At 49.9% G+C, this 142,260-nt stretch overlaps 2 protein-coding genes across 8 annotated transcripts; one reads left to right on the forward strand and one right to left on the reverse strand.

Annotated features, from left to right (window-relative positions):
- Positions 1–552: 552 nt before the first annotated feature.
- Positions 553–70,081, reverse strand: KIAA0513 (KIAA0513 ortholog). Of its 6 annotated transcripts, none has more exons than XM_072731399.1 (15): positions 69,848–70,081; positions 61,387–61,502; positions 50,903–50,993; positions 21,728–22,200; positions 19,618–19,717; positions 18,700–18,773; positions 15,699–15,769; positions 13,843–14,047; positions 12,937–12,977; positions 12,311–12,389; positions 10,327–10,404; positions 9,098–9,127; positions 5,996–6,076; positions 5,384–5,478; positions 553–3,853 (listed from the first exon to the last, which is right to left on the reverse strand). In XM_072731399.1, exons 4-15 carry the CDS (start codon positions 22,054–22,056, stop codon positions 3,804–3,806), a joined length of 1,233 nt encoding a protein of 410 aa, XP_072587500.1. In that variant the 5' UTR covers positions 22,057–22,200; positions 50,903–50,993; positions 61,387–61,502; positions 69,848–70,081; the 3' UTR covers positions 553–3,803. The 6 variants fall into 6 exon arrangements, with proteins under 6 accessions (XP_072587500.1, XP_025860715.1, XP_072587498.1 ...); XM_026004930.2 differs by lacking the exon at positions 69,848–70,081 and adding an exon at positions 61,603–61,736; XM_072731397.1 differs by lacking the exons at positions 61,387–61,502; positions 69,848–70,081 and adding an exon at positions 60,753–60,913.
- A 253-nt stretch (positions 70,082–70,334) lies between these two features.
- On the forward strand, positions 70,335–96,132 carry ZDHHC7 (zDHHC palmitoyltransferase 7). 2 transcript variants are annotated; one of them, XM_072731403.1, is made up of 8 exons: positions 70,335–70,592; positions 82,923–83,008; positions 86,120–86,451; positions 91,460–91,584; positions 91,902–91,998; positions 92,475–92,556; positions 93,302–93,432; positions 94,102–96,132. In XM_072731403.1, exons 3-8 carry the CDS (start codon positions 86,137–86,139, stop codon positions 94,276–94,278), a joined length of 927 nt encoding a protein of 308 aa, XP_072587504.1. In that variant the 5' UTR covers positions 70,335–70,592; positions 82,923–83,008; positions 86,120–86,136; the 3' UTR covers positions 94,279–96,132. The 2 variants fall into 2 exon arrangements, with proteins under 2 accessions (XP_072587504.1, XP_072587503.1); XM_072731402.1 differs by having other exon boundaries at positions 70,348–70,592; positions 82,923–83,104.
- Positions 96,133–142,260: the final 46,128 nt, after the last annotated feature.

The following is a 142,260-nucleotide window of genomic DNA, read 5'->3' on the forward strand; positions in this document are numbered from 1 at the left end:
ACCTCCCCCAAGGCTGGGGCTGGCCTGGCTCCCCACTCCTGCCCCCTCCCTCTGGATGACAGACCATCCTTCCCAAGCTACTCCACTGTGCCAGGCAAAGGATTCGGCTGCCCCCACTCAGTTGCCACGTGTTTACAGTTTTAGGTAATCTGGTAATAAATTGATCCAACCTCACAGGTCCACCTAGATCCTCCCCAAATACAAGCCAACTGTCAGGCTGCCGCGGTGCACAGGAAGGTCAGGCCTGCAGCTTGCGGCCCTGACTGGCAGGTGGGGTCACCGGGGCGAGACGGAGCCTCATACAAACTTCTTCTTGGCATCCATGCTGCGCTTCCCACATCAGGAGTCTGGAATACCAGGTGCTCCGCGGGACAAGTTAACTGTCCACCTCTGCCTGGGTGGGCTCACCAGCTAGCCTAAACATCCTAGGTTTTAATTTGGGTGCAGAACTCAGGAAATGGGCACTTTCTGGTCCTCCTTTTGGTAATGTAGGAGCTTCTTAGCATCTCCCCCCACCCCTTTTTGGCAACAGGAAAATCATAGATCACTCCATTTCACTGTACAAATAACTCAGAGTATTAGAATCCGGTTCTCCTCCTTTGGTTAAACACATGCACACACATACAGCAGATGCAATCTGAGTATCAACGTGGCCTCTCTTACACATCTACCAATATTGCTAAAATTAAAACAAACAGTCAACACATACCAAACTGCATCGTGGGGCACCTGGGTGGCTCGGTCCATTAAGCATCTGACTCTTGATTTTGGCTCAGGTCGTGATCTCAGGGTCATGAGATGGAGCCCCGTGTCGGGCTCTGCACTGGGCGTGGGGCATGCTTGGGATTCTCCTTCCCTGTCTCCCTCAGCACCACCCTGACCCCTCCTTCAAAAGCTGCATCTCAACATCATCCTGTTTTCCGTGCAGGGAACTTTTTATTTGAGAGGACTGGCTGTCCTGGCTCACTGTGATTCACACAGCCCCAGAGGACAGGCAGCAGAAAACCTGAAATGCCACTGCATTAGGGTGAGCCTTCAGAGCTCCCGGCTTCAGACACCCTATCTGCTGGGATGGGAAACTCTCTTCTAGGATATGATCTGACCCTTTCTGCACTGAGTCTCTGGTTCCTGAGTTTACAGGAAGAGCTAGAGGGGCTTTCACACCAAAGTGTCCCTGTGTGTACACCAGGGTGGCACCTCTCCACATGCTAGGATCTCTGAGACTGTCCTGTGTCTGCTCCGGCCAGGCCCCGGAGGGAAGAGACAGTGTTACAAGGACAGAAGGAAATAGCAGAGCAAGCTGCCAGCCTTCTTTCTAGGGTTGGTACTCCTCCAGGTGACACTGGCCAGAGGCACTCTAAGGCTGCCACCAGGAGACGGCAAGCCATCATCAAGCCCTCTGAGGAGGGCTCACATTTCTGGCAGCAGCCGGCTGACCAATCCCGCTCTTCCCAGCCAGATCCAAAAGAACAAGGAGCAGGAAGGGAGAAAACCCAAAGTGGCCCTTGCTTCCACCTTTAACTACTATTTCAAGAGGCCTACATGGGGGAATAAAAGTCTCAAGGTCATTTTTGAAGTTAAAGTGCTTGAAAAAGCCGAAAGAAGTTACAGCTGTTGCTTCCTTCCAAAGCCCGCGAGGTCTTGCAGGCCCCTCCCTGGGGGAATGGACCTCAGGACCCACTTGGCTCTCTCCAGAAAGTAGAACCAAACTTCTATACAAATACCTCACATACACAAGGATAAGTCTTTTGGGCACCTTACAGTAAAGTCCTAACGCATTTCAACCAACAAATAAGAAATGACAAAGCCAACGACACTGCAGCTAAGGGGAGAGCCCAGTGGGGGCCTCGGACAGACCCCCTGTGTGGCCCTGATTCTACAGATGGGGAGGGGAGCATGACGGAGCCTGGGTCATGGCTGAGCCTTTTAGGAGGGGATGCATTATTTGAAGGAGGGGTCCATATGCCTGTTAATTTGACCTTGTTTCTTTGAAATGCATTCAGTAGAGACATATGCTATCCCTGGAGCCCAACGCTGACCAGAGAATTGGGGGGACCTCCTGTTTGTGGGACCTGACCCACAATATGGCTGTGCTTTATTTGGTGACATTGCCAGACAGGCTGACAGCCCCCCAAAACACATGCACACACGTGCACACACGTACAAGACACCATCATAAAAACGAGCAGAGCTTCAGGATCCAGCCTTTGGCTGGCAAAGCTGCACAGCTGCACGCTCAGATCACACCATGCTTCACGTCGCCTCTCCCATCCTCACCAAGACACGTGTGCTACAGCTCAGTTGGTGCATGCTGGTCTCTGGAACGTTCCAGGGAGGCATCCCATGAGGGAAAGCGCTCCAGCACTGGCCAGGTAGCAACGACCAGGCATGGTTTGTTGTGCTCAAGAGGAGACCATAATGTGATGGCCGAGAGGCAAGGAGGTAGAGAAGGGAATGGGAGGGGAGGATGTCGGGAAAGGTAGAGCCCAAGGGCAAGGCGCCAAGGCAGAGGGAACCAGACTGACGGGAAATATTCACGCCAGGGGAGCTGCATGCTGGATGCTTGCCGTCACACATCAGTCCTGGGGCTGGTCAGCGGTGCCCGGTACAAACCGAGGGAGAAAAGCCAGGGTTCCCAGGCACCTGATGCAGGACAATGGGGGGTGTCTGCAGAGCCTGCAGGAAAGAGGTCAACCTGCGTGGGCCAAGGAGGGAGGGGAAGGCGCCTTCCCAAGGCTGCCGGGGGTGGAGGGCGCACGGCTGCTCCACTAACGAGCCTCACACAGGCGCCACCAGAAGCTGCCTCTGCCCGGCTGCCTGTCACACGGACAGATTTTCCTGTCTTCCTTGAAATACAGGACAGCAGCGTCTGCTTTTAAAAAGGGTGGTTGCCTTGCAACTACTGAAGAAACTTCTCTTTCCAGTGCTGCTTCATGGGGCAGACAGCCCATGCTACTCCCAGGGAGAGTGGCAGGACTCTCTCTGCTTCAGAAGGAAGCTGTCAGTGGACCAGGCACATTGCGGGTGGTCTGACACCGACACCTCGGTGCTGGTATGATTCTAAAGCAGCCGCTCAGATCCTGCCAGGTCTCCGGGGCGCTCACCCCCCTGACTGGGCCCTTCTGCAGCCAGGGAAGGAGGTCCCGAGCACCGAGCTCTTTCCCCTCCCTAAAATCGGAAGTGTCTCCTTCCTCTCAGCAGTTTCAGTGACTCCAGTTCCTGTCGCAGGGTGGGGAGCTGACACAGAGCCAGCTGAAGCCACAGACTGACCCGGCCTGCCCTGGGGGCCCCGACTGTGGGCGTACCCCTACTCCATCCCACTGCTGAAGAAGAACGTCCCAGATTATCAGCAGGGCCTGCCCCGTGTCTCTGGAGTGGGCCAGCTCATGATGTCTCCATCTGCATCCCCACGTGCACCCCACCCTCTCCCTCTCTCCTCCTCAGGAGGCTGCAGCAGGCGCTGCCCTATGTCTGCCTCAGCCCTGCTCTCCTTCCTCCTCCTCCTGCTTGGTCCTATGTCACAGGCCTGACACTCAGGAGTACGGGCAGTCACCTTGGTTTTAGCCATGTAATCCCAGGGACCCTTTGGCACGCAGATGGGGGGAGCAGACAAGGCAAAAGGGAGGTGGGGAGACAGGCAACCGGATTCTTCTAACTGCTAGTTCTAGGGCAGCGTGGAGTGGCTCTGGGTGCTGCCGATGTCATGCAGGGTCATCAGGTGGGGTGACAGCCAGTCGCTGGCCCAGGAAAGGGGTGTGCACCCTCAGTCCTCCTGGAGGGTACTCTGGGCGACCTCCCACAGCCTACTCAGTGGCCATCTGCTCAATGTGGTCGCTCAGCAGCTTGTATTGCTCTGGAAAGGAAAATGATGTTAATTCTTGGAAGAAAGATGTCGACACCAGCAGGTGGGTCCTGCTCTTTGCATTCACTCAGCAGGACCTCACCAGGAGTGGTAAGTACAGGCTTCTGAAGATTTGCAGTGACACAGAGCCCTTAGCCACCAGCACACTGCAGGCCTGGCACCTCGAAGTGGTCTCTCAGAAATGGGATGCATCTGGTTATGGAGATGACGTGAAGGCCAGGGAAGGCATAGTGCCAGTCGATGAACTGTGCCATGGGAGCCAGGCCCGAGTCCTATGCACAGGGGCATAGGGGCAAGGGGACAACGGTCTTGACTGGTACTGTGGGGCTGATGACAACATTCTGCTATTTCCCAGGGAAGCACAGAGCATTCTCCTGCCTCCTGAGGCTACTCTGCTGTGGTCCCCTCTAATTTGGTGCAGGACGGAGGGCTTTTAAAAAATATTTCTATGAGAGAGAGAGAGAACGTGAGGAGGGATAGGGAGGAGCAGAGGGAGAGAGAATCTCAAACAGATTCCCCACTCAGTAGGGAGCCTGATGCAGAGATTTGATCTCAAGTCCCTGAGATCTTGACCTGAGCCAAAACCAAGAGTCAGCCACTTAACCCACTGGGCCACTGAGGTGCCCCAAATGGAGGCTTTTTTTTTTTTTTTTAAGAATACTGTGTCAATCCAAATGTATTTTTAAGTGGAAGACTTTTTAGGCCATGAAGGAAAACTGTACTGCAGCAGGTGGTGGGATGTCCCATAAAGGTTGGCTCCAATAGCCGATTGGGGTGCGGATATTAACATATCCTCTTTTTTTTTTTTTTTTCGTATCCTCTTTTGTTAAAGAAGTCAGAGATCCTAGGGATCCTGGGTGGTTCAGTGGTTGAGTATCTGCTTTCAGCTCATGGTGTGATCCCGGGGTTCTGGGTGAAGTCCCACATTGGGCTCCTTGCAGGGAGCCTGCTTCCTTCTGCCTACGTCTCTGTCTCTGTCTCTCTGTCTCTCTGTCTCTCTCTCTCTCTCTCTCTGTCTCTGTCCCTAAATAAAATCTTAAAAAAAAAAAAAAAAAGAAGTTAGAGATTCTAGAAAAACCTCACGTCGCCCCTCTCCTCCTCCTTCTCCCCTGCCCGTCATACCTGTGTGGCTCAAGAAACAAAGGTAGGCATATGGTGGACATTTAGAAGGAAGCTCATGGTTGGAGCTTGACCATTTTCAAGATCAGAGTCTGAGCACCCAGTTCCATCTTTACCCTTGGCCCCATATATAAACACTGGGCTGGTAAGCTCTCCCACCCCAGCTCACCAATCCCCCACCCCTGGCAAATGCTACCTAGCAGAAACAGACTTCCAAATACAATGACAAGTGCTCTGTGCGTTTAGGTAGACGGGACGAGAGAAGGGGTGAACCTGCCCCATAGTTCAACATCATGTTTCTAATTAAAACAGTAGTGATCCTTTTAGCAGGGTGGGGCATTCTAGAACGCAGAGCATTGCTTCCTAAACCCCAAGACCCGCCCGCCTCTGGCCACCGCTCACCTTCATCCAGATTGCCGATCACGGCCTGCTTTTTCAGGAAGTCGTTACACAGCTTCTTGTTCAGCCCGAATGCCAGCATGTTGTGAGTGAACGTGCTGGAGGAAAAGACACCCGTGAGCTAGCGCCCTTCCTGCTCCCTGGGGAGGGGGAGCCAAGGGCCCCCCATGCAGCCCTGCCTGGAACTGTTAGTGTAAAACGAACAGCAGCCTCGTCAGCCAGCCACCATCTCACGGCACAACTGCCCGCCACCAGGCGTGGGGGCAGGAAGCACGGTCATCAGGAACGAGAAGCCAGGTCTAACATCAGTAATAATGGGCTTCCGAGCCGTGTGAGAATACACATTATAATGACATTGTGTCAAGTATGTGTGACACTGTCAGGGTCGGAGCCCCCTCTGCAATGCCCCCCCAAGTGGGAACGTCTCCTCTGGGGGCCTCTCATCACTGCATCCGGGCATCACTGCCCCCCTCTGCCCTGCCTCCCCCTCTGTGGGTGATTGGCCATGAGAATGGGCCTTCCAGCAGGAGAAAAGCCCAGGCTTGGCCCCACCCTGCCCCACTCAGTTGGGGTCCCCAGGAGCCCCCAAGGTGGGGTCGTTGTCCGTGCTCTTACCCCAGCTGCCCGAAGGTGATGTTCTCATTGAACCGCAGACTGTCATTGCGCTCCTCCTGGGTCATGTGGCACCACTTCTCCCTGCAAGCACAGGTGAGAGGAGAAGGTTCCAGAATGCCGTTGTGTCCCCCGCCTCTTGCCCCCCTGCTTTGATCTACAGGGGGCACCCAATGTGGCCTCCCTGACACGGAGTGGGGAGCGCCTCCCCTGCAGAGCTGTTTGATCTGCATTTACACAAAGCCTGCCCAGGGTTCTGACACTGCCTAAACTCAATCACTTCAGCCTTCCTGAGATGAGGAGATCCCAAAGCTGATATGCTTCCTACTGACCCAGAGATGATGTGTGGTTTGTAGTTGCCCAGAATGTTCTCTAGGAGAAAAGAACACCCCGCCCCCCGTGTCCTTCTCTATGGCTCCAGGATGGGAGGTCCTGGTGTGATCGTAAAGGCAGAAAGACCTGCAGAGAGGGTCCTGCTGGTGTCCCAAGGCAGTGGGTGCTGAGAACCCATCCAGGAAGCCCTCAGGCTGGGGCTACATCTGCAGGCCTCACTGGCTCTTTGGGGTGGGGGGTGTACATAGCCTCTTGTGGCCGGGAGGCCCAGGGTGTCGGGGAGGTTGGACGTGCTGAGGGCCACACCATCCTGCCAGGTGGGGTCTTGGCTTTGCTGCATGTCCCGGGCCCGGCTTCCTCATAGGTAAGGTTTATGGTCCACGGAGCTCCCAGAGCACACAGATGAGACCTTGATCCCAAGGCCCCCGTGAACCATCCCCCCCATGAAGACGCCACAAAGCCTCTAGCACAGAGCGCAGAAACCCCAATGAGAAAGAAGCGCAGCCTGTGTTTGGCCACACGGGTGGGCTCTGAAGCCTGACTCTGTCCACTCTCTGTGGAGGAACGTGTGAGCGCACAGGCCGTGGGTGGGGGAGGGGGGTGCTCTCCGAGTATGAGCTCCGTGTCCTGACTGAAAGCCAGCCGTCTCCAACAGCTCGCTGCAGGGTGCGGTCTCCCCCTCCTCTGGCACAGCACCCCTCTCTCAAGTGGACTGGGGATCGTCCTGCTTCTGCTCGGCTCCACACCCTGCCCTCAGGGGATGAGAGCCTCCCTGTCTACCTGAGAAGCTCCCTGCAGGGCCAGATGCGGATGTGGAGGAGATGCTCATGTAAGCCCATTTCCCCCTTAATAACTAAGCTCTGGGTGATGAGTCTGACGAAACAAGGTTAGGAGAGAGAGAAAAGACGAGGGAGAGGAGAGGTGGAGTGAGAGAGTGAGGGGGTGAGGGGTAGGGGCAATGGAGAAGCCAAAGGAAGAGAGAACCAAGAACAGCAAATCTTAACTCCTCCCCACCCCCAGGCCCAGGGCCACTCAAGTGGCCATGGCTTAGCAGGAGGCTGTAGGACGTCAAGAGCATGATAGCCGTGAGGGCAGGTGTCACTCCCAGCCTCCTCTCGCCGATAACAGGATACCCGTGAAGATACCCAGATATGCTTCCAGGCATGATGCTCATCCCATCCCTCGTTACCCCCACAGTTACCCTCAGGATCATCCAGGCACATCAATCCTCATACCACATCAGGCCTGCAGTGTACAGTTTCATAGGTTGTGCAGTGCACAACCCCACATCATGTAGGAATGACCCAACAGTCTGACCCTCCTGACCTGGATGAGAGGATGAGACTGTGGCAAGGACTAGAAGTGGGGCATTTAACCTGACCTCTGAAGAAAGAGATGCAAGGTCATTAGCAATCAGGGGATCAGGTGCTGTCTGCAATCAAATCAATTCCCTAAAACTGAGATCAACATCCAATCCCGGTCAAGGTCTAGTGCCACAGAGGGCAGGACATTGTGTCAAAACTGCCACACTGGGAATCCAGATGTGGGCCACAGATGCCTTTGGAAGTGGAAGCCTTTCTGCCTCTGAGTATCATCGGCTGAGTTTACTATAGAGGAGATGTGATGCTGGAGGCATGAGGCTCCCCGGGGACCCAGAGCCCACCCTCCCACCACACGAAGAGAACACATGCTCTTCTTCCAGGTGAGGCCCAGGGCATGTGTGGGTGTCCAGGTGGGGGGCAGGTCCAAGATGTGGTCAGACCACGTCTGCTCTGGGTGGCACAGCCCGTGAGGCCCACGGGCCGGTGCCCCCTGGTGGGCTCAGAGGCGGCCGTGATGCTCCAGTTCTGTGCCTCAGCAGAGGTGCTAAGCAACCCTGCCCCTGGGAGGCCGCGGTGAGTCACACTCCCACCCAGAGAGACTGTGGGGACGCGGGGGCTTTGTACTAAGGAGGGGGGTGTCCATTATGCCTACATGCTCCTTTTATAGCCATAATAACGCTGCATAAGAAGCAAGATTTCTCATAAACAATAAGCACTAAAAATACATCACTGATTAAAGGAAGCGTGCTTTGGGAAACGTCCAGCGAAGAAACAATCCTTGTATCAGAAACTGTATTTTGAATAGGCAGGTCCTTAACTCCAAAAATATATTACAAAAGATATCTAACAAATACGAAGGTCGAACGATTAGGGTTGGACTCCACCGTGGGCTGGAAAAAACAAGCCAGCCCTGTTCTAGGCCGTTCTCTTCAGGGGACCCTCCCCCTCACGCATACACACACACACAGGCTCCCCACCACACAGTGGCTGGGAGGGAGGGGACCCCTTCCCAAGCCTGGCTGGGGCAGGGGAGGGCCTGCCAGACCCCTGCTCACCTCTGCACCTGGCTGCAGAGAGGCAGATCCTCTGTACCCACCCACGGCTCCAGGCTGCGACGGGATTAGGGTAAAGTCAAGGGGGTGGGTTGGGGGCCTGCCTAGGAGGGGCCGGAGCAGCTAGGGGAAGGCTTGAGTTGCTCAACATCGGACTCTGCTGCTTGCTCTCTGAACTCACACTGGGCCTTGCGGAGTCTTGGATGCCCTATTTGCTTCCTGTTCCTGGTGCTCTGTCCTCGGTGAGCCCCCACCCGTCACCAGCCTGTCCCAGCGAGGGGCCTGCCCCAGTGTCTGGGCTCTGCCCCTGCAGCAGCTAGTGCACGGCTCCCGCCCTGAGGTGGCCCTGGCGGGGACCCCCGGCACTGTAACATCAACAAAGTCACGTGGACACACACCTCTTCTTCTCCTCCTCTCCAGCATCCCCTCTGGAGCGGCAGCAGAAACAGGTAAACAGAGGAACATGTCAAAGTCATGCAAGATATGTGGATGGAAAAAAGAGAACAGCGAGAGAGGAGCATTATTACAGGCAGAAACAGAGAGACGGAGAGAGACGGGGTACTCGAGACCATTTATCTGCTAGGAGCCCGACAGCTACAGAAGCAGCAGGAGGAAACCCCATTCGCCTACAAGCATCTAAGCGCTCCTTCAGTCTGGTTTCCTGGCAGAGTGTGGGATTCTCTCACTAGAATCCCCGGGACTGGTTCAGCATCTTCCCCTCTGTGTGCTCCCTCTGCCTCCCTCAGGAGATGCAGGCCGTCCCACCCTGCTGGGGTGCAGCTGCCCCCCCACCCCAATGGAAGGACTGCACTTCAGTTCCCCCCAGCACTTTGGCCAGCCATACACAGCAGGCACCTGCTGTCTCCTGCCAGGGGGAAAGGCTGAGGGGGTCTCCCCCCGTTAGAGAAGGAGAGGCTCAGAGACTTCAAGGTCCCATGACTGGGAGGGGGTGCCAATTAGGGGGCCCAGGACTGGGAGGGCTGCTGCCCTTTCCTGCCTGGCCGCTAGACACAGCAGGCAGCAACCCTGGCTTGCCATGACCAGAGCGGGAAGGACCACCAGACCTCACTGCCACCCTGTGCTTTGTGTGACAGTTTACAAAGGGGGTCTTCTGATATGGCAAGACCACCCTCGGGGAGGCTGGCAGGATCTCAGGCTGCAGATCAGAGCAGTAAGCTGATTGTAGCAATCGCATGTCCCCAGACGTTCACTCTCTCGAGCTGAATCTGTGGGGGTGGGGGGGCGGCCAGCCCTGTGCCCCAGAGTCCTGTGGCATGGTTTGTGCTCAGGATTCTCATCTCTGACAGCCATAGACAGAGTGGCTCCTTGGGGTTCCTGGTGGTTTCATTCTGAGGGAGTTTGCGTTTTGTAGGGGGCGGGGTCAGGCCAAGTCATGCCAGAGGCCAGGACAGAAAGCGCTCATGCAAGCTGAGGACCCCCACCCATGAAGCTATGCGTGCCCAGGACCCTCCAGGCAGTGCGCCAGGCACCAGGGTCAGAAGGTGCTGAAGAAGACATGGACGCACTGACCCAGCCGTCCTTCTGCTCTTCTCTGCAGAAACCAGAAAATAAAGCCACTCCCTGGTCCTCTTCCCCAAGGCAAGGCGGGCCCAGACTCTGCTCCTACCTGGTGGTGGGAGACCGCTTTCTCCTCTCATAGTGGACAGCGTCAAAGAAAGCCGCATTCCAGAACCTCAGCGTGTGCCTGTGGGACAGAGGCGGGTGTCAGTCCTCTCTGGGGAGGGCGGGGAGGCAGGTCTCGGCACACTGGAGGGATAGAGCACACGGATTCCCACCACATCTATAGGGCTTTCGGACAAGTTGCAGAGAGGCAGAGTAGAGAAGAGAAAAACGAGCATGTGCCTTTGTCCCAAACCAAGGCAGTTCCCTGGGCTCCCGGCCAAGGGTCACATCTCTTTTGGGATGAAGGTACAACATGAGTGACGTGGAGGCAGGACGACAGAGGCCAGGTGGGTAAGTCCCGCCTCCATCTGGTCAAAGCTGAAGCCACCTCCTCTGGGACATGGATGAAGGCCATCTTCTGCTTTTCCACCCCCACTGCGTCTCCCAGAGGAAGCCAGAGGTTTGGGGACACCTTCTGCCTCAGAACAGGGTCTAGTAACATAAATGGGAACCTGGCACAGACAGGCCACAATGCAGAAAACAAACACGTTCATAGATACACAAGCAAGAGACATTATTCTTAAATTCATGGGTCTGTAAACTACGCAGGGTGCGTGGGCCAAACCCAGCCTGCTGCCTGTGTACACCGGGGTTTACGGGAACACAGCCGCACCCATTCACACTGTCCACGGTGGCTTTTGCACAAGCAGAGCCGAGTACTTGCCCAGAAAGCCGAAAGTTTTTATCACTGGGGCCCTCAAGGAAGAGTGTTCCAAGCCCTTTGGGAGGTGATAAGACAGTGGCCAAGTCACAGTCCAGGAGGCCCAAGGTGAAGCCCTAGACAGGGGTGACACAGCTGGTAGCTTCTCCCGGCTTCTGCTGAACCTGGTGCAGCTCAGGTGGGGCCTCCATACAGACACAGGCTTAGGGACAGCCCCACCTGGGCAGCCCTGGCCACACTCCCGCTCTGCCCTTCCTGTAGCCAAGTTCTCCAAGGGCCGTACTGTGGCCTTCGAGGGAGGGGCATATCTGACACCCTTGGGGCTGCAGGTGCCAGCTCTCTGCCTACTTGGGAGTGAACACAACACGGCGATGGGGACGCTTCACAAGCCTAAACAGCACAAATGGTCATTCACAGAGTGAGATTGAGGGCAAGGGTCCCCTGACTGCCCATCCCTCATTTACTCATGACCTTCATTCCTATACATTCATATAAAACAGCTTTGTTGGGATATAATTCATGTACCATCAACTCAGTCTTTTAAAGTATACGATTCAGTGGTTTTTAGTATATTCAGAGTTGTGCAAGCATGACCACCATCTACTTCCAAAACATTTTCATCCCCCCATGAAGAAGCCCCATGAAGAGTCCCTCCCCATCCCCTGGTTCCCTCAGCGCCCCACAAACACTCAGCTATTCTGTCTCTAGGGACGAACCTATCCTGAACGATTCATCTAAATGGCATCATACACCATTGTGGTCTTTCGTGTCTAGTTTTTTCACTCAGCAAAATGTTTTCCAGGCTCACCCATGACTCATCGGTCAGGGTCTCATTCCCTCACATGGCTGAAGGGTACTGTGTGGCATGGTTATACCACATTTTATGTGTCCATGCATCACGTGTCCATGCCTATGGACATTCAGGTTCTTTTCAGCTTTTGGCTATTGGGAACCTACATGCATCAGTTTTTGCTTGGGTACCTGTTCTCAGTTCTCTTGAGCACCTAGCTAGGAGCGGAGCTGCTGGGTCACAGGGTAACTCTCCACTAACATTTTGGGGAACCACCAGACTGTTGTGTGTGGCTGCTGCCCTCTTTCCATCCCCATCGGCAATGTATGAGGGTCCCAATTTTTCCACATCCTCCCCAACACCTGCCATGGTTCACCTTTTCTATTCTGGTTACCCTGGTGGGCAGAGCGAGCTCCGTTTCTGACAGAGATGGAGATGTCAGGAGCCATGGCCCCATAGGTGCGAGGGCAGCCTTACCAGATGGGCTGCTGCTTCAGGTGTGTGTACAGGTAGACCTTCTCCCCTTTCCTTTCTTCCTCCGGGCTGCACATGGTCACTGTGGGCAGGTGACAAAGACAGACCGTCGCTCCGGTTGTACCCCCCTGCTGGCGGACCCCTCAGCATCCTTCCAGGCAGCACTGCTTCTCCCCAGTGGTTATAGGAACACAGCGGAAAGTCCAAGATTGCTTTTCTTTTCTTTTTTTTTTTTTTTTTCAAAATTCCTTTTCTGCCGCCCACAGCCAGGAATAATGCTCCTGCCCCCTGGCGGTGGGGACTTCTCCTGAAGGAGGGGTCCCTGGCACAGCTCTCCCAGCTCCAGCAATACTTTCCTTCACTTCCCTGGGAACTAAATTCAAGAATTTAGTTCTTGAATCCTCTCCCCAGAGAAGATATTTCCCCCAGAAATTCAACAGGTGAGCAGAGGCCACGGCGGAATGACATCAGGAGTCATCCATGGTGGCATCTCGTGCCACAGGTGGTCAGGGGCCAGTTCCTGGGGGGCCGACTGAAGACCCCACGGGGGCCTGGGTATAGGACCAGGGGCACTGTTGTGGCCGCATCTGGGCACCTGCTGGGCCCGGGGAGCACTGGGAGGCACTCACCAGTCTTCTGTGGTTTCTCCTTGGGCTTGTTCTCATCCTCCCTGGAGGGGAAAGACACCGCAGCAGTGACAAAATGACCCCCCTACACATTTTCTCAGCTCAAAGGAACCGGTCTACCTGGCTGAAGCATGATTATGTCTTTTAGTAATGGAGACATTTAATGTGGTTTTCTCTGAAAAGGTGCTATTAAGTCAATGCTACATTTGCCAATTGTCCATCTACCAGAATTAAGAAGATGTGGCATGTAGGCTTCTGTGCATCATTTTCTCTGCATCCCAAACTGCCTGGACCACAGAAGGAATCTTCCAAGTCACCTGGCTGTAACCCACCATGACAGGGGACTGTGGGGACTGCAGTGGGCATGGCGCAGACACTGGGAGCCAGGAGTACCCTCTTGTTGACGTGCCCCTTTCTTGGGAAGTCTTCACTTCAACAACCCGTTCCCAAGCACCCGGTCCCAGAAGGCTCCTGAGCTCCTGCTACAGAACGGCTGTCCTGGGGGATGGGAGTCCATCCCCTGCCTACCCGGTTCCGTTCACACTGGCTCTCACCACACTTCCAGGAGGAAGGGGGCAAGAGGGCTTGCAAGTCCCCTACTGCTCTCTGGCAGTTTCGACATGCTCCCAATCAGTCCTAGAAAACCCTGACCCCCAGGGGACACCCCTGCCTGTCAGTCAACCCAATGGCATTTGCAAACCACAGAAAACTCTGTGTGGAGGGTGGGGAGTCAAGTGGGGCCGGCAGCTGTGCTTACCAGGAGCGGCTAGCAGGACCCTAAAGTTACCCAGGGCGGCCGCACAGACCCCTCCACTGCCAGGTCAGGGCCTCCCTGTCACTGCCTCTGCATGTGGCCTCCGCCCACGTCATGCCTGGCCCTCGCCATAGCCCTCCTAGTGACACACTTACTCGTACTTCTTGGCCAGGGGTCCCTTCAGCTTGGTCTCCAGCCCCCCAAAGAAGCCCTTGACATTCTCTGTCCTGGCCGTGTTCTTCAGCAGCCGCTCAGCGATGTCCTTCTTCTCTGCCAGCCAGCTGTTGGCAGATTTCAGGTAGGAGTCGATGCTCCCTGCAGGCTTCTCCTTGGACTCCATGGGCAGCAGGTGCGGCTTACCTGAGGGGGTGAAGGTGGGAGGGAGCAAGAATGGCACCGCACAGCTTAGCAGGAACAACAGGGTGCCAGGACCCCTGGAGGCAGCGGTGACAAGTAGAGGCCCCAAGATGCCAGGGGAAGGTGGCAGGCCGGGCCTCTCAGGGCCACAGCTAAGCACCCACTGCATACAAGATGCTAGCCAGGGCCCCCAGACTGCAGAGGAAACGGGAGGACCAGCCCTGAAGGAGCTCAGCGACCTGAAGGTGGGGAGCAAGGCACACGCAGAGCTACACTGTGCTGGAGGAGGCCAAGGATTACAAGTGGCCCAAGAACCTCTCCCTGTGCTGGGAGGAGGCAGGTGGACTCAAGAGAGGCTCTGTGCCCTGCTGTGGGCCTGACACTGGCCCAGGCAGGAGTGGGCATCCCTGGGGAGTGGGAGAGGGGAGGGGAAGACAGCACGGCCAAAGGCTCTCCTGCTGGTGAGGGTGGCCCCTACAGGTCAGAGGCCCTCCTGCGGGTCAGGGTGCCCCCACAGGTCAGGGTTTCCTGCAGGTCAGGGCGCCCCCTGCTGGTCAGAGGGTCTCCTGCCGGTCAAGGAGCCCCCTGTGGGTCTAAGGGTCTCCCACAGGCCAGGGTGCCCCCTGAGGGCCAAAGGCTCTCCTGCGGGTCAGGGTGGCTCCTGCTCATCAAAGGGCCCCTAAAGGTCAAGGGGTGAGTGTCCCCTACTAATGTAAGCAACTGCACAGATGTGACGCAGACAAGTAGCAGCCACTTGAGGAGCTCTTTGAGAAGGAGGAGCACAGTGTGGACGAGGGGTTCCCATTTGACCCAAAGGTCTAGCATGAAGGACCTGCCTAGTGGTGGCCTGGCCTCGAGCTAAGGCAGTCTGACCAGCTGTCACCAGCAGAACTGAGGCATGGAGAGGACAGGCACTTGGGAGTGGGGGAAGTACAAAAAGCCAAACTGCAGAGGACTCGGGGTTATAGCATCAGAACAGAACTGTGCATCCTGCGAAAGGTGGGAAGGGAGGCCATGCTTACTGCTGCCCTGACCCAGCTCCAGACCACATGCAGGCCCCCAGCAGCCTTGGCTCACAGCGGCCTGAATGAGTCTCTGCTGTCACACCCAAGGAACTTCACACAGGGAGCCCTCAAGTTCCCATTACCAGAAAGTTCCAACCCAATGAGCCAGAAGAACTGTCAGGCATCAGAATAAAGAACAATCTGCACTCTTCATAAGGGCATCACCAACCCACACCCAGGGACGCGTTCCACCCCAAGATGCTATATTGATCCTCCCATTCTCTCCAGTAACCAACCCAATGTCGTATTTTGCTAAAACGTGAAAGAATGTCCTCACATCCAGCAATCCCTGAGTCTGCCACGGAATCTCCCACCAAATGAACTTAGCCTCCCATCTAGGCACTGGGTGCTTTCCTTCCTACCATGGATAGGCAACTTCATGACCCACAGTGCGGACTACCTCTTTTCCTCCTGTTTCAGGAACCTTACTCCTTGCTCATCCCACCCTAACCTCAGGTTCTGTTGCTTTCTGGAAGCCTCACAACTTTGCTGCTAATGGGGAAGAAATCCTCACTTGATGCCACGTTATAAAGTGACAAGTCTTGAGTTTCCATGTTTGCCCTCCACAGAGGCTGCGTCCGTGGCCTTACCGATGTGATAGTAGGTGAAGCACATGGTCATGAGGTTCTTGGCAGGCCCAAAGTCGTCCATCTGATGACACCTAAAATGACAAGTAAGGCTCGACTAGCTAAAGAATCATTCTACCCAATTTTATCAGTGCAAGTTCATGAAGCAAGACCTAAGAATTTTATAAATATGTCCACATTAATACTTCACTCCCCAGATGCTATGTAGAAGCAACAAAAAAGAATCTCCAATTGGATGAAGTGCCCATAGGCACACAGCTGGGGATTGTTCTGATCCTGGGCAGGAAGGAGATCTTGGTCCATTAGCCTGGCCTCCTCTCCCTTTCAAAGTGGAACAGCAAGGCTCAGGAAGCTCAATCCTATACACAGGAGCAGTGCCAGGACTGGAAGTCAGGCCCTAGGCCAGGTGGCCCTCCAACCCCTAATTCTCAGGAATTAGCAGTGAGTTCGAGGGTATACTAGTCAGTGGTTTTCAGACTTGAGTTACATTAGAATCACCCTGAGAGTAGCCCACCTGCTGGGCCCACCCCCAGAATCTGGTTCAGTGTGTCTGGGCTAGGGCCTAATAAGAATGTGCATTTCTAACAAACTGCCTTGTCAAGCTGATGTTCTAATGCTCCTGGGCCCAGGGAGAGCACTTGGAGAACCACTGGGAATACGAATACCTACCCTATATCACTTGCCGAAAATCAAATTAAATTGTTAAACACAAGAACCTTTTATATACCAAAAAATGTTCCACAAATGTAAAGGATTATAATTACTATATTATACTTACTACACTAAGGTTTATGAGCTACACACAGATCCAGTCAGCTTAGCAAACAAAAAAAGGGGGGGGGGGAGAATCTTCAAACGGGGGCCTGCCTGCCCCTAGAAATGTGCACTGTGACAGCTGCAAATGCGACACTGTTGCCCACTGCAGCACCAGGAACCAGAGGAGACAATGAGGAGGAAAAATCCAAGGACCATTGATGGGGCGCAAGTCAAATAAACTATGATACATTTAGATATCAGAACACCATATAGCCATTAGAAACGAATAATTAATTGTATGGGGATGCAATGCCCTTTTTTTTTTTTTTTTTTTTTGGAAAAATATATACTCACTGGGATGTGTCATTGATAGGGGTTATCACTGGGAAGAGGGCCACAGGAGTGAGGACAGGGCTGTGAGAAGAGGTTTCCTTTCCATTTTAGGCACTATGCCTCTCTACCCTGTTCTTCTGTATTTTTCTTTCCTGTTTAGTTTCTAACTTTGTACAAATATTACTTAAAAAAAAAAAAGTCAGGACGTCTGGGTGGCTCAACAGTCGAGCATCTGCCTTCGGCTCAGGACATGATCCCAGGGTCTCAGGACCGAGTCCCACATCGGGCTCCCTGCATGGAGCCTGCTTCTCCCTCTGCCTGTGTCTCTGCCTCTCTCACTCTGTGTCTCTCATTAATAAATAAATAAAATCTTAAAAAAAAAAAAGTCAATGGAATTTATCTATACAATGGGGTCAGGGACAGTTTTCTCTTTTAACATAAAAATAATTTAAAACTTGAAGACCTAAACTCTGCCAATAAAATCATAAAGGACTATAACTTAAAAACATAAAACCCTAATAAACTAAAAATTGTAAAGCTCAAATTTTAAAAATACATATTTTTAGAAGATCACAAGTTTTTTTTCCTTTCTTTTTTTCCTCCAACCATCCACAAATACATATGCTCACCCAGAAATGGGGAGGTTCTGTGTTTTAGTCGGGTTGGAATTTGAATGTATTTTTTTCCCCTCTCCTATTTTAAGGAAAAATTCAAAGTAAATGCAGAATTAAATATGTGTTACCAAGTGGGACAGGTGCAATCTTTACAAAATATGGATTCGTGAGAAATCCTTTGGATGGGAATGTTTTGAAGCTGAGGTATTCTCAGAGCTCGAGAGTGTGTTACACACAAGACAACTGGGCCTGTTTGAAACCCGCTCCTTCCGTGATGCTTTCTTGTCCCTCCACCCTTGCCAGCTCTGAGACCCAGAATCCCACATGAGCCTATCCTCAACTTGGGACATTCCAAGCAGGTGCTGGAAAAATAAGGATCCTCCTCTTTTTGGTCTTTTCCCTCTAGTCCATGCTCTGTGTTTATGGGGGGAATTAAGAGATGAGGACACATCAAGACACAAGGGAATTAAGGTTCACAAGAGCGGTGATGTTTCTGCTGGGACAAGAAGGGGAAAGAAAAGGAAAGGAGGGGGGTTTTCAGGCCTCAAAGCATGGAGGCAAACCACCAGGACCAGGACCACGGAACCACAATGAGGAAACAAGGGTAAGTAGGGTATAAACTGCCAGATGGGGCTTCCTCTCCCCTGACCCCAGATCAATAAAGCTGTTGTTCACCTCCTCAAGGCAGAGACACATCCTGTCCTTTCATGCTGGTGGGGGTGCTGTCACCTGCTCTGACGCAGGTCCAAGATGCATGACGTGGGCCTGGCAGTCCCAGAACCCCAGGGCCTCAGGAGGAGGGAGCCTGTGAGTCACATGGCCTGCCTCTCACAGCTACACAGGGGCAGGAGGGGCCCTTTTTATCACCCTCCGGCTTCTACTGTGCTGTGATAAAACGTTCCAGCAGGGCCTAATTAGTACTCAGGGCAGGCCCAAGTCATCTGATCACATCATTAAGTGGGTGGTTATCTAGTTGGAAGTACTTTACAACAAGAAATCAAGAAAAGGCCACATCTCCGCTGCAGGAGGGCAGGGTCAATTGCGTGTCATCCCAGCCTGTCCTATGGCCCTCGTGGAGGGATTTACTCCCACCTAACCTCTACTGCGGGGGGAGGACCCTAACTCCCTCTTGCAAGAGGCTGGTAGGACGCTGCCTCTCAGCAGATGGGGGGTGGGGGGGTGGTTCAGAGCAAGTGCCAGTTGATGACGCAGGTGGCTGTTATGGCCGGGTTAGTACGGGGTAGGAGAGGCGGGGAAGACACGCTTGTAGGACAGAGGCTTTGAGTGACAGCATTACTTACTCAAACAAGACGACAGCGAAAGACTGCACCAGGCGGTAGAAGGTTGGCTCCGAGACACACTTGGAGTTGCAGCGCTGTCCAGGAATAGGGCAGACACGTCATGGGGCGAGCAGGTGGTGGAGGCACGCTGCAGCTCAGACGGGTGCTGGGCTTACCATGCTGAGCAGCACTAGACACAGCCCCGCCACGAGCCTGGGACGGGAGCAGCCTCCCCTGCTTCACAGCAGCCAGGACCCTGAGCAGGGCACTGGCACCGGGCACAACACCACTGCTTGGCAGAGCACAAGCCAACATTTTCCTGCATCTCCTTAAAATTTTAAGAGCTAGGAACACCACACGCTTACCTACACAACACAGAACAGCTTGGAGGGATTAAACCCGCAGATGACAACATGGGAGATTTCTGGAGTGTAGTTATGGGCTGTTTCTTTATTTTTTGCTGATTTGCATTTTCTAATTTCTTTTTGGAAAATAAATTGTGATAAAAAAATACTTTAAAAACTAAGAGCCTAAGCTACTTCAGAGAAAAAAAAAAAAAAAAGCCTGCAAGATATTTACCAAAAAATCGTTCTTTTCTGAATTCACATGGCTGTCACTGTCTACATTATCTTTATAAAAACTGAATATAAAATTAGGCACGGACGTTGTCCACATGCTTGCCTTTAAAAAAACAAACTGTTCTGTAATTGCAAGCAATTTGAAAGACTAGTTTGCTCGCTCATTTTTTCTAGTAGGGGCATTCGGATGAGCGACTTCTCACTTCCCGCTACTCTAGTGAAGTGTTTGGGGAACATCTTTAAGTAAGTTCTACTAGTTTCTCAGCTGGATTGTTTCCCGTGACTTTTCTCCAGAGTGGGCGCTGCAGAGGTGGCGGGAATGTGCCACACACCCCCTGTGCCTCCCGACGCCGCCCCTCACCTGGGCGCTCACGTATCGAGCAAACCACTCGCGGCCTTTCCCGTTCTCACTGCTACAGTACTCTCCAAACTTGGCTTTCTCCTCCTGGTCCAAGTCCTCCCTGAAAGGAACAGAGGAGGCAAAGCAACTTTCAATCCTCTGGAAGAAATCCAGCCACAGCGGGGAAGAGGCAGGAGAAGGAACAAGGAAGTATGGCACCCTAGGAGCAGATGCCTAACTTACACCAGCTCATCCTACCCTCGGGTGAGCCCATGAGGAATTGGGGTCTTTTCTATCTCAAAGATGAGGAAACTGGCTCAGAGAGGATCAAACACAGCTAGAGAGCAGCAAACAGGAGCTCCATCCAGACTTCCTGGCTCCAAAGCCCAGGCTCTGTCCCTTGCGTCCTGCCTCCAGTGAAGCAGGAGCTCTGACAAAGGTAAGGTGACCCTCTGAGGGCCTGGCTCTCTAGCTCCACTGCCTTCCCATCCACTAGGGCTGAAATCAGCAGAGAACCATCCAGTGAATTCAAGAATCCCTAATCTGCTCAGTCTCAGCAGGACATACTGGCTTTGGTTGGTTATTCTGAAGAGCCAGTCTGCTCACCCCTCTGACAATCCTGGCTGTGTATGTGAGGGATGGAGACTAGGGGACCCTAGGGGGTCACCAATGCCAGGGTGAACAGAATGCTCACCTGACCTTAAACTACTTCTGATCCCTCTTCGTGGGAGGCTAATAATCTGCCCCAGATTTAAAGACAAAATAAAAAAGAAACAGAAGGGCTGAAGATCAATTAGCTCATGCAATTTTTCATTTATTTAAGGTTTTGTAGAAAACATCTTGGTCTCATTTATCCCAAAATACCAACACCAGATGAAATCGGAGAATTTGCCAGCCAGTTCGCAGTGATTTCTGGAATGCTCTTGAAAATGCATCCGGCTCAGTTGTCCGTGCTCCATACTGCTGACAGGCTGCCACAAATATAGATTGGCCTTCCTGACAAATTAGCAAGCTTCCATGCTTTCTCCCCTTTCATTAACTGGGTGTGCTCAGAGAAAGCAGACCAATTCCAGTGTTAGTCAAACAAAATTAGGAGGAAGCCACATCTACTGCTCTCCTAGAATGCATTCAAAATCGAACATGAATGTGTTTTTGCAGAGGCCATTATTTGGATTATCACTGAGCTCTCTTCCCTCATCTAACTGCAAAGAAAGCGGACGCACATCTGGAAAAGGCAGACATCCATTTTGCTCAGTTACAAACAAGGGGCCTTAATCATGGTAGGAAATAGTGTACACTATGCATGGTGCCAACAGGCAGTCTTATTTCTTCACTAAAACTGGAAAATGATCCCTTTATTCGCTTAGCTCCCCACACTGAAGTGTGTGCATGGAGAGTCCAGAGGTTTCATTGAAATGCAGATTCAGACTCAGTGGGTCTGGGTGGGGCCCAAGACTCTGCATTTCTAGCAAGTTGCCATGATGCTGATGCTGTAGGTCTCTACATAAGACAAAGGAGCAGCAAGGCCTCCAATGACCAGTGTGTGGCAGGGACACAGGGCAAAGCTGACATCTAAAACCCAGGAATTTGGGTTTGCAGGCTCTCCACCCCCATGTTGGGATAGTAACAAGTGTGGTTGGGGGAGGTGGAGGCCCACCCACAGACACCCCCTCTTAGTCTGATCCCAACTGCTCCCTGCTGCTCCAATTGCCAGGGCTCCCATTTACCCCTTCAAGAACCATAGAGAAGAAAGGCAAGAAAGAGGAGCAAGGAAGCGTTCCCTTCCTGGCAGTTGCTGGAGGCTTAGCTGCCATGAGCATGGTGAGGAGTATGGGTAACTGAAACCTTTTGGCCTACACACCTCCTGCACTGAAAGTCTGCCAGCAGCAGTGGTGCCCTAACGGAGTATGAGTCTGACAGGGAAGGCTGAGTAGCTAACCTGACATTGCTCAGACACAGGTAAGCAAACTAGAGTCCTGGATTTAGCAGCAAGGATGTGAGCCTGTCCTTGGAGTGGCTGGAACCAGGGGTGAGGCTCAGAACCACCGAGGTGGCCCACGGAAGCCTGGGCCCCAAGGGGTGCCCTGTAAAGGACAGAGCCGGGAGCACAGAGCAGGTCCCAGGGGCTCACCCTCCAGAGAAGATCTTTTCCACGTAGCTGCGCATGAACTCCCGGAGCTCCGGGGCCTCCTCATCCTTGGTGGACTCGGTGCTCTGGTTGGAACAGAAGGACTCGTTGGAGGAGGAGCGGCGGTACTGGTCCCAGGATGGGTGTGAGGGCGACTCGCCCATGTCATTCTCACTGTCCGCAGACTCTGTGGTCTCGCTCTCCGAAGCACCGTCGCCCTGGGAGCTATCCCCATCCTGCAGCTTCGGAGGCAGGGCTTCCAGGGGTGAGGAGGCAGACGGCTCAGTCCCGAAGTCTATCAGTGTGCCCACGGGGACGTCCGGGGCCTCCATGGTTTGGGGAGGCTTCCAGGCTGGAGGGCCGGCAGATGGGATTCCCGCTTGTGTCAGTGGGAGCTGGAGCCCAAGCACATGCGTTGCCTGGGAGCTGTTGGCCACTAGGAGTCTTCGGGGGCAGCTCTCATGGCCCTAAGGCATCTAGAATGGAAGATGTATAAATGTTATTATGACGAGACGGGGTGCATAGGGGGAGTACAGCAATGAGAATCCAAACTTCTAGGATTTGGGTCTTTGCTACACGGACATCATTTCCCTACTGTCTACTGTTAAACACCTGGTACATGGTAGGCACTCAATAACTAGTTGTTGAAATAATGAACACATGAATACCAATGATCAGGACTCCTCCAAATTACACTAATAGACTTCAAAGCCACTGCACCTGCTGGCCCTCCCCTGCTCTGGCCTACCAGACTGATGCCAATAAATAAAAAGGCTGGAATCAGAAAATCACCAGGGATACCTCTGCCACTCACTGCCATTAGTGTCAGTGGCCGTGGGAGACGGTTCATCTCGTACATTGGGAAAAGCTGCCTCTGCTCAGCACATGGGCCCCTCACCTCCTGGGCTGGCATCTCTTCTTTCCTGGGCTCTTTTCTGAGGACTCTTCCACTCAAGGCCTAGAACATTCCCAGGCTGCCAGACAGATGTCTCTTTTTCTATCACTCAAACCCTCTCATGGCTTCTGAGCATCTTTTGCTGCCTAGACCCACCCTCTCCTTCCTGCCCTCCCGGCACCATAGCCACCTGGACGATGGCATCTGGCTCACAGGTCTGTTCCTTTTGCCTTCCCCCCTCCCCACTTCATTCCTTCTTCCTGCCTCACCCTGCCCAGATGCTGCTCACCCCCAGGGTGGACACGGTGCCATCTCTTCAAGGAGCTCTATTCAAAACTATTCACTGATGGCTCTGTGCACCTCCAGCATTTTATTTACCCCCATTTAGAATTCTGCTTGTTTGATGGGTAGATATTACCATTTCTGTTTATCCCACTGAAGTATATATAAGCCCCTGGAGCACCTCTGTGGCCATCAAGTTGTCTAGTGCAGTCTCGACTAAGGAAGTATTTGCTGTACATCTGTGAATGCATGGACAGAGTTGCCCATGAATGTATTGGAAGAGCTGGGAAGGGGCAGGGAGGGGAGGGGTGGTCCAGGGTGCTGGTGGAACAGCAGCAGAGGTGGAATTAGTCTTTGCATCTAAACCAGGTTTCCGAACTGCCATTTCGGGAGTCACCTAACAGTTCTGGGACTCTCCTTCCCCAGCAGTGAGACCCAGACAACTCAGCATGAAGCAAGAGCCCTCCTGATGCATCATCTCCTCCAGGCAAGAGCAACCACAACCTCAAGATTGGTCACGTCCCTCTCCTCACCCTCTGCAGACCCCAAATATCTAGGACAACACCTAGCACACAGGTGGCTGCCGACACTGTGGCACTAATGCATCTTCTGAGGGTAATTTGATATTAGATTGCATTTGCTGCCTGTTAAGAGCTTAATGTTCACAAATCGATCATGAGTTCCTCCAAATTCCCCAGCTCAGGATATTTTTAAACACCCTGAGTCAGAAAGATGGAATGGCTGACTCCTTGTCGGAGTGGCAACAGTATGCTTTCAGTGGAGTCCTACAAAGCTTGCCTTGGTTCAAAAAAGAGAAGAATGAACCTCCACTTAAAAGAACTGTCTGGGCCAGGGGAGTCACATGGGGTTTTTAGGAGCCAGGAGACAGCACTACCACTCAGAAGACACTGAGGAGATTAAGGAGTGGCAGTCTGGGGCTGCATCAGCCCTGGCTCCCCTCCTGCCACCTGTGTCCCCCGCCTCTGCTCTCTGGGCCAGGGTCTCTCCATCTGAGACACTGTGGTCGAGCTTGAATTCTAATGTCGTTCCAGCCACCATATTCTCAGACCCTCCAAAGCACAGAAAATGACATCTGTAACAACACACTGGGTGTTAAAAACAGAAAGTCACACAATAGGAAGATGTTTGCAGTCACTATGATAGGAAAATTGGGTTAATAATATCTGTATTATAAATTCACCCAAATCGAGGGGCACCTGGATTATTTTTAAAAATAAGTAAATAAAATATTCATCCAAATCCAGTTGAAAATTGTGTTCTAATAAGTAACACAAACTACTCAAACAGACAAGGCACATAAGAAGAAATACTATTATTATAATTATTTTAAAAGATTTTATTTATTTATTCATGAGAGACACAGAGAGGCAGAGACACAGGCAGAGGGAGAAGCAGGTTCCATGCAGGGAGCCCGATGCAGGACTCGATCCTGAGACTGCAGGATCACATGCTGAGCCGAAGGTAGATGCTCAACCGCTGAGCCACCCAGGCATCCCAGAAATACTATTATTAAACGCTTAGACAATTCTTCAACCTACACTACTAATCACACATGTAGATAGGCCAAGTTGAAACAATTGGGTACCATCTTCTACTACTAAATTAGCAAAAATCTCAAAATGCAATGTAAATGCTGGTGAGGTGATTGTAAAGTTAATATTCTCAAGCAATCCTGGCAATAGGGATAAATAAGACTCTAGAAAGTTTGTTTGTTTACATATGTATGTATATAATCTCCACACCTAATGTGAGATTAAAACTCACAATCCCAGATAGAGTTGTATGCTCTTCCAACTGAGCCAGCCAGGCATACTTAGAAACTATTTTTTTATAATTTTAATTTTTTTATCCTCTGATCTAGGAATTCAAATGCTTGAAATTTATCCTAAGGAAATGTAACAGTATTTCTAATCCTGATAAACTGGGGAAATCTAAATATAGGAAACTGGCAAATAAATTCTAACAATTTGATGCAATAGTAATCAGTGAATGATGCAGTAAACAATCAGAACATGAGTGAATGATGTTCATGTCAGATAAGTAAACAAAATAACCTGTAGTCAACAAATATTTACTGAATCCCATGGCATGCCATCCTTTGGTCTGGGTGCTGGGAATACTGTAGTGCATAGTGCATGAGTTTTAACTTTCTTATAATAACAATAAAGCATATGTATAAAGAGGGCTGGAAAAGAAGATAGAAGCTTATTATAGTCCTAGCACTGGGGTAATTTTTCCTTTTGATTTTGTTCTTGATCAGAATGATACAGTTTGCAATAAATAAATATTCAGAGGGAAAAGGAAACAAATTTCTGTATCTTGAAACAGTTTCAAGCAGTCAGAAGGGCTGCATCTTTTCATGCCAGGATCAGGACTGCAAGATCAGAGCAAATTATCATGGTTATTTCTGATCCAGCCTGAGGCTGGCAAGCGGCTCTCCTAGCATCCCCCTCGCTCAAAATTCTGAGAGTGTGTGAGTCATCCTTTCCCAGAAGCCTCCTCTGTGGGCTCAGGAAGGGGGAACAAAGTGAGAGGCCTGATGGTAGGGGAGAAAGAGGTGGGGGAAGACCCAGTCCAGGGTGTGTGAGGGTACCGTGGGCTGCAGCATCCAGGCCCAGGCCCCGTGCAGAAGAGAGTGCCATCACCACACACGCTACTGTCCCCTGGCCCCCTCAGCCCAGTGGTCTCATCTCTCTTGGGGGGAGAAGACAGGGGTGCAAGTCTGTTCACGCAGCTGAGACACCAGGGTGAAGCAGTCATTTGTGGGTAAGGGCCTTGAAAGCACCCCACTCTCTTCCTTCAAGAAGGATACAGAATTATGGGCCTCCATGCAGGACAAGGTGACTGTCACTCTGTCATCACATGCCTCTTGTGACTACCTGCGTGAGGCCAGCCAGAGAACACAAAGGAAGTGGGCCCAGGAGGAATCAACCCCACTGGCCCTACTAGAGCCGGCCAGGTGCTAAACTCAGGAATGTAGGCCCAGCGGTACAAGACCTAAAGAGCTCTCCAAAGAATTGCTGAAATGCACTACATGAAACCTTCCAATTCCTCAATACTGGCAACTAATTTAAATTTATTTCAAAACACATCTGTGGATTGCACCCCAATCCCTTTGACTTATTCTATGTGCAAGGAAGCTCCCAAACCCAATGCAGGGCCACAGACTCTAAGACTCAGGGTTTTAAATCACAGCAGGACATTTGCAACTACAGACTTTGCATATTAAAATGCTTTGCTATAGCCTGGAAGCAGAACAAAACTTGCTGCAATTGTTCTTTTACAATGTACGTCCTGGGCCTTACAGCACAGCTTTCTCCCAACCAAATTAGGCTAAAATTCTAAGTAAACCTATAACCCAAAGGCCTTAACCACCTACCTGCTCAACAAGTATTTCTTTTCTTAAGTAGGCTTTACACCCAATGTGGGGCCTCATGACTCAAGGTCATGAGTTCTACTGACTGAGCCAGCCAGGGGCCTCTCAATAATATTTATTGAGCAGCTACTGTGCATCAGCTAGTGTGTCAGCAGCTGGAAATACAGTCATGAACAAAGCTGTAAGGAGCATCTGGTTGTGTGTGTGTGGGGGGGCACACAGGATAAGAGATGTTGTGGTAGAGGGTGGGTAAGGGCAGGGGGAGGGTAAGAGACCGTTAATAAAATGGAAATCCTAACAAGAACTTACAGTGGCACCGAGTACTATGTAGAGTCTCCAGGCAATGTCTCTGAGAGCCCTGAGAAGGGCTTCTTTGCACTGGGAATCAGGGAGGCAGATATGAGCTGAGGAGAAGGAAGGATCGCCAAGAAGACTCAAGGGTCCTCTGACAGGAGAGAGATCTGGGCAGAGGGAATAGTCTGGACAGACGCCCTAGGCAGCAATGACTTTGGAAGGTTCAGGAACCGGAGGCTAATGAAGCGAGAGTAGCTGCTCATGGAGAAGAAGCTGGCAGGACATGCAGGGAAGGCTTGCCAGCCCACCGCTGGAGTCTGGGCTGATGGGCAGCCATGGGAGGAGGTCAAGTACAGGCAGCTGCATGCACAGGACAAGAGTAGGGGGGCAGGAGGAGGCGGAGGCTGGCCAAGGTGGTCACATTCTGGTGGGAGGCTTCCTAACCCCCTCGCCTCCACCCCCACTCCCCCAAGCCTTTTCCTGCCACTGAGGCCCCAGTTGCAGAAGGAACTTGCAGGAGACTGCCTTCTTGTGGCTGCTCAGCCACATCCCCAGGGGGCTTTGCTCAAACTCTGATTTCCCCAAAACCCCAGAGCAACCAGAGCCAGGACTTCTCTAGCAAGTTGACCTTGAGCAATCAGATGAGGCTCCCTGGGCAAGAATCCGGAACTTTCTGTAACTCTGCCCCTTGCCATCCACCTCAGACAACCCCGTCTCTTTTAGAGTCCCCAAGAGCTAGCAGACATGCTGTTCTAACCACAAAGAGAGAAGGGCCTGCAAAGCCTTGTTCGCTCAGCGTTCCTAACACGCTGGCTCATACTTGTGTCCATCCATCTCATCTCTCATCTCAGGACACCAGTACATTAAGGCTCAGAGACTAACTCCCAAGCATACAAATAGGAAGTGACAGCGTGCATAATCCAGTCGAAGCCAACCTGCAAAGCCCCTGCTCTTGACTACCATGTTGCCCCTACAGCTATCTCTTTGGTGTTCCCTTGGAGCTACATTTCTGCTGGGTCAGCGCTTTGTACGTTACTAAGGCTGACAATGGGTGCTACCAAATTACCTTCCCCCAAGCCTGGACCATGGCCATATATATTCAGTGGGCTTTATGTCTGCTCCTTCCTTTCAACTGTAAGGTCAAAACACCACCTACCCTCTGGAATTCAGAGCTCTGACTCATTTGCTTCACTCTGGGTCAAGCATGGGGCAGTGTGCAAGGAAGGGCAGACCCACTCTGCAGATGAGGGAACTGGGACCTATGAGGCTGTGTCTCAGCAGCCAGAACTTCAAAGCCCTAGCCTTTGACAAAGGCATATGGCTTAGTACTTTGCCTAATGACTGGCCCAAAGAAAGCCAGCCGCCTGCCTTGGGTTCCAGCTCCACTCAGACTCACACTGGAAGTCAATTAAAAAAATTATTTTTAAGCCATCTTTGCACTCAGCGTGGGGTCTGAACCCACAACCCTGAGATCAAGAGATGCACATTCCACTGGCTGGGCCAGCCAGGCGCCCCTGGGAAAGTCATTTGAATCAGTACCAATTCCTATTTTTGGAAAATGTGAGTGTGAATTTTTCTTTACCCAGACTCATTTGGAGTATTATCAAGATAAAGGAGATAACACACGGCAGGTCTCATGGAAATGTGTTACTGTCCTCCTGGCCCATGAGGAGAAGCTGAATGAGAGCCCTGCCACGGCAAGGTCGAGACAGCTGAGGGAGGACACAGAAGCTGATACTATCAGAACAGTCTATACTTTCCAAGACACAAAAGTACATAAAAACATTGTTTTGGACCACTCCATCAAGCTGCTGGGCAAGTACTATGTTTTTATTGCCACTTTAGAGATGAGAAGTCTGGGGCTGGGGGAAGCAGGTACATGGCTAGAGGGATCACCTGCTGGGGGGGTTGTGGAACAGGAACACCTACTGTTCTGGGAGTAGAGGTCAAAGGTCCCTCATAGCTTCCTACCTGAGCTTCTGCTACATTTTGACCTCTCTCCAGCTGTAAGTAACCTCCCCACAGAAAATCCACCTTGCTTTGCCTAAGGGTTGCAGATGGCCAGGTCAAATCAGGAAGAACTGCACATCCCTGCCCGATATTGATTACTGAAAGTCCTTGACTCTGAGACTCAAGTCATAAGACTTTCAACCCCATCTGCCTTATGCAAAGGTACTGTCCAAACACAGAGAAGGTGAGGGTCCTGGATGTGAAGCAGAAGGTAAACTCTCCCCTGCAGTCATTAGACTCACATAAACTCTGGGATTCAACCCCTGAAGGGTGGTTTACCCCACACATCTGGGCATCCTTCTGCATTCAGGTAGCCTTCTTTGCCTAATATCAACTGGATGCCCTCTATGGCTTTCTAGTAAATCATGTTCAGAAAACACACCTGAAGGGGGCGCCTGGGTAGCTCTGTCAGTTAAGCATTTGCCTTTGGCTCAGGTCATGATCTCGGCCTTGATACTAAACCCACAATGGCCTCCCTGCTCAGTGGAGAGTCTGCTTCTCCCTTGCCCTATCCCTCTGCCCTCCCTCTGCTTGTGCTCTCTCAAATAATTGGATAAAATCTTTAAAAAGGGGGGGCACACCTAGGTGGCTCAGTGGTTGAGCCTCTGCCTTCAGCTCAGGGCAGTGATCCTGGGGTCCTGGTATCCCCAGCAGGGAGCTGACTTCTCCCTCTGCCTGTGTCTCTGCCTCTCTCTGTGTCTCTTATGAATAGATAAATAAAATCTTAAAAAAAAATGAAACAAGAAAATACACCCAAAGAACCCCAGAAAAGTGTCTTTTCTTCCTCTGTGGTTGTGGATATAGGGTGTGTTAAAGCATCTGACTACATTAGCCATGATGGAAGGAGGCCAGTGACCTTTAGCCCATCTACACTGGGTCAGGAATGGTGCCAGGGCTCAGTCATGAATAGGGCCAGAGCTCACCCAGGGGCAGCAGAAAGTAAGTCCAACAGCATCTTCAGACTTGGGCACTGCATTCTTTTCTGCAGCCACATCTTAGCTGAACGCTGCCCACAGTTAGAGGAGACAGCCCAGGTAAGGGGATTCCCACAATCCTCACCACATAAGATAGAGCCCAAGGAGCTGAGCGAGGATGCTTTTAACCTGAAGCTGTGGTTCCCAAACTGGTGCCAGGGCACCCAAGGATATTTGAACAAATTCACAGGGGTGCTGTGAGATATTTCAATATTTCAAGGAAAACATAGCAATACTCGACATCTTCCAGACACGGACTGAACGACTAGCTCAAAGTAGCTCACAGTTTCACCATTAGGTCATGCTGTATTTCTTTCTATGACCTTGTATCTTTGTGAAGTTGAATTTTCTGCAGTTTGCCACAATAAAAAGCAATTTGGAACAAGAAAATCAAATAGAATGTCCTGAATTGTCCATAAGCTGGGAAAGCACCCAGGGAGCCTTCCTGTCTGTTCAGATGAGCCAGCTCCAAAGGTTGTTGCCTCTTACCATATCTACTAATATCCCAAAAATCAATATGGAACAAGAAAAGAGAATGGCCATGTACAACAAAGAATGAAACAAAAAATAGCTTTTAAATGGTGTAGTATGCTGAGCAGTGGTCCCCCAAAGGTGCTCACGTCCTCATCCCCAGAACCTACAAATACATGACCTGACATGGCAAAGGGACTTTGCAGGTATGATTAAGTGTGGTGCCTTGGGATGATCCTGGGGTGCCCATCATAATCACAAGGGTCCTTAGAAGGGAGAGGTAGGAGGGTCAGAGTCAGAGAGGGAGCAGGAGTGATGCTCTGCTGCTGGTTTTGCAGCTGGAGGAGGGGTTGTCAACCAAAGAATTCAGGTGCTTCTAGAATCCGGAAAACTCAAGGGTAAGAGTCTCCTCTGGGGCCTCTAGAAGGAACTTGTCCTGTTCACACCTTGACATTAGCCTCATCAGACTAATTCTGAATCTCCATCCCCAGAAGTGTATGTAGGACAGTAAATGTATGAGATTTGTTAAATCAGCTGTAGGAAACTAACCAAGACAGCTAGTATGTTGTTAGGACCTACAGACTCACCGAGATGCCCAGTATTTGCTTTAGCCTAGGAGTGTCGGGACAAAACGAGTGAGACACTAAGGTGCCAGGAGTGTGGGGACCTCCGGGCCTGGGCCTGTGCCCAAGCCAAATCCCTCATCTGCCACCAGAGCCTCGAACCCGACACAGGCTGCATATGGATCCCTGTGAAACTGATGCTTCCCAGCATCAAGTCAAGTTTGTGGGGATCATCCGGTTTCCATCTCCCTCCACCATGAACATATCATTAGACAAAGGTCTAGAGACAGAAGGGGGGATAAAATCTCTCGTCGCCACCATGCCTACAAATCCCATCTCCTTTCTGTGTATTCCCTTCTAGTGCTCGTGCTTATACCATATCCATGCCAAAGGAAGTCTGAATGTTTGCTGTGTACCTGGTGCCTGACTGTCCCTCTCCCATCTGCAAACATGCAGGTGACCTCACTGAGAGTCTTCTCTGGTCCCCCAAAGAGTGTTTTATTTCAAGTTGGCCTACCAGCAGGGTTTGGCAGGAACGAGGTGAGACAAATCCTTGGCTAAGATTTCTGGTCTCTGGGGCTGTCCTGAAACAGGCGAACCTGATCATTTTATGAGGTTACTGTCACCTGGTTTTCTTCCACTATTGTAAGATATAATAATGGATAGTTTCCAGGAAAACGGTGCCTATTGAAACTGCTGGAGTGGAGGAAAGGGAGAAGGGAGACAAAGCTAAATGCAATCATCCTGTAGAGAAAGGCGCTGCTGGGAACACCATGGCTGAAAGAGTAAATCACCAAGGTTATCCGGAAGCCCCAGGAGCTGCTGTTTCCACGTCCCCTCCCCCACCCGCCTGCCACAAATAATCAGCCTCAGGGCCAGGGCTCTCTCTTCCTGCTCAGGCGGCTTTTGCTCCACACACTCCTTGCTCCCTGGCTTGCCTCGCCCCCTAGAGTCTTGAGTCAGAGAAGGGCCCCAGTGGGCTGGCCTGGGGCAGGCTGCAGTGAGGAAGCCCCCTGAGCCCCTCTGCACAGCTGGGCCCTCCAGTGCCCCAGCCAGAGGTCAGACACTAGCCCAGGCTGGTAAAAACACGCTTCCTGTTGCTCAGAACCTCTCGCACCATGAGACCACAACAAGGACTCTATCTGCTTCTGCGAGGGGCTGAGCAGCTCAGCCCTTGGGCTCCTGACAAATAAATTTGCTCATCACCTTCTGGCTGGGTGATAACTGACTTTGCCTCTGAACCAGGAAGAGAGTTTTGGGCTGTTTGGGGCTACACAGCAATAGTCATTCTAGAGAATGAATGCATATCAAATATGAAATGTCAACGATGTCCTTTTAGAGGTCACTGCAGTCAGGCAGCTGCTCAGACACAGATTTATACCTAGTCAGTGTGGATCTAGGGCAACTTACAGGTCCATGGAGTCAACAACAACAACAACAAAACCCATTACCAAAGTCGGGGAAGGAGCTTAGTGGAGTTTCCAAAAGCAAAATAAAAATAGGGAAGCAAAAAAATAGGCAGCAAAAGCAAAGTAGGGAAGCATACTGGGTTATACAATTTTTTTCATTCCGACATTCATCTGCAGAGTAACTTTTTCCAGATACTGAATTTAAAAGTGAAATTGTCAAGAAAGTCCTTGTATGAAAAACGCTGATTGTAACGAGGTATGTAAAAGACCTGTAAAAGTTACAAGGCTCTGTAAAAGAAGCAGAGGTGTTGAAACATACATTTTTAAATAACTCTTAAAAAGTCTGAAGGCATGCACCAAATCGGCTGGGCACAGGCGTTTGGCTGGAGCACACTACCAGGGTGAAGATAAGGCATTCCTGGTGATACAGGGTGAAGTGTCGTGAACCTGAAGACATTGTAATTAATGCGCCCACGAGGGCCCCTCTCCCTCAAATACTAGATGCCCCAGAGGGCTTTTGGCAAAGCACCAGATCACCCATGATTCTGAAGGGCCAACGTTCTGATTTGATAACCAAAACAGGATCCACGTGCTGCCATTCCCAGAGTGGGAGAGGACTGTCATTCTGCTGGTTCACTCCCTCAGACACAGACAGCAGTGGAACTTGAGGTGGCTGCAGGGGACACAGCTCCCACTGCATCTCTGCAGCCACGTGCAGGCACGCCTGGCTCCCACCAGGATGGCAACCCTCTACAAGGGTCCATGTCTGAGCCAGGCACCTGGCAGGAATGCTCTGACTCCAGACTGTCCAGGAGACTCTCCAGTTGGCTGAGTCTCTTCATGGCCAGGGTTAGTGACCTCAGGACTGCACTCCCCCACAAGAGTCTCCCTGTGAGTCAGCAGCCTAGTCTGCTTTCATCACTATAGGGTTCTCAGGACAGGAACAGGGCCAGGCACATAACTGCTCAGTGAAGATCTGCTGTTGCAGGAATCTCACAGGTCAGAGTTCAAAGGTGATCGCAGGTCACAGGCTGCATGTGTCAATTCAGCTGGCCCACCCACCCGGTCCTAATCACCTGCACATACTTCCACCAAGGCCCTTGGCCTCTGTGGAGGAAGCTGAAGGAAGACTGTCCGAAAAAAGTGCCACTGCCCTTGTTTTTACAACGGAGAGCAGGAAAAGCTGTAGGATCACTACTGACCTTTCAGTCAATAAACTGCATAAGCCCTGCCCTGAAGCCATTCTTTGAAGCTGCCTGGGGAGACTGCACAATTCCTGACCTCCGTGGGCTTCCAACATATCCCTGGAGATGAAGAAAATGCATTCCACAATCCAACGGAAACAAACCTGTTTTCTGCCTAGGTGCAAAGAAGAGTAACTTGCAGACCCCCTCTTGACAAAATGCACACCTGGTAGGGAGAGTAAGATGAGTACCTAATTGTGCCGAAAGGCAGGGGGCGCCAGCACCACGACAGGGTATGTGGGCTGGAAGACACAGGCTCAGAAGAAGCAAGACCAGGGGATCCCTGGGTGGCTCAGCGGTTTAGTGCCTGCCTTCGGCCCAGGGTGTGATCCTGGAGGCTCAGGGTGTGATCCTGGAGTCCCAGGATTGAGTCCTGCGTCGGGCTCCCTGCACGGAGCCTGCTTCCCCCTCTGCCTATGTCTCTGCCTCTCTCCCTTTCTCTCTCTCTCTGTTTCTCATGAATAAATAAATAAAATCTTAAAAAAAAAAAAAAGACCACATCCAACAGCAAGGGGTTTCTCAGAAGGCTGGGTTGATTTCTGCTACTTAGAGACCAGAAAAGAGAAGAGCCCTCAGAGAGTCCTGACATCTCTGATGGGGCGGTCTGTGGAACACCATGAGCTGCCACCACAGTGTGGCCCTGGGGGGTAACTTAATACTGTCTTACCCAAATCTGATACCAGAGGCTTCCAAGGCATTTGGAATTGATGGGCAACATGCCCAGAGGTGGCCACCGAGAGGTGGGCTTTTTAGTATGTCACTGATGGGAAGAGCACAGGGTGGAGGTCTGGGGAGAGGCAGAGGCGCCTGTGGCCATTTAGAATCCACATTCTGGATCCTGGACTCCAACCACAGACCCTCAACCCCGGTGGTGCAGCAGTTTGGCGCCACCTGCGGCCTGGGGTGTGATCCTGGAGACCTGGGATCAAGTCCCACGTCGGGCTCCCTGCGTGGAGCCTGCTTCTCCCTCTGCCTGTGTCTCTGCCTCTTTCTCTCTGTGTCTATGAATAAATAAATAAAATCTTTTAAAAAATGGGGGGGCACAAGGTCGGTCCAAAGCCTGGCACTATGCACCAGTTTAGGGGGTTTTAATGGGGTAAGAGGCCACTCTGATCAAGGAGACTGGAACTGAGTGCATGGCTGCCACAGTGATGAGTTACAACTCCTAGCCTTTGCAGGGGAAGCCTCCACCATCCCTCATCTCTGAAGAAGTGAAGATGACAGGTGGGGGAGACGACAGGGACAAGTGTCAACCTCACTTCTAGAAGGGAAGGCAGTAGACACTGTGAATAGATTAAGTGGGATAAGCATGCCAGGGAGTCTCTAGTGGTTACTAACAAGAGAGCTCTGTGAGCACTGAGAGAGGCAAGTAGTGAGGACCAAGGTCACACTTGGAGCCAACCTGATCTCTGCCACTGTGTTTTTTACACACTCATAGATCCAGGGAAAATTGCAAATTGTATGCTGGGGTTTACTTTCAGCAAGGCACTTGGCAAATTCATTACAGCTCTGAGGACAATGAAATGGACAAATGTAGCCTGAATGTTGTGTAAATTAGGTGGATTTATAAAGGCTGTATTTCGTTGCCCTGAAATGCACTTTTTTTGCATTTTAATATCTCTGAAATTGGATGCCTCACCATTGCTCTTAGGCAGGCTTATCATGATCCATTGTCACCGTGCAGAGACAAGAATGGACCCTCTTTTATTTTTCAAAGTAATTAAAGAAAGAAATTCAAAAAGTGCATAAATCAAAATTGTGTCACTCACTGAATTCTCACAAAGTGAATACTCCTATGTAACCACCCCACCTCAAGTAGTAGAGCATGATCAGTCCTCCTTATTCCTTCTCCCTGGTTCTTCCCTAGTCCCCAAAGGGACACAGATGGGGTGCTCCATAAAGAGCATGCTGATGGCACAGAGGATAGTTTACAGAAACCCATGTACTTTAGAAGGATATTTTACAGAAACCATGTACTTCTGAATGTAAACAAATTTTAGAAGGACTTTAAGCAACTTGTTTTGTTTACATTTTCCTCCTTGTAATGGATCAAGTGCTACTGGATAATAATCTGTGTCTAAGTAATTGTAAAGGTATTCTTTCAATAAGGACAGAATAAAAAGTCTAAGTGATTAGAAAGTGTTGTGTGTCAGTACAAATGGCAGTGTTTAATCTTTCTTCACTGTGCATAAAATAATGGTGGGTCTTACAGGTGATGAGGTTTTAAATTCGATGAAATATGGTAGTGGGCTGCAGTACTCAACAGTGACCCTGGAGAGGTCACTAACGGGCAAGAGACTCCAGTCCAGGCTCTACCTGACACCTTCATTAATTACTCAAATTGAAAGCAAATCACATGGTGGTGGAGAATGTGTAGCATCTAAAGCCAGAGGGATGGTTAACACAGAAAATGACACAATCAGTCCCAAAAAACTTGCAGTAGATATCAATGTTGAGCTGAGTCTTAAAAGGCACCTCTGGATTCACTGAGCATCTGCTGAGTGCTTTCCATGTGCCAGGCATGATGTGGCAGCAAAGGGGTAACGACAATGTGGTTTCTGCCCTTGAATAACTCATAAATTATTAGTGAGGGCATCTGACATTTCAGCACAAACTTGCACAAGCCCAGTACCAGGAGGCGCTGCGCTCATGATGAGTCTATGTGTTTGACACTAATAACAAACTCCCAAGAGACCTCCAGCTGCATTGATGAAAGCAAACTAACCCAAAACAGAAGCAGCAGCTCCGCCCCTACACCCTGCTTCCGCTGGTCAGGCTGCTCCCAGAATGTTTTGCCCAATCCCACACCTGGAAAGGAATGGTCAGCTCCTCTTATGGCAGCAATACTGAGTACACACGTCCAAGAACTCACATGCATTGCTCTCCTCAATCATTAAGTCCAAAGAAACCCACGAGGATTCCTTGTTTGGGAAAAAAAATAATACATTTGCAAACGCATTTTAATTCAATAAAGACATGCTTGTTAAGACTTAAAAAAAAAAAAAAAAAAGGAGAGAGCCATTGAGAATCTGGAGAACATCCAAAAAAATAAAGATGAAAATGAAAGCCCACCTGATGACCATGTCACATGAGCAATAGTGAGAAAGTGGAAGAAACTTACCCTGAGAATAACCCAGGGGACAGGATAGGAGACTTCAAATTGGTGAGGAGTGGGCACCTGACCAAGGGCCAGATTATTTCTATGTGGCTCCAGAGGGAAGAGTGAATCTTAGGGTGGAGGCCCACCAAGGCTGCAGTCTCCACTACCAGAACAGTACCCTCAGTCCCGTTTCTAGGGCAGCCAGCAGAGGGTGGACGTCTGCTCGTCAGCAGGTTACCCACAGGAGAGGCCATTGGACCTCCAGAGTTCCTGCCATTGGCATTCTAAGATAACGTTTTATGACACTTAATGCAGGCTTTACCCCACTGCAGCTGCTATAAAGCTTCTATCCAAAGAGGACTCGTATTTTATGACCTCCAGGATGTCTAACACGTCCACAGTTCACAGAAAAAAGAGATAAGGGACCATCTGCTGGATCCACAGTGTGGTGAGAGAGTGAGATGGGTTCCGTTCTCCACAAAGCCCTCCCCAACAAAACCGTGACTCTACTGTGTCAATTTTCAATCCACCATGACAGGCCAGGTGCTGTGCTAAGTGCTGGGAATAGAGCCGTGGAAGACACAAATTTCCTGCCTCACGGAGCTTGCAAAAGGCTCCAGAACAAATCCCATTTCACCACGTTGCCAAAAAAACCAAAGGGTTCAGGAGTTCTGTTAGCCACAAGTGGATTAGGGAGGGAGAGAAAGGGGACTAGGGTTGCCCACCAAAGGCTCCTCCATGGTCAAAGCCTTTTAGACTTCTTAGTTCTTCAAAAGTCATCCTGAGTCTCAACTCAAAAGTCACCTCACACAAGCATCTGGATGTACATTTTGCACTTTGCTAATGTTTCACTCATCCTAGGCAACCTCTTCATGAACTTGTGAGCCCTCCAGTTTAAGGCAACAAGGAGGAATCTGGATACAGGTGTTTCCTCTTAATTTTCACTATTGATTTATTGAGTTGGTTCCACTATAAGCAAATGTTAGAAATTACTGCAAAGCGCATCCCTCCCTTGGTGAGCAGCTATATTTCTTTAATAAAAGAAGAATACAGCTAACAATTTGGTGACAGCTGGATTCAATTTGGATATAGACTGACTTGGCCTTCCATCCCTTCGGGTAATTTGACAAAATAAATTCGTACTGCTCCCAACCCTGGTATGGAGATAGCCACACTTAATCACTGGATTGGGCTGGGCTCCACACTTGGTCCCTTTCCAATGAAGCTGGGGCAGCGGGGAGGGGAGCAGTTGGTGGGGAAGGACAGAACTGAACAGACATGCATTTTCTTTGGGCTTGGTGCTTTGCTCCATTGGCCCCGGTGAAGAAGTGTGCACACTGGACATCTGTGTCTCTGGAAGAGAAGGCTCTGGGCAGATCTTCCTGGACGTGGTTCACCTGGCCGGCCAGGTCACCTCTGGCTCACAGTCAAGGTGCTCTGCAATCTGGAGCTGGTCAAGGCTGCCCACACAGCTCTCCAGTGGCCACATGCAGAGGGGATACTGCCACTATTCAAGAGCAACCTGGCACAAGCATTCCGTTGTTGGCCTCTTCAAGACACAACTTCATCTGGCTGGTTTCCTTGCTCTCTCTTGCTTTCTCTCTTCCACCCTCTGTTTCTCTCTCTCTCTCTCTCTCTCTCTCTCTCTCTCTCTCACACACACACACACACACACACACCCTATGCTTTTGTTAATGCTTTCTTCACTTCCCTATACACACCACCCGCCTCCCTCTGGCTAGATCTCTTGGCACACCTCAAACCTGCTCTTCAACATGGAGAAATCTGAAATGTGTTAATGTGTTATGCTGGTTGCTTCTATAGGTCATTTGCGATCTTTTGAAATCCTCTTTAATGTTGAAACATGTTTGACAATACCTTAAAAGTCTATTTAATTTATGCTAAGGAAATGACCCAAGAGATGGCCAGGGAACCTCCACACAGCACAATTTAAAACAGCAAAAGAAGTAGCAGTAGCCTAAATGCTCAATGAGAAGAACTTGGTAAATTCTGCTACATTGATTCCGGCGCTTCGTCCAAGTGTCACGGAGGACCATGATGACAACATAGCATCGTGAAAATGCTCACATTACATGAAATGAAAATGGAAAAACCAAGACTTATATTATTCTGTGATGACAACTATGAAAAAACAATGCAGGACAATGCCACAGCTATCCTGTCCACCCTACGCCGTTGCTACCAACATCAAATGAGCGAATAAAGCAACAAAAAAAAAAGGTTAACATACACATTCTGAGTGGCATTAATATTAGACACTTGAAGAACGTTCAGGGCACGGGCCAAGAGGGAAATGGAAACTCTGAAGATCAGATCAACATCAGAGATGTGAGAAAGAGGCCACTTCAAAAGTTCTGCTCTACAATTTACAGACAGTCTTTGCTTTCATCTGTGTCAGTGTGTGCAGGCGGAAATTCAGTGAGATAGTTACTGGTATCAATAGGCCACTCATTCAGAAAGTCTTAGCAAAGCAAGAGTTATGCTTGCAATCAAGAGCAGATCAGATTCTGCAGCATGGGGCTGAACACAGAGGACAGCCTGGGCATAGACAGTGGGAATCCCAGAGTACAGACTCCTCACTCACAGAGAAGTCTTCCTTTGCTTCTCCATGGGTCCCTTCCCTAGCACTCAGTGTCGAGGAGGAATAAAGCTCATTTATTTACAGTCAAACCAAACAATCACTTGAACCCAGTAGCCTAAGTGGGTGCCGAGAACCCATCTGTCTCTGTAAGGGCAGCTGAATGAGGCTGGGGGTGAGGAAATCTCAGGGGAGGTGCCCCGTGAGTCCTTTATGGGACCCTGCCTATCAGCTGCTTCTGTTACCAACTACCTACTCCTTCGACCTTTATTTTTCCACACAAACCACAATTTTCCTGCCCCAGTTACATCCCTATTTCCTCATTCCTTTGTTTAAACCAGATTTCTTTGTTGAATGCCTCTACAACACATGCCTTCTGGCTTCCTGGTGGTTCTGAATGAGATGGGGGTGAGTACACCCCACCCAGCCTCACCCACTGAATGTGGCTATAAAACCCGGGCAGAGTGACCTGAGCAGCTATTTGACATCCCTGAAAAGGAAACAGTAGCAGGTAGATGAGGGAAGACAACAGAATTTAAGACACCACCAAAGTGGCGGTGAGTCTGCCATCTGCCTATGACAGGACCCCCGCCTGGACTAACTACAACCTGACACCTAAAAGGGGGCCTCCCTGCAGACAGCAGAGATCCAGAGACAGCCATCTCATCCTGCTTCAGGAGCAGGAACAGGGTCCCTGATTCTCAGAAACAGCCAAATCTCAGAGTTTTTCCTCTCTTCATGCCTCTGTCTTGGCTCTCTTGCACCTAGCCGCACCCCCCCCCCCCGCCCCCCAGCAGCTCTGCAGTAGCAGTGACAATAGCCACAGAAGAGGGAACCTTCCGTTCCCAAGGGAGGAGCTGTATTCTGAAGAGGCTGACAATCCTACTGGATTGTTCTCTTGATTCTCCTCTTTTTAGTCACAGAGGTGAGCTAAGTTGTAAGGAGAGTGTAGCAGAAGAGAAGTAGCACCCCTGCATTTTGGCTGAAGGACCTAAGGGGAGGAGGAGGTCCCTGAAGCTGGACTGTGAAGAGGGAGGAGCTCAGGGGAACAACCCCATAAAACTGTTTATGAGGTCCTGTGCTCACCCTAGAGCTGCGCATATATATATAGGCTTGGTGCTTTATATATATATATAATCCTCAACAGCATATCCTAGATATTGAGTGCTGAGGTTCAGGAGAGACCATGGGTCACCCCATGGCCAGTGGGGCAGATCTAAAGAGTACTATGAAGGTACTGAAAACACAACTGATACTGAAGCCCACGAAGGCAAGTAGGGACTCAGAATCTGAGTGCCTGCTAAAACAGAGACAGCAACATTCTCTGTGGAATTTAAACAAGGGCCAGGGTCTCATTATGTAATATCCAAATATTCAGGACCAATCCAAAATTATTCAACATACGAAGAACCAGGAAAACTCTCAACTCACAGGGAAAAAGATAATCAAAAGATGCCAATGCCAAGGTGACACAATTATTGAAATTAGCTAAGACTTCAAAGCAGTTATTATTTTTAAAAAATGCTCCAAAGTAAGGAGTTTTTGGAATGAAGGGAATGTTAAAAGGTTTCAGCAAAGAAACTGAAAATATAAAAAAAGGTTAAATGGAAATTCCAAAACTAAGAAAAATACAGTAACTGGAAGATTAAAAGCCACCAGATAGACTCAGTAGCAGAATTAATATGACAAAGGTAAGAGTCAGTGAATGCAATAACAGATCAATGAAAATGATGTAATGTGAATAAGAAAAATTATATTAAAAAAATGAACAAAGCCCTGAGGACTTGTGGGACAATTTACTAACAGAGGTAACATTTGTGTCATTACAGTCCCAGAAGGCAAGAAAGAAGGCAGTACCAAAAAAAAATAATAATAAATTAAAAAATTGAGGCAATAATGACTGAAACTCTCCAAATCTGGCAAAGGACATAAGTCTTCTGACTTGAGCAGCAACATTAACACACAAAAAAAAGATTAAATCCAAAGAAATCCACAGCCATGGCCATCATAATACAACTGATGAACACTCAAGACAGAGAACACATCTTGAAAGGAACCAGAGAAATGGAATGCATTACTCATGGGGGAAGAAGGGTTTGGTTGTAGATTTCTCAACAGAAACTGGGACAGCCAGAAGGAGGTGAAACATCACTTCTTAGGTGCTGAAAGAAAAGAACTGCCAGTCTAGAATTCTACCTCCACCAAAAAAAAAAAAAAAAAAAAGCTTCTGGAATGAAGGCAAAGTGAAAACGTTTGCTTGCCAGCAGACCTGCTTAGTAGGAAGTTATAAAGAAACTTCTTTAGACAGAAGGTAAATAATACGAGAAGGAAATGGAACATCAGGAGTAAAGTGCAAAAGAAAAGGAGAAAGTCTGAGTAAATATAAGAGACTATTCTCCTCTTGAGTTCTTCAAAATATGTTGGACAGTCAAAAGCAAAAATCACAATACTGGCTGATGAGCTTTTCAACGTAAATAGAGGTATACATATTAACACTACAAAATAAAGGAGAAAGAATAAAGGGACCTACATGGTAGTAAGGTTTCTACTTTCCACCCAGTCTTCAAATAGTGATTCTAAGTGGATTGAAATTTTAGTGTGTATATCAGAATTACTAGAGAAAACACTGAAAAACCCAAAGCAAACAAACAAAAAAACAGCTACAGTTAACCCTTGAACAACACGAGTGTGAACAACCTGAATTCACTCATAAGCTGATTTTTTTTCAATAAATACAAGAAGTACTGTAATGTCTTTACTTTTCCTAATGATTTTCTTAATATTTTATTTTCTCTAGCTTTATTATAATATAAATATAATATATAATACATATAAAAGGTATTAATCAGCTATTTATGTCATCAGTAAAGCTTTGCATCAACCGTATACTATTAAGTTTTTGGAGTCAAAAGTTATTATGTGAGTTTTCAACTGTGAAGGGGATTGGCATCCCTAACCTCCATGTTGTTCAAGGGCCAACTGTACACATAAAGTAAAAAAATTCAATAGACAAAATGGAATGCTAAGACATTCAGATAATCCTGAAGAATATAAGAAAAGGAACACAGAGGAGTGAAGACTCCATGGAACCAAGAAAACAAACAATAGAATAGTAGACCTAATTCCAAACTTATTAATAATTGTATCAGGTGTAAGCTGCATATATGCACCAATTAAATGACAGAGATGATCAGAATGGCTAAGACATGACCTAGCTATATACTACCTTCAAGAAATTCACTTCAAATGTGATTGTATTAATAGATTAACAATAGAAGAGATGAAAAATATGCAAACACTAATCAAAAGAAAGCCAGAAAAGCTATGTTAGTGACAAAGTCTAGGTTGGAGCTAAGAGAACTACTGGGAATAAAAGAGAACACTACATAATGATAAAAGTGTCTGTCACCGAGAAGGTTTAACAATCCTAAATATTCATGTGGCTAACACCAGAGTTTCAAAATATATGAAACAAAAACTGACAAAACTGAAAGAAGAAAGAGACAAAGCCACAATTACAGCTGTAGGCGTTAGGATTCGTCTCTTACTTATCTATGGAAGTAGCAGACAGAAAATCAGCAGGGATACAGAAGAGGGATCAGTAATATCAACCAACTGGATCTCAATGACATTTATAGAACATGCCACCAAACAATAGCAGAATGAACATTCTTTCCAAGTGAATATTCCCCCAAGACAGTCCACCTCATGGCTTATAAAACAAACCTTAGCAAATATATTTTTTAAAGATTTTATTTATGATTTTATTTATTTATTCATGAGAGACACAGAGAAAGAGAGAGAGAGAGAGGCAGAGACACAAGCAGAGGGAGGAGAAGCAGGCTCCATGCAGGGAGCCTGATGTGAGACTCAATACCGGGACTCCAGGATCACACCCTGGGCCGAAGGCAGGCACCATACCACTGAGCCACCCAGGGATCCCAAACCTTAGCAAATCTAAAACAACCGAAGCCACACAAAGTATGTTCTCTGACCATAATGGAATTAGACTAGAAGTTAACAGAAGCATCGCAGGAAAATCTTCAAACACTCAGAAATTAAACAGCACACTTCTACACAACCCACTGGTCAAAAAGGAAGTCTCAAGAAACAGGAGAAAATGGATTCAATTAACTGAAAGTGAAAATACAACAAATTAAAGCCTATGAAATGTAGGTAAGCCAGTGCTTTAAAAGACATTTATAGCATGAAATACTTAGTTTAGATAAGGACAAAAGTCCCAAATTGATAATTTAAGCTTCTACCTTAAAAACTAGAAATGGGGTGGCTGAATAGCAAAGTTGGTTGGGCATATGACTCTTGGTTTTGGCTCAGGTCTGATCTCAGGGTCATGGGACTGAGCCCAGAGTTGGGCTCTGCATTCAGGGAAGAGTTTTCTTGAGTTTCTCTCTCCCTCTCCCCTTCCTCCCCCCTCTTAGCTCTTTCTCTCTCAAATAAATACATCTTAAAAACTAGAAAAAAAAAACTAGAAAAAGATTAAAATAATGCCAAAAGGTAGAAGAAAGGAAATAGTAAAGAGCAAATATCAATGAACTTGAAAAAGAGAAACAATAAACCAATACAACGAAAAAATGTCTTCTTAGAGAATATTATTCAACTTGATAACCCTCTAGCCAAATCAACGAAGAGAGAAGACACAAATCACAATATCAAGAATTAATGAGGGGGTATCACTAGAGATCCTGTAGACATTAAAAGGATGGTAAGAGGGGCTCCTGGGTGGCTCAGTTGGTTAAACATCTGACTCTTGATCTTGGATCAGGTCATGGTCTCAGGGTCGTGAAATCAAGCCCTACTGAGCACGGAGCCTGCTTGAAATTCTCTCTCACCCTCTCCTTCTGCCCCTCCTCATCTGCCTCTCTCCCTCCCTAAGAATGAATGAATGAATGAATGAGTGGATAAGGGCATGCATAAAGCCAATAAGCTATATAAGATGGGTTAATCTAGTTCCTTAAAAATCACAAACTACCTAAACTTATTCAAGATGAAATGGATAACCCAAATAGTCCCATAACTATTGAGGAAATTGATAGTTTAGAACTTTCCAAAAAGGAAATCTCCAGGTCCAGATGGTTTCACTGGCAAATTCTACCAAGTATTTAAATAAACAACACCAATTCTACACAATCTCTTCTTGAAAATGAACAGGAGGTAACATTTTCCAATTCATTTTATGAGGCCAGTATTACTCTACCAAACCAAACAAAGATAATACAGTGCAAGAAAATGATATGCCGGTATCCTCCATGGACATAGATGCGAACATGTTAAACATCAGCAAATCAACTACAGCAACATGTAAAAAGAATAATACATTGTGACCAAGTAGAGTTTATCCTGGGAGTATAATGCAAAAATCAAACAATGATAAAAGTTCTCAGCAAACAGGAATAGTAGGGAACTTCCTCAACTTGATGAAGAGCATGTATGAAAACTCTGTATCTGACATATGCAATGGTGAAAGACTGAATGCTTTCCCTGGAACATTGGGAACAAGGCAAAGATATCAGCTCTCACCACTCCTATTAACACAGTACAACAGAGAAGTCTTATCTAGTGCAGTAAAGCCAGGGAAAGATACCAAAAGGCACTGACAAATATATTGGGAAGAAGAAAATAGTCCTGTCTAATCAGAGATGACATACTAAGCAGAAATTCCTATGGAATATGTTTTTTAAATATTTAAGTAACCTCTACACCCAACGTGGGGCTTGAACTCATGACCTCAAGATCATGAGTCACATGCTTCTCTGACTGTGCCAGCCAGATGCCTCCCAAGGAATCTTTTTCTAAAAAATCCCTAGAACAGCTTTCTAACAAAGGGATGGAAGACAGACCCAGCACAAAGACCACGGGGATGGTTAGCATGTGAAAAGGGGTCAGCATCAACAGTCAATGGGGAAAGGTGAGAACGGGAAAAGGTGAGCTGAGGCTATGGCAAGATACAATTACACATCTGTTAAAAAGGCTAAAATAAAAAATATTGATAGTACCAAGCACTGACAATGATGCTGAGCAACTGGAACTCTTTATATGTTGCCAGTAGGAATGCAACAAGGTTTGGCAGGTGTTTGTGTTTTTTTTTTTTAAATGAACTTTTCCATTTTGAGTAGTTTTAAATATACAGAAATAAACAAAAAGTTACAAAGATAGTAGAGAATTCCCACATGATCCACATCATTTCCCCTACTGTTAACATTTTATACGAAGAAGGCATATTTGTCACTATTCATGAACCGGTATCAATCTATTCTTAGTAACTAATGTCTATACTTCATTCCTATTTCCTTGGCTCTTCCCTCATGTCCCCTCTGTTCCAGGATGTTGGGTTAGTCACCGTGTCTCCTGAGTCTCTTCTCAGCTCTGACAGATTCTCAGACTCTCCCTGGTTTTGATGACCTTGACGATTCTGAGGAGTAGGTGTTGGGTATTTCATAGAATGTTCCTCAACTGGGATTTGCCTGATATTTTTCTCATGGCTAGTCTCAGGGTATGGGTTTTGGGGAGGAAGTCCAGAGGTAAAGTGCCACTGTCATCATTTCATATCAGAGGCATATGCCATCAACAGGACTTCTTACTGGTGACCTTGATCACTGGCTGAGGACATGTTTATCAGACTTCCCCACCGCAGATTATTTGTTTATTCATAAGAGACACAGAAGCACAGACATAGGCACAGACATCCCCATAGGGATGCAAGATGCATCCTCGATCTCAGCACCCTGGGATCATGACCTGAGCTGAAGGCAGATGCTCAACCACTGAGCCACCCAGGTGCCCCAAATATTTTGTTTCTTAATTGCAACACTGGTTACATGAATCCATATCTGTATTTTTTTAATGAATCTATACATTTTAAAACTCATAAAAATACACTCCAAGAAAAGGTCAATTTTACCATATGTAATTAAAAAGAAAAAAGAAAAAAAAGAGGTAGAAACAGCCAGCCAAGTTCTCAGAACATGGTAGGGGCTAAGTAAGTGGTAGTTTCCTTTTCTTATAAAAAGTCGGGCCCTAGAGACCCAACTCTTCGGCTGCTTGGCTGCTGTTGGCCCATCATCCAGCCTGCTGTGTCTACTAGATTTCTTGGTTTCTCTATCCACATCTCTCCCAGGTGTCCGTTTGGAGCTACATACCATTCCTAACCAGCATGTTCTGAACGTTGTAGGTCCCTGGAGAATGTGGAACAACCGAGTCAGCCATCTCCTCTCTCCTACCAGCTGATCTCAAGGATGGTGCTGGCCACAGAGAGGCTGTCCTTCCTCTGCAGTTTATGCGCCAATCCCCACTCTCTTGGGAAAGGAATTCTCTCTCTGCTGTGCAAGGGAAGCAACAAACAATCGAGGATCCAGTAGACAGAGAGCGACCAGAAGTGATTACTGCAGAGAAGAGCCGCTAGTGGGTAAACTCTCCTAATTCTTGTTAGGCAGAGTGGAGCATCACATTCGTGGGAAAGGAGGCAGAAAGTGGAGACTTCTAAAATATAGGAGACTCTGATTTTTCTGTGATTTTTTCCCCTCCTTTATCTACATGGAGGAAAGAGTCATGCACAGAGAAAGTACTCTGGATTAAGTCAGTTTTGTTTTAAAACTAAACAGGGAAGACCCTGTTAGAATGGCCACACATAGCAGGTGTGACTGCATGGTGGAAAGAGACACATGGCTAGAAATACTTAATGAAGAAAACCCACAGATATGAGTCCTGCCAGATTCTCTATATGAAGCTCAGAGAGCCAAAGACTAAAGTGAAGTGAAAAAGCAACTCTGGGCATCTGAGAAGCTATAACACGGCAGTGTCAAATGCAATGGGCTGGCTCACATCCTGAGGGCTACCGAGCACCCTCCAACATTTCCTTTTGGATGCCTCCCTAACTGGATGCCCCTGGAGGATGGGCCTCACTCGTTAGGAGCACAGCCCTGTACTCCTAACAAGAGGAGTACAGAAAGCCCAAGTTGATGTAAGGATCAAGATTGCACATGCCGAAGGGGCTCAATAGAGCCCTCATAGAGCCTTGAGCTGACTGCTGGTCTGAGAAGGTGACAATTGACCATGTGGCCTGAACAGGCTGGAGCGCAGGTTCCCATATACGGGGCAGAACCTGGACACTTTATCTGAGGTGACAATGACTTAGGATCATTGAATCCTTAAAATGGAACCCAGCTTCAGAACTCCCTCTGTTACATTCTTAAAACAAGTGCACAGGGCATCTGCTTAAGCATGACATCTAAGGACTCTCTTCCCAAAGAACAGTGCTCACCGACAGCCCTTAACAGCTGAGACCAGCTGTGTGGTGGTCCTGTCCCCTTGTCCTTCACAGATGTGTCCAGAGGTACATCTGACTCTTACCATTTTTTTTTTGACTTTTTTTTTTGACTCTTACCATTTAAACAACTAGGAATGGAGAACCTTCCCTCGTGACCTGGTAGTAGTGAAGGGACAAACTGTCTCCAGAAGAGCTCGATCACAATAAAGTAAATGCATCACAATTAAGTAAATGCATCACCATAAAGTAAATGTAGGCAAAGCTCCCCCTTTCAGGGCCTGGTTTCTGAGTGTTGGCCCTGAAAGCTTGTGACCTGGGTGATGCAGGAGTCCACCATCTCCTCTTCCTGGGGGCCTGCAGCCATGGCACGCACTCGGGACACCGGGTCGCCTCCTTCCTTCAAACCCACACTAGGATCCCACCTCTTCTGTACTGACTGGACAAAGGCACTGACCGGCAGAGAACTCACCAAGTGACCTTTTTTTTTTTTTAAGATTTTATTTATTTATTCATGACACACACACACATACACACACACACACACACACACACAGAGGCAGAGACACAGGCAGAGAGAGAAGCAGGCTCCATGCAGGGAGCCCAACGTGGGACTCGATCCCAGGTCCCCAGGATCAGGCCCTGGGCTGAAGGTGGCACTAAACCGCTGAGCCACCCGGATTGCCCAGCAAGTGACCTTGATGGAAAAACACAAGCCTTCTGTAACCAGGGCCTCCTTCCTCCCGAGCCATTGTGGTTTTAAGGAAACAGAGATGAAAAACTCCTATGGTCTCCTAAAGGCACAAAGGTCCATGTGGGACAATCAGAAGTCGCCACAATGGGCTTGCAGCAGAACCACCCAAGCAAAGAGAACAGAGAATGGCCTGTGAGCTGTGCAGGGCAACACCCTGGTCTTTGGAGGCAATGTGGCCACAGGGGCGGGGGTCACACTCTCCTTGGTCAGCCATAGCCTGACTCAAATCTCTGCCAGTCATCAGCCTGCCTCTGTCTCTGAGGGCTTGTGCTGGGGACAATCACATACCAAGGATCAGGAGAATCAAGGGACGATGGCCCTGGTTCCTCTGCTGGGACTGCGAATGAGCCAGGACTTCCAAGCCGCCACCGCCCCCATGGCCTGCTTTGTTTCCTTTCCTTCCTGGAGTGATCTGCCCCATTTCCCAACTGCTGTTCCTTTATTGAGCAAACATTTTAAAGATTTTTATACCACCCATTCTAGAAGCTAAATACAATCACATTTTTCTAAAATCTTTCTCCCCTTAAAAGTTCGTATTTGAATCAAAGGACGGCATTTTCAGATATTTTCTCAAAAACAGTTGCTGCTCCTCCTTCTCCGGTGCATGCATGGGTTGTCCTGCCACACCTGAGTGCGCTGCTACGCTCCTGGTGTTACATGCTCTCCAGAAGGTCAGAGCCGCTGCTTCCTGATGCTGCTTCGGTTAATGCAACGCTGTGAGAAAGTCAAGATGCTTTGGGGTGTTCTCTTTGCATAATGTTAACTGTTACTACTATTTAATGCTTTCTAATAGTTAAAGAAGGATTACCACCAACACTCGTAATGCTCACTACACACTGGGCACTGAGCTAATGCTCTGTATGGATAACCTGATTTAACACTCCCATAACATGTGGGCTAGGTCTATTAGAATCCCCATTTTATGGCTGAAAAAACTTCAAGGCTTAGAAAAGTTAAACAGCTGTCTAAAGCCAGAGAGCCAAAATCAAAGAGTCTAGATAAACCCAAGCAGAGCCAGACGTCACAGCCTTGCTGTAATGTAAGCAGGTAACTGCTAATTTGGGGTATGGATAAGGAGCTTCCAAACTGTGGATTAACCCTCTCTTACTCACGTCTAGGGGAGAAGATGCAACCCAGGAGTCTTCCTGGTTGGGAATGATGCAGACAACGTCTGATTTAGATATCTATTCTGCAGCATTTAATGAGGTTTCTTAATTCCTTTTTTTAAGATTTTATTCATTATTTGAGACAGATTGAGAGTACTAGCAGGAGGAGGGGTAGTGGAAGAGGGAGAAGCAGGCTCCCCTAGAGCAGGAGCCTGACACAGGACCCTGAGATCATGACCTGAATTGAAGGCTGATGCTTAACCAACTGAGTCACCCAGGCGCCTGATTCCTATTTCAGTAGAGATTGGCCAACAAGAAGAGCTCAGCATTGATCACTCGCAAATGCTAGGTTTTTGCAGAAGTTATTCAATGCCTAAAGGAAAAAAAAACCTGAATGATCGAAAAATAACACTAATAAAGGAACTGCTTGCAAAGGAACAGGAACAAAACAGTTATGCCCTACATGATTCCAGACCTTGTTTAACTCAGATAAAATCCCATGATGTTCGAGTTGGATGAGACTTGAGATTTCCAGAAGACAGTGGAAGGTTGGCAGACAGATAAGAAAGAGGCAGGGCAGGGAAGCTCAGGGGGAAAGGCATGGACTCATGGATGGGAGTTTTAAGGTAAACAACTAAGACCCAGGGCAGTGAAGTGACAGGGTGACGTCAAGGCAACAGAGTCACACAGTGGTTCATACCCAGCAGCATCCAGAGCCCACTCTTTCTGCTCATCAAATGGGTACAAGAGAACCAGAGAGAAGGGTCACTCCTGTCCCTGGGTTGGTTTGCCATCCCTCTGCTCAGTGTCACATCCGGGATGTCACCACCCAAGGCCAAAGAACATGGCTGCTGCTTCTCTTTTCTCCTCTGATGGAGGCAGTGCCAATGTGGACAAGTAACAGGTGTAATTTTGTAGACTTCAGGTCATTCATTTGACAAATATGTATTAAGCCCCTACCACGTAGTGGAAACTGTGATAAGTCCTGGGGGCACAAAGAACAACAGATACCATGCCTTCCTTTCCCCAACATGATCGAGGGAGGGACAGAGATAAAGAAAGGATCCCAGAGACATCCCAAGTGCTATTAATTCCAGGATACAGATGTCAGTGGGAGCCCAGAAGTAGGGGCACTCCATTCTGCCTGGGAGACATTAAAGACTGCATTTTTCAGGGGGCATCTGGGTGGCTCAGTCGGTGAAGCATCTGCCTTCGGCTCCAGTCATGATCCCAGAGTCCTGGGATCCAGCCCTGCATCGGGCTCCCTGCTCAGCAGGGAGTCTCCTTCTCCCTCTCCCTCTGCCTGCTGCTCCCCCTGCTTGTGCTCTTTCTCTATCAAATGAATAAATAAAATCTTTTTAAAAAGCTGCATTCTTCAGGTTGAATCTAGCAGAAGCCTCCTGGTCAGACTAGGGAAGATGCTCCCAACAGACAGAACACCATGAAGCGGCAGGCAGTAGCTACGCCCGACACACACCTAAGGCAGATGCATTCAGATGTCACTGGAAGACTCGAGAAGGATAACAAAGATCCCCAAGTGTGGTAGAACTTTAGTTTGTATTTGCAAATACAGCTGACTCTAGAACCTCAATGGGAGGGTGACCCCCCAAGCAGCTGAAAATCTACATATAATTTCTGACTCCCAAAGTACTTAACTCCGGATAACCTACTGCTGACCAGAAGCCTTCCTGATGATGTAAAGTCTATTAACATGTGTCTTATACATTACATACTCTATTCTCACAATAAACCAAGTGAAAGAAAACACTATTTAGAAATCATAAAAGAAATGCACTTACAACACTGTACTTTATTATTTGCATATGAGCGGCCCGGGCAGTTCAAACTCGTTGAACCTGTAGTTCCAGAGTCAACTGTATTCCCCAGAACCTGAAAAGTGAAACATACACAATCAATTGTTTTTCTACCCCCAATAATATGGGAGCTGAATTCTCTTATTTTGGGGGGGGGCGGTGCTAAACAAAAACTAAGATGCACATAATTCTGTGCCCCAACCCCGCTTTGGAGTGTAAATAAATATTTTTTAAAAGCCTGCTTGGCAGATGTTTCCTTGCATGTAACTGAAAAGAAATCAGTTTCAGCTGCTGCTCTGCTCAGAAGGTAACTAAATAGCTTTCAGGGGGGCCCTTCAAGTGTATTGATCTGTGGTTTTGAGGACACAGACTCTTCCAGATGTCTTCCCTGCATAATTTTAACTCCCAGTTTAAAAGCGAAGCTAATTTTCTTTCCTCTCAAATGCTTTAGCTGAAGGCAGTTTTATTCGGTCTATCCTTTTAGGAAAAGAACCGATTAGTAGGGGCAGGGTTAACCTGAGAGAGAGAAGGGAATGAAAAGATGGAGTCTGCACAGAACCTGTCCAGTTTCCAGAGACTAATAGCCTTCCTGACATTATCAGAAGTGACTCAGAAATGCAACAAATGCTGGAGCCACGCTGATCCACAGCAAGGTTGATCTACAGCAGGACTGATCTACCGGAGCACTATCAGCTTTGGGGCTGAGTCATTCTTTGCAGTGAGGGCTGTCCTGTGTGTGCACCACAAGATAACGGGCAGCATCTCTGGGATGCCAGAAGCACCCCCAAGTCATGACAATCAAAAATGTCTCTAGATGCTTTCCCCAGCAGCAAACAATGCCAGAGATTCTCCATCCTGTTAACTGCTTCCTAGTCATTAGCACTTCTCTCTTTGGTTATCATTGTATCCCCAAAACCAACCCAATAAAAAGTGATCAGGAGAGAATGCAGACAATGTATAAGTCTCTATATGAAACAGTTAACATTTTTGGTTACAGGAAACCTTGTGTGTGGAATTCCCCCGATTAAAGCAGGCTCCAAATAGCACTGGCTACTTAGTTGTCTCTGGAATGCTAAGAAGATGTAGTGTGTCTCCTTCCTTCTGTCATAGGTTAGCTCATCATTCAACAAATATTGTGCATTTACAGTGTGCCAGGCAATGTTGCAGATGAATAAGACAAACAAAAGCCTAGCCCTCAGGGTGCTTATGTTCTAAGCTGGAGAACAAAGAGATAAAAAAGGAATCATTACAGTTCATCATTAAGTGCTGTGTATAAAATAAAGCACGAATAGATTAGAGCTGTACTGTCCATGTAGTAGCCACTTGCCACACGTGGCTATTAAGCCCATGAAATGTGGCTCTTTTAAATTGAGCTGTGCTGACCACACCAGATTCCAGACCTAGTACAAAACGAGAATGTAAAATGTCTCAATAATTTCTCTATTGATTAGATGTGGAAATGATATTTTGGATATACTAGATGAAATAAAATCCATTATAAAAATTAATTTTGCCTGTTCTCTTTACTTGTTTAGTGTGGCTGCTAGAAACTTAATATAATGCATGTGGCTCACCCCATATTTCTATTGGGCAGTGCTGGGCCAGAAAAACCAGATGGAGGTGGGGAGCTCCTTCAGCTTGAGAGGCCAGGGAGGGTCACTCTACCATCTGGAGGACCAGCATCCCAGCCTGAGGAAATGGCAAATTCACAACTCTGCAGTGGGAATGAACCTAGTCCATTAAAGCAACAGTGAGGCAGTGCAGCTCCTGTCAGGGAGACACAGGGAGGGAGGGAAGGAGCTGAGGATGGCAGGGCTTCCGGCCAGACACAAAGCAGGGGCTTGGCTTGGAGGCCAAGCTGAGGGGTTAGGATTTCATCCCAGGAGCAATGGGAGGGCACTGGAGAGTTTGCATCAAGGGGACACCATGATCTGATTAATGTTTTACAAAGATGCTACATGCTGGTGATTGCGTGGAGCGAGGACTCACATTCAAGCAAGAATAGAAGCAGGACCACCAGGCAGGAGGCATCAACCTCGTGGGACCTCTCATGCTTTTGGCCACTCTGGATCAGCTGGCAGGGTTACTTAGAAGAGGACAGGAAGGGCGCCCAGGTGGCTCAGTGGGTTGAGCAGGTGATTCTTGGTTTCTACGCAGGCTGTGATTTCAAGGGCTGTGGAGTCAAGCCCTACATCTGGCTCTGTGCTGAGCAGGGAATCTGCTCCCCCCCCCCTTTCCCTCTGCCCCTCCCCCAATTTGAGAGAGAGAGAGAGAGAGAGAGAGAGAGGACACAAGGAGGAGGGAGGGAGAGGAAAAGAGAAAATCTTCAGCAGATTCCCCTGCTGAGCATAGAGCCTGACATGGAGCTCGATCTCCTGACCCTGAGATCACGACCTGAGTTGGAAATGAACTAGGGGTGGTGGAAGGGGAGGAGGGCGGGGGGTGGGGGAGAATGGGTGACGGGCACTGAGGGGGACACTTGACGGGATGAGCACTGGGTGTTTTTCTGTATGTTGGTAAATTGAACACCAATAAAAATTATTAAAAAAAAAAAAAAAAAGAAACCAAGAATCAGCTACGTAACACACTGAGCCACCCAGGCGCCCCTGATGTATTTTTTTTATTATCCAAATCGAGCATTGGGATTCTCAAGAGCCATCCAGCTGCTTAATGAAGTTTAGCTAACCTGCCTCCTCACAGTAGGGAGAGTGTTAAACTAGCTTCCCTCTGTTAACCAGTTTCCACTCTCCTTGGACCACCACACTAAGTGTTTAAAACTGGGGTTTTGGGGGTGCCTGGGTGGCTCAGTGGTTGAGCATCTGCCTTTGGCTCAGGTTGTGATCTCAGGGTTCTGGGATCGAGTCCCACATAGTGCTCCCCACAGGGAGCCCCCTTCTCCCTCTGCCTATGTCTCTGTCTCTGTGTCTCTCATGAATAAATAAAATCTTTAAAAAAAAGAAAAACTGATTTTTTTCTTTTTTGGTTTGCCATTGTTTTTGGTCTCAACATAATGCATTTACTTCATTCTTGCTGTTTTACTATTAACTCAAAATTTGGTTTTCTTCTCTCATGAGGCTTTCATCCCTTTTAATTGGGCCCTATTTTTGTATTTCAGCCTCCTGGGTCCACCCCCAAATCCCCTAACTCAAGAGTGTCAGCACACAGCAGCCCTCTGAGCTCATTTGCTCTGGTATTTTCCACTTGCCGTTTGCTCCACTGTTGCTAGATTCTCATTTTCCCCCTAGCTCATTGGTCACTTTTGCCACGGGTGAGTCATTTGCTCTGAGTCATGCCTGGCTTCGATGCAAAGGCCAGGAAAAAGCCTCAGAACACACACCTGGTTTATCAAAGGACGTCACTGAGGAATATGGTGTTTTCCTAAGTGGATTCAGTAATTAGGAAAAAAAATAAAAAACCTTTTCTCTCCTTTCTTTTCCTCCCTCCCACCAAATTTGCCATTTCCTTCAGCATTTGCTGGAGATTCTTCCTACGGTGGAATGAATCTTGGTCATTTGTCTTGGGCTGAGAGAGGCAAGAGGACATTTCTGGAATGAGCCCAGAAAATCCCTGAGGATGAAAGCAGGGGTTATGTAATGTTCTTGCTCTGTTGTACAGCACCAACCATCACACACAGGCCACGTGTGAAATGTTCTTCCTTTCGAGAGCTGTGAAGATGCTGTCTTACACGGGGACCACCACACCATCCATAAAACAAGGAAAGATGAGAACCACCTCAGACCAAAGGGGTACCTGGACTGGACCCTGGGACAGAAAGACAAGCTGTCTGGATCTGCACACCAACATAGCCCTTACGACTATACGAGGGTGGGCAGATTCCTTGTCTGTGAACTGGGTACTACCCGGGAGTGTTCTTACGAGGGTTAACATGACAACCCCAGAGAGCACTTAGCACACTGCTGGGTAGGGGAGAGTAAACCCAACCGGCATGACCTCATGACCTGTCGCAGCAACACCTCAAGACCCTTCCCCTGCCTGTCAGGGCTAGCCCTCAAGTTATAGGGACCAGACTCTGAGAACCCCAGGAATACGAGCACTTTTTCCACCCTCCAGCCTCAGAACCCCTCATTTTACATCACAGACTCATTTCTCCTGAGCATCTCCCCTCCAAATATAAAAGTCTTGGCAGAGGTACTGTCATCACCAACCATCACACACAGGCCACGCCTGTGGGCATGGGAACACATGGGAACAAATGGGCCCATCAGGTCCCCACAGAAGGAGTTCTGACATGCAGCAGGAAGGTAGAACAGAAAGCAGGGATGTGAGCACAGCCCTCAGGGTGCATGTGGGGAGGTGGCACTCCAGGACATTGAAGGGGACATCGGATCTGGAGGGCAACAGAGGAAACTGGTGGCAATGGGTGACCCTGGGAGCCAGAGGCAGGAACCACTCTTCATCGGGCATTTTATCATCAGAATACTGCACCATCTGCATGTATTACCTTATCCAAAAATTAATTACATTAAGGGAGGGATTATCTCCCTTCATAAGGTGCGAGACAGAGCCAGAAATGAAAAGGTCTCAAAGGCGAAGGTGCAAATCATTTCAGGTATTTTACTGGCAGCCTGCCCTGCTCTCATGTACTCCCACAGCCCCAGCCCCCAAAACAAAGTTTCCCCATGAATTCCTGGATGGCTCATTCTTGGGACATCAGCTATGCACTTTCGGAGTCTTAACCCAAGACACCGAAACCCAGAACTCTTAAAACCTAATGGGAAAAGCCCCTTATGGAAAAGCCCCTTGTGGAAAAGCCCTTCTGCATTTCCCCTTGTTGAGTGGGAAAGCTCAAGAAGGGGAAATGCAACTTCTCCTACTGTTATAGCACCCGTCAGAGGGGGCCATGTGAGGTCCACTGCTGGGAGTGTTAGGCGCAGCTGCACCATTTATTTCACTGTGGGATGCCAAAGAGGGATGCTTCCACCACGAGGACAGGGTAAAGCAAATTGCCAAGGAAGGAAATAATCCCTCCAGGGCTCCTGCAGAGCCATCAGACAAATCCCACATCCTACCCTGGGTTTGTGCCACTAGCAGGCGGTGGGTGGGTGGGGGCATAGGCATTGCACTCAGATGCGGAGACTCATCTTGTCCTCTTGACCTTGGGCAAGCTACTCAATTGCTTGGACCCTCGGCCCCCTCACCCTTGACACATGCGCATCACCCCTTACCTTGCAAGTTACAAAGAGCACAATGCTTTCTGTAAAAATACCTACATCCATGTCATTATCCCTAAAGAGAACCCAGCACCTCCTGCCAGACTTTTCCTTTAACATGTTACTGGATCTTGTTGAAGTCCTCACCCCCCCAGAACCTATGAGCATGACCTTATTCAGAAAAAGGGTCTTTGTAGATGTCATTAGTTAACTTAAGATAAACTCATAATGGAATACAACCAATTTGATGGTGTCCTTATATGAAGAGAAGAAACAGAGAGACACACATCTAGGGAGAGGAAGGCCATGTGAACATAGAGGTAGAGACTGGAGTGACGTAGGCTACAAGCCAATGAACACAAGGATTGCTGGGACCCACCACAGGCTGGGTGAGACGTGTGAACCTGTTCTCCCTCTGAACCCCCAAGCAGGAACCAACCCTGCCAGCTCCTTGACTTTGGACTCCTGGTCTCTAAAACTGTGGGAGAATAAACAGATGTTGTCTTAAGCCAATCAGTTTGTGAAACTTTGTTATAACAGTCCCAGGAAATTAGTACAGTAAGTTATCTGGTTTTCCTATCTATCTAGTGTTTGAATTGTCTTCCCCAATGGCTGGCTAGTCAGCCTAGGTCTGACTGTCTCCAGTATAAGAAAACTAACTTGGTTTTCTACCAAGGCAGCAATCCCTCTCATCTTTGGAAAGGTCTGACTGTCGTTAAAATCATTCATTCAACAAATATTTATTGAGCACCCACTACATGCCAGGCAGTATTTGGAGCACTGTTGATGCGGTGGTAAGTGGGCAGCAGACAATAAAAGCTTTCTCAAAGATCATTTCTTATCGTTATGAAGAAAATAAAATACTGTAATACAAAGTGGGTAGGTTGGGGGCCAGGAAGAAACTATTTTAATTGCTAAGGAAGTTCTAAAGATAGGACATTAGAGCAGGGAGCCATGGGGAGCCAGGCATGGGAAAATCTGGCAGAAGGAATAGCCAGTGCAAAGGCCCTGAGGCAGAGTGAACTGGATGTGCTCAAGGCACAAGAAGAAGGTGGGATTTTTGTGAGAGTGGTAATTGGTGAAGCTGGAGAAACAAGCAAAGTCAGCTAGCACTCACACAGCACCCCAAGTAGACCACAGTAACTTTGAATTCAATTCCCACAGGACTAGAAAGCCACTGAGGTGAGGTATGATTCAACCCATAGTTTTAAAAAGATTACTCTGGCATGATTAAGTTCTTAAAACTAAAATCTTTCTTGGGCACCTGGGTTCAATCCATTGGTTAAGTGTCTGCCTTTGGCTTGAGTCATGATCCCAGGTTCCTGGGATCTAGGCCTGTGTCAGGCTCCCTGCTCAGAAGAGTCTGCTTTTACCTCTCCCTCTGCCCCTTCCTCTGCTTCTGTGCTTGCTCTCTCTCTCTCTCTCAAATGAATAAGTAAAATCTTTAAAAACAAAAAACTAAAGCTGTAAAGTTTTAGTTATGCATTGAATTTCATCTCCTAAAAAGACGCACTTCCTAAATGTAACTTGTGTCCTTTGGTTCTTGGGCCACTATAAAACAAGTTTAAAAAATGACAGCCCTGAATCTTTTGTGACCATGGCTCCCCAGATGCTCAGGCTTACCAGCTGTAGTTCACTTACTACTGCAGCAATTTCCAAGGAGTATTCTTGATTTTTTCCTATGTCCTTTTTAAATGTGATGTCCAGAAAACAACACAATATTCCAAGCATGAAATTGTAGATTGGAACTGTCATCTTTCTCATTCAGATCTATATATCTACTCTTGGGGATCCCTGGGTGGCTCAACGGTTTGGCGCCTGCCTTTGGCCCAGGGTGCGATCCTGGAGTCACGGGATCAAGTCCCACGTCGGGCTCCTGGCATGGAGCCTGCTTCTCTCTCCTCCTGTGTCTCTGCCTCTCTCTCTCTCTGTCTATCATAAATACATAAATAAATAAATTAAAAATATATATATATATATCTACTCTTGTGGCCTAAAACTGTCTTGGCTTTTAATTCTGTTTTGTACCACTGCCCACTGAAACATATCTCAGATAACCTCCCCATGAAGTCCTTGTGCAGATCTAGATGCCCCAATCTAAAAAGTAGGATTAAAGCGTGTTCTTCTCTAATGAGAACAGCTGTGCCCTGTTTAAAAAAAAAAAAAAAAAAGGTGTAACCATAATTCAGACAATGCCACGTATAAAATATTGCATCCAATAAACAAAATTACTGGGTCAGCTCCTCGGGTTTCACAACCACTGCACTTCTCTTCCGTGTGGAGGACAAGGAAAACTCTAAGGGCATGTTTCCCTAGAATTGCTTTGTTCTCTTGCATCAAAGCTGAAGACACCTAGGCTATTTGGAAATGCCAAGCAATTGAGTAAGAGGCTCTTTGCAATCATACTTCCTACTAGATTTCTCAAAGGCAGATAAACAAATCTGAGTAGATGCAGACTCAAGCTTGGGTGGGGGAAGTGGTGAAGGGGCAGCTGCACCAGGGAGCTGAGCAGAGTTAGCCAGGAGGCAAGAGGTGGGAGAGAGGGATGCTCTGCCAGCAGATGCTGGGGAAGCCCTGGTGTCCTCATCCTTAGATGTGCTGTCATCTGTCCTCTCTTTCCCACGTCCCATTCCACAGGCTGATGACAGGCTATTGCATCTGGTTAACCCAGATGGCTATATTGACTATCTCCCTTCACCTCCTAGGACCTAAGTGACTCTGGGCACTCACTCAGCCTCAGTTCTCTTATCTGTGATATGGGAGTGATAACACCACCTCCAAGTTTAAACTCCAAGTTTATTGTGAAGCTCAATTGAGATTTTTGTAAAGTATCTGTCAGGTCAAAGGGAGGGGTTGTTACTGGCAACCAGATTTTACTCCTCCCTTTGCATATTTTTCCTACTACTGGTTGAATTTTCATGACTTTTTTTTTTTTTTAATCTTCCCAGGTTGCTTTTGATGTTCTTTTAACCCGATTATTTTCTTTTTGATGAAGTAGAGAGAGAGAGAGAGAGATAGGTAGGTATGTTGCATGACTCATTCCATCCTAAACCTTTCTTGGGGATGGTCCTAAAAGATGTCCTCTCGGAGTCACCATAAAGCAATTTACCTTGGAAGAGCCAAACTTAATTGTTGTAAAGAGAGATTCACTATCCTCCACTCTCTGGAATTCTGTAGCAAGTCATTTAAGGTTTGTGATTTATTCATGTCACCCAGGAGTACTTCTTCACTGTCTTTGGTCATTACATTCTCAATTAATACAAACCACCTTCATATTAACTGACACATATAAAAGACATACAAAAGACACACACTGCAGGACAACATGGGAATGTGTCCCAGAACCACACAAGAGGCTGCAGATAATCTGTAATCGCTAAGAGTGCCTATGTGTGAATCCTCAGTCATCTTCATTTCTTTTCTGGAAAAAGGAAAATCTCATGAGTCAACTTTTTCATTGTGAGGTGATCACAAAAGCCTTTTGCCCTGTGCTTCAAATGCGTAAGCAGTCTTATTTCTGAACAAGATGGACATAAAAACAAGTGACAGGTGGAAGGGAGAGACTGAATAATGAGAAAACCTGTAAAAGACTCAGGGGAGTGCTCATGCGTAACCAATCAAAATCATTCTTTTATTTTCTTTGCTTAATTCCCTGTTGTAGATCTTGGCTGCCCCTGTGTAGCTTTCGGGAGGGGACCCTCCAGTGAGACGAATCTGAAAACATTAGCATTAGGTGACAGTGGTCTGGGTGGCAGCCTGGCTAAAGCAGCCTGGTCCCGGACAGCTGTCTGCCAGCCTCTACCACTGACTCACCGTACCGACAGCCTCCACACCAGGTGGCCTCGCCGGTGCCAGCTCAGAGGCAAGATCCTGCTCATCTGCAGGTTGGCACCCTTGCCCTACACTTCACCACAGAGTCGGAGGAGCTGGCCATGGCTAGTGCCCACTGCAAAGTCCTTCTCTGAAATCCAATCAAGGTGCAACCTAAGAAAGCACAAACCCCCAACTGGCGGGAAAATGCACCCAGCTCCAGGAAGCCCACATCCAGTCCCTTCCAGCTCCCGGCCCCTGGGTCAGAGCCCCCTGAACCAGCTGTTGTAAGCTGAGCTGCTCCCCTGCGCCCGCGCTGCTGTGCCCTCCGCAAACGTCCACGGGGCCGGGAGCCCTGGAAGGCACAGGGCGAGCTGACGGGGCGGCACCCCATCCAGAGCCCGCTCTCCCTCACCCCGTACCCCACCCGTCTGCCTCCCGGGGGCAGAGGCAGCGAACTTAGGACTGAACCCCCAGCACGAGTTGGCAGATGTCTTCCCCATCCTGGCTGCAGCCGCCCCCTCCCCAGCACGTCCTTGCAGGAATCGGGGGGGTCTTCGCCCAAGATTGAGGAGCCGACTCCACCCCAAAGCCACCGGCCGACACCAGCTGCACGGGGCGGGGGGGGGGCCGTGCCCATCCCCAGCAGGTGCCGCACGGCCCGCACTCGGCGGGCTCCCGGCCCCCCATCCCCCTCCGACCCCAGCGCGCGCCGCCCCTGCAGAAGCCCCCGAGGCCCCGACCCCCGCCCCCGCCATCCCACGGCCCCTCGCCCGCTGGCCCTCGGGTAGCCCCGCGCCGCCCGGACCACTGACGCGCTTCCCCCCACGGGCGCCGGCGGGAGCCTCTCTCACCGCGGCGGGGCGCCGGCCGGCGGGTCGGGCCGGGGAACGAGCGGCCGCCTCCGGGCTCCGCGCTGCGGCCACTGCGCGGGCCTGAGAGCCGGGGCCTTCCGAGGCGCCAGCGCTCGAGCTGTCAGTCAGCTGGCCGGTCCCGCCCCCCCGGCGCCGTCTGCGCAGGCGCGCGAGAGGCCCCGCCCCGCCCCACGCGGGCGGCCCGGGCGCGGGTCACGTGGCGGGGCGGGGCGCCGCTGGCGGCTGGAGCCGGAGGGTCGCGGCGCGGCTGCCCTGGTCCTGCCGCCGCGGCTCGCGCGCTCGGGCTCCTCGCGTGGGCCGCCGTTCCGGAAAGTCCTGGAGCCCGGTGTCCTGGGGCTGCTCAGAACCAGGGCTCCCCCGGGGAACCGCTGCGGGGGACGGGCCGCTCTGCGAGCTCGGGACTGGGGGATTCGGTGACCTGGGTCGGGGGGCCTGGGGAGCCCGGCCTGGAGCCGGGGAGGGAGGCCTGGTTCCCCTTGCTGCCGGGCCCTGCGTATCTTCCCATTCCAGGGAGACGGTAACTAGCACACTTTTAAAATAAGTCAGGCAAGGATGCATGGTATACAAGGGCAACCCGAGGCCTGATTGAGTTTTTTAAAGGGGTGCATCTTACCATCAGCTGACAGACTCCCCCCTTGCCTGCGCCAGAAGTTCTAGGCCAGTCTGCATCTGGTCAGCAAATGGAGTAAATGACTTTCAGGCCAATGGGTTCCTGCTTCCTCCACGTCTCTAAAATTTAAAAAGAGAAGAAAAGAGGTTAAAAACAAAAAAAGGAATGTCTCCTATGGAAGCTTTTTCAAGAGGAAAGGGGTTATAGAAACAAACTGACACTCCCAGGAATTTGGAGGTTTTGTCAAACTGGGTTCCAGCACCAGCCAAATAGAGGTTATGATCCCAGAGAGTGGGCTCACATTCTGCAAACAGGTTTCCACAGCTGCATTACGGAGCTCTAGTGCTCCTTCTGGTGGTTGCTTGTATGAAATAATAACGCCCCCGGCTAAATAAATGCAGTGCTCTCTGAAATAGGGCAGTTTTAGAAAATTGCAGGTTCTCTGAAGTCCTAGGGGTTACACAGGAGGATCTGGAGTTCCGCCACTTAGGAAAAAAGGTGACGTGAACTGATGACCAAGAATCTTTCCTGTGCCCTGAATGCACCTGCTGGTCCCCGACAAGATGACCTTCAGGAATTAAGACTTGCTTGGCAAAGTTTAGAGAACAAAAAGGAAAAAGCTGGAGTTATGGGGCCCTCAGTGCTAGAGCTACTTCTGATCCAGATTTGCTTGACCAGCTCGGTGTGGCCAGCATGTATGAGAAGCTGGATCTGGGAGTATTTCAAGTTTGATATGAACTCAGGAAGGGAAGGAGTGTGAGGTAGCCTTCATTCCCTTAAGTGGACACAACAGATATGTGGGCATGCTGTTAGTGCCTCCAGCAGAATACGAGCCCATCTGGTGGACTTTATGGGAAGAGGATTGTATCTGTGGATGGGGGAACTCCTCACCTAGTTTAGTGAGTGAACACAGCATGAGGCCAAGACTCAAGCAGCTCTGACCTGACTCTGTGATAACAACTATTCAGGAAAACTGGAAAATGTGAGCTCATTGAGGGTCAGATTCCCTTTGGGGAAAGTATCACTTCTCAAGAGATTAAAGTGAACCCTCGCTCTCCATCTCATAAAAGATCTTCTGACTTTGCTGGAAGGTTGGAGAGAGGGAGCTACGTGGCCATTAAAAAAAGGGTGGAGGAGAGAGTTCTCCAAGCCACGGGCCAGTGAACTAGACATTGGGCGTGGGAAATACTCAGGACAGATTACTCACAAAAAATATTTGTGACCCCTCAGAAGAGGAAGCACCGATGACAAAGACCAAGTCATGCATGCTAGGTTAACCATATTTCTGTTGTGAAATGTGAAAACTGCTAAGTCAGGAAATATGCTAGAAATAGTGTATTTGGACCTGGAAGGTGTATTTACCAAGATTCTTTCAATTGTAAGTCATAGAATTTAAACTTTTTTCCAGAAAAAGGGAATATGTTGGCTCACATAACACACCTAAATTCTGGGGTTGGCTCAGCAGGATCCAGGGGTGCCAGTGATGTCATCAGAGCTCAGTCTCTCTCCCCTACTTGCTTCCCTGTGAGCTGGCTTCATTCTAGGATCAGGTGCTTTTTTTACAACGTGGTCTTCAGGAACAACAGGCAAATAGTTCTTTCAACTTAGCAACCCCAGGGGGAAAGGACTCTGCCCTTCAGTATTTCCAGAAGAAGTCCTAGGATTTGATCTAAATGGACCAACATTGGTCACATGCTCACCCCTTGAATCAATCTCTGAAGCCAGGTTGTGGGGTAAGTGGATTGGCCATACCTGGAGAGGAGTGAGGATCAGTCCCACCTGGCTCCGTGGGTGAAGAGCACGGGGAGTGTGGGTCCCCACAGGAAACTGAGGAAGACAGATTCTGAGCAGGTGGGGGAATGCAACCAGATATCCAGGACAAAGCATTTGCTGAGCTATCTCGTAATATTGTATAAAGGACATGAAGAAAGGGTGGGAGAAATAGTAAATTTATTGGATGGCTGAGTCAATACTCAAAAATACTTTGACTAGAGGATGGCTTTGAAAAAGTAATAGGAGCACAACCAGGCGATGTGACTTAGCATCACTTCTGCTTCTAGTGGCCCACCATGCCTATTTCCTCCCCCTTTGGAACATATTGCCACAAATGTTGTGGCTTATAACAACACAGATTTATTATCTTACAGTACTGGAGGTCAAGTTCTAAAATCAAGGTATTGGCAGGGCTGCCTTCCTTCTGAAGGCCCTGGGGGAGGATGGCCTCCTTGCTGATCCTGCTTCTGGGGACCTCCAGCATCCCTTGGCTGGGGGCGCCTTCCTCCATCTTCAAAGGCTGGAATAGTTCCCGGCTTTTCTGTGTCCTTCCAGGCACTGATGCGTATTTAGAGCACAAGCTGGTTGTTTTGTCTGTCAGGGTGGGTTTTCTACCTGCCCCGGACAGTCAGGGAGCACAGTGTGGGCAGCAGTGCTGAGCAGTGCTGAGCAGCACGGATGTGTCCTCCTCAGGGCATCAGACCAGGAGGCACCGTATCAGTTGTCTCATTATTGCTGATGCTGTTGACCACTGGTTGAGATGGTAACATATTTCTGTACTGTAAAGGGTTTTTCCCCCCTCTTTGTCAATAATTAGTAACCTGTGGGAAAGATACTTTTAGACAAAATGCTGAGTGCTCTAACCTGATGGCTCTGTCAACATTAGTTGACATTTCCTTGCATCTGTCCTTGTCCTTCCCCAGCTCTGCTCTCCACAAAGCAGCTAAAGTCACCTTTAGAAACCACAGAGGTGACTGAATCCTCCAGCGGCTTCCTACTGCCCCTGACACAGCCAGAATCCTTCTGGTTGTTCGGGCGGAGCTTGGCCTGGCCCTTCCAAGCTCTCCATACTGGTCTCCTCACTCTCCCTCACCCTCTGCACACTGGCCCCTTATAGTACTTCCAGCAATCCGTGCTGCTTTCTACTGTAAGTCCTCCCCATCTACCCTTTTGCCTGGAACCCTCTACCTCCATCCCCTGCATCCCCTCACTTATCAAATACCCACGTGTCCTTCACCTATCACACCCAAAACGAAGCCATGTGACCTCCAGGCCAGGCCAGGCCAGGCCAGATTCCCAGGTATACCCTTTCACCACACAATATCCTTTTCCTTTATAGGAACGCCTATTTGTAATTGTGCACTTATTAACTTGTTCACTTAGTTTGTGTGCTCTGTAACAGGCAGGGACATTGTCTGGTTTTGCTTACTCATGTGTCTGCAGCACCTAGCAAGGTGCTAAATACAGAGTAGATCATTAAATGCTTGTCAAATAAACCAGTGAGTTTAAGACAAGGGTGGGGGGTGGGGGGGACAAGAAGATGAGCACAAATGGGCAGGCGCTTGCTTCCAGGAGACTTGGTGATGGGGCCTTTGGCAGTTGGAACAAGCACGCCATCAGGGCTTGGTATAGAGCTGCACTGGTACACAGCCTGGCCTCTGGTTCCTAGAAGGAGTTTGTAATGGTCTGAAGACCAGGATCTTCACAGGCAGACATAAGGGAGGCAGCACAGGCTAGCTGTGCTTTCTGCTTCTGTTGGGCAATCACTTCATTCTGAGCCTCAGTTTCATTAGCTGTGCAAAGGGATCACACCAGCTTCCTAGGGCTGTGAGGATGAAGGGAGTATATGTGTATGACAGCAGCAAAGACAGATCTGTCCTGAATCCTGGCTCTCCCCTCCTAGCTGTGTGACCTTGAGCACACTGCTTAACCTGAGCCTGTTTCTTCATCTATGAAAGGAGCCACCCATAGTGTGTTCACTCACTCATTACATGCATATTAATTGGTTGATCGAGCTGGGGCTGTGCTAGTGGACAAAAGCAACAAAACTACCTGCCTTTCATGAGGCTTGCGCTATAGCCAGGGATAAACACTGGAGTAAGTGACTAAGTAAAAGATATATGATAAATAAAACTGAGGTGTGACAAGGAGCAAAGCAGGGAGGGGGAAGTGAACTACCGTGGGAATGGTAGGGAGGAAGAAATTTTAGATAGCACTCCAGGGAGGAAGACACCACAGTACAGCTCCTGAACTGAAGGGCATGAGAGTTATTGAGGTGACACAGAAGGCCAAGCCCAGAGCATGGGACTCGGTAGGTTCTCCATACACGTCCACTAGCCACACACACACCTTCCCCACCAAGCATGGGCATGATGCCCCTGCAGGCTCTACCCACAACTGGAGGTGAGGTGTCCCTGTAAAAAGGAATTCAGGACACATCATAGTACATTGGATTCTTTAGGCTCTCTGGGTCCAATGCCATGGTTTGTGGACTGTCAGCCTTCTGGCTTCCCTATTTTGGCCGTTGCATTCAACACCACAAAGGCCGTGGTAAAAAATAAGGAACAACCCAAACCCCCTTCCAGAAGAAACCTCTGATTTTCCACTGTACAACTTCTAGAAGCATCCTTCTCTTTCTCTCCCACTGTTTACTTGAAATGGAGTGCACAAATCCCAAGTGTACATAGCTGGATGAACTGACACCAAGTGGGCACCCATACAACTAGCACCCAGATCAAACCATGGAGTATGATTAATTCAATGGTGACCACTGTTGGGCCATCTTTCTATAACAAAGATGAGTTTTGCCTGATTTTGAACCTTTTAGTAATGGAATCCTATAGTATGCATGGTCTTATGTCTTAGCGTCTTTAACCCAACATGTACTTGAGAGGTTGATTTCTATTGTTGTAAAGCAGTTCATCGTATGAGTATACACTGTTTATTCATTCTGCCAGTCATGGGCATTTAGGTTATTTCCAGTTTGGGGTAATTGTGGACAGTGCTGTGTGAACGTTCTAGCACATGTCTTTTGGTGAACATAAGTTTGTACATGTTCAGTATCAGCAGATACTCCTAATAGTTGTCCATGGGGGTTTAATAATGACCTTCCCACCAGCAGTGTATGGAAGTTCTAGTTACTCCAGATGCTTGTCAATGCTTCGTGCTTTTTCGTTTTAGTTATTCTGGTGGGTGTGTAAATATTTCACTGTGGTTTAATTTTGCATTTCCCTGATGAAAAGAAGAGCTTTTCATGTTTTGGGTAGTCTATTCTATGACATTTGAATGTTTTGCCAATTGTATTGTCTCATTTCATTATGTTTCCATGTATTCAAAAATAAATACGTGGTTAAAAAATTAACAAATGACAAACCCATTTCTTGTATTATCTGTCCAGGGATATTCTCTGTACATATGAACATACATATCTCCCCACTCTGCTTTTTTTTTTAATTTTTAAAAAAGACTTTATTTATTTATTCATGACAGAGAGAGAGAGAGAGAGAGAGAGAGAGAGAGAAAGAGAGAGGCAGAGGGAGAAGCAGGCTCCATGCAGGGAGCCTGACGTGGGATACAATCCTGGGTCTCCAGGATCACACCCAGGGCTGAAGGCGGCACTAAACCACTGGGCCACCGGGGCTGCCCCCCACTCTGCTTTCTTACACAAGAACACTCACAGTCTGACATAATAAACCTGATATACCTTGAAGACCATACATTTGAATTCATGAAAATCTGTCTCAATTTCTTTTTACGATTGTACAGCACAGTATTCCTATTTGTGTGTACGACATATTTTCCCTAAAATATTCACAGCATGCAGGGTGCTGCCAGTTTTTTGCTTCTACAGCATGCTACCGTATGTACTCAAGTGCAAACAGCTTTGTGCATGTGGTTAAATCTATCTGTAGGATAAAGTCCTAAGGGGAATTGCTGGGTCAGAGGGCATGTACATTTAAATTTTTGTGGTTCATATTGCTATCTTGAGCTACAAAAAGATGAACAAATTTACAATTGCATCAGCTGAGTCTGTTTGCCAACATCAAGTATTACCAAACTTTCATCTTTGCCAATCTACTAAGTGAAAAATGGCATCTCCTTGTACTTCAAATTTGCGTTCACTCCTTTTACTTTGAATGAGCCTGAGCATCTTTTCATATGTTTGAATGCAGCCTCTGCTTTAAAAGGGCTGCTTCCTGGGACAAGTGGTGAGCTGGAAACCAGCTCCTGAAGGATAAACAGAACTAGCTTGGGACATGGGATGTTTCCCATCCCTGCCAAAGGGATGGGAAATACTAGGTTTTCTTATCCCAGAGACTCAGTGAAATCAGGGAGAGGTAAAAACAACAATAACAACAACAACAAAAAATAAACCCAAACCTCTGAGTTGAACTACAGTCTTAAAACAGGAAGAAACCGTAGAAATCAAGTCTAATCTCATATTTTAGAGATAAACAAAAGCTGAGGCTTGACAAGGGGAAATGACTTGCATAAGAGATTTTAAAAAACATACCAATTTTGTTGAGAAAGAGATGAAAACCCTTAAAAAACAGAATTGTTTTTGTCAATGCCTGCCGTCCCTGTTGAATATTTTAATGAATGATTTTACTATATACCATTCCTACAGCAAGGGGTGCACTTTCAAAGTCATGATAAACAAGCCTACACCAGGATCAAAAAGCATAGGCAAGACAAACAAGTGTGGGGGTGATGAGAATCGTGGGGTGAGGATCCCTCCACTCTTCCTTTCTTGTGAAGGACTTTAAAATGGGCCAAAAAGATTATTAGGTGTCTTCAGTGAACAACCAAACATCTGGCACACCCTTCCGGATTATCTGGTTCCACGGGGTCTTCTCCTTTCTTTAAGCTATTTATAACTTTACAAATAGCAGAGACCTGATAGCAATGCTAGTGATTCTTGTCCATAGATATTAGACATAAAGTCAATTTTGTCTGGTCAAAGTTCATTGATGTGCCTCCCTCACTGTAGAAACCAGTTCTGCATCTATTAAGTAAGTTCAGCTATTAAGCAAATTCATTCCTACTGCCTAGATACATGTCTGCCTTTTGGATTTATCTCTGAACCAACTGTATCCTTTTATATGCCTCATTAATTAGTAAGTAAATTAAATCTTTGACAGTTGAATCTTTTTGTCTGAGATACCCCCCCTTAAAAAAAAAAAAGACCCATTGTGGGGCCTGTGGATGGCTTGGTCAAACATCTCACTCTTTTTTTAATTTTTTAAACATTTTATTTATTTATTCATGAGAGACACAGAGAGAAGGCAGAGACATAGGGAGAGGAATAAGCAGGCTCCTCGCGGGGAGCCTGATGTGGGACTCAACTCTGGGATCACGCCCTGAGCCAAAGGCAGACGCTCAACGGCTGAATCATCCAGGAGTCCCAGCATCCCACCCTTGATTTCATAATCTCAGAGCCAAGAGATCCTAAGATTCTCTTTCTCAAAAAATAAAACCCAAAGAAAGACCTATTCTTTTTAACACTACTCATGAGAAGGATATCCCAAATACAGGGCAACTTGCAGTCTTGGTGTTATTCAAGGTAACCATCCTTTCAGCCAAAGCATAAAGAACTGATCACTGATTAAAGGCCTCACTCACTTTCTTCCCTCAGGGAAACAAATCCTGACTCAAAGATAGCAGGATACAGGAGGCTGTCAGAGAGAGCTGACTAAATGCACAGCACCACTTTGAATCAAGAAGTACAAGATACAATAACAGAAGTTTAGGGGGCCCTGCCTGGCTCAGTTGGTTAAGTGGCTGCCTTCAGCTCTGGTCATGATCCTGGGGTCCTGGGATGGAGTCCTGCATCAGGCTCCCTGCTCAGCTGGGAGCCTGCTTCTCCCTCTCCCTCTGCCATTCCCCCTGCTTGTGCTCTCTTTCTCTGTTAAATAAATCAATAAAATCTTAAAAAAAAAAAAAAAAAAGTAAGTTTCTAAATGCACTCCTTACATCCAGAAGTTGAGCTGGAATCAGGGTTCCTGGAAGCAAGAACGGTTGATGGTGAGAAGGCAGCTTGCACCCCTCAGGTGCAGAAGTTGAGCTGGAATTGGGGTTCCTGGAAGCAAGGACGGTAGACGGTGAGAAGGCAAGGATGGTAGATGCTGAGAAGGCAGCTTGCACCCTCAGGTGCAGAAGCTGAGCTGGGGTCGAGGTTCCTGGAAGCAAGGACGGTAGACAGGGAGAAGGCGGCTTGCCCCCCTCAGGGCCAGAAGCTGAGCTGGAATCTGGGTTCCTGAAAGTAAGGACGCTAGACGGGGAGAAGGCAGCTTGCACCCTCAGGTGCAGAAGCTGAGCTGGGATCGGGGTTCCTGGAAGTAAGAACGGTAGACGGGGAGAAGGCGACCTGCACCCTCAGGTGCAGAAGCTGAGCTGGGGTCGGGGTTCCTGGAAGCAAGGCCGGTAGACGGGAGAAGGCGGCCTGCACCCTCGGGTACAGAAGCTGAGCTGGGGTCGGGGTTCCTGGAAGCAAGGCCGGTAGACGGGAGAAGGCGGCCTGCAGGCGGTGAGTCTGGGGGACCCCTCGGCTGTGACTACTGCTTTGGTTACTCTGACAATCAGCCAGTACTTACCAGCTGAACAACAAACACTAAGCGCCTACCTCCCAGCCCTGCGAAAACTTCCACGAATAGGATAGGAAAGCCAAAGAAATACACAGCACGAGTCTAACCTTCGAAGCCCCGAGGATGTAGCACCGGGAAGGAATCGCGGTCCGCCCCAGGAGTCCTCGGCCCCGCGCGCTTCCCTTTCCCCCACGTGCCTTCTGGCTCAATGGTTTGCACTCCCGCTCCCCCAGTTCCCCATTTCCGAGCTCTGGCTCCGCACATGGCCGAGCCACACCCCGAGCTGGCGGGGAGACGCGGCCGCGGGCTCCGGGGCAGGTGCGCTCGCGGCGACGGCAGGCGGCGGGCGGCGGGCGGCGCGGCTTGGCCCACGCGGCACCCCGTAGCCCCCGTCCTTTCTCCTCCAGACTCCAGGGCGGACGGACCCCTTTATTTTGGCGGCAGGAGGTTTTGACTAAGCGCTGCCTCTGACCAGGAAGTAGCAGCCTGTGAGACTCGGCTCCGCAAGGACCCTGGCTGCGCAGGCCTCTCCCGGCTCCGCGGGCGCCCCCTCCGCGGCCGGCGGCGGCGCGGCCGGAACTGCGCAAGCGCGGCGCCGCTGACCTCCGGGAGGTTCACTTCCGGGGGTCGCGCCGCCCGGCTCGCCAGGCTGGGCTCCGCGCCCTCGTGTGTGCGCCTGGCGGCCGCCTCTCTCCCACCGGCCCGGCGGGACCCCCCGAACCGAGCCGCGGGGCCCGCTCCGGCCCGGCCATGAGCGCGGCCGCATGATGCGTCCCTGCCTCGGCCTCTGCAGTCGCCGCCGCCGCAGGCCGGGAGGAGCCGCAGCGCCGGGCGACCCCGCCCGGGCCTCGGGTGAGTGCGGCGGGGCGGGCCGGGCCGGGCCGGGGCGGGCTGGCCGGGGGCGGGGGGCGGGGGCCGGGCGGGGCGGGCGGGCTGCTCTCGCCCCCGACTCCCGGCCGCGCGGGGCCCCGGCCGCCCTGCGCCGTCGCCCCCGCCCGCCGCGCCCCTGCGACCTTCCCGGGCTCCTCGGGGGCACCTCTGCCGCCCTGTGCCCGCGCCTGGCTTCCCTTCCTGGTGCCTCCCGCCCCGCCTTCGGGGATCTCGGGATCCCGCCCGAGTTGCAGACCCGGGTCTTGCCTGACCTTGGGCATGACACCCTCTCTCCGAGCCGCGGTCTCCCCTCCGGTGACTGGTAACGGGGTTGCTGTCAGGCCGGAAGGAGAGCGTGCCGGCACCCCCGCGGGCTGTAAGGGCGATTTATAGGCGCGGTTTACGAGGGGCGTTCTTGAGCATCGCCTGTGGCTCCTTCCCTTCCTCTTAAAGTTTTCTTCATTCTCGTATTCTTGGCCCATCTGCCTGGTTATTTTCACTTTCTCCGTCAGCGGTGTTAGGGTGTTTGGGGCGGGGGGGGGGGGGGGCGGCGGTTGTTGCCCGACAGGGCATCTGGGACAATCAGGTCAGCCTTCGGGGCAACGTCTGCACCTCTTCCTGCTGCAGTCAAGGTTCATCTCTCCCGAGGAGTCATTGCTGCTGGAACCAAGTCTCTTTGCTGCGATGGACAAACTTTATTAGCTCATAAACAGCCAGTTTATGGGGCGCCTGGGTGGCTCAGTGGGTTAAGTGTCTGCCTTGGCTCAGCTCAGGTCATGCCCCCCGGGGCCCTGGGATCCACCTGCGTTGGGCTCCCTGCTCAGCGGGGATCCTGCTTTCCCCTCTTTTCTCTGGTTGCCACTCCTGCTTGTGTGCTGTCTCTATCAAATAAATAGATAAAACCTAAACAAACAAACAATGACAACAATAAAAAAAGTTTATAATGGTAGTTAAATAGGAGTGTAAGAACTGTTGAGGTAGCTGCCTTGTAGCTTTCTCTACTGACCATTTGCGCAGTGAGTCTGTGAAGCCCATGTACTCACTGCACATATATATTTATTTTACTCTTCCTGTCTCAGATGGTCTAGAAATCATTATTTCTCCCCTAAACTCTTCACCGCACAGATGGTGAGTTCAATCTTTTTGGCATTATTTAACAATTTGTACTTACCTAAAAGCCCCCTTTAAAAAAAAAAGTCACCTTGTCAAAATTTGCTTGTCAGGGAGTCAGAACTTGGTTACCATGAAAGGCTCTTGGGATATTTGAAAAAAAAAAAAAAAAAGTGGGATGGAATGAAGTATTAAATTGCATTGCTTAAACATTCTGGAAAATTAGAAGAGTTCGAGTTATTGAAGTTATTTGGGTTGTGTAATTTGGGGAGTCAGACTGGTGGGTTCACGTTGATTTTTTGAGTTGAGAAAGGGTGGAGAACAAGACTATATGAAAGGTAGTTTCCTAAAGAATTCTTTAAACGACCGTGGGAACTTTTTATGTAGATATTTTAGCTCAAAGCAAAGGGGATAAAGCGTGTGAAGTATTCTGCTATTAATGGCTCAGATCCTGCCTCAGATTAAAGCTGTGCTAATCAGTCCGCTGGAAAAGCAGAAATCCTCTTCTAGAAAGGACAAGCATTAGTATGAACAGAATGGCTCTCTCAGCGAGAGGGTGTACTAAAAGGAACTTCATGTAAGAACAGTTTTGATTCAGGCAGAAGTACGGAGTAGGCTGGTACATGCCTACTGAAACTGTTACCTGCTCGCTTGGGCCTCTTTAGTGGTATAAGTAATACAGTTTTCGGTAATTAGAAAAATGGAACTAGAAATAAGTTTACATGTGAACTTAATGTTTGGGATGAATTGAGAAGTAGTTTTCCTGATGATTTGAGAGCTGCCATGCTCCACTCCATGTTGGGCATCCTACAAGATAGTTTTCTTAAAGCAGCTTTTTGGGATTGTTTCTTAAAAATAAAGTTTAATTTTTGTATTTAATATTTAACTATTTTATGAACAATAGAGCTTATTTTGTATAAAAAGAAGCCAAACACTAGAGCAGAATGTAAAGTCTAAACACTTATCTCACTCCCTTTTGGCCCCAAAGCCAGGGTCCAGGGTCCATATTGACAACTTGCTGTGTGACCCTTCAGGGGTAACATCTGAGAAGTGTTTAGACCAGCGTGACAGCTCCCTAGAGGGAACAATCATGCAGGACTACTCTCACTTCTGTCATCAGCTGCAATTTTCAGGGTTCTCAAAACCACCCTGAGGTTTGATTATTATTTAGAAGGTCACAGAACTGACTGACTGCTGTTCTGCTCACAGTTGTGGTTTATTACAGGTAAAGGATAAAGATTAAAATCAGCCAAGTGAAGAGGCTTCTAACACAGAGTCTGAGGAAGGAGCGAAAGTGAAGCTTCTGTTGACCTCTCTCTGTGGATTCATAACGTTACATTCCTAACAGTGATAGGGGACAATGCACATGGCATGTGGCTAACCAGGTTAACTCATCTGAGCCTCGGTGTTCAGAGTCGTTCCTGGGGTTCTGTTTTGAAGTGTAATTGATTCATTGATTGATTGTGGTGATACTGTGTGACCCAAAGCCACACTCTGAGTCACATTGTTGCTCTTTCTGGTGTGGCCAGCTCCCACCCTGAATCAGATTGTCAGCCAAGGCCAAAGGTCAAACTTCCTTTTGAGCAAGGCTATATTTTTTATTGCACACGTCCTTCCTTCTTTCATGGTCCCTTTCTACTTCAAAAATACACTCCTTTGTTTTACCCCTGACAAATGACTACCTTCTAGAACATGGAGGCCACGGAGGCCAATGGGAGAGTTCTCTCAACCTTGAGTCTTTTCTAACTAAAATTCTCTCTCAGTATCAATCAGTCTTTTTCTTTCCTTTGCTTCTGAGGAAGAGGGAATCCCATCTTCCCGTGAACTCTGTGTCTTCTTTGCCCTGCCCTGCCCAGAGTTTAGGCATTTCCTCTCACTTTTGCCTCTCTGATTATTTCTTCCCATTCACTAACTTCTTTGCTTCTGTCTACAAACATGTTCTTGTCTTGCTAATCATTGCTCACATTACTGCTACTGGGTGGTTTAGTCTGTTAAGTGTCTGACTCGGTTTTGGCTCAGGTCATGATATCAGGGTCTTGGGATTCAGCCCTACATCAGGCTCTGAGCTCTGGGGGAGTCTGCTCAAGATTCTCACTCCCTTTCCCTCTTCACCTCCTTTAACTCGTGTTCTCTCTCTCTCTCTCTCTCAAATCTTTTTTTTTTTTTTTTTAGAGGATTTCATTTATTTATTCATGAGAGACACACAGAGAGAGGTAGAGACATAGGCAGAGGGAGAAGCAGGTTCCCTGCGGGGAGCCTGATGTGGAACTCAATCCCAGGACCTGGGATCACAACCTGAGCCAAAGACAGATGATCAACCACTGAGCTATCCAAGGTGCCCCAAATAAAAACCTTTTTCTTTTTTTTAAAAAAGGACCCAATTGTCTCATAAAATCCGGACCCATATGGGCCCAAGATAATGCTATGTATTGGTATAGCATCTTACAGTTTTTAAGACACTTATGTTTTCCTACAGTGGCTTCTACGTAGTGGGGGCTTGGTAAGTGCTTGATAATGAATAATTTGGGCAGAGGGTGAGAGTCATCTATGTGGAGTGGAAGAGCAGGAGCCTAGCACCAAGGGGTGAAAGGGCATGGTGAGGGGATCAGCATGAGCACCGTGTGGAAGAGAGTGCAAGCACTGAGCCCAACAAAGTAGGGGAACCAGATGCCGTGAGGCCTTGAATGCCACGGACAGGGCTTATAGATTTGGGACCAGACTGCCTTTGTGACCTGCACTGATTTTGGCTGTAACTCCTACGGCTACACAGAGTGTTGTTGGACCTGAATGCTTTGAGATTAGGGTTCTGCAGAGGTACCCACCAGAGATGAGGGGGCCTAAACTTGGCTGTGGGAAAGGTGAGAAGGGAAGGGGCAGAGCTCTAAGCAAGGGATATCCTCAAGAGCATGTAGGAAGGGGTGAGGGGCTATGTGTTTAGAGGGTAAAAGGTACTTAATGAATCCTGGTTGCATGAGGAGTGCACTCAGCACTAGCCCCCTGGTTAGCTGGTGCTTTGGAGAGGGTGCATGTCTAGGTTCTGTGTTCTAGGAGAGGGTGCATTTTATTTGCAGCACTTCATAAGCAGGGAGCTGTCAGGATAGAGAAGATTCCATTGTCTCTCGAGACAGGCTTTTACAATATCATTTCTTTGTTGAAATGTTTTGAATTCTCAGAGTTCCATATTCCTTAATTCAATTTATTCATTACAGAATGCATTTTCTAAAACCAACTGCTCTAGGAGGCAGTGTATTTTAGTGGAAGGACATGGGGTTTGGAGTCAAGTCAGTCCTCTTCCACCCTTTATTGGCTGTGGGCTTGGGCAAGTTACTATAGCTCTAAGGTTTCATCTACTCCTCTCTAAAACAAGCTGGTACTAGTGCCTTGCTTTTAGGATAGTAGCCAGCTTCAATGTAATGATGTGTATAAAGCTCCAGGCGCCTAGGAGATGGGTAGTAATTGGCCATTCTTTTCTTTTCCCTTTATAATGTCTTACATGGTCATTAATTTGCACCTGTCAGCTCGCTATATTAGTACATGTCAGGTGTTCATAGTGTTTCAGATTGGGTTGAGTCCAATGTTATAAAAGTTCATTTCATTTTAAACAAGGAAGCCATATTTAGGAACTTCTGGAAAGAGGCTGAGATTCACCCACCTGATTGAGGTTCAGCTATTCCCTGGGACAGGACACCTAGAGAGATTTGGAACTCTGGTGTTCTTTTTACTTCTGGATTTAGAATTCCTCAGGGTTCATATACCTTCTTGGGGTTTTTAAAAGAGCTGCTTCATTTGACTTTCAGAATTAGGCTGTAGCTCTAGTACAGGAATAATGGTGAGCGTGCATCTGGCATATGGGTGAGTGTGCCCTTGAGACCACCTCATCAAGCCTGCACACTCAGGGTGACACCCCCAAAATGGAGACTCCCCCAGAAAACCTTTGAAAGTGAGTTTCTCTTCCCCTTCTCCCTCTCTCCCCTTAACCTTTCCATATTTCTCCCCAATTGCTTTTCCCCAAGGCTTCCAGACTTCTGACTACACCTCCCGTGCCAGATCCCACTCAATCCCTGTCATGTTCATGTGGGCTTTCTCAGGCACACTCCCCAATTCTTGCATTCATTCCACAGATGGGTGTGGAGTGTCCTGGGAGTGTGCCGGGACATTGCAGGGAACACTGTGTGGAGGTGATGAGACAGTAAGGAGATAGCCAGTGAGGTGGGGAGGGTAAGAAGTGAGGTCAACACACTCTGGGTTGGGTAGGGCCTCCACAGGGAGGCCTTTGGATTTTATTCTAACTGCAGAGGCACTCAGTGGTTTTAAGTGGTGGTTTTAAGTAAGGGGAGAATGTGACCTATTATGACCTATTGAGTAAGTGAAAACTTACTCAAGGCTGAATGGGGGTGGATTGTGGGGTGAGGGAAGCAGTGAGAGCAGAAACCGAGTCAGATTGGGGTTGGTTTTGGAGGTAGCACTCACAGAACTTGCTGAAGGGTTCAATGTGGGAAGCTGGGGAAAGAATTCAATGAGGGGTGACTCCTGTGTTTTGACCCTAACAACTAGTTGGAGGTGCCCCATGGAGCTGTGAAGGTTGTAAGGGTTTGGTGGGCAGAGGGGGTTGTTGAGCCAGCTGGATATACTCAGTGACACATGGTTAGTTTGGGAACTTCCTGGATATATGTGTTTTTAGCAGCGTCCATGGACCTGAGAACCTATAAAATCATTGAGAGAGAGAGAGCATGTAGATAAAGGGGAAACCCAGGGCTGAGCCTGGCCTCTGCCAACACATAAGTGTTTACAAAGAGGAGGACCCAGTAAGAGACCAAAGTGTGGCCAGTGGGAAAGAAGGAAGACCTAGCACTGCTCCCTCCATTCATGAGATTGACTCCTTTCCGAGTCACATGGCCCCTCGTGGATACGTTCCTCCTTTCACCATCCTTTGATCTGCAGTGTCCAAGGCCTGTTCTAGAGGTTCTATATCTTAGTGTGGAAAACTTTTCTATAAACCTTAAGTTTACCATTCACAGTATGGGTAATGTGCCAGCATGTTATTGAGACTTGGATTTAATTTAATATTCTGTTGGTTTTTTTCTTGAAAGGTTAATATTCTGTTCTGTAGATGTAATAATTAGAGAAGATAGTGGTTTCATATGGCATACATTATTGGTAGGATTTGAAAGCACAAGCTAAATCTTTCATGACTGCAAATTGATGGAAAGAACATTTGAGAACATAATTGCCATAAATACACTGTAGCAGATATCTGAATGCTCCACTCTTCCAGCAAGTTCAGCTAGGACTCCACTGTCTGCAGTCTTCCCATTGGGGCACTCACTTAGCCTGGAGGCTGAAAGTTGATGCCCCTGGGCAGGCGTGCCAGACCTTCTCCTTCCCTCCCCTTCCAGGTCAAGGCCTGTCTGTTCTGTCACATGCACAGTCTTACCTGTTACCCTGAGTGGTGCCTCTTAATGCTGTTGAGTTCTTAAAGCTGCTCTGCTTTGGCTGATCTGGCTACCTTGTCACTTCCTCCACACCGGGTTCCTGGTCTCACTAGGACTTCCAGTTCCTTGGACTTTCCGGTCACCTTGGACTTTCCGGTCACCTGGCTTGTCAGGCTTCTCCCCTTCACCCTGTACTCCACCGTGAATCATTTCAGCTCAGGACTTGCTTTTGATACCCTGGTTTTCTCTCATATCATCTTGGCTACTTCCTAACCTCGTTAAGCCCTTGGGTGGCGAGCCAGGCTTCTGGATAGCAGGGCAAGCCACTCCCATCACATTGTTAGAAACTGGGGTCTGCCGTGCTGCATGGGCCTACTGCTTCCTTGGCTGTCCTCCCCGCAGCCTCCCTGCTCCAATCCCCCGTGCTTCCTGCACTTGGAATGGCCCCAACCCACTCCCTACCCCTTGCTCAGAAAACGGTGTTATGGAGTGTGGATGGCTTTAGCTTCAGTGCGTCTCCATGGTTCAAATGTAGACCCCCCCTCTCCCACCCCACTGCTGCTTCCTCTGTCTCAGGAAGAAGGCTCATCCTCCTTCCTGCATCTGCACACTTGGACTCTCATTCTTTAAAAACAGAAAACTGCAGTGAGCTTAAATTATCTTTGTAGTTGCAGGAAAAGTTCAAGTAAGTACAGGATTAAAAAAAAACAAAACAGGAGCAAGCGTGGCGAGGCGTCTTAACTTATGTTTTCTTAGACCACTGGCTTAATTGGCTTAACTTTACATATATTCTTCATTCTCTTTCCATTACATCACTTTTGGGGCTGTCCTCAGCTTTTAAAAGCTAGCCATGGTCAGACCAAGATGAGGTATGGTGGGATTTGTGTGGAGCCCCAGGGACTCGGGAGGGGAGGGGACTTTAACCCAGTGGGTCCAGGGTGGCAAATGTGCAAACGGGGAGACCCAAGTACGGTGATCCTTGAACAACATGGGTGTGACTGTGCAGCTACTCATACTTGAATTTGTTTTAATAAATATAGTACGGTATTGTCAATGTGTTTCATCTTAAGATTTTAACACTTTCATTCCTGTTGCTTACTTTGTCATGAGAATATATACAAAAATTGTATTCATTGGTGGTTTATGTTACCATAAGGCTTCAGGTGAACAGCAGGCTATTAGGAGTTAAATTTAGGGGGAGTCAAAAGTTATCCATGGATTTCCAGGTGTTTGGAAACATGTTATTCAGGATCGCTGTTGAAGCATCCCATGAAATAATACATGAGAGTGGAAGCTAAGAAGCAAAATTCCCTCCACTTTTTCTTCTAGCTGCATGTGTCCAGGACTTAGGGTGCTTCTTTTCATTTTCTCACCACCTGGTCTTCCCAGCTCGTGGCCCTTGCCCAAACCTGCTAAGGAAGGTCCCTGATGAGCCTCTCCTGGCACCTGCTTTGGTGTGGCTGACTGCTCCAGCCTTCCTGCTCTCAGGCTCCTGTGGCTCCCTTGCTGGCTCTTTGGACACCTTTCAGAGCTCCAGCCCACACTTCTGTGGCCCCAGGTGTGGTCAGGTCTGTTTCAACCTTGCCTGTCCTTCTGTGCTGGAGTCTCTCCCCCTCTTGTGGCTCCCTTATTCCAGGAGAAGTAGGTGGGGCTGACACACTCCGGGTCCCTTTCACTTCCCTCTCTGTGCCCCCACGAGGCCTTACCCTTGGCCCTTGCTGTGCTTTTTCTTCCTGTGACTGGTGACTGGCTGTCCATCCCCTGCAGGCCCCCAACCCTCTCTCGGCCCTGGCTGTGCCTTCTCTCTTCTGGGAGGTGGCAATGGCTTCCTCGTTGCCTGGCTTCCTCCTTCCATCCTTGGTCTCACCCGTTATTTTTTGAAACCTCTATTTACCAAAGTTCTGGTGTCTCCTATACCAAGCAGAACAATTGCGGAATTCCAGACTCCCCAGCTGGGCATTTCGAGCACTTTGTGAGTGCCCCAGTCTGCCCTTCCCCTCCAGTCCTTCCCCATCCTCCTTTGCCCTGAGCTTGAGGCCCCTTTAGCCCTCCTGTTCCTGCTCCCACGTGGGCTGCCTCATACTGTTCTCTCCTCCTGTCGTACCTTGCCTGCTCCCAGGGCCCACCATGCTGGCTTCTTTATTGACGCTCTGGCTCCTCCAGACAGAATTAGCTGTTGTCCTCTTTCTCCCTCATCACACTTCACTCCTAATTTGGGGATAACACTTAGCACATTATTTACCGGCCTGATTCCCACGTCTGCTGGTTTGTGAGCTCCTGTGGGCTAAAGCTCCTGTCTGGGGCCTGGTATAGAGAGGATCGTGCTTGGAGGTACCCCCCTCTCCTTGTTTGAATTAAGTAGATCTCTCATGGCTTGTGTTTGCTTCATATGCTGCTTCTGTGCCTGAAGCAGAGTCGCTTATTCTTGCTTTTTATAGGTCATCAGTGGGTGTATGAATAGTAAAGCCGTAATGAGTTTAAACAGCATTTTCATATAAACATGAATATCAGACTCTAGGGTAGGCATTCTTTTTTTATTGGAGTAGTGAAAATAATTGTATCTTGATTCTTTTTTGTTGTTGTTTAATATTTTATTTTTAAGTAATCTCTACACCTAGCCTGGAGCTCAAACTCACAACCCTGAGATCACAAGTTCCATGTTGAACTGACTGAGCCAGTCAGGTGCCCCTCTTGATTCTTTTTTTAGAGTGACCGATCACCAAAGAATACTGATATCTTTGCTTATTTGTTTTCAGTTTGTATTTGCAAATCCATTTTCTGTTTACAGCCAAGGAGAAAGTGAGGGAAGAAGTTAAGAATCTTGTCTGAAGATACAGACAGAAGTAAGACACGTCACCGCCCTGAGCACTGTTTCTGAGGGGGAAGCGTCTGGCTAGCATTTGGCTTCTGTTTCACTTTTCTCACCTGGCACCTATACCTGTGCTGGTTATTATTCTTCTGTTCATTTTTTTTAATTGATGTGTAATTAACGTACAGTGAAATATACAATTTTAAATGTAGTGTTGATTGGGGTTTTTTTATTTTTATTTATTTTTTATTTTTTATTTTTATTTTTTTAAAGATTTTATTTATTCATTCATAGAGACAGAGAGAGAGAGAGAGAGGCAGAGACACAGGCAGAGGGAGAAGCAGGTCCCATCCAGGGAGCCTGACGTGGGACTCGATCCAGGGTCTCCAGGATCATGCCCTGGGCTGCAGGCGGCGCTAAACCGCTGCGCCACCGGGGCTGCCCAATTGGGGTTTTTTTTTAAACAGCTCGTTGACTTTTGTTTTGATGCATATGTGTGCCAAGGGCCCTGTTGGCCCTATCAGGATGTAGGGCATTTGATCACCTCAGAAAGTTACCTTGGGCTCTTCTCACTTATGCTTCATGTGCTCAAACCCCTGTCTTGATTTCTTTCAGAATAAACTACTCTTGCCTGGTTTCAGGTGCCATAGAGATGGTATCATATTTTTGTGATATATCTGTGAGATCACACATCTCATTAATTTTTCCCTTTTTTTTTGCTGAGAAGTGTGCCCTTGTATGAGTATGCCATAGTTTATTTGTGCATGTCCTGGCAGTGGATGCTTGGGTTGTCTCTAGTTTGGGAGTATTGTGAATAAAGTTACTGTGGACAGTTTTTTACATGTTTGGTGTTTTTATTAATTTCTTCTGGCTAGATACGTACAAGTGGAGTTGTTGACTCATAGGGTAGGTATTCAACTTTGAGAAGGTGCCAGGCCACTTTTCAAAGTGGTTGCTGTATTGGTTACTTTTTAAAATGTATAAAAGTAGTTGGGATTTGGTCTCATTTTAGAGATTCTTCTATAAACCTGAGGTCTGTGATGAGCAGTCTTGTATTTTGCAAAGCCAGTTTTATTTTAAAACATTGTTAAACATAAGCTTATTTGGAAACAGTTCAAAATATTATTAGGTATTTAAAGCTGTTGGCTATTGCATAGATATTCCATGAATAAAGTTACTATATGTAAATACTGTGTTTAAAAAGTCACCTCAAAAATAAATAAATAAATAAAAAGTCACCTCTGGGGGCACCTGGGTGGTTCAGTCAGGTAATCTGGGAGCCTCCCTCTCCTTCTGCCCCTCCTCCTGCTCCTGCACTCGTTCACTCTCTTTCTCTCAAATAAATAAAACCTTAAAAAAAAAAGCCACCTCTCTTAGTTTCGGCAGCTTGGGAGTCATGTCCATGTTTGTTCCTCTGAAGTTCAGAAGCTCAGAGCTGGAAGGTGCTAGGGAACACTGGCTCTCGGGTGGTGGTGGAAGGGTGGTTATGGGGTCTGTGCTAGGGGAGAAGCAGCTCCTGGTGAATCTTGTCGCAGATGGTGGGCAGAGGAGGTGTCAAAGCTGGCCCCCGCGGAAGCACAGCAAACTTGAGACCGGACAGTGAGCAGCCTCCGCTCTGCTCTGGAGAGTCCGGCTGGTGGCGGAGCCTAGGGCAAGCTCCCTGGCGACCCCCTAACCCCGGCCCTCTTCCCTTCTCCCATACCAGCCTCCTGCTGTCCTCGTCAAGGGTCTTGGTTTCAGAACATAGACACTAACAAAGAGTTTGCCTTAACAGAGAAAGAATCTGTTGGAAAGCAGCAGCGTAAAGACAGAGTGGACAGAAACGTGGAGCCCGTGGCCAGGAGGGAAGCGAGACTCAGCAGGAAGGCCTGCTGCTGAGATGCTGGGCCAGCTGGTTTTATCTTGGGCTCTCTCCCAAGGTCTCTCTCTTTGTCACTTAATTCTTATGGGAAAGTTCCTCACTCTCTCATCTAATCCTATATTTTTCTGAAATTTTAAAATTCTGTCATTTTAATTTTTAAGTAATTAGGAAGTTCTCAGAATGTTCCTCTTTTGTTGCACAGATAGGATGTCTTATTTCTTAAGGTTTCACTCTGCATTTTGCCTGTTCTGAATTCCTTTTTCCCCTTTCTGGGGCTCTGTCTCTCATGAGACCTCACTTAGCTTTCTTCCAAAAGTCTGACCTATATGTCCGTCAGAGCATTCTACTGTATACCTTGAACACACACAATGGTGCATGTCAGTTGTATTTCAGTGAGACTAGACATCAATGGACAGCTTAAGAAAACTCATGAAAAGATTTGTGCTGAAAATAAAGACTAGTTATTTGGGAGGTCCCCACCCCCCATCTTAGGCCTTTTCTCTTCAGGCCAGATAAGTGCTTCTGGAGAGGCCACATCTGGTCACTCACCTGCCAGTGAACGGGAGCCAGCAGGGAAGTGAGAACTGGGACTTTCTTCCTTCAGTATATGGCCTCCCTCAGGTGTCTGCTGACCTTTCTGTGACTTGCTCCCTCCCATAGCTGGCGAAGGTGCCCCGTCCAGCACCTCTCACCTCTCCTGTTTTCTCTGGAAGTCTTGCTGTGGCTGCTAAAACACTTGTTGACTTTTGAAATACAGGCTAGTCTGGTTTGGTGTGGATGGTCCCTGGGGAATCTTTCCAAGAGATTTTGGCTTCTAGACTTGTATTTAATGCCAGGGCTCAGATAGCAGGAGGGTGAAATGAACAGATGTAAAGTATATTACTTCATTTTCAGGATTGGCAATAATTTCATAGTTTACTCGTCATGAAAACACGGAGTGATGATTTCCTTCCTAGTTAAGGGTAGTTCTGAATAACAACTTCCCATGTAAAATGTTATGTTGGTTATATATCTCCCCAAATTAATCCTATCCTACGAAATGTTACATACTTTTGTCACAAAATAAGTCACTTTTCTAATTGGATCTTGTTATCTTTCAGATCCTGTCACATAGGACACTATGCACCTTAAGATCCTGAAGAAAAGGCGCAAGATGTTCAAGTAATGTTTAGAGATCGTTTGTGAGGTAAGGGAGTGACTCTGGAGGTGCCTCGTCACCGCTTCCTTTCTGCCTCGGACACCAACTATGTTCCTTGAAAGGGCAGCATGGGAGATACAGAAGGTCAGTCTTCTTACCTGCTGACCTTGATTTGCTCACTACCTGTCCTGAAGGTAGACGTGCCCCTGGTAGGGGATTCCGTGAAGTTATAAGTTATCAGCAGGTAGTAGAAGATTAGGTGAGTGCCGAGTGACAGTGGACAGACAGTGGTCGTCCCCCTAAGTCATGAAGCTCTCCTGTGCCGCTTGCCATGTTCTGGGAAACAGGGCTTTCTCAAACGTGAGCATAAACTAAGCTTAGGTTTGGGAGTGTAGATGGAATCCCATTAAACCAGCCATTAAAGTCAAAATGTGCCGACATGCCATCTGCTTGCCTGTGGGTTGCTGTGTGGTGCCTCTGGATTTCCTCTCAGAAGTGGTGTTGGGGGGCAGCCCCGGTGGCACAGCGGTTTAGCGCCGCCTGCAGCCCGGGGTGTGATCCTGGAGACCCAGAATCAAGTCCCACGTCAGGCTCCATGCATGGAGCCTGCTTCTCCCTCTGCTTGTGTCTCTGCCTCTCTCTCTCTATGTGTCTCTCATGAATAAATAAATAAAATCTTTAAAAAAAAAAAAAAAAGAAACGGTGCTGGGGAGAAGGGGCTCGACGGTAGTGGGCACTGAGTGTGCAGACGCACTCTTACCCCAGCGACTGCTACCCTTAGTAGCACATTGCAAGCGCCCATGCCGCCTGCTCATTCGCAAACTGGTTCTCTGTGAAGGGGCTGCAGCTTCACTTCCTCCCCGCCCTTCCTGCCATGTTCACGAGATACGCACGGTGACTCAGCAGAATGCCCGGGGTGGACTCCAGACAGCTGAACTTAGCCGCCGTACCCTGCTGTGTTCATTGATTATGTTTCTGAAAATAAAGGGACTTTCAGGTATCAGATTATTTTCCCTGTGCCTTCTGGTGGATTTTATAAATTTGGCTGTCACGCACACAAACATTATGCATCGACATCCTCGTCAGCTGGTCTGGGAATCTCCTACCATGCCCAGGGTTGGTGTCTTTGTGGCTTCTCTTCACTCAGGAATAGACCTGCCATCTGCAGCCCGGTAGGGGCGGGCCACTGCAGGGCTGCACCCCGCTCTCTGGGGGAGTTCTCACCACTGTCTCCCTCAGGAAGGCTGGGCTGAACTGGTTCGGTGTTTGTTCACTGTGCGTGCTTTCTGGATGGAACTTAGACTGCATAGACATGCTCTGGCACAAAGCTAGCCTGTGGTGTCTTGTCTTACTGCTCAGCAAGCAGGTGCCCACTCGTCAGGGGCACTGTCCCACTTGAGTAGTCATAAAGCAAAACGAATTCTGATTGAGGGATTCTTCAGCTTACGTGCTCTATGATGTGTAGTTAGGATTCACTGAAACTCTCCTGTGGAAATCACCAGGAAACGACTTGAACCTGAGAAGGGGACCAGCTTCTTGGTGTTGGGTCTGCCTGATGATAAACACACACTTGCTGGGGCCCAGCAGTGTGCACACACCAACAGGGATGGGGGTGGGGGGACAGAAGACCAGAGCCTCCTTGTGAGTCAGGAGTTGAGACACGGAGGACTCTCTTGAGGTAGAAGGGGGTCTGTACACGGCAGGCAGCACTGATGAGCAGGGCCTGGGAGTTCCAGGGAAGGAAGAGACTTCCAGTCACTGTCTCTGCCCCTGACAGGATGGGGCTGGGCCGACAGTGTGGGCAGAACCAGTGTCCACTGTCCTCTTCAGGGAGTCGTGTCTGGTGTTCGAAAGATTCCTCAGAGGAAGAAAAACCTTTCAGGATGGCTGGCTGGGGAGGGAGGAAGTTCAGGCGTTAGGGGGCACGTAGGGTTTCCGTGGCAGGGAGGACAATGGCGCGGTGGCAGTGCTGGCCGAGGAGGCAGCAGGTGCGGCCAGATGGCTGGCTGTGACCTGTCTGTGTGGCTTTTCTCTTTTCTCTTCTTCTGTTTCACTTAAAAAACCTTCAGGCTATTTTAGTCAGACCTAAGAGCAGGGTTCCATTACTGACAGCGGGGAAACTATTTCAGGTGTCTCCTGGTGAATATCTGTGCTTCGAGGGGGAATTCTGCGGTGGTTTGGCCATGTGACCTCTGTCAGCAGGCTCGCGTGCCATTGTTGTCATCACTGCTCCGCTGGTGTGTGAGGGAAAAGAAGCTGCGCCCAGGCCACAGAGACAGTGTGGTGGCAGGCTGGTGGCAGCCCCAGGGCGCTTGTCTAAGCTCCGGTGCCGAGGAACCACCCGGGCCATTTGATCAATGCTGTTGGTGTTCCTCTGTCCCTGGTATGAACCCCTGAAAGCCAGGTGAACGGACCCCTCTCTATGTGTTTATCACGAGTATCCAGCTACTTTAAGGTCGCACGCTGGTGACAGAAGGGCATGCATGAAAGCAGCAGTCAAAACCGGTCCAGGAAGAGTTTCTTGTGAGTTCCTTCAGTCCCCGAGTGCTCTAGATATCGGATGCTGTAGGAAATATGGGAAAGGTCTCGCAAGGAGGCCTGAACGAATGGATTAGCAAGTGAAGAAAGCTTCTGAGAGGTGAAAGAGAGAACGGCATTCCAGAAACAGTGCAGAGTCCAGGGCAAGCGCACCACAAGCCTCGGCCCTGGCCTTGGCGCTATAGCCCAGGCACGGGGGGTGAGGGAGGGGACACGGGCAGGTTCTTGGAGCTCTGGGTCCACGTGCCAGCGGAGGATGGTGTGGGGCTTGGGGGGCGGGGCTCTGCACACATGTGGCAGCGCAGGCTTGGTGGTGAGGATGGCAACCTGTATCTGACCTGTTCCTTCCACTGCTTTGCTCCTCTGTGGCTGGCTCTAGGTGGCAGCATGCATGTGTCTAGGTATCACCCGGTGGGGCTGGTTGTGTTCTAGGCTGTCAACTAGACACCAAGGTGGAAAATTTTAAAGTTCTGATCTAATTGATGTATTCTTTTCTGCTGTGTGTTTAGACAGTCTTCATGGGACAGCCAAGCGCAGAGGAACTCATCATATTTTAGGTGGCACATGAGCAAGCGTGTGTGACCCCCCGAGCCTCATCAGCTCTGTCCATTTCCTCTCTAGGGTGTGCCGAGGAAATCATGCCGTCATCAGGACACCGGCTGCGGGATGTCGAACATCATCCTCTCCTGGCTGAAAATGACAGTTACGACTCTTCGTCCTCCTCGTCCTCGGAGGCTGACATGGCAGATAGGGTCTGGTTCATCCGCGATGGCTGCGGCATGATCTGTGCCGTCATGACGTGGCTCCTGGTCGTCTATGCGGACTTTGTGGTGACGTTCGTCATGCTGCTGCCTTCCAAAGACTTCTGGTACTCTGTGGTCAACGGAGTCCTTTTTAACTGCCTGGCGGTGCTGGCCCTATCGTCCCACCTGAGAACCATGCTCACCGACCCTGTGAGTACTCACTCTTGCCCTGTATCCCCTCTTGTGTGGCACCATAGACTCTGGCGAAGGGCCTCCTGCTCCTTATTAATTCCTGGGTACAGGCTTGGGGCATTTTTCATGTCTTTTTTTTTTTTTAAGTTTATTTATTTATTTAAAGTAATTTCTATGTCCAATATGCGGCTCAAACTCTGACCCCAAGATTGAATCATTGCTCCATTGACTGAGCCAGCCAAGCAGCCCACATTTTTCACATTTTTTTTTTTTTTAAGATTTATTTATTTATGAGAGAGAAAGCGCACACACGCGGACCCATGCACACACGGTGGGCGGGTGGGGGGAGAAGCAGAGGGAGAAAGTCTCAAGCAGACTCCCTGCTGAGTGTGAAGCCTGAGCAGGGCTCAGTCTCATGACCCTAAGCTCAGGAGCTGACCCAAACCAAGAGTCAGACGTGTAACTGACTGAGCCAGCCAGGTGCCCCGCATTTTTCACATCTTAACTGGAGAATAAACATCGCTCAAACACAAATGATGTCACAGTGCAGGAACGGAAAAGGGGTGGTTTGTGCAAATGGAAAGAGTGTAACTAGATTTCTAAAATCCCTCCTGGTTTAAATACTGTGTTTCTTTAAAGAACAGACTGAGGGCTAAGAGATCTGGGTTCTAGATTTCACCACTCAGCTAATCTTTTCAGTTGTCTTTTGACTGTTAACAACTACTTTAACTTTTTTGGGTTAAATCTTAGATATTATCTCTAAGTTCTTTCGGTTTACAGTTATCTAATTGTTCTGTATCAGCTAAAGTCTGAGGCCAATACCTCCTTCTAGCTGCTAGAGGGTCAAGGTCCGGCTGGTGCAGCAGCAGAGGAAGAGCTCCCTGATGACTGTACTGGCTCCAGCAGGGGTGGGTTGGGACTGTACCGCAGAGGGCAGGCTCCACGCACAGGAAAAGAGCTGACTCAGGTGTGTTGTCAACAAAACAGAGGCCGTGTATTGCGCTCCTTTGGGGAGCAGTTTCCCTGAGAATAACAAGGGCCCAGACCAAACACAGTGAACTGCCCTAGGTCCCTGATGTCTTGAAGGCCACTGGATTTAGAACCTCTATGTTGGGTTTAAGGTTCTTTATCTGAGGTTCTTTATTCGAGACCTCCTGTGGGTAGGTGAAGTGGTGCAGACCCTTACAGCTCAACCAGGATTCCCTTCCAGATCCAGATTGCAGATTCCAGGCTTGCCCCAGAGCCTGGAGGAGATGCCGAGGGCTGCTGAGTGGGTGGGCAGCCGCCTGCCCAGGGGAGAGGTTCCCACTGTCCGAGCCATGGGACAAGCATGCACTGCCAGGTGCTAGTCGTCCCTGTGGAGTGTCATTTGAAGAAAGCTTCTTTCCACAGCACTAAAACGGTGGTCTATAAAATGTGGTTTATATGCACATTTATTTGACTTTTGCTGAGTTCATATCCCAGGGGCTTTTCCTACACTGTTCACCCTGTCCCTTGCCTGGTGGGGGTCTTGGGCAGAGGACAGTATTGTAGACCCGGCCGGTGGGCAGCTGGGAGCAGCACTGTGGGACAGGTCTGCCTGTCAGATGCAAGGTCTGCCCCCTGGCTTTGGAGCCTTGCTGCACAAAGATTGTGGAATCTCTGACCATAGCCCAATCGGATCTCCCCTCAAAGACTCTTCAGGGGCTTTCTCCCCATTTCCTTTTATGCAGCAGAGCCTCCCTCTGGGAGTGAAACCCTTCTCCTAACCCCTGCAGTTCAACTCCTATCCCAGCCCCCCTCCTCCTGCGAGGAAAGGTCTCAGCATTTAGAGGAAGCCCCAAGAGGTGATGGGGAGAAGGTATGTGCATGGCACTGCACCTGTCCTTCTGGGCACATTCATTCCCCTTGCTGGGTCACTAAAGAGAATGCTGGACAAAATGTCAGGAGGGAGGGAGTTCCAAGGTGGAGGAGGAGTTTGGGGTCTTGGATATCAGTGTTTGAATTCAAATATAATTGATACACCACGAACTTATGTTTTTAAAGTGTACAGTTACGTGGATTTTATGTATTCAGGGTTGTGTATCCTCCACCACTGTCAATTTTAGGACATTTTCATCAGCTGGGAAGGAAGCCCTGCACCCCTTAGCCATCACTGCCCAGTCCCCTCTTCCCCCAGCCCTTGACAACCGCCATCCCACCTTCTGTCTATGGATGTTTCTGTTCTGGATAGTTCATCTACATGGAATCATATCAGATGGGGCTTTTTATATCTGGTTTCTTAAACTCAGCATGAGGTTTTCAGGGTTCATCCATGTTGTAGCACTTATCAGAACTTTGTTCCTTTTCATGGCAAAATGATGTTCCATTGTACGGATATGCCACATTTTGTTTATAGGTTTTTGTTATCCGTGGATGGATATTTGGGTTGCTTCCACTTTATGGCTGTTACAGATAATGCTGCCATGAACATTCATGTGTAAGTGCTTTTTGTAGGTGTATGTGTCATTTCCCTTGGGTAGATACTTAGGAGTGGAATTGCTGGATTACGTGGTAACTCTGTTTAACTGTTGGAAGAACTTCCAAACTATTTTCCATGGCAGAAAATATGTTCCCACTAGCAGCATGTGAGGGATATAACTTGTCCACATCCTCATGCCATTGTTCATCTTTCAGACAATTGCAACTCTGATGGGCATGAAGTGGTACCTCACTGTGGTTTTGATTTGCGTTTCCCTAATGACTAATGATGTTGAACATCTTTTCATGAGCTTATTGGCCATTTGTGTGTCTTCTTTGGAGAATTGTCCCATTTCAGTCCCTTGTCCATTTGATGTCAGTGTTTCAGCTGTGCCACATATTAGGACTACTGGCAAGCTACAAACACCACTGGAGTCAGTGTAAATAAAACTGTGGAGCCCGAGGAGCACAAGGGCAAGAATGCACTCGGCCCCTGACAGACTGTGAGATTGGGCTGTGGAGGTTGTTGTCAGGGCAGACCAATGGAAGAGGAGGACTGGCTCCTGGAGTTTCCTCTGTCCTTCAGGTGTCCATCTCTCCCTGCCCGCAGTAAGGAAGAGTGGCCCCACAGGACAGATCTAATTGGAACCATTAAGTGCCAAATCCACATTTCTGAAGGAGCGAGTACAGATGTTGGGCTGTCCTGCTTTCTAGAAGGTTATTGTAGCTGATCACATTTTTTTTACGGTGGAAGAAGAGAACATTTGTGTCTCATAAAAATTAAGGTGCATGGAGTTTTGAAATCTGGTCCGTTTCCTCCTGTTATGGAAACACATAACGTTGAACTCCCACCAGGAGTGTATACAACATTACAGGACTTATAAAACCATTATATCTTTAAGACTCCTGGATCAAAAAAAAAAAAAAAAAAAGACTCCTGGATCAGTGGAGGAAGAAACTTGATTAAAGACTTCAAATGTAGTATGTAAATTAAGTAAAATGCTTTACCTAACATTCTGGTTTAAATTTTCAAAGCCCAAACATTTTAAACCCTTAACTTTTCAAGGAGATGACTGGAGTGTTAGGAAACGCTAGGATCTTGAGCGGAACAGCTTCGCCATGCTAGGATGGTGGAGGGAAGTACACTGTGGTGGTGGGGTGGGCTGGAAGCAGCCCCTCCTGTCCTCACGTCGCTGGGTGCCTGGTGGAGGCCTGGCCTCCTGCTGGTTCATGGGGCTTTAGGTCTGATTTGCCAGGGGCCTTGGAGACTCCTCAGTCTCCAGGCCCAGCACACTTGCTGCTGAGCTTTGCCGGGCATGGATATTGGCCCTCAACCAACAGGTTCAGATCTCTGGCCCTCATGCCAGCCTGGACATCTGGGCTTTGAGGAGTCCTTCGCTGTCCCCACCACTGTTCGTTCCCACCTTGGGTCTCCTCAGGCTTGCATGCCCTTTGCAGCTCTGGGCTGCTCTTCCCCATGTGCATTTCTGTTCAAAGCGCAGGCTCCATGGTGTTAGCCAACGGGAGAGGAGACCTTATTCCCACCTTATGTTTAGAAACTCCACTCTACTGGGTCATCTTTCCCAGTGCTTCCCGCCATGACTCCTGGAGTCACATCCCACAGATGTGTTCACTGAGTAGTTCCACTGCCCAAAGAACAAGGCCCTCCTTGCCTGCTGTGCAGGCCTTGCCTGCCCCTGGCTTCTGCACGGACGGCTCTCTGAACGACTCCTGCCATCAGTGGGCGTTACCTGAACACATATTTCTTCACCTGGGCCAGCATGGAGGGCACCAACAAATGCACTGTTGCCACCCCTGACACTGCTACTCCCGGGGTCGCCCCACCACCCAACCGTATCATGTCAGGGGCTCAGGGCCATGCTGTCCAGGTATGTGTGCACGAGTGCTCTTGATGAGGACAGCAGACGAAGATGTATGGCACAACTTTGCAAACATGAGATAAAGTCCTTCATGTTATCATTTGGTTCAGTGTTGATCTTCTGTAGCTGATAGGAAAGCTATGTGGCCCACATTTATCACAAAGCCCTGCCCTAGAATGGGGTGACAGGGGAGTGGTGTCCACAGAACACATTGGCACCCTGCAGGGACAATCAGCTGCCCTTGAGTTGGAGTGGCTCGACAAACAAACCTCGCCTGTGGTGTGTCCTGCATGAAGCTAGAAAGAACTCAGGTGACTTGCCAGTTTATGAAAGATAAAAATGTATTTTGAGTTTGTTTGAATACATGTGCTATTTTTCATGGAAAGTAAAACTTCTAATCCTGCTCAAGTTAGATATTTGTTTTTCATTTTTGGTTTTTAAGTAGGGTCCATGCCCAGCATAGAACCCAGTGTGGGGCTTGAACTAATGACACCGAGATCAAGCCCTGAGCTGAGATGAAGAGACAGACACTTCACTAGCTGAGCCACCCAGGCACTCCTTTTTTTCATATTAATGTACTTTAAGTGGCAGCAACAGCATTACAAGTTATTTTATGGTGTATAAAATCTAAGATTGATCCTGGTTTATTGATTTTTTTTTTTTTTAATCTTTCTTTCCAACCAACACACATTCTTACTAAACTGCAGGGGGCGGTACCCAAAGGGAATGCTACTAAAGAGTACATGGAGAGTTTGCAGCTGAAGCCTGGAGAAGTCATCTACAAGTGCCCAAAGTGCTGCTGTATCAAGCCTGAGCGTGCCCACCACTGCAGGTACACAGCCCCCTCCCTAGAGCAGCCTGGTGCCCCCCACTGTAGGTACACAGTCCCCTCCCTAGAGGAGCCCTGTTGCCCCCCGCTGCAGGTATACAGTTTCCTCCGTAGGGCAGCCTAGTGCCCCCCATTCCAGGTACACAGCCGCCTCCCTAGGGCAGCCTGGTGCCCACCGCTGCAGGTACACAGCCCCCTCCCTAGGATAGGAACCCCTTCTTGAGGCCTCTTGCCAGCACTGAATTCTGTGTATGGATGTGTGACTTGGGGTTGTGTATTTCATAGCATCGAATACTAAAAAACAAGTTTCTCCTTTGCAGTATTTGCAAAAGATGTATTCGGAAAATGGATCATCACTGCCCGTGGGTGAACAATTGTGTAGGAGAAAAGAATCAGAGATTTTTTGTGCTCTTCACTGTGAGTAAAAGTAGTTGTATGGTGACTTATATTGAGTTTTAAATTCTTTAACTATAAAATGCCTGGAGCAAGTGAATTTATTCTAGCATCAGACCTCTCTCTCTCTCCAACCTTTTCTCTGAGATTGAAATTATTATTCTGTGCGGTCCTTGGCAGGAAGCAAGAAATGTATGTTGCTTATGTGACTATTTGAGGTGTTTTATGCATCTCGTTCTCCCTCAGATACCTTGAGTCACAGTTGCTAATAGGGTCTTGTTGAAATGTGTTAGGACTCCCTTCCCTGCTGCGTTTTCTGTGAGATTGTGCTCCTTAGTGTAGGATGGTCTCGAGTGGCAGCTGTCAGCTGTCCTGATGGATTCCTCCCCCCAGTAATTTGCTGATAAATGAAATGGTAAAGTAAACATGTGAACGTGGCCTTTGCTCCTAGAAATATGTGATTGCTCCCCGATTGCTGATCAGCTTCTCTCTTGTTCCAGATGTACATAGCTCTGTCCTCAGTCCATGCTCTGATCCTCTGTGGACTCCAGTTCGTTTCCTGTGTCCGAGGGCAGTGGACTGGTGAGTCACATTGTGTGTCCCCTTCCCACAAATTCATGCTGGGATGAATGGGAAGGATGGGAAGAGCTGAATGAACCGATTTTCCAGTCAATTCCTAAATCCCTTTAGTGAAGAATATGGGTTTCAGGTCCACTGTTTGGCTAGTGTCTCGAAGCCACATATACGTACCCCTTCCTTCATCACGTAACAGTTCCTGCTAAGCAGTTCCTCAGAGTTCAGGACTACCTGGAAGTTCGTCTCCTTCCACCAAACATCACATTTGTCTTCTGGTTAGCTAGCTGGGAATTGTTCAGTGTGGTCCTTGTGTTACTGGATTGGAGTGAACCATGGCAGGTGCAGTGTGGTGGGCCCCAGCTGCTCCTCCCGGGACAGGACTGGGGATGGGCCAGACGTACCTCCCAGGGTCCTGTGGGCAGTGGCCGAGCAAGGGGGATGTCCTCTCCTAGCTTCCCTTGAAGGCCAGTGCATGGTTCAACACACAGGTACAGCTTTCACAGAAACCTCAGGTGCTATGGAAACTGCTGACCAGGAGATGGGGGAGTGGATTTGCACCCGGGTGGGGTGACTGCCTCCACCCCACGGTGAACAATGAATGTGTTCATTGTTCATTTACAAGCCAGCACAAGTACGCTGAGGCTGGCTCCAGGGCTGGTACCACGAGGATTCTTCTGAGCTGAATGCCGCACCATCCTGTGCTTTGTCCTGCTCTGGTGCCCACTCACAGCCTGCGTTCTCTTGTTCGCAGAATGCAGTGACTTCTCCCCTCCCGTGACTGTAATCCTGTTGATCTTCCTGTGCCTTGAGAGCCTTCTGTTTTTCACTTTCACTGCAGTTATGTTTGGCACTCAGATCCACTCCATATGCAACGATGAAACGGTACGCTTCCTTCTCTGGTGCACTTGCTTAACTTTTGGCTTCAGTAAGTGGGTGGTCCTGGGGCCCCCATAGGCGTGGGTGTATTAACTCAGGAGATTGATAGGGCAGTCTTGGTTAGGTCTCGGAGGGTTCTCTGTGTTTGTCATTCCTATCTTTATGCGAGATGCAGATTCAGGGATCACTTTGATATGAGAGTCAATAGATCCAGGCAGATAAAGCCAGGCAAATTCCCCAGTTTCTGGGAGACCCAGCCCCACCAGAGCAGCTAGGTGAGGTGCAGCAAATGGATTGCCTTCATGCCTTTGAACTATAGGTCTAGAATTGTGCACCTGATAAATACTTGTAACAAATGAACAAAAGGGTGAGGGCCTGACCCAGAGGACTGGCTCCTTCCTGCCATTCCTGGGGCTGCCTGGGCTGTGTGCTGCTAGCTGCTGGCTGCAGCCTGCATCCTGCATGTCCTCGGGGGGCCTTGGGGCTGGCACAGCAAGGAGAGTCTGCTTTGCTGACCACTGAGGGCCCACATGTCACCTGAGCATCTGGCTGTCAAATGAAACCGGATTCCCAACTTTGGTGGTGGTACCTCCAGTATGATCCTGAGGCCTAACCTGCGTGTGTTGGGGGTTGTAACTGGGGCTGCTGCCCATATGCGTTCCTTTCTGCTTCCAGGAGATCGAGAGGCTGAAGAGTGAGAAGCCAACGTGGGAGCGGAGGCTGCGATGGGAGGGGATGCGGTCTGTCTTTGGGGGGCCCCCCTCACTCCTCTGGATGAACCCTTTTGTTGGCTTCCGGTTTGGGCAGCTGCAGACCAGACCCAAGAAAGGAGGCCCAGAGTTTTCTGTCTGAGGCCTCCTCATGCCGGGACTTGTCAACAGACTTTAAGTTATTTATTTTGGGTCTGAAAGGGTATCAGCAGCTCACCTGTGACCAATAGGGCAGACGGAACATATACAGACCAGTTGCTTGCAGCAAGCAGAGTTTTATATATTTATAGTCACAGATTGCAGATTTTCCAAACCAGTGACAGGATGATGCTCTGGCCAGTTTTCGCCTGTACAACTAACGAGAGGTATGTGGCCACATAAAGAAGCCAAATGTCATTATCTTCCTGCACAGTTAGGATTTTTGTTAAGGACACTTTGCATTTTCTAAAGTTGTGTGGGATATTACATGGGTTATTAAAATCCTGTGTACTAAGCTGCTTTTTTTCAATCATGAAGAAAAAGAAAAAGTAAATCCAGTGAATAAGAATTGTCCAGCCAATGGTTTCAGGGCGTTCCTGTTGACCCTGGGGTTCATTAGTACACTCCCTTGATCAAGAAGAGGCGTTTACATAGAAAAACATTTTGGTCTCAATTAGCTCTGACACTTTGCACTGAATTTGCAAAAGGTCTGTGCACTGAACAGTGAAGGTGGCTTTAGGTACACTCCTACTGCCCTGGAAGAGGCGTGCTTTGACCCTTTCAGCAAGTCTGCGTGTGTGTGTGTGTCTCTGTGTGTATGTCTATGCGTGTATGTGTGCGTGCGTGTGCGTGTGTGTGTGTGTGTGTGCGCGCTTAGGCAGTGTTTAGGTGACGTAACAGGTGATAGTTGCGTGTAGCCAACGAGCTGTTTTTTAGAAACCAACGTTTCAGGGAAGAGGGGAGAGCTGCCATGGGACCCTCGTCCCGTGGGGTTTACTATGAATGTATTGCATTTTGGAGAATATCTTGATCCAAAGAACAATCACTCCTGTGTGGTCCTTCGTTGCCCTCCTATTATAACTTTATTTTAAAGATCTTGAGCATGTGAGGGCCTTGGAACTGGCATTTTTTTGTTCAGCCAAATCAGCACTGTAGAGACGGCACTTCAGTGAGAGAACAGCGAAGGCTCACGGTGGCCTCATACTTTGTGCAGCTTGGTGGTGGTGGTGGGTGTGGAGGGAGGGAGGGCCAGGCCACAGCCACTTGCAGAGAGAGACAGATGTCGGCCTCTGGGCATCGCTGAGAACGTGAGGGGACCCCAAGGCAGAGCCCCTGGACTCTGAGCCTTACTCACTTGCAGAGAGTATTCAGGATGGCAACAGCTTTATTTTTTGTATCCTTTATGTTTGTTTCTCTCCCCACGTCACAAGTGATAAAACAAGATGTCCGGTGCAGAGCTTAAAATGATCTCAGAAAGCAAACAGCTCCCCTCCTGGGGACTCGCCTTAAACTTTCCCGGCCCGTACCTGTTATGTGGGACTCCTGAGGAAGCGATCCGTGACAGAGTCCGAGGCTCTCCTTCCAGCCTGCCTGCGCACTGAGAAGAGTTGGTGTTTCCTTCCTGGCTTTGACGCCATTCCGTTCATCTGTGAACCATTTTGTTTCTGTTTTTAATTAATCCATATCCTGTCCTAATCAGGGCTTCTGCCACTGCTGATGCAGATCCACAGGGGGACCTACTTGAGACACAGCTGCTGCCCGGCGAGCAGAGCTGTGGGATGTCTCGGAAATGGACCGAGTCTCTGCACACACGTGTGAGCCATGGAAGGGGGGCCGTGTCACCACCAGAGGGACAGGCCCAAGGGGGGCCAGACACGACGAGTGTCCAGAGGTCGTGTTGCATACTCATTTGCACATCTGTTGTCTGGGGTGGACGTGTGTTCGGCTTCAGTGTGAGGCTTTTAATAATGTATACCTGTTTATCAATAAAAAAAAAAAAATGGTTGAAGTGGTTGAACCCTGTGAGACTTAGCAAGTGTGTGCAAATCAAGCGTCCTTGACTTTTGCCTCTTTGGCGTCACGTTTACGGGAAATAAAGTCACCACTGACCGGCCCCAAACAGTGGGGTAAGTGGCCCAGGTCCTCAGGGACCATCAGCATGCTTTGGGTGGTTGGCTCTTGCCTGCCTGTCAGCACCAGGTCTGGCTGCCGCCGCCCCTCCTGCCCTGTGGACGTAGCCCTGAGATGCTCCAGTATCTTAGTGGTGCTGGCCACTGGGCGCTGCCTTCTCGGACCATCTCCCACGTTTATATCTACTCGAAGTCGGTGTGTGTTGTCCAACTTTATTCGAAGCATTCCTGTAATTTTTTTAAGTGCACTTTGAAATAAAAAGTTTATAAAAATCTCTCTTGGACCTAGAGTCTCAGGCACCCACCACTTCATTCAGCAACTCTAATATTTGTGCTTGAAGGAGCCACAGGTCTGTGAAGAGGGTGACTGTGCCAGTGCCCCCACGTCCAAGCCAGGGGGACGAGCAGCTCCGGGCACACCCACATGGATTCCACACACTGTTCCCCGAGGCGCCTGCTGGCATTTCAGACGTGCCAGAGCACAAAGATCCTGGAACCCGGAGATGCAGCCCTGAGTCTGGCTGCCAGGCCAGCGGCAGCCCTCCGGCTTGTGTTTGTGCAGGATTTTGCTGCCATATTCCCTATATTCCTCCTACTGGGGTGTTAGGGTAGATTCCTTACATAGAAGTATGACATTTGTGTTGAAATGGATAATGAAAGTCTTACCCAGATACGAAGGAGGCTAAATCCTATCTTCTAGTATATGTGAACTTGGTTTGGCTGCTTAAGCAGAGAAAAGCATCCTGCTGGGAGGCCCAGAAAAAGCATGTGAAGAGCGACGTGCTCATAAAACCCACGGTGGTTCCAAAGTAGCATTCGGGTGCCCTTGGTGAAAGGGTAAGCTATGTACAGTGCTGACTGGGGACCAGATTTCAAACCGCATTGCTTCTTATCCAACTGAGTGCTGAAGCAAAGACAACTTGAAGACACAAAGGGAAGATAAGTTGATGTAGATCTATGGCTGGTTTTGCTTTTGTAAAAGGAAACCCAGCTCAGCTGCCAGGCCTGATGGAAAAGACCAGTGAATTCTGTGCACGACACTTCTGCAGTCCTGGGAACACGTGGGTTCCCAGGATTCCTGGCCTGCCCTCCTTTCCCCTCCCCACTGACCCAGTATATTCATACCCTGACATCTTATTCTTTATGTAGTTAATTGAAGATGACTAGTTACGGATCTGCTAAACTATGTAGGGTCCTGTGATGCACAGTGTCTTGCTTTTCTTAGGAGTGCAGCGTGTGTGCCCTGGTCCATCTCACTAGGTCTTTACCCCAACAAGCCTCTGGTCCCCTGGTTGTTCCGCCCAGCCTCCCCGACCCGCTCCTGCTCCAGGAGCCTGGCTCCAGCTATGCTGTGTAGCCATCATCCGGAAGCACGTGTGTTCAAGCCCCCCCCCCCCCCCCCCCCGGGTTCCACACCTGGATTCTGCAGCTGGTGCAGTACATTCTCTGCTGGTTCCTCGAAAGGGGTGTTACCAGTCAAGGTGTTCAACATGGTAGCCTGTTTAAAAATGCCTTTATTCTGTCCTCGCTCTGGCTTACAGACAGTGTAGCCAGACTGGGTTCCAGTTCTGGTATTTGCATTCCTCCTGTAGGAACCGCCATCCTGACCCCTCCCAGCACAGCCACTGAGAGTGTCTGTGCCCGCTGGTTCCCATGTTGTGTGACCTCACACACCTGTGCATGTGTTTTCAACTGCAGGAAGCCGTTATGCCCTCTTGTTATCATATCCTCATATGTCACTGTGGTTGCACTCGTGCTCATGCACCTTTCCCGTCCCAGGTGTGGACTTTTTGGTCCCCTCAGATGTGCTGTCTCACATCTTTGGGAACTCCATCCTCTCCGTTTTCTTGTTTTTCTAACTTACAAATTGAACGTTGCGCTGCCTAGACTGGTCCTCTGATTTCCTTACTATCTATGCTTTGTTTCCTGAAAATATCCTTAATTTTGTCTTCTAGCTAAGTATTTTATTTGGGCTATGATAATTTTAATTTCCAAGGGCTTTTATAGTTCATTTGTCCTTTTTTTCTTAACACACACACAGCTTTTTAAAAAGTGGTTTTAGATTCACAGCAAAACTGAGGAGACAGTTTGTTGTGTTTCCATGTGCCCTCTTTCCCCACTGTCAATGCCCCCCCAGCAGAGGGTACCTTTGTTAGAATCGATGAACCCATACTGACACATCACCTGAAGCCCTTAGTTTACATTATGATTCACTCTTAGTGTTAATGGGTTTGGAAAAATGTACAATGACAGGTGTCCATATACAGAGTACCTTTACTGCCCTAAACAGCCTGGGCTTTACCTATTCATTCCTTCTCCTCCACCCTACCCAGCAACCACTCATGTTTTTACTGTCTTCCAGTTCTCTCAGAAAAAATGTCCTCTAGCTGGAATCTTGCCATATGTAGAGTTTTCAGATGGGCTTCTGTCACTTGGTGATAAGCATGTAGGTTTCCTCCATGTCTTTTCATGGCTTGATAGCTCGTTTCTTTTTAGTGCTAACATTTCATTGTCTGGGTGTGCCACAGTTTAGTGATCCATCCACCCCCTGAAGGGCATCTTGGTTGCATCTCAAGCACTGGCAATTATGAATAAAGCTGCTATAAACATCCACATGCAGGTTTCCATGTGGACCTAAGTTTTCAACCCCTGTGTGTTGTGCTAAGAGTTTTACAGTTTCTGGGTCTCCTGCTTGAGTTGATATTTGTGTAAGTGGGAAGCTAGGGTTCTGTTTTCATCTTTTGCATGTAGATCTCCAATTTTTCCAACTCCATCATTCATGTGTTTTTGGCACCCTTTGTCAAAGATCAGTTGACTATATATATTGGTCTATATATCTGTCTCTATGCTGGTACCATACTGTTTTGATTACTGTGGCTTCAAAATATATTTTGAAATTAGGAAGTGTGATCCTTCAGCTTTATTTTTTGCTCTCATGATTGATTTGGCTATTTGTGGCTTTCTGTGGTTCTATATGAATTTGAGAATTGTTTTTCTATTTCTGTGAAACATGCCATTAGGACTCTGATGAGGATCACATTGCATCTGTAGATCAGTTTGGGTAGTGTGGACATTTTAGTAATACTTCTTCCAATCCATGAATATGGGATGTCTTTCCATTTGTCTGTCTTTAATTCATCCCTCCCTCCCTCCCTCCCTCCCTCCCTCCTTCCCTCCCTTCCTCCCTTCCTTCCTTCCTTCCTTCCTTCCTTCCTTCCTTCCTTCCTTCCTTCCTTCCTTCCTTCCTTCCTTCCTTCCTTCCCACAGAGAGAGAGCCAGAGGGAGAAGCAGGCTCCCTACAGGGGGACTCCTGGGATCCTGCCCTGAGCCAAAGGCAGACATTCAACCACTGAGACACCCAGGCATCTCTAATTTCTTTCATCAACATTTTCGTAGCTTATAGAAGTTTTTCACTCCATTTATTCCTAAGTATATTATTCTTTCTGGTGTAAATAGAATTGTTATCCTAATTTCCTTTTCAGGTAGTTTGTTGTAAATGTCCAGATACACAACTGATTTTTGCATGTTGATTTTGTATCCTGCAACTTTTATTAAATGTATTAGTTTTAACAGTTGTTTTTATTTTGTTTTTTTTTTGGGTTTTTTTGGTGGAGTCTCTAGAGTTTCTTAATCTAGAGTCACTTAATCCCTAAGGATGATGTGATCTGCAGAGAGGGACAGTTTTAGTTCTTCCTTTCCAATTTGGATGCATTTTACTTCATTTCTGTGGCTAAGTGCTCTGGTTAGGACTTCCGGTACTGTGTTGAGGAAAAGTAATGAAAGTGAAAGGTATCCTTGTCTTGTTTCAGATTTTTACTGCTGAGTATGATGTTAGCTGTGGGCTTTTCATACACACCTTTATCGTGTTAAGGTACTTTCTATAGTGAAGAGCTTGGTTTGTTGTTTTTCAGTGTGAAAATTGTCAGATTTTTGCCATACGCCTTTCCTTGTTCTGTTGAGATGATCATGTGATTTTTATGCTTTATCCTGTTAATGTAGGTGATTCACATGAGTTGATTTTTATTAGTTGAACCGTCTTTGTATTCAGGGGAAAATAACATTTGTTCATGGTGTATGTTTCTTTTAATGTGCTGTTGGATTTGGTTTGCAGTTGTTTTGTGGAGGACTTTAGCGTCTGTTTTCATAAGGTATATTAGTTGTAGCTTTCTTGTACTATCTGTCTGGCTTTGGTGTCCAGGTAATGCTGCCATCATAGAATGAGTTTCAAAGTGTTTCCTCCTCTTAAATTTTTTGGAATAGTTTGAGAAGGATTGGCATGAATTCTTCCTTCAGTGTATGGCAGAGTTCACTAGTGAAGCCATCTGGTCTGGGACTTCCCTTTTTTTGGGGGGGAGGGGGTGATTACTGATTCAATTTCAGTATTAATTATAGGTCTGTGAAGCCTTAATAAAATCAGAGATGAAGGAGAAGACATTACAACCAATGCCACAGACATAAAAAGGACCATAGGAGACTACTATAAATAATCATGCCAACAAACCAGACAGCCTCAAGAGAGGATGCACTCCTAGAAACATACAATCTACCAGGATTAAATCATGAAGAAACAGCACACCACTTACAAAGATTCACCCTGCACAAGTGCTGTGGGAGTCCAGTGGGCACAGCTCATGTTCTACAGGAGTGGTCCAGTGCAAGCATGTTAGTGGCACATCCTGTGTTTTGAGGAAGGATTTTTTTGGGGAGGAGGGACTTGAGGCCTCCAACTGATTAAATTCAAACTAAATGATATGTTTGGGTTACATTATGCTTTCTTTTATTGCATCCCCTCATTTTGATTGTCATCCTTGAGAATGTCATCCAGAACGATCTAGGAAGGAGGAAAAGAAGGCTCCCACCCAGCCAAGACCAAGGGGACCATTTGGTGACAAGTTCTCCAAAATAGGCATGTTCACAAGCCCACTGCAGGGCACGTGAACCCCTAAGAGCTGTAAAAGAAAGAGCTACATGAACATTTGCAAGGTTGCAGGTCTGACAGGAACATGGACACTGAGTGTTTTCCAAAGAACGCAAACAGCAACCAGGTAATGCCAGACAAGCGCAGAGATTGGCAGTGACCTCACTTAATCCCTAAGGAGTCTTGGGATTCTCACCCCACCTCCCTTCATGTGTCCATCAACCCGGATCCTAAACATATTTGGCTCACTGTGCAGCCACCTCTCTCTGGACCAACCTGGGCGGTGGAGCTTTGCTGTGTGGATGTGAGTTTTTCATTTCGGGAACATCCCAGAGAGATGTGACTTTGCAGGGTGATGAGATGCGAGCAAGCACGTACATTTACCTGGGGCCCCAGAGCTCCTTGGGTTCTTAATAATAGTTCCACACATGAAAACCTGCAAAACTGACTGCCTTGCAAGGCCTTATAATCTCGTAAGGGTATTGCCATGTTGTGTGAAGGCATTCTATTCTAATATATCCAACGTTTTATAAGTTCTGAACCATAGCTTCTCACACCGTAATGTACATACACATTCCCTGGCATCTTGGTAAAAGTTAGATTCTGATTCAGCAGGTCTGGGTGCAGCCTGGGATTCTGTGTTTCTAACCAATTCCTTGTGACGCTAATGCTTTGGTCCACAGATCCACACTTTGAATAGTAAAATCCAAACGTCAGCCAAAGTTAATTAATCTCCAGTAGCTACTCAATGAAAGTATTAACCATCTGACAATCCTGAAATGTGTGAGTGAAGAAGACAGTCTTATACTCCCATGTCAAGATCATATACCCATACACACACACCTTCATAAAGTCAGAATAGGAAGGAAAAACAGAAAAATGGAAGCATTTGGACTTGTTGAGGTGACAAGTTTTTGGAGAATTTGTTTGAAGGTGGCCATATGTTTGGGGAATAAGCAATTAAAAGGAAAAAAGTACTCGAGCTAGAAAGTAGATCACTGCTTTGCTGTTTGTGTCTATTCTAAAAAGTTTTAGAACTAACTCATTTGGGGAAGAGTTTATGGCTTACCGAGAAGAGCCTAGAAGTTGATACAGTTCATGTAGGGAGTGCGGCTGGGGGACAAAGCGGCTCTTACGTTTATTGAAGCAGAAAATGATTTAAGGGAGAGTGGCCCCTTCCACAGTGTCACTTGGGAGGTGAGAACCATTTTCTGGCAGAGCCACCAGGCCCACTGCTCTCGGAGTCGAGCGGTGTCACTGTGGCCTGGGGGCTGCTCCCTGACATTCTGTCTTGGAATGACTTGGGACCACTGCCAGGACTGAACCCTGCCATCCCGAAGAGGGAAGTTGCCTAGCCGTGAAGGCACCTTCCTTACTTGAAGGACTATTTGAAGCCCCAGAGCATCATTGAAAGAACAGGGAGGTTCCCAGGAGACTAGCCCAAAGAAAACGGTCCTCTGGATACAGAAGCTCTTCATAAAGACAAGGCATTCAGGCCTCGCTGTGTCACGGGCAGGACCCACAAGATGGCCCACCTGCTCTGAAATCCCCTCTTCTGACTAGTGCCTAACACTGGATGACCGAACTCAACATGCCGTTTGGCCGAGGGTGGGTGTGCATGTGTGCACGAGGACACTGTCCCCTTACAATGACTGGCCCTCTGACAAACCAGCTGGTTCATCCTCACCTGGCCAGTGGAATTTGCTTGAGTTCCAAGAAAAGCTCCTAAGGGCAAGGTTCAGTAGTGACAGTGATCACCTCGACACCATTTCGACACTTCCAGCTTCCAAAATGCTTCCCGTCCATGATCTGATCATATCTCACTACACCCTTGAGGCCCATTTCATAGACCAGAAGACAGGTTCACTGAGGTTACAGAAGCATCCTGGTCCTCACAGGGAGGAAAAGAGGACGATCCCACATGGGCTAGAATAGAATTATGGCTAGAATAAAACACTTTTTCTAATCTAGCTCCTCCTGTGTTTTTATTTTTCTAATTACTGAGTTTAAAAAGTAATAAAAAGCAATAAAGTCAAAAACAGTAACAAATTGCAACCTTCACTGAGGTTATTTCAACAAAATATTTTTAGTTGCGTTTGAACTACTGAGTATATCCTGAAAACTTAATTGTCGTTTCTAGGTTAAATCATGTCCCCCTCAGCACTGGAGCAACCCCTGTCCGTGTCTCCACAGCCCCTTCCCTCCAGTGAAGCCTGTAGGGTGGTATCTACACGTGTGCAGGTGTGGGACCCAACCCAGGATTTCTGGGCTCCGACATCCCGACCCTGATTTCTAGTGTCAGCGATGTGTGTGTCCACAGCTTAACATTCCCTGGCTCAGGCTCTAAACCTCCCTGATCTTTCCTTCGTGAGCTTTAATGCAAATCCTGGAGGGGAAACCAGAGCCAGGTCAGTGGCCCCTCAGAGCCTGGAGGAGCCAGCTGCTGAGGGAGGGAGAGAACTCGGGCCCTGAGGGTCCCAGGCGATGACCGGGAGAGGCTGCTCTGGAGTCTGCAGGTGGCACAAAATGACCGTTTTATGTTTAACAGAACATTAGCAATTTAATAATACAAGAAGCTGACTGACCTCCCAGCTCACCTGGTCATCCAGAAGCAGCTCACAGAATTCCAGGAGGACCAGCTTCTGCTGTTCACAGACCCCCTCCCATCACTTGGAGGCCAGTGGTCAGTGGTCGACCCAGGGGTTGGGAGGCTGAAAGAGAAAGGGGTTGGTGTTGGCCCTCAGCCTGGCATCAGCGTAATGTCCACCAGAGGGCACCACCAGACAGCAGATGTCCACGCGCTGCTCAGGCCCCAGAAACTCCTCCAGCCCAGCTCATTGGGCCAGGTGGTCCAAAAATACTGATCGAATGCCTGCTGTGACAGTGAGGCCTCTGCCCTCCATAGACATGGGGACAAGAAATTAAGTGTGTAATTATATACCATGATTCGTGCTATAAGAGAACAGCAGCAAGGAGAGGGAACACCAGAGTGGGTAGCATGGAGAATGAAGAATCAGGGAAAGGCCCTGGGGGAGGGAACAGCTATCCAGGTGAAGGCAACAGCACATGCAAAGGTCCTGGGGCAGGGAAAGGCCAGCCAGTGAGTTTTGTCTCTTTAACATCAACCTGGAATTGGAGCTGCTTAAAACAAGAGAATGCTGGAGTGAGAGGAGCTGTCAGGGCTCACATGGCCCAACCTGCTGGACTCAGAGAAGGTTGGGTGGTGCGGGGGGCAGCTAACACCCCCCGCCAAAGGTTTCCAGCCAGGTGGGGCAGAGGCTCATCCAAAGTAGGTTTCCTAAATCATCTCCCCCAGAGCCCAGGAGCGAAGCAGACGTACTGCTGACGACCAGAGACTTCAGACATTTCCCTCCAGGGGGGGTTGTTAGGAGCCCTCGGGTGGGCAGGGGTGGGAGCATGAGGGGAGCAGGAAGTAGCATCTGCTGGGGAAAGCACCCTGGAGGTGCAGGGGAGGAGGGGGTTCCAACAGCCAGGAGAGGTCTGTGCATGGCCTTTCTCCGGCCTTGCTCTAGATGAGACGCAGTCATCTGGGCACTGGGGTCAGTGGCTTGCTGGGTGGGTGGCCTTGACAGCTGGCCGGCGAGGGATTCTGCTCAACGCCCCCCGGAGGCTTGGCAATCCGGCAGCCTCGGACGGTTACCCCACAGGCCGCTTCGGCTCTGAGCGGCCGCGAGATACGGCTGAAAGAGCCCGCCCCACGTGGCTCCATTCCCATCCCTGCCACCTTCCAGCTGCGTGACCTGGGGCCGGCACCTGCCCCTCTGTGCCTCAGTGTCCTCATCTGCAGACTGATGCGGTAACAGTACTGCCCCGCGCAGCCCCGTGCAGCTTGCGGGAGGATTAGGGTCTCGAGGGCTGACCGGGGTGCCCGTGCGCCGCAGCGCCCGTTACGGGGCGCAGGGCTTCGCAGCCTCAGCAAGACTGCACGCCCCGCCCGGCGAGCAGCGGGTGGTTGCATTCCTCGTCCATGTCTTTTGCCCTTTTCTTGGTTTTTCTGGACTAACACAGTGTTCTCAGTTAAGATGGTCTTTCAGGCTTTTTTTTTTTTTTTTTAAACACAAAAACTTAACCAGCTAAACAAAACCGAGTCCATTTATAACAAAGTCCCACCAGAGCAAACATTTGCAATCCCCCACAAATTTAAACAGGCTGCAGCTCATGTCTTTAAAAGCCACCAGCGTCTTCATGTTTATCTGGGCCTTTCTCTCTGCTAGGAGGTACTTTTCCATCTACCCTCCTTACTCCCAGCAGAGCCCGAGGAGTGGGGGCGGCCATCCAGGTGCTGGACCAGGGTGGGGACCCTGCTCCCGGCTACAGGAGAGGCTGTGAGCTGGCAGTATGAGCTGGATGTGGCCCCATGGCATTGGTCAAATCAGAAGAGTTCACCTGGAAATGCAGATTCATGGGTTCCCTGAGCCAATTCCTACCTGGCCAACCTGCCTGTACCTGGCAGTCACTCCCCCCAAGAGCATGTGCACCCAGAATAGCATTTGAATCATTCTTTTCTCTTTTTTTTTTTTTTTTTTAGAGTAAGCTCTATGCCCAACGAGGCTTAAACTCACAACCCAGAGATCAAGAGTCACACACTCCACCAACTGAGCCAGGCTGGCACTCCTTGTTTTCCTTTTTAAATAACTTATTGAGGGGCAGCCCTGGTGGCTCAGCGGTTTAGCGCCACCTTCAGCCCAGGGCCTGATCCTGGAGACCCGGGATCGAGTCCCACATCGGGCTCCCTGCATGGAGCCTGCTCCTCCCTCTGCCTGTGTCTCTGCCTCTCTGTGTCTCTCATGAATAAATAAATAAAATATTTAAAAAAATAACTTACTGAAGTGAAATTCACACAAACCTAATATTAGCCACTTTAAAGTGAACAGCCGAGTGGCATTTTGCATCCTCAGAGTACCCGGGCACCCACCCCGAGAAACTCCGTGCCCATGAACCCCACTCCTCTGCTCTGGCAACCCCCCATCTCCTTCACCTCTGTGGATTTGCCTCTGCCAGGCATTTCTTATAGATGGGATCTTACAGATGTGGCTGCCTTCTTTCTCTGAGCGTGTCTTCAGGGTTCATCTGTGTTGTAGCCTGGGTCAGAGATCCGCTCCTTTTCAGGGCTGAGGGGTACCCCAGCCTGTGTTGTGCACACATTACGCACATCTGCCTCAGTATCACTCAGCGGCCCCTGGGAGCCCAGCCCGTTTGCCCCTCTGGGCCTTGTTCCAAGCCCCACTTGCTGGCTCTCTGCAAACCCGAGGGCCACTCAGATTAGTGGCCAGCATCCTCTCTGGGAGCACAGTCTCAGACAGGTGTCCAGAGAGTAACTTGTTGGCCAGTCCCTGCCCTGGGCACCACTCACACCCATACACTCATGCACGCTAATGTATGCACGTGTATATGGCTATTGCATCATGGCCACATAATGCTGTCGGGCACCTTGCTGTTTTTCACTTAACGGTGTATCTTGGAGATCAGTCCACATCCTCATGGAGAGCTCTGTCATTCCCTGCTGCATACAATTCCACCACACGGCTGCCGTGGAGGGAGGCCCCTCAGCACCCTGACCCTCAGCCCTGGGCCCCAGGCCAGCCCAGAAAGGGATTACCCAGAGATGAAGGTAATCAAATGAATGAAAAAGTGAATGGCGGCTTTTTACTCATTGTTTAAGGCCTAGAGCAGATGTTACCTCCTCCAGGAAGCCTTCCCGGGGTCTTGGCCCTTCCTCTGGGCCCATATGCTCAGCAGAGCATGGAAACCCACTGGCTGTGGCTGACGGGCACTGTGTCGGCAACCAGCACGGCGGCCTCTGTTTCTCCTGGTAGCTCCAGGAGTGGGCAGTCCCCCTAAAACAGAGTGGTGAATAGAGAGCCGACAGCGCCTGGCACATGGCTGGGGGATGAACACACGGCAAGGGTCATCTCTGCCATCATCCATGCCACATGTCAGCACACCTAACACTTTCTGTTTCCACCCAGCTCTGCAATCACACCCATTTTGCAGATGAGAAGCTGAGGCTCTGAGAGATTCAGTATCTCACCTGAGGCCACATAGTTTGTTCCTAAGTGGGAGCTGACCGACTCCAGGCTGACCACACCTCCCCAGCTCTTCCCCACCCCGAACCTTGCTGCTACCCTCCTGTTGGGGCTGGAGGGGACACACTGGAGCAGAGTGTGCTGGGGAACCGAGGCAGTGAGCTGAGGCTCAGGGGGAGTGGAAAACATGGCCTGTGTCCTGGAACCCTCAGGATGCTGGCATGGAGGGGGAGGATGGGGGAAAGAGGCGACTGTGCAGCTGTGTTCTGTTTGCAGACACGCTGCGTAAGGACCAAGGCTGGGGACCAACCAAGGCCCATGGACGACACAGGGAGAGACACCCACGGGACCCTCCCCAGAGCAGAGGGCAGGCCCCCCACCACCCGATTCCCTCCTGAGGCTTGGCTGCCACGTTGGCTGCAAAGTTCAGGTTATGATCTGGCCTCTCTCACCTCTCCTTTGGGGACAGTGGGAGGGCAAGGGAGGAACATGTTCTTTAAGAGGAGACCCTGAATCAAGGATAACAGAAGGCATTGTATTATATTTTGCCAAATTAAAGCCTTATTTATGTTTTCAAAAAAAAAAAAAGAGGAGACCCTGAAGATGTTGGGGGGCTTCAGTTAAAAGAAAAGAAAGCTGAGGGGAGCCCAGGGCTGAGGAGACGGGAATGCACTTGCGCAAATTGGTCCCCCATCAATTAGAGGACGTCTTGCCTTCACCTCCTTGTCTTCCTTCTCCCTGTTTCCAAAACAGGGAACCCTGTTGTTCCCAGGCTGGTTCCAGGAAGAACTGGAGAGATATGGATGGAACAGGGATCTATGGCGGCAGGGGAACACAGGTGAGGGCTCCCCCCGTTATTGCAGAGAATCTAGATCTCAGAGAAAGGAATGGGGAAACAAGCGAAACTGGAGGCAGGAAACTCATTCTCATCACAAAGCAGGGTTGAGGCTGGGAGGAGGCGAGGCACAAACACGGAAGCTGGCTTTGGGGGGGGGGCAAGGTCTGCAGTGAGTGAATGAGGCATCCTGGGGTCGCTGCAGGATTTGGGAAAGATGATTGTGGGGAATAAGTAGATTTCTTTAATTGTTAGGGAACTGCAAGTAAAAACTTGAACTCCTTCCTGTCCCCAGGCGATGGCTGGATCACAAGGTCTGCAGCTCTCTCCCGGACTGTGCCATCTGGAACCCCGGCTCATATGAAGGTTACACCCGCAAAGCCCATCTCACGACAAGGAAATCATGGAACCCTCAGCACAGCTCAGAGAGGCCGGGACTGTCATTACCCCGCACCAAAGATGACAGCCCGGAGGCACAAGGAAATCGTGGGAGTTGCCCAAGGTCACAGAGCTAGGAAGGGGCCATGCCGGGACAAAGCCCGGGTTCCCCTGCCTCCAAATCCTGACCTCTTTTCCCTGCCCAGCTCTGCCCCCGGGGAAGGATCCAATGACACTGAATCGTCTCTTTTTCAGAGTTTAACATTTCGGGCCAAATCTGAGTGAGGTTTGCTGTTTCCTCTGAAAAGTTTGGCCTGACCTCAGGGCACCGCTGCCTGGTCACTGGCAAGAGTCCTGCACTGGCCGGGATGGGCCGGCGGGCAGTCTGCTCTGGACACAAGTCAACAGAAACTCAGATAACCCAATAAAAGTTCTTATTTACCTTTGTGGTCAAAAAAGGACAATTTCAAGGTGTCAAGCATGATAATGCCCAGTGCTGGCATGGAAGCGGGGAGTGGGGGCCTCTTGTTTGTGCCGGTAGAAGTTCAAATCTGTACAACTTTTTGGACAGCAACTTGACACTATGAATCAAATGTCTTTAAAAAAAAAAAAAAAACAAAGTCCTTGACTCAGCCACTCCACTTCTAGGAACACAGCCCAAGGAAATAATCCTGCACAATAGAATTGTCCTCATTCACACATCGATGGAGCTCCGACAGAGGGTCCTACGTGGTCAGTGGTGTTCATACCTGATTGGTTACCGAGAACAGTTGTTCTTCCGTGGACTGATTTTGCTTCCCCCCAAATGGAAGAATGCTTTGGCTATTTTTAAAAATAGCACCTAATTAGTATGCATATAAATTTCTATTTATTTCATGGGCTGGCTTCCAATTCCAAAAGCCATAGGATTTTCAGTCTGGAGAGGATCTTAGGGCTTTTCGAGTCAACATTTCCCAAAGGGTATCACATAAGAGGTTAAAGGGTAGGTGAGAATGGATGCTTTTGCCTTGGAATGTGTTCAGGAAAATGGAACATGCTCTTCCCTGCAGGACTTCACAGAGCCTTTGCTATATGATGGGCATTGCAAGGCTCCACCAGGCAGATAGCGGGTGCAGTGTTCCTGCTCCACGTTTGGCCACTGCATCCATTTTCTGGGGCTGCTGTAACAAAGTGAACTATGTGGTGTAAAATAAAAGACATTCTTTCATAATTCTAGTGGCCGGAAGCCCAAGATCAAGGTATCAGCAGGGCCAAGCTCCTGACAGCTCCAGGGGAGGACCTTTCCTTGCTCTTCCAGTGCTTAGTGGCCCCAGGCATCCCTTGGCTGTCTTCACATGCTTGTCTGCCCCTGTATCTGTATCCAGTCATCACAGTAGGACCCACCCTACTCTAGTAGGGCTTCATCTGAACTTGACCTCTGCCAAGACTATTTCCAAATAAGCTCATATGCACAGGTTCCAGATGAATGCGAACAGTGCGGGGGGGGGGGACTCCATTCACCCCAATACAGATGGAAAGCCCGCCGAGGCTTCTAAGCTGGGGAGGCACAGGAGCATCCCTTGACCTGCTACACCGGGACAGACCACAGAGGTAAGGGCGAGGGGACACGTGGCCAGCTGGAGGCCTGCGGCTGGGAGAGTGGCTGGCCTGGGGCTGCATTTTGAAGGTGAAGTAACAGGTGGTAACCCAGCATCTGAATGAAAATGAGGCATCGGGGATTTGAGCCCAAGAAACTGGAATGAGAGAGATGCCATCCGTGGGGAGAGCTAGCTAGTTACCGGACGTAGTTTCGGGAAGCCCAGCATTCACCAGCTGGGAAGGACAGGACCCCTGCGTGGCTTAGAGCTAATACTGAGCTGACCTGGTCAACCCCAGCTATAGTCTACTTGTGTTTCCAGAGAGTTCTGACTCCCAGAATGGTCTATGACCCCTGCCCCATGCCCCCCCCCCCCCGGCCTCAAGCCATCTCCACTCTCCTACCCCAAGTGCCTCCACTTCTCCCACACCCCAACTGTCTGACCCACTGTGTGCCCTGCAGGACACACCTGCCTCCTTGTCCCTGTGGGAGGCTGTAAATACCAGGACCGTGAGCAAGCCGCTCCTCCTCTGGGAGCCTTGGTGTCCTCTTCTGAGATACGGAGGTTCCAGGGCTCGAAGATGGGTCATTTGGCGGTTGCCCTCCCGGCCCCTGTGGCTCTGCACAACGGCACCCTGCCCACATGCGCAGTGCCCATGGGCCTTCCCGGCAGCTGGTGTGTGCCTGGCGCGCTCCAGGGAGGGAAAGGGAGGTGGTACCCTGTCTGACCCTCCCTGGGATGGGCGCCGCTGTGGGTGCTCGAGCAGACAACAGGGTCTGCACAGAGCAGGAGAGGTCACCTGGGTGGGGAGACTCCTGTGGCTTCTGGTGGCTTTCGGTGGCCGTGCGGCTTGGGTTGGGCTGACCAGTGGGCTCACGGAGTCCAGCCGCCACAACCTCGGGCCTGGAGCCCGCCTCTGTTTCAACAGGGCTAAGGGTGGTTTGCACTCATGGAAACGGGTCATGCTGCCCAGGCTCGAGTCACCTCCCAAGCTCTCCACGAAGCAGGTCACCGAGCCAGGCAACTGTCCTAATTTGAGCTCTGAAATTTCTTGTAGACCTCTCCCTTTTGCCGGGAATTCAGAGGACTTGGTCCAACATCTGGGCAGGAAGGCGGCTGACCCACTTCCATGCATCGGATCGTCAGGCAACAAGAGATATGGTGGCGGGGTGTGGGGTGACCGCATGGGCGCGCTCGGAGACGCTCAGGCTTTCCATCTGCAGAATGGGCTCTCGCTGGCGGCCTTCCCTTCACAAAAGGGCAGCTTAACCCCCAACAATGAAGTAAGCACACAAGCTGTGAAGAAGGCCAGCCCTTGGATTCGGATGAGTTCAGTTGGGAGGACGCTGGCCTATTTTCTCGTGCTCCCTCAACGTGCTGACAGGGGGACGTGGGTGACAGTGACAGCGTGTGCATGTCCCAGGGCTGCTGTAACAAACTGCCTCAAACTGGGAGCTTAACACAGCAAATGTGCAGCTCCAGAGGCCGGAAGCGTAAAATCCCAGTGTGGGCAGGCCCCGTTCTCTCTCAAGGACCCTTGCTTGCTGTTCCGGCTTCTGGTGCCTGCAGCAACCTTCAGCGTCCCTTGGCTTATGGGCCTGTCACTCCCGCCTCCGCCTCATCATCACGTGGCCTCCTCTGGCAGTGTTGATGTTCCTCTCTTCTAATACGGACCCCAGCCAATAGATTCAGGCCCACCCTAGCCCATCAGGACCCCATTTAACCTGACATCTGCAAAGATCCTATTTCCAAACCAGGGCACTCGCAGCTTTGGGGGTAACATATCTTTTCAGAGGACACGTCCTCCCATGCTGACTGAAGAGTCAGAAAGGCTGGGTAGAGGGACAGTCCCCTCCTGGCCATGTTTGGGGGAGGGGGCAGGCAAGCATGGCTGGAGAGCCCTGCACTGTCCCACCTGCCCTCACAGATGGAAGTTCCCCACTTTTCCCTTGCAAGAGGCAGCTGGCCTGACGTCAGCCAGTTGGCCAGCGGCAAGGCCATGCCAGGATGCAGAGCTCTGCTGCTGGGCCAGGCCTGGGCCGTGACATGAGGAAGGAAGCGCAGCAGCTCAGCCCCAGCCCTGCACACAGGCCTGGGTGAGGATGGACGGCTAGAGCGGGAATTCCTGGCAGAGAGAAATCCATGCCTTTGCCTGTTGGATAGCAGAAGGGCTTGTCCTTGTCATAAGGGCCCCGTGCGACTTCCCAGGCTGCATCCACATACCCTACAGCAGCCGCCACCCTGGGCAGTCCTCTGGAGGGGGACCGAGGTGGCTCACAGGCTCCCCAGAGGTTGGCTTTGCAGGAGTGTATGCCAACCCAAACGACACACTTCCCAGAGAGGTGTAGGGACCAGCCTGAGGTCACACAGCCATCAGGACTACATGGGGGTCCAGGCACCTTGCCTCCCATTCTGGCCAGTGGGAGCCTCATAGCCTTCAACCACCCAGATGGTGTCTGTTGGGGAGGTCTTTGCACACAGGAAGCCAGAGTGGACATGATAATGGCTCTACAGTGGCAGTTGGGAAGAAAGTATCACCCTTGCACACCCATCCTACCTGTGAGCAGCTAGAGGCTCCGGGGGGCTGGACTCAGCCAAGGGTTCCATCCCCAATCGGGCCTCTTGGGTGTCCCATCATGTCACTGAGCCTTAGCTTCCTTAGCTGTGACGAGATCACAAATTTCACGTCACCAGCAGTCATGAGGATTCGGAATTCCCTCCCAGCAACACCGGCACATCGTAGGTGCCCAAGAAAGGGGACGTTTCCAATTTTCTATTGCTGCTGTAACTCATTTCCACTTAGCACCTAAAACAACACAGATTTATTGTCTTGAGGCTAGAGGTTAGCAGATCTCTAACCAGGGTCTCTCTGGGCTCAATCAAGGTGTCAGCAGGGCTGCTCTCCCTGGGGTTCTGGGGGACAACCGACTCCAGCTTATAGGGAAGCTTATAGGGAAGCTATTCCTGGCCTCAGGGCCCTTGCCTGAGCTCAGAGCCAGCAACATTGTATCTCTTAGAGCCTTCTCCTCTTGGATCACAGCTGGAAAAGCTCCTGGATTTTAGGACTGGATGGTTATATTGGGTCCACTGGGCAACCCAGGATAACCTCCATATCACAAGATCCCAAACTCAATCACATCTGCAAATTCCCTTTCGCCACGCAAGGTCACATACACACAGGTTCCGGGAATTAGGGCAAGGACGTCTGGGGGCTAGGGGTGTTATTTTGCTGACCACAGGTGAGTGGAGTTGAATTCCATCAAGCAAGGGAAGCCTGGCCTGGTCTCTGGCAGTTCTTTTTGGATGAAGAGGATTCCACTAACACCAGCTCATTCCAGAACCATTTCCCATCGTTCTGCTGTTTTTGACTCTCTTCAAAGAAGTACTGTCTAGCCAAGGAGACTGGGTCAGGGCTGCCAAACCTTTGCTTCAAAATAAACCCTACTAGGAAATTTCCATGGGATTGGGCCCTTTTCTTGCCCCACAAACCTGCCTGAAATCAAAAACCAAGCAGGGCTTCTTGTGGAAGGGCTGTCAGACTTTGAGCTCTCCAACATGGGGCTTTCGTTGTTGTTTTGGCATTTATTTTCTTCTGTTAGTCCCCCCCCCCCCCCCCCATCAAGCTCAATGGCACTAGGTGTACCGTCGTGCAGGCAGAGGAAACCTGGGTTAGGATGTCAACGACTTGGAAGGGTGTCTGCAGCTCTCGTCAAAAGGCCCTAAACCAGGACGCCTGGGTGGCTCAGCGGTTGAGCATCTGCCTTCAACTCATCCTGGGGTCCCAGGATCGAGTCCTGCATTGGGCTCCCCCACATGGAGCCTGCTTCTCCCTCTGCCTGTGTCTCTGCCTCTCTGTGTCTCTCATGAATAAATAGATAAAATCTTTAAAGAATAATTTTTAAAGAAAGGGGCCTAAACCATCCCCACTTAAATTCTTCAGGAGTCCCTCCTCATTGCCTTCAAGCAGAGCTCAGCCATTTCTCTTCTGCCCACATAGAGGTAGGCACAAAAATCCCTCTGGCCTAACACTCAGCATCTTTGACCTTGATTTACCCAGAAGTATTTACAAACAGGCTGAGCGTGGGACGCTTCCCCATGGGAGAAGTGCATTTGTTTTGGATTTCAAGCAGGTTGCAAGGACAGACATCCTCTCATGAATTCTCCCCACAATGCTGGCATCCCCACTTTCCTGGTGGGGAAACAGGGTGGGACAGGGGAGGGGACGAGGTCATGGTCACTCAGCCGAGGTCATGGTCACTCAGCCAGTAAGGGGCAGGGCTGGAGTTTGAAGCTGTGTCTTTTGACTCTCAATCATTCCAGTCTACGGTGACAACATGCAACCTCTACTGTGGTAAGAAATATATATGTGGTCTTTGTCCCAGGTTCCTGCCACAAAAGCCCCTAAAGCCCCGGTCACCTCCTCATAGTGGTGAAAGTGGTGTCTTTATGTCCAAAAAGACCCCTTCAACCACACCTGAGTCGATGCTAATGGGGTGATCCCTGGCAGCCCCCAGATAGCTTCAGCATGGGGCTGGGGGCTGGAGGAACAACCGTGTGATTAGAAGGTTGGAATCTGAAGCCCTGTCTCCAACCTCCAGGGAAGGGAGAGGGGCTGGGGACCCATCACACCTCCATAATGGAACCTCCATAAACACTCTCAATGCAGGGGTTTGGAAAGCTTCTGGCTTGGTGGACACACCCATGTGCCAGGAGGGTGGTGCACCCCAAACTCCAAGGAGACAGAGGTTCCTACTGGATTCTCCCCCTACCACCCCCATGTACCTCTTCACCTGGCTGTTGATTTGTATCCTTTATAATAAACCAGTAAATGTAAAAGGAAACCAGTACAAGGAAAGTGGTTTCCTGTGTGCTGTGAGCTGATACAGCAGATTATCAAACCTGAGGGTGTCATGGGAACCCTCAAAGTGTAGCCAAGTCAGACAGGAGTGTGGGCAGTCTGGGGTCCTGCTTCTTGCGACTGGAATTTAAGTGGCGGCAGCCTTATGGGTCTGAGCCCTAACCTGTGGGGTCTACACTAACTCCAGGTAGTGTCAGGATTGAATGAAGTTGTGGGACACCCAGCTGGTATCCACAGTAAACCGAAGAACTGCTTGGTGTCAAAAGTATTATGAGTAAAAATATAGAGTTTACTAGTGTCTATAGTTGCGTGTTCATTCATTCGGTGTTTGATAAGTCCATCAGGTCAACCATGTGCTGGTGCTAAAGTGACAGACACAAAATGTGCATTCCCTGTGCCCCACAGCACATGGAGCAGAAGGGAAGCACGTCCTCCAGGACCCTGCACACCGGGACCCCAGGGGAACTTGTGAACAAAGACAGCAGAGAATCTGGTTCAATTGGTGCAGGGTGGGTCCATCACGCTGGTAATTTTTTAAATTTCTTTTTAATTTAGGTATATGGCAGGCTGGACAACAGTCCCCGAAGATATCAGGTCCCAATCCCTGGAACCTGTAAATGTTCCCTTCCATGGGAAAGACTTTGTGGGTATGACTGATGCTCTTGAGTTCGGTAAGCGGGATCCTGGATCATCTGGTGGCCCCAAAGCACTTGCATCACTACAGGGAGGCAGAAGGAGACGTAACACACACGGAGGGGAAGGCAGCGTGACTGCAGAAGCGGAGATGGGAGGGATGTGGCCACCAACCGAGGGCTGCCGGCAGCCACCAGAAGCCAGAAGAGACAAGAGCTTTCAGAGGGAGCCTGGCCTTGATGCCCTGATCTCACAGTTCTGGCCTCCAGAACCGAGAGAAAATAAATTTTGTTCTTTTACACCGCCAAGTTTATGGTAACTTACTACAGTGCTCACAGCAAACGAGCGCCAGGAAGAGCTTACATATGACGACAGGCACAAACCGCAAGTGCACAGCCTGGAGTGTTATACGCATGTACCCCCCTGTGTCACCCTGTGGATAACGACACAACATCCCCAGCATCCCGGAACATACCCCCCAGCAATAGCCACTCTCCCGACCTCTGTCACAACAGATTGGTTTTGCCTGTTGCAGAGCTCCACACACATGGGGCGTGAGGCTTCTTTTGCTCCACTTAACATCGGTGAGATTCAGACACGTTGGGTTTTTCCTCCTTTGCTGAGGAGTATTATTCCGCTATAGGAATACATCATGATTTGTTCATCTGTTTTCCTGTTGACGGTCATTGGAGCTGCTCTTAGTTATTAGTATTATAACAAAGCAGACGGGAACATGGGCCTGCGTGCTCTGGAAGCATACGCTCAGCTACCTCAGCCACCTACTTAGGAGTGGACCTGCTGGGTCCGGACCAGTAAGCTTCTGTAGCTTCCCAGGTGATCCAAATGTGTAATCAGGTGCTGAGAACCATTGCTCTAAACTCACGGTCCTCAACTGGGGCTGCTTTGCCCCCCAGGGGACGTTTGGCAAGGTCTGGAGACATTTTTGTTGTTACAACAGAGACTGGAATGCTAATGATCTCTAGGGGTTAGGGGGTCAGGGGTGCTGCTAAACATCCTACTGTACATAGGGCAGCACCCCCCCCCACACACACACACACGGTGATGGATCACCTTGCCCCGTGGCCAAAAGCCCTGAGAAACCCAACCTACAGGCTGAGTCACAGCCTCATGCATGAGTGACTCACTTGCGCATAAGCTGCAGCTCAAAGAGCCCAGTTCCTGCTCGGAGAGGCGAGCTGGGGTGCCAATGGTGAGGGTCCGAGGCCTGGCGCCACTGGGTGAGCCACGGGAAAGAGCAGGCTGCCTGCTGAGACTGTGGCGTCCTTTCTCGAGTGGACCTCTGCTGTGAGGCTCTACCTGAAGCTCCGAGGCAGCCTCCTGCCACACAGGTGCACAGAGTGGATTTCTTTCTTTTCTTTTTTTTTAAATTTTTTTTTTATTTATTTATGATAGTCACACACACACAGAGAGAGAGAGGCAGAGACACAGGCAGAGGGAGAAGCAGGCTCCATGCACCTGGAGCCCGATGTGGGATTCGATCCCGGGTCTCCAGGATCGCGCCCTGGGCCAAAGGCAGGCGCCAAACCGCTGCGCCACCCAGGGATCCCACAGAGTGGATTTCTGACCTCACTCCCCTGCTCTGCACTTTCTTCCTGGGTCTGTTGGCTCCAGGGACACAGGACGCCCTCAGGGAGTGGGAACCAGTCTTAGCCATGCTGTAGATGTTGCAGATGTTTGCTTGTGAGGGAGTGAATGATGGTTCAGGTGCACGTCCCAGCAGCGTGGCAGTGAGACTGGCGTTGGGCCCACAGGCCTTGGAATGAAGATCAAACCAGTGGGCTTCCGACCAGCTGCACCTGCTGGGGGATGTTTGTGGTGCCATACAGGCACTCTCGTGGGGCCTCTGTGTGTGTGTGTGTGGTGGTGGAGGGGGGCAAACGCTGGCTGCTCACCACCCGCCCCTTTCCTCTTCCTCCTGGGCCAGATGGACTACAGTTCCCAGCATCCCTTGCAGTCAGGTGACTGAATACAGGTGAACTCCTGAGCACCTCTTAAAGACCTCCCACACCAGCTCCTCCTCGCTCTGGCCCTACCCAGGAGCCTGAAGCCAGGAGGCTGAAGCCAAGGGTTGCTGGTGGGTGGTGGAGTCAAAGAAGGAAGAGCCTGGTCCCTAAGTCTCCCCACCTAACACCTGCTTTGCCCTATTGAGCAGAAAACAAACTCCAGTTGTGTTAAGTCACTGAAATGTGGAGATTGGCTTATTTTAGCAGCTAGTTTGAACTTAACTAGTACCCCCTGTCTCTCCAAACAGGGAGATAAGTATCAACTCCACTCCTAGTAAGAAGTGATTCCTCACTCCAAAAACGACTTAGAAGGCAGAAGGAGGAAAGGTTTGAGGAAAAACATAGATGCCAAGGACACCACTGAGCAACGTGGACCTCGGGGAGCAGCGAAGGCCATGGCATGTGGTGGGCATTTCTCAACTACTGTAGTAAGGCTTTTGGAATTTGTGGACAGGCATTCAGATGTGCAAAAGTGAGTGAATCACTCTGTGCTCTTGTGTTTTGTTTTTTATTATAATGTTTACACGTAGTGTAAATGGGCACCTGAGTGGTTCAGTGGTTGAGCATCAACCTTCGGCTCAGGTTGTGATCTTGAGGCCCAGGAATCGAGTCCCACATTGGGCTCTCTACAGGGAGCCTGCTTCTGCCTCTGCCTATGTCTCTGCCTCTCTGTGTCTCTCATCAATCAATCAATAAAATCTCGGGACGCCTGGGTGGCTCAGCGGTTGAGTGTCTGCCTTTGGCTCAGGCTGTGATCCTGGGGTCCCAGGATCGAGTCCCAAATGGGGCTCCCTGCATGGAGCCTGCTTCTCCCTCTGCCTGTGTCTCTGCCTCTTTCTGTGTCTCTCATGAATAAATAAATAAAATCTTTACCTAAAAATCTTTTTAAAAATTACATTTATTTACACATAATTAAAATCATATTGGCTCTTTAGAAGTACTTTCCACTCTCACATTTCATGAAATCTATTCAGACTGTCCTCGGGCCCTCGAGGCAGGGCTTTGGCATCCTGAGTACCATGCCAGTGTTCGGTCACCTGCATTACGTTATTTGAGCTGTGGAACTCCGAACTCAGATGCTATTTGGATCAGTCCCCAGCTTGGCTGTTCTGTGATCCTCAACCAGGGTCACTCTGCTCCTTGCATCGGTGACTCCCCTCCCCCCAGGTGTGCACCAACCTATCCCCTTGGCCATATCCCACTTGCCCCTCTGAGGCCCACACAACTTCTGAAACCCCACATGCTGCACACAGCCGTGGGAAACAGGGCTCTTCTGTCAGGCTCCGGGCCATGTGAAGGTGGTGCTGGGCTGGGGGTCCTGGGCCTTCCCATCCTCTGCGCCACAGGATCCCCAGCGGCTGTATCTCCCAGGTGCCGGAGTCCACCAACTGAGGCCAGTGGGGACCCTGGAGGAGAAGACAGGTGTCCCCTCCTTTCTTGTGGCTACATCTCTGGTGGCCCAGGGTCTCCTCCAATGGCTCCTGCCCCCTCCCAGATCGCGGCACATCTGTCCCTTCAGTTCTAGAACCGGGAAGGGGGACTGCCTCCTGCACTTGCTGAGCTCAGGTCACAGCACAGCTGTGTGGCTCCTCGGTGTCCTGTGGCCTGCATGCCCAGCTCCCCGCACTCAGCTGCCCCCATCAAGGTGCTTGTTTCCCAGGCTGGACCCCGATCTCTATGCGGTTTCCACCTCCCACCGCGCTGCCGCAGCCGGGCGCAGGCCTCTTCTGTTCTTCCCTTCCATGTACTATTCCCTCAGCTGCGTCTTGCAGCTTCCCCTCTGATTCATGCTGAGGTCTGTCTTCCACGTGCGGTTCTTCATGCAAGAGCAACCAGGTCTGGGAATTCCAGAAACGTGCAGTTCCCTTGACAGCCCGACTTTCAAGACCACTGAGTAAGGATTCCAGAAAACGTCAGAAAGTTATTTCACAGCTCAAAGCGCTGAGTGTTTATCCCCCTGTATCAGTTCTCCTCTGCCCTGAGTGATAAGCTGCACTTTGTGGCTGGTTGTGACATCAGTGGGAGTGGTGATGGGGGGGAACCCCAAAAGAAAATCTCTGAGCTGTTTTATTTTTAAAAAATATTTTATTTATTGATTGATGAGAGACACAGAGAGAGGCAGAGACATAAGCAGAGGGAGAGGCAGGCTCCATGCAGGAAGCCCGACGTGGGACTCGATCCCAGGACCCTGGGATCACGCCCTGAGCCACTGGCAGATGCTCAACCACTGAGCCACCCAGGTGCCCCTCTGAGCTGTTTTATAATATCCTTCCCCTGAAGCAAAGCCAGCAGCCAGCAAGGGACAGAGCACACTCACAGGAGCAAATTTTCACAGGAACTGGTGAAATGTGGTTGCCCTGATATGTCTGGTCTCTCTGGAAGGACAGAAGCTGCTAACTGGGAGGGAAAGGGGGTTCGGGTGAGAGGAAGGCGAGGTCCCTGACCATCCCTTTGGCACTATTAATGCCGGGCATGGGTGTTACCTTCTGAAAATGGAGGGGGAAAAACATCTCATCCCTCTTTCCAAAAAGTCCAGTTGGCTCAAGTCATCCTGTCTGAAATACACAGAAAAAAAATGAAGAAAAACAGCTGCTAAAAGTCTCCAGCTCGAGGCTGTGCTCTGCAGAAGTGCCCAAGCCAGGCTAACCCCTTGCCTGCCTTTTGCGATAAGCGTTTGCGGGTTCAGGCAGAATCGTCACGAGCGTGTGAGGGAGGGTGTGGGTGGCAGCCACCAGATCCCCATCTTCTGGCTGCTGGGGGCTTATCTGCCTCCGGCAAAGCGGAGGATTAGAGTTGCCATCATCCCGTCCCTGCTCGCGGTCTGTGTGTCAGAGCACCTACACGCACACACTCAACCGAGGTCTGAGACCAGAGGTCAGAGATGACTAAGGGGACGGTGATCAGAAGCCCTCCCTCCCCAGTCTGAAGTCAGACCCAGACCCGGCACTGGCTGGGGGAAACCCAGGCCAGACAGACTGGCTGCCTGCATCTGCTGCATGCAGTGGTGGCAGGTCCATCTGGGGTCTGCTGGAGAGCATGGCTTGGTGGCATGCCTTGGGAGGCTGGCCTTTGTGAGCTGTGTGCAGTCATCGACACGGCAGACAGGACTGTACCTACAGACACTGCAAGGAAGGCTCAGAACCAAGCCCAGCACAGGTCCTGGCTGCACCTTCTACAGCCTGCTGCTGCCCCAAAGCACTGAAGATGCCGTTCCTCCCAGGGCCACGAGAGGGCACTGTCCATTGCCACATCACCACTCCCCTTCTGAAACCTTCCATGGCTCCCCATGGCTCTTAGGAGAAAGGCCAGATCCCTAAATCTGGCGTACAAGGCCATGAATGATGTGACTGCCGGCCTTCCTGGCTTCTCACCAGCAATAATGGTTGTCTCGCAGTTCCTGGCAAAGCCGACACCCCCTGTGGCCGCAGGGCTTCCGTAACCCCCTGCCCACTTCTCAGAAGGCTATTCCACCTTCGTTCACTCACCTACAGGACCCTACTCGTCCTGTCCGTTCACCCTTAAACATCAGCCCAGTCCCATAGGGAGGCCGTGCAAACACCCCTGGATGAGGGCCCATGGCCCTGAGCGGCCGCCCTGGCACCCTGCACTCCTCCCCTGCAGCACTCTCCATAGGTGCTATTAGGTCTTGACTGTCTCACTGCTCGTCACTGTCTCCCCAGCTAGACTCTCCCTGTACCTTGTTCAGCACAGACTCCCCAGCCCACATGACGCCAATATTGCTTGACGGCTGCTGGAAGGGTGTCTGGTGGACATTGGTGCCAGCCACCAAATACTTCTGGATCCCCACCCTTCCGGGCACCTGGAAGGCTACCTGCAGGGGATGAGCTGTGAGCAGCAGGGCCACGGCCACGGCCCAGGCAAGGGCACTGAATGGCCAGGCCGAGCCCCTCCAGCCCGGCGCCTGGCCACAGTCAGGGGGCAGCTGTTCCCTTCGCTGGAGTCTCTGGGTGTCTGTGATGAGCGCACTTGCCCTGCTCACCTGTCATGGATGTGGACAATAAGCAAGGTACAAATCTGTACTGTCTTCAGCCACCGGCACTCAGGGTGTGCTTGTTACAAGCCCCGGTGCTGCCCATCCTGACCGATCCGCTGCCTTTGGCCCAGAAGTGGGACACGAGGACTGCTGCACCGCCAGCCCGTGTCACCGCTTCGGCTCTGCCTTCCCCATGGGGTTGGCACACTGGGAAGCCAGGCCGCCTCTCCCTACCTGAGCTTCCAAACACCTTCCCCAGGCAGCGAGGCCAGGCTTGCTGCTGCCTAAATGGGGGAGGAGAGGGAGGGGGACCCAGCGAGAACAATTCAGCATAAACAAATGCCTCAAAATGCTGTGTGGTCACACATGAATTCTAATACCGGTTTAGAGCCATTAATTAATTGTTCTGCCTGTGAGCTCCTCCTTGAAAAAAGCAAGGGCTGTTGATGCCTCCTGTTGGTGTGCCCACGGGGATAGCATGCCTGGGTCATCAGGTGTTCATATTTTTTTTTAATTTTATTTATTTATTCATGAGAGACCTAGAGAGAGAGAGAGAGGCAGAGACACAGGCAGAGGGAGAAGCAGGCTCCATGCAGGGAACCCGACGCGGGACTCGATCCCGGGTCCCCAGGATCACACACTGGGCCGAAGGTGGTGCTAAATTGCTGAGCCACCAGGGCTGCCCCAGGTGTTCGTATTAATCCACATCTGGTATCCCAGGTGGAAAGCATGCACCTTCTCTTTGGCTGGTTTGAGGGCCCGTCCACAGTGTTACATTAACCACATAACTTTCTGACCAAGATGAGGGGGAATTAGAGTATGATCAAGACCAAGTGCCAGCCTCTGGCTGGGCCCATCCACGAAGCCTGGTTCTGCTGGTCCCACTGAGGATCTGCACTGTAGGCTGGACCCCTGCTCTGCCTCTTGTTAATGAGAAGTGGGCAGCGGGCTGCCTGCGGGAAATGGCTCTATAGATGCCAGGTGGGTCACGGGCCCCCGAAACCAGGCCAGAGCAGGGGTTTGTTTAAATGCCCAAATAGGATAAAAAGCCAGAGCTGGCCCGGGCCAGGCCCCAGCTGAGCAAGCAGCAGGCAGGAAGTGTGCAATGGGCTTCTTTGGGCTGGACAATATCTTTTTTAAGTGGAAATGTCAATCGGTTTTAAGAAGAAGACTCAGTCCTTGGAGAGAGGCCAGGTCGTTCCCTGGCCAACAGCTCCGGGCTGAGCGTGGGCTGACCCAAATTGGAGACCAGCTCTCCTACGTGGCAGTAGGAAGTTGGGGGGGAGGCTGGAGGGGCCCCCAAATGGAGCTGAAGAAGCTTTGGCCTAGGAGGAGGGGAGATTTGGGATTTTTCCCTTCCCTCTTCCCTCCCTGCCTCTTCCTGTCTTTTTGATTTTGCCAAATATTTATTAAAGCCTACTCGGTCCCAGATACCCTGCTAGGTATGGGGGATTTGACAGTAAATGAAAAGAACAAAAAATCCTGCCTTTGTGGAGTTTATCTTTCAGTGGGAGAGATGGACAAGAAAACAAGTAAATAAAAATAAGTTTCAAGGGACGCCTGGGTGGCTCCATCGTTTAAGCATCTGACTCTTGATTTTGGATCAGGTTGTGATCTCAGGGTCGTGAGATTGAGCCCTGGATTGGGCTCTGCACTGCACATGGAGCCTGGTTGAGATTCTCTATCTCCCTCTCCCTCTCCCTCTCCCTTTCTAAAAGGAAAATAAATGAAAAAAAAAAATTCAAAAACCATTCTGGGGAACAAATAAATAAGGAAGGGAAATGCAGGGATCCCTGGGTGGCGCAGCGGTTTGGCGCCTGCCTTTGGCCCAGGGCGCGATCCTGGAGACCCGGGATCGAATCCCACGTCGGGCTCCCGGTGCATGGAGCCTGCTTCTCCCTCTGCCTGTGTCTCTGCCTCTCTCTCTCTCTCTATCATGAATAAATAAATAAAATCTTTAAAAAAAAAAAAAAAGGAATGGAAATGCAGTTTTTTGGCAGGGGTAGGGGGTGGCTGCAGGACTCTCAGCTGGGGTAGCCCAGGAAAGGAAGGTCTCACAGAGGATGGTAAGGAAGTAAGATCACCAAGGCATGGCCTTCCAGGGAGAGGGCACAGCAGGTGCGAGGGTCCTGGGGTGGCCGTGTGCCTGGCATGTGTGAGGAACAGCAAGAAGGCTCCATTCACTCAGTTCCTTTCCTGGACTGTCCCAGAACCTTCTCTTTGTCCCATTAGCCTCTGGCTCTATCTCTCTGACCCAAGGACAAAGTAAGACCACCCATTTCATGAGTGACACCGCTCTCCATTCTGGGAATTTGGGTGGGGAAGTGAGGCAAGTCTGCACTCACATTGGTTCCAGTCCAGTCCCAATACTGAAACGTGGCAGCTTGTAGGCTTGCCTGGACCAAACCATTTGTTTGCTTTGGCCAGAACTGATTTTTTTTTTAAGATTTTATTTATTTATTCATGAGAGACACAGAGAGAGAGGCAGAGACACAGGCAGAGGGAGAAGCAGGCTCCATGTAGGAAGCCCGATGTGGGACTTGATCCCAGGACACCAGAATCATACCCTGAGCCAAAGGCAGATGCTCAACCACTGAGCTACCTGAATATTTTTTAAATTGGTACTTTTATTTACTATTTTTAAAGATTCTATTTATTTGAGAGAGACCATGAGCATGGAGCAGGGGAGAGGGAGAAACAGGCTCCTCTCGGAGTAGGGAGCCTGACGCAGGACTCAATCCCAGGACTCCAGGATCACGACCTGAACTAAAGGCAGATGCTTAACCGACTGAGCCCCCCAGGCACCCCTTTGACTGGTAACTTTTATATAAGGTATAATTTCAAACTCACAGAAAAGTTGCAAGAATAGTGCATGGACCTTCTGTGTGTTCTTCATGCAGACTCACCAATTGTTCGGGTTTTGCCCCCATTTGCTTCACACCCCTGTGTTGCTCTGGGTGGATGTATGTACATGTCTCTTCCCTGAGCCATGTGACAGTAAGTCACAGCCAGCAGACACTTTCACTCAGACACACTTCAGTGTGATAGAAGTAACCTCAAAAAGAAAATGTGCAAATACATCCCTTGGATTATTATAGAGCCTGAAGAAAGAAGGAAATTCTCGCATTTGCAACAACATGGATGAACCTGGAGCACGTGATGCTAAGAAATAAGCCCGATGCAGAAAGACAAACATGGCAAGTGGCCACTTACAGGATGAAGCCAACAGTCAAACTCATAGGAACAGAGAGAGTGGTCAACGGGCATGTAATCTCAGTTCTGAAGATGAGTCAGTCCCACAGGCCTACCGCCCAGCATGGAGCCTGTCGTCAAAAATGCTGCCCTGTGAACCAGGAGGGTGGTTCCTACGTTGAGTGTGCTTATCACTGGATGGATGGATGGATGGATGGATGGATGGATGGATGGATGGATGAATGGAACTTTGGAGGTGATGTGTTCATGGCACAGATTATGCTGATCATTTCATGGGTGTATCCATGTCTTCAAACTCATCAAGTTGTGCGCATTAAACACAACTTTCTGGATGTCAATCATGCCTCAATAAAGTGGTTAAAAAGACTTTGGTGTGCAATTCCCAAGAACAAGGATGCTCTCTTACTTAACCACGGTGTGAAGATCAAAGCAAGAAATTCACACAAATACCATCCTCGTATCTAATCCATTTCACTTCTGGTTCATATTCAAATCTTGTCAACGTCCTGTTCTGTCTTCTTCTTCTTCGTTTTTTTTTCCTTAAGATTTTATTAATTTATTCATGAGAGACACACAGAGAGAGGCAGAGACGTAGACAGAGGAAGAAGCAGGCTCCTTGTGGGGAGCCTGATGCGGGATTTGATCCCAGGACCCCAGGATCACGACCTGAGCCAAAGGCAGACGCTCAACCACTGAGCCACCCAGGCATCCCTGTTCTGTCTTCTGCAGCTATATTTGCTTTTTCTAGAATATATATAATACCCAGGACACCACATTGCATTTACCTGCCAGGTCTCTTGAATCTCCTTTCCTCATGAATAGGGGACTTGGCCTTTTCTCCTCCTCCTCCTCCTCCTCCTTCTTTTGATCTTTGTGGTCACAGTTTTGAAGTATATGGGGCCGTTATTTTGTAGAATGTTCCTAAGTTTGGGCTAGTCTTAGACTTAGACTCTGGTGTTGCATCTGGAGCACAAATACTGCAAAAGTGATGCTCTGTCCCTCCAAGTGCATTTCCTCCAGAGACACAATGTTGTTTTGGTCTCACGTGGATGACATTAGTGTTTTGTTTTTTTTTTAAATAAATTTAAAAGTTATTAGCCCTAGGAAAAAATCGATTCCTCAAAATAAATTCTTACGTTCCCTGTAAAACAGTAAGCTTACAGAATATTTCTCTCTCATGAGCAGAAAATCACTATGCTTTTGGTCCAAGATATGTTGCATTTTTCCCCTTCCTCTACGATGACAAACAGATGGATGTAGCTGAATCTGTGAATGAGCATACTCGCCCCAAATGTGCAACATAAATACAGAAGCAATGAGCAGAAGACTCAGCCCATTCTGGAACAGGGCCAGCTTCGAGTCCAGGTGAACCTTCTAGATAGAAGGGCCATATGCCCTGTGGCCTGTGCTCCCCATGCCACAGCTGGTGCTCTCCTCTGCCTGACGGCAGCCCTGTTGGACTGGGAGAGTGCTCTGCAGAGCCGCATGAGGGCCACCAGGCTCGGACCCCACCTGCCAGGCATGGCAAGGACTGGCGTCGGTGGCTGAGAGGTTGCCGACGTTAGTTTTGACCACTTGATTAGGCTTGTGTCTGCCTATTTAATCCACTGAAAAGTTACCATTTTCCCCTTTGTAAATTATAAATGATGTGTGGGGAAATATTTTGAGACTATAAATATCCTATTCCTCCAAACATTGTCTCTTGTGAGATTTTCAGCATCCACTGATGATCTAACTCCACCATTCCTAATGCATTTATTTGTTGGCAGTTATCTTGGTAGATATATGGATGCCAGAGAGATGCTTTCTTTCAAAGAGAGCTTTCTCTTCTCCCTCATTTATTCACTTATTCTTTCCTTTTGTTTCTGTCCACATGGCACACATGTTTCTAGCTGCTGTGGGGGGAATGCATGGGTGTGGGTGGGTGTATTAGTTAGCCATTGCCGTGTAACAAATCATCCCAACACTAATTTGTAAACATTTATGATCTCTCGCTGTTTCTGTGTACCAGGTATTTGAGAACGGCTCAGTGGGGTAGTTCTGGCTTGGGGTTTCTTGGGGTCAATGTGCAGGCCTGAAGGCTTGATTGCAGATAGAGGATCCACTCATGGCTGCCTTGTTGGTGCTGGCTGTTGGCAGGAGGCCTCAATCTCTTTCCACGAGGGCTTGGCGTGGCAGCTAGCTTTCCCCAGAGCAAATGACCCAAGAGGGGGAGAGGTAGGCAGAGGCTGACCTTCCCAGGGCCTAGCCTTGGAGGTAGGACAGCATCACTTCCATCCGCTTCTACTGCCAGAAGTGAGACTGAGTGATCGGGTCCACGCCAGAGGGAGGGGAATTAGCCTCCACCTTTAAAGGATGTGCATGTGTAGACATGCACAGGCTTCTCAAAAAGTTACACACAGAGCCATTTTATGACCTGGACGTCCCCCTCCTAGGTACCTACCCAGAGAAAGGAAACTAAGGACCAATATAAGTGCTTACACATGGATTTCACAGTAGCAGAAGTCAGAAACAACCTGAGTGCCCGTCAACAGATGACAAATAAAGCAAACATGGTCTAGCCATATGATGGAATTTTATTTTGTCATAAAAAAGAATGAAGCACTGACACAGGCTACAACCTCGCAAAACCTTATGCCACGTGAAAGAAGCCAGACACAGTTGCATATTGTGTGACTCCATTTGTATGAAATGTCCAGAAGAGAAAAATCCAGAGACAGGGCCTAGGGGTGGGAGAGGAGACAGGAAGCAATTGCCTAATTGCATGGGGCTTTACTTGGCCAGGGGCGGGGGGGACCCATTTGTGAAGTAGGTAGAGCTCATAGTTATACAACATCTCAAATGTACTAAATGCCACCAGACAGGTCACTTCAAATAGTTAATTCTATGTTATGTGAGTTCACTTCAGAAAATTATTTTATCTTATTTTGTTTTATTTTTTCTTAAAGATTTTATTTATTTATTCATGAGAGACACAGAGAAGCAGAGACATAGGCAGAGGGAGAAGCAGGCCTGATGCAGGACTCGATCCCAGGACTCCAGGATCACGCCCGGGCTGAAGGAAGATGCTCAACCACTGAGCCACCCAGGTGCCCCAGGAAATTAGTTTAAAAAACAAAAACCCCACATTGGGCAAGGCTGAACTCTGGGGAGACCAGCTGGAGCTGTGCAGTCATCGGGGGGTAGGGATGTGAGCATAGGGAGGGCCTCGGAAGGAACGTGGGTGTGCAGATTTTCACCTGAACAAGCAAGGAAAGGAGAGAGTTGCTCCAGCCTCTGGAGGACTGGATGGACAGTGAGGATCGTCAAGGGCCAGAGCACAAAGGCCTCCAGAAGCTTCTGGAAGAAGAGCAATGAGCTGTTTGTGTATTGGGGTTTGCAGTGCTGGGGGGGCCTCCTGGCGGGGCTGCTCACAGGAGCGTCTGCCACTAAGTGAGTCAGAGGGAGGGCATGCTCAACATCTATCTGGGAAAACAGGCGACGTGTCTTGTCATCTGAAACCAGCCCTCCCCACCACATCCCGGGGGCCGAGCCCCCATGTCAGAGCGGCCGGCGCCTCAGCTCAGCCTGGCGGCAGACGGGTGAATGCGTCTGTGTGGGGTGGCGCCACGTGGGGCCGGGGGGCCTCGTGGGTTGCAGGGGGGCTATGCTCACGTCAAAGGCATGTCCCGGAATCCTCTGTGCCTGGCCAGACTGAAGCACAACCTCCCTCATGTTTGTGGGATTTGCCTCCCTATTTCTCTTTGGGGGCTGGAATCTGGGTATTTGGGTGCTGAACAGAACCCATCCCTTACTCCCTGAACAGGGAACAGAAATGCTACGGAAGATACGCAAGACTTAGAGAGACCTTCAGGGATCAGAGTGGATGATATTTTTAGTCAACACCAAGCCTGGGATGTTACTAGTCCAGGTGATGTTCAAGATTATGTGAACCGGAGTCTCTAATTAAGAAAGTTGGCGAGTGAGTAATGGCACCTGGGTGCCTCAGTAGGTTAGGCGTCCGCCTTCAGCTCAGGTCATGATCCCAGGGTCCTGGGATCGAGCCCCGTGTTGGGCTTTCTGATCAGTGGGGAGTCTGCTTCTCCCTCTCCCTCTGCCCTTCCCCCACTGCTTGTGCGCTCTCTCAAATAAATAAAATCTTAAAAAAAAAAGATTGTCGAGTGGACCATGGTAATCCTCATGGTGGGTTTTAGGGGATATGGAAGGGTTACTAGCGTGGGCTCAGGGTCGGATGGACCTGGAATCAAGACTAGTGGTGCTACTCACTAGCAGTTTAACTGGGGGTGAAGTCACCTGACCTCTCTGTGCCTCGACTTTTCCTTCCGTGGAATGGGGTGATAGCAGCCCCTGGCAGATAGTGCTGTGAAAATGTGTACCATGAGCTAGTGCTGTGCACACGGCTCCGATGATTAGCAACCATTATCTTTACACCACTGCGATACACCTGGGGTGTTGACCAAGTTTTATCTGACCCTCCTTCCCTGTCACCTGTCTGGCATCCTGACAATTCTCCCCATTTTATTAGGGGGAGAGTGTTTGTTTCAGGGGTAACTGGGGTGGATCACATCCACACCATTTCAAATCTCACACACTTTATCACATAGTTAGCTTCTCACAACCTACATTCGTACCTACATTCGAAATACATTTTAGGAGGATCCCCTCTTAAGATGGCCACAGGCTTTGGGAACTTACGGAGCCGAGCCTGTCCACTGTGGGAACGGCTCTCTGCACAACACAGTCGGGTCTCTCTCTTGCTGGGGATCTAGGCTGGAAGCAGGTGGTCATGGAACAGGACTTCCCTGGGTTTGTGTTTAGTCCTCAGGGGATCGAGGGAAAGCCACCTCCCAGGACAACAGCTGGGCAGAGCAGGCCCCATGGACATATGCCCACATCAGGATAACTGAGAGAGGGTCTGGGAGCCATCTGTGCTCAGGTGGACAGGTGTGCCACCAGGTGGGCTGCTCCCTGGGTGGGAGGGGGCAGCAGGCAGGTGATGTGGGGCCGGAGGAGGGAGCCATCGGCCAGCCAGGGAGGTCTGTGTGCAGCACCCAGGCCTGCAGTTGAGGGACATGGCCAGCCCCCAAGTCCACAGAGAGGAAACTGGGGGAGTGAACACCCACTTATCTCCTCCAGCCCCTGCTGGTTTTTCCCACTGGCCAAACCGCACAGGACTCCTGGGGCAGCCAGTCCCTACAGGTGGGCTCTGGGATGCAGAGGGTGCAGGGCAGATGCGGATGAGCAACAGCAGCAGTTGGAACAAGCCAGGAGTCCTCAAAGGCCAGTGTCGGCAGGCCAGAGAGGGCTCCGCCTCCTGGAGCCCTGGGGACGGCAGGGTGGGCATTCCCTGGCCCCCGCCTCCTCACGCGCAGCCCTCACGAGGGAGAGGACGAGAACATTATCCTGCTGTTTGTAAACCTCAGAAAGCCAAACAAACTGTCCTTCTTAGCAGCCAGGCCCGGATCTGCCTTGGACATCTGGAAAACCTTACCCGATTTCCCAATCTCCGCTGACGGCCCTTGGCTAACTCGGGAAGGGGTCCAAGTGGACAGGGGCCAGGGCACCTGAGGAATGTCACATCTGATGACTAGAGGGACAGCTGAGAGGCAGATCCCGCTTGGATCCTGTCCCACACATGGCCAGAGACGAGCAGGACAGGCAGGGTGTTCTGGAACATTCTGTGCTGCATGAGACCTTTTCTCACCAGACCCTCTACGGGCTTCAAACCCTAATACATCCTTCCCACCGTGGGGCTTCCCCTGCACTCCAGGCTCTGTCAGGAATGCCTGCCCAGCCCCCTGCCCGCCCCTTCAGCTCTTGGGGACATAGCCCCCCGCTTCCTAAGCTGGGTCACAGCCCACTGTAAGCTCTCGGGGCCCCCGGGGAAATGATTTATCACTCAGGGCATCTCCCGGATGTCAGGCCAGGGTGGGCAGGGGCACAGCTGCTGGCTCACATCCATCTGTGTTTGGGCTTGGGACGCCGTGGAAACGCAGTGACAGGTGCGCTGGGCCAGTGGGTAAACCTCAAAAGCCCCAAAGGGTTTGTCTTGACTCCCAAGGGTTCCTCAGTGGTACCGTGTTCAGAAACATCTAACTTTTCTTAGATATATTTTTGATATTTTGAAGGAAGGCAAAGTGGAAGCACATAAAAGGGACTTGTCAACGTTATGGTAATGGGAAGATGATCTACGGGGCTCCTCAGCCATCCCTTGGCTCCCAAACCGGCAGAGATTGGCCCCGGGGTAGGCCTGGCCACCCAGCTGGCCGGGCAGGGGGTGCTAGAAGCCTACATTGCTCTGAAGAACTGTTTCTAGGGTGAACACACTCAGGTCAAGGCCTCAGGTCCTCCCCTCTGCTCCAGGAGCCGTGGCAGAGCATTGTGGCCACCCAGGCTTCCAGCAGGGCTGGGGATGGGGGTAGGAGATAGGCCTCAGAATGCAGATTCCCGGGCATTGTGGCTTCAGGAGGTCTGGGTTGGGACCCCCCACTCCCACCCCATGACAGGAAGGGGTTGGCAGAGCATCAGGTGGAACAGCCTGAGACCCCTCTGTGACCTGCTCACATTCGGACACCCTTCCTGGTCACCTTGGTGTCTGTGCCTGAATGAAGACACTTAGGAACCAGGGTGGCCCTTATTACCATTTAGATAAGCAGAATGGTTTGACTCACCAACAACATCTCAGAAAACCAGGTCTGGAAAATTTGCGTAAGAAAAAAAAAAAGCTGAAATAAGAAAAATCGGGGAAATGTTTTTTTTTTTTTTTAAAGGCTGGAACTAATTTGGGGGTTAAACCAGCTGCCCACACAGATTTATTTCAGCTTTTCAAGCGTTATTCTATATGATTTATTTCCTGCTAACGCATTTGACAACTGTTGTGTAAATGGTTTCCATTTATTCTGGAAAGGCCTCTCCTCCTGCTTTGGGGAGGTCCTGCTAGGACCCTACTAAATCAAAAACAACAACAACTGGTTTTGATTTGGAAAAACAAAACCCACAAGAAGCCAGAAGAGTAAAATAAATGCTGATTCCAAAAGTAATCTTTAGACGCTCCGCAGTGAATCACTGGGGGCCCCTCTGGCCTTTCCGAGAGATCTAGGTCTGAGTCCTGCTGTGTGTTTTGGGCTAAGAAATTACTCAGGCTTTCTGGGCCTCTGTTTTCTGACCCATAAAATGGGGACAGCAGTTGGAACCACCTCACGGGGACGTTGAGAGCATTACAGAGATCGGGCATGGCACGCTTAAAAATGGTCACAGTTCTTCTTATAAGATGGAAACATTCTGAACCACAAGGACTCCTCCTCCCCGTGTTTTCATACATCCGTTCACACCGCAAGGGCCCCACAGGGAACTGGTCAACACCTGGATTCCAGGCTCAAACACGGAAGTGACTTATTACAGGAAAACGAGAGGCTGCAGGGAGGGTAAGGGATCCGCTGGCTCCGGGGCACACAAGCCTCTAAGAGCAAGGTTGTCTTTTGAATCTAGAAAGTGGTTGAGCTCAGGTCATGATCCCTGGGTCCTGGGATCGAGTCCTGGTTTGGGCTCCCTGCGGAGACCCTGCTTCTCCCTCTGCCTGTGTCTCTGCCTCTCTCTCTGTCTCTCAGCAATCAATAAATAAAATCTCTTTAAAATTGTCAATTAAATTTAAAAATAAATTAATAAATAAATAAGAGAACAAAAAACTTTGTAAGAGCTGATATTAAGGCAGGATGCCATTCAGGTGTTGGGGGAGGGGACTTCTGGAAAGGTCATTAGGACAAGAAAGGGGTTTCCTTGCGGCCACCACCTTTCCACCCCAGGCTGGCCATGAGCGTGGGGAGGGGGCCGTGGCTGGGCAGGGTTGCTGCCGCCTGAGCCACGTCCAGAGGACAGCGCTTCTGCTCTGTCCGGCCGAGGTGTGCCCCAGCGGCCGCCATCCCCGGGGCTGCGATGCAAGGGGAGTCCCCCTGGCCTTGGTTCTGAGCAGCCACCGCTGCCCGGCCGGCCCGAGAGGAGAGGGTCACGCCGGCCCAAGAGTGCACGCTCAGTCTGGGCCCCTGCAGGCACATCTGGGCATCCCCTGGCAATCAGAAGAGAGAAGCCGGGGCTGGAGGCCAAGAAAAGGATTCGAGGTCAGCACCAGCAGAGCCAAGTGAAGGCGAGGGCGAGCACGGGCAGGCCGGGTCAGCAGGCCAGCGTCAGCTCCTGGGCTCCACACCAAGCCGCGGCGGAGCACCCAGGCCAGAGTCAGCACAGAGATGCTGCTGCGGCCTCAGAGAGCCTGGCAGTGGGCAGGGAGCTGCTTCTCAGCCCAGGGGTGCCTGCAAGTGACCCTGCTGCCACGGGAGGACAAAGGCCACTCACCTTTGGCTATGACCTTGGCTGCCTCCTGTGGGGAAGAGGCTGATGAAGGGTCATTGGGGAGGCCAAACCGGCAGAGCAGCAGAGCAGCTGGGATGACCTAAGAGTCTGGGGGGGCACCCCATGGTTCTGGCTTCTCGGCTGCAATATGTGCTCTGACTCAAGGCCAAGCTTAGCACAGGCCTGGAGGAGACTCAGAACAGGGATACCCCCAAATCCCAAGATCCTTCCCGAAAAGACAGGGGCAGCTCAAGTGGGTGGCTTTGTCTCCCCACAGTATTCACTAGTCCCTCTGCCTTATGTTTCAGGTTGGGTCTTTCAGATGCAGAGCTTGAGACAAGTATTTGGTACAAAGAGTTTATGGGGGATGTGTTCCCAGGAAGCACAAGTGATGGAATGTGGAAGGGAGGCCAGGCAGGGGGATGACAGGTGTCCTGGGTGGGTATCCTGCTGGGACCCCCGGGGATCACTTGGAGAATCCCGTGTGAGGGGCAGGGAGCCAGTGTTTACATACTCACGCTTGTCCTTCCTTGCTAGGGGGCTGCCCCCAGGACATTAACTCCTCCATGGGATGACCAACCATCCTGGTCTGCCTGGGACTAAGGTGTTTCCTGGGCTCTGGGACTTTGAGTGCTAGGAACGGGAGTGTCCTGGGCAAATTGGCATAAGTTGGTCCTACGACTCTCTAGCTCTTCCAGGGCCCTGATGCGTGGTGAACTTGGTCCTGCCGCCAGAGAATGCCTTGGGGCACTTCAGGTGAGAAGCTGCTGGTGTGAACCGCAATGGTGAAGTCGGAGGGCACACTGACAGGGGATATCAGCAGATCTGCTACACCAGATTAGGCCCCCCCCCCATACACCTGATTGCCCCACCTCCCTGATCCTTCCTGCTGCCCCTCCTTACTCACGAGCCACAGCACTCCAGCCAGCCACAGTGTTCCACAAACTCTCCCGCCACCTCTGACCTCAGGGCCTTGGCACTGGCTGTTCCCTCTGCTTTGAAGTCTCTTTCCCAGACACACATGTAAGGAAATACAAACACCATGTGAGAAGTTTGCTGGGTATGAAGAGTGCATTACTCCTAATGCACAGAACAGTGCCGGGTGCACAGTAAACATTTATCCACCAAACGAATGAAAATGATCTAAAAACAACACTATTTGAAATAAGGACCTCAAATGCACCTGGAGATGAGACTGCAGGCCTTTCCAGCCATGGAGATTGCCTCCTCCAAAGGAAATGGGGGAACTGTCGAGTGACGCCTGAGAGACCTGGGATTCCTGACTCTTCTGCAGTGGCCTCTCTGCTGCCCTGTGCCCTGGAGCCTCCAACAATCCCTGATGTGGTCATTGGAGGGAACCCAGCCCAGGACCAGGGTGTCCAGATTCCTCCACTTTAGCAAATTAATCTGTGCAGAACCTCATCAAATAAAACAAAAAATGTGCTTTTACCTTTTTTAAAGCAGGAGTGGAGAACCTAGATCTGCCCGCTTCCCACTTCCTACATGGGGGGCCCAAAGGACCACCCTGGGGACTCAAGGACAGCTTGAACACAAGGCCCTGGAGAGCTGAGATCAGAGGTCCCAAGTGAGGGTCTCATTAAGTGCAGGGGCAGATGCAGAAGATGTTAGTGTGTCTAACAAGCTCTGAGGTGATGCCAATGGCCTGTGGCCAGGGCTTTGAGCACACGATGAGCATTTGGCAACGTCTCCCCTCTCTGCCAGAGTCAGGAAGCTTCGACGATCTTGCCTATAGTTTCCACAAGCTCAGCAGTGGTGAGGTGTAAGAGAGGAGTCAGAGGCCCTTGGTCATGGGTAAGGCGAGGGTTGAGACAACTTCTCTGACACATAGGTCCTCGTGTCTGAGTTAGGGTATGGCATACCCACAGCATTGTCTGCTGTGACAAAGAGGCCCCTGATACATTGACTTAAACAAGATAGACAGTATTTCTCTCATCGTCCAGAAGGAGGTGGTCCAGGGCTAGTAGGATAGCTCTGCTAGCTTCAGCACATGGTTTTTACCTCTGGATCCAAAGTGGTTGCCACAGACCCTGCCATCCTGGCTACATCCCAGCTGGTGGGAGGAAGGAAAAGGCAAAGGGAGCCATGCTCATTCTTTTTAAAGGCACCATCCAGCAGTGCCACATACCCCTCCTGCCCCCACCACACAGGCCAGACAGCCATGTGGTCATTCCTCACTGTAGACGAGGCTGCGAAATGAGCAATCCTAGGCTCAGTTGGGACGCCTGGGTGGTTCAGCGGTTGAGCGTCTGCCTTCGGCTCAGGGCGAGATTCCGGGGTCCTGGGATCAAGTCCCACATCGGGCTCCCTGCAGGGAGCCTGCTTCTCCCTCTGCCTGTGTCTCCCCTCCCCCTCTCTCTGTATCTCTCATGAATAAATAAACAAAATCTTAAAAAAAAAATCTGGGGATCCCTGGGTGGCGCAGCGGTTTGGCGCCTGCCTTTGGCCCGGGGCACGATCCTGGAGACCCGGGATCGAATCCCACATTGGGCTCCCGGTGCACGGAGCCTGTTTCTCCCTCTGCCTGTGTCTCTGCCTCTCTCTCTCTGTGTGTGACTATCATAAATAAATAAAACAAAAACAAAAACAAAAATCTTAGGCTCAGTGAAGCGGAGGCCTTCTACCATCAAAGGAAGAAGGGGATGGATATTGGTGGCAGACATTGGAAGAAAGTTGTTACATTCAAACCCTAACTTGATGGGGATCCCTGGGTGGCTCAGCAGTTTGGTGCCTGCCTTTGGCCCAGGGCGTGATCCTGGGGTCCCCGGATCAAGTCCCACGTCAGGCTCCTGGCATGAAGCCTGCTTCTCCCTCTCCTGTGTCTCTGCCTCTCTCTCTCTCTATGTCTATCGTGAATAAATAAAATAAAATCTTTAAAACAAAACAAAACAAAAAACAAACCCTAACTTGAAACCCAGGTAGAGGGCACGTGGTAGGTGGACTAAAGATGTCCCTGTTCCCATCTCCAGAAACCGTGACTAGGTGACTTTACAGGACACACCACAGATGTGGTTAAGGACCTCGAGGTGGGGAGAGAGTCCTGGGGTCCAGGGTGATCACAAGGGTCCGCGGGGAGTCAGAGAAGACGTGGTGGCAAAAGCAGAGACCAGGGCTGCACACCCAGGGTGGAGGAGGGGCCACGAGCCAAGGGATGCAGGTGCCTCCAGAAGCCGGAGAAGGCCAGGAACCAGATCCTCCCCCGGAGCCCCTGGAAGGAAGCAGCCCTGCACTGGTTTTACCTGGAAGACTCATTTTGGGCCTCTGGCCTCCAGACCTGCACCGGGAGTACACTGACGAGGTTTTAAGCCGTTAATGTCCTGACCCGCTCTTACACGAGGTGGCCCTCACTAACACGCCGTGCTGGGGAGAGCCAGCCGGGCAGCCAAGCTGGGGCCGCCTGCTTGGGATGTGAGTTCACAGTGTCTGGGGCTCCCTGTTACCACCCGCCCCCCTGCCAGGCCCTGCTCCGAGTGTGGGGGCTGAGCCCAGACTTGGACCTGACCTTGCGGCGTCCTAAAGACCCCTTTCTGGAGCCACCTGCCACCAAGCCCAGACTTGGCTTTCCCACCGTCAACTAATGACAGTCATATTAACCCAGACAAATCCTGAGGGCCCCAGAGGCTCCCCAAGTTGCCTCCTCCCTCAAGGAAAGAGTCAGACCTTCCCTGTGCCAGCCAGGAGCTTCGAGAGTGCGCTGCAGTGGACGCGCCCCGTTTGCCCCTGCACCGGTGCTGGACACTCGCTTCTCTCCTGTTCCCCCTCCACCGTCTAGAGCAGCTCGCTCTCCATGACTCCCCCTGGCCCCCCAAAACCTCTCTCACCAACCCCCAGGCCCCATCCCTCTACTCCCCCAGCGCCCAGGCTTCTAGTACCACCCATCCATCCACATCCTCCCTCACACAGGAACCCCCCAATCCTCCCCACCCTGAAAATGCAGCTTTCTCCCACTCTGCCTCTTCCTTAAGGACTTCAGATGAATTTTACAAAGAAGCCAACTTTTTATAAATAAGTAATACTAACCAAGGGCTTATGCATCCAGCACCTGGCCCCGCACTTCCCTTCATGCCTGTCCTTCAGGGTGAGGGTGTTATTACCCATCCCCCTGTGTTGGGTACGGACATGGGAGAAGGAGTCAGTGCTTTCCCAAGGTCACCTTGCAGGGACCCAGGGGAGCCAGGGTTTGAACCTGTCTCTAGACACCCCTGTTGCTCATTCTGGGCACCATGGTGCAGGAGTCAGCTGCAAAAACCATGTCCTCTCACTGGCCTAGACAGCTTGTCCACGTTTGCTTCCAAAGGGGTGGCCCTCGGGGTCCACTAGGACCGGGTCCCTCCTTTCCCGCCAGGGAAGAGAACAGAGCTGGTGCGCTGCGTCTCGGGCTGGGCCGGGAGGCAGAGCGGCTCGTCCAGCCCTGGCTGGCCACCTGCTCCAGGGCCGGGACTGATGAACCAGCAAACACACGGCCTGTGCCCTGGTGCAGGTTCTCCTCGCCCAGAGGATGCATGAGCTCTTGCCTGAGCCGGGCCTGGTGGCTTCGTTTAAATGGCACCAGGAGCTGCACCAGGCATGGAGGGGCTGTGCACGGCACCACATTTCCCCCTCAGCCAGCAGCCCTCTCCCACTGTCTTGGGAACCCTGGGGAGCTGAGGAGGAGGAGGAGGCTGGCCTTCAGCTCGGTCCCCTGAGCCTCAGTTTCTCAGCTGAACATACAGAGCAATAGCTTGTTTCCTGCCTCCAGGGACCAGTAAGACCCAGTAAGATAATGGCAGAGAGAGTGTTCCGAAAACTCACTCCATTGAACACCTTTGTAGAGGGGCGCCTGGGTGGCTCAGTGATTGAGCGTCTGCCTTCGGCTCAGGTCGTGATCCCAGGGTCCTGGGATGAGTCCCACACTAGGCTCCCTGCATGGAGCCTGCTTCTCCCTCTGCCTGTGTCTCTGCCTCTCAGGGTGTCTCTCATGAACAAACAAATAAGATCTTTAAAAAAAAATCTACAAAAACCTTTGTCAAGAGCCCACAATGGCCAAGCGGGGGGAGGCAGGGCATGCTGGGGGCACCGCAAAGGGAACCCAGACTTCCAGGAGCTGTCATTGTGACCAAAGAGCAAACAGGCCACCAGACTATCACAGAAGAGCTCAGGAGTTCCACAGTGCCTGAATATTCTGGAAGGTTCTGGGGTAAGGCAGGAGGGAAATGGTAGCTGGAAGTGAGTGGGTGGTCAGCAGGCTGAGTCCAGAGAAGGAGCCACCTTGTAGGTGGGAGCCAGTCAGAGTACTGGCTCACCCGTTGCCCTCAGAGTTGCACCCGGGCATGCTTTACCTAATGGGTTCTCAAAAGCAGCCTGTGGACGCTCCCTACCCTACAGTGGGGACAGACGCCCTGAAGAGAGTAGCTGGCCCAAGGGCATACAGCCAGGACCTGGTGGAGCCTTCCCATAACAGCCCGTGCAAAGGCCCAGGGGTGTGGGGAGTGAGGCGACAGGTCAGGGCTGAGGAGAGTCCACAGAGGCAGACAGGGGCAGGGTTGCAGGACTTGAGGCCCCCCGCCAGCCTGAAGGCCATGGGAGGCTGATGGGAAGCCAGAGGAGGGTCTGAGCAGGAGAGGAGGCAGGGGACGGAGAATCCTTCAGCCTCGTGCCAAGAGCCCCTCCTTTCCCTGGGGACTTTCCCTCTGGCTCGCTGCGGCTCTGCTTGGGCCAGCTCCTTCTGGACAAACATTTGGAGCAGGGTGGGGACATTGCCTTCTGGAGATAAGGTCCGGGCAGGCCTCCCTGGCGGCTGCCTTCGAGGACAGCTGTGCATCTGGAGCTCGCCTCCCTGGGCCTGGGGATGCTGGAATTTTTCTGATAAGCGAACCCCAAGACCCTGAAGATCCTAGGGGCTTAACCCACCTCAAGGTCTGCACAGTCTACAGACAAAATGCAACTGGCAAGCCTGCAACCTTTCAAAACAACTCACAGTTTGACGGCCTGCCTCGCTCTGGTGTTAAGGGGTCTGACCTTGAACGGGATGCCCATGACAGAGCCTTCTCCCTGGGAGACAAAACTGAGCTCTAGTAGCTTTTCTAAAACCTTTGTTGCTTAGCAGTCAATTTGGTAAAAATTAAAATGTTCGCAGGTTACCTAGGGCTCAGTCCCAATAAGAACAATAATAGCCATAGGACATTTTATGGGGGAAAACATGGGTTTTTGTTTTTGTTTTTTAACAGTTCTTGTGAGATCTAATTCACACACGACACAGTTCTGTGGTTTAAAGTGTGTGACTCCATAGTGTGTTCAGAGTCATGCTATCAATACAGTTCATTCTAGAATGTTCTATCACCCTCTCTGCCTAGACTTCACCTTCAATCTCCCTACCCCCCCGGCCCAGCCCCTACAACCATGAACCTGCTTTCCACCTCTGTGGATTTGCTTATTTGGACGCTCCCATATTTATATGGGAGGCAAACACCCTGGGGTCTTTGTGGCCTGCTTCCTTCACACGGCCCGATGCTGTTGAGGGGCGTCCGCGGTGTGGCGGGCACCTGCCCCTCACTCATCTTTATGGCCCGAGTATGATTCCAGCGGGATGGAGCACATTTTGCATCCTCAAAATCGGGTGCGCATGGTTGGGAGGTTCCCCTCGCTGGCTGCTGGGATGAGCTGCTGGAGCATCGCAGACAGGTTTTCTCCGCGAACCTGTGTCTGTTTTCTCTCGGATGTCTCCTGACAAGCGGAATCGCTGGGTCATACACAGAGTCTGCTAAACCTTGGGAACAGCCGGACTGGGAAAACGGGAGTTTGCCACACACATGGCTTGTTTATTAAGAAGGTTCATGGACATGTGTTGAGTGTTGACTATGAGCCAGGGGGTCCCGGGAATCGGCTTATCCTCGCGGCCCGCTGATTTGGCGGCCGGTGCTGTTACCGTCTCTACTGTTCAGACAGGAATAGAGAAATCAGAGAGGTTGAGCCACTGAGCAGGGTGGCTCAGCTTGTAAGTGCGGAGCAGGGATTTGAACCCTCTCTTCCTGATTCCTCCCGAGGGACGGTCTCTATTCGTTCTAGTGCCTGGAAAGGGCCCTGTGGCTCCTTTTTACTCCTTTTGAGCCGCATCCATGCTCATCAGGGAGAACTGTAGCCCTGAGGTCACTGGTTAGCTCCTCCCTGTGGAAATCGCTGGGGCTGGGTCCTGAGGCTGTGCGACCGTGGCTGACTCACTCACCCGTCACCGTGACCACCACTGGTGGATGCCCTGCTCTAGACCAACCACCCGGTCCCATGCTGCACCGCACCGTGCTCTGCCTTTTCTTCCTCAAAGCCACATCGACACAGACCGGCAAATAAATCGCTGCTCCCGGCTGGCCTGATTCATCGAAAGCAGCCATCCCCAAGGCTGAGCTGTGCCCGGAGAATCCCCCGGATTCTGGGGCCTGTCTAAACCCACAGGGCCGGGCCCGTCCCCCGGAGATTCTGAGGCTGCCGGTCTGGGGCGGACTCGGAGAATCTGCATTTCCAGCAAGCTCCCGGGTGAGGCTGGTCCTGCTGGCCCGGGGTTCCCCACTTTGAGAACGTCTGCAGTCCTGGGGCTGGTCCGTAGGAACCTCCCTCGAATCACGAGTAAGGTGCTTCTGCCTCTATGTGGGCAAAACTGTGTTTGAGAAATTATGCCTGTTTCCCTCGGGGGCCTTTTTGGACCTCCACCCGGCAGTCTATGTAGGATACGCCAGTGAAGCACATGTTCGTTTGGAGCGAAGAAGAGGGGCTACCCAGACCGGGTGGGGGAGGAGTTTTGCAACTTATTGGAGTATTAATTCGGACCCCTGGATTTAGATTGCTAAATTGATCCCTGGTGCTCTGCTGCCCCCTAGTGGCGGGCAATTCTGCACCACCTGCTTTGGGAGGCGCCCCTTGATGGCTGACCAAAGCCAGGGGACCCCAAGGCCAGAACCCTTGTACTTGCTCTTTCTCGGTAACTGATCTGCTGTCAGTCATTTCTACTTTAGCAAGAGTAAGTTCCAAGTTCTAGATTGTCCTCTGTCAGTCCCAGAGCTCATCGCTGAAGGACAGGAAATCTCCCCCTTGGCTTCCTGTTTCACGCATGGAGAAGAGAAGGGCAGGATGTCCTTCCAGACCCTTGGAGAGCAACTGTCTCCTCTGACCCTGGAATGTGATAGAACCTGGCCGAGGTCCTGCTTGTCTCCCAGCTGCACTGGGCTCCTGACCTGGAGGTGGGTCGTGTGCCGTTTGCATCTGCTCACCAAGACACTAACCTCTGATCCCGAGACCTAACCCGTGCTCGGCTTCCCTCGGTGTCTTCCTGTGCGGCCGCGTCCAGGGTCTGGGTTGCTGTCCATCCGTATCTCACGGACACAGCTGTGGGGGCTCAGACAGGCTAGGAGGCTTGCTCTCTTGACAACTGGTAAGCTGAGGGGTCAGGGAGGTGTCCAAGCAGAGGGGCCAGTGGCCCGCGGGCCCTAGAACGCTGCGGACCTCCGAAGAGACAACAGTTCTCTCACGTCAAGGGTGCCTGAAGCCAGGGATGCGATGAGCTCTCCTAGGGAGGGTGGATCCATGGGAGGGCAGGGGCCCAGGGTCAGCATCAGAGGGGACAGGAAAGGAGCAGAAGGAGAGGCCGGGGAGGGAGGGAGACCATGAGGGTGGAGATACAGGTGCTAACAGGTGGACACCGGCTGGAAGTCACGGTCTCTAAGTTAAATCCACCATTTGATCAACCACTGAACCGACTGCAGTGCACAGCCCGCCCAGTCTGAAAGGGGGGCATGAGGCACAGCTGGGGGCCCCACCCTGGAGGTAGAGCCAGGCTCAGGCACCTTTACTGTCCTTTTGTTTGCAGGCCAATTTGTGAGAGACTCTGCAAATTTGTATATATCGCATCCTGACCCCCTCAACCTGGAAATGTGCCTGATGTGGCAATAGGGTCTTTGTTGTTGTAATTAAGGATCTCCAGAAGAGCTCATCCTGGATCATGTGGGTGGGCCCTAAACCCAAGGACACATGTCTCCATAAGACACAGCTAAGGAGCGGACACGAGCAAGGGAGAGGTCGTGTGAAGACAGGCAGGGACTAGAGTACTCGGCCACAGATCCCGGAGCCCCCGGGGGCAGGAAGAAGCAGGAAGGACCCTCCCCTAGAAGCTTCAGAGGGAGGTGACCGTGTGACACCTTGATTTGGATTTGTG

The sequence above is a fragment of the Vulpes vulpes genome, chromosome 12, assembly GCF_048418805.1.
Source record: "Vulpes vulpes isolate BD-2025 chromosome 12, VulVul3, whole genome shotgun sequence".
In the NCBI taxonomy this organism is placed as follows: domain Eukaryota; kingdom Metazoa; phylum Chordata; class Mammalia; order Carnivora; family Canidae; genus Vulpes; species Vulpes vulpes.

What these genes read in the sequence shown, in the direction of transcription:
- KIAA0513 (XM_072731399.1), bottom strand. Translation starts at nt 22,056, where the DNA reads ATGGAGGCCCCGGACGTCCCCGTGGGCACACTGATAGACTTCGGGACT. An exon ending in CTCGATACGTGAGCGCCCAG is followed by an intron (nt 18,774 to 19,617) that starts GTGAGGGGCGGC and finishes ATTCCTGGACAG; the next exon opens with CGCTGCAACTCCAAGTGTGT. An exon ending in GATCGGCAATCTGGATGAAG is followed by an intron (nt 3,854 to 5,383) that starts GTGAGCGGTGGC and finishes TTTCCTTTCCAG; the next exon opens with AGCAATACAAGCTGCTGAGC.
- ZDHHC7 (XM_072731402.1), top strand. An exon ending in GAGCGTGCCCACCACTGCAG is followed by an intron (nt 91,585 to 91,901) that starts GTACACAGCCCC and finishes TCTCCTTTGCAG; the next exon opens with TATTTGCAAAAGATGTATTC. An exon ending in CCATATGCAACGATGAAACG is followed by an intron (nt 93,433 to 94,101) that starts GTACGCTTCCTT and finishes TTCTGCTTCCAG; the next exon opens with GAGATCGAGAGGCTGAAGAG.